At 33.6% G+C, this 125,051-nt stretch overlaps 9 protein-coding genes and 1 long non-coding RNA gene across 29 annotated transcripts; 3 read left to right on the top strand and 7 right to left on the bottom strand.

Moving 5' to 3' along the window:
• Window positions 1-4,576: 4,576 nt before the first annotated feature.
• On the bottom strand, window positions 4,577-7,208 carry LOC144543801 (uncharacterized). Of its 2 annotated transcripts, none has more exons than XR_013508078.1 (3): window positions 6,840-7,208; window positions 6,552-6,630; window positions 4,577-6,146 (listed from the first exon to the last, which is right to left on the bottom strand). It is a non-coding gene; the product is annotated as an uncharacterized LOC144543801 (long non-coding RNA). The 2 variants fall into 2 exon arrangements; XR_013508079.1 differs by having other exon boundaries at window positions 4,577-6,141.
• Window positions 7,209-26,884: 19,676 nt separating this feature from the next.
• On the bottom strand, window positions 26,885-30,042 carry LOC144576193 (Pentatricopeptide repeat (PPR) superfamily protein). Its single transcript, XM_078326482.1, has 2 exons — window positions 27,642-30,042; window positions 26,885-27,137 (listed from the first exon to the last, which is right to left on the bottom strand). The coding sequence occupies exon 1, from the start codon at window positions 29,935-29,937 to the stop codon at window positions 27,742-27,744; it is 2,196 nt and encodes a 731-aa protein (XP_078182608.1). The 5' UTR covers window positions 29,938-30,042; the 3' UTR covers window positions 26,885-27,137; window positions 27,642-27,741.
• A 3,786-nt stretch (window positions 30,043-33,828) lies between these two features.
• Window positions 33,829-50,707, bottom strand: LOC144576194 (beta-amylase 2, chloroplastic-like). 9 transcript variants are annotated; one of them, XM_078326486.1, is made up of 8 exons: window positions 50,171-50,706; window positions 49,104-49,307; window positions 48,580-48,804; window positions 48,140-48,304; window positions 47,102-47,362; window positions 46,417-46,635; window positions 45,563-45,782; window positions 33,829-33,875 (listed from the first exon to the last, which is right to left on the bottom strand). In XM_078326486.1, exons 1-8 carry the CDS (start codon window positions 50,567-50,569, stop codon window positions 33,853-33,855), a joined length of 1,716 nt encoding a protein of 571 aa, XP_078182612.1. In that variant the 5' UTR covers window positions 50,570-50,706; the 3' UTR covers window positions 33,829-33,852. The 9 variants fall into 9 exon arrangements, with proteins under 9 accessions (XP_078182612.1, XP_078182614.1, XP_078182618.1 ...); XM_078326488.1 differs by having other exon boundaries at window positions 48,610-48,804; window positions 50,171-50,704; XM_078326484.1 differs by lacking the exon at window positions 33,829-33,875 and adding an exon at window positions 45,015-45,130.
• On the bottom strand, window positions 38,594-41,726 carry LOC144576196 (F-box protein At4g09920-like). 3 transcript variants are annotated; one of them, XM_078326493.1, is made up of 4 exons: window positions 41,422-41,726; window positions 41,051-41,098; window positions 39,802-40,790; window positions 39,079-39,620 (listed from the first exon to the last, which is right to left on the bottom strand). In XM_078326493.1, the coding sequence occupies exons 3-4, from the start codon at window positions 40,738-40,740 to the stop codon at window positions 39,255-39,257; spliced, it is 1,305 nt and encodes a 434-aa protein (XP_078182619.1). In that variant the 5' UTR covers window positions 40,741-40,790; window positions 41,051-41,098; window positions 41,422-41,726; the 3' UTR covers window positions 39,079-39,254. The 3 variants fall into 3 exon arrangements, with proteins under 3 accessions (XP_078182621.1, XP_078182619.1, XP_078182620.1); XM_078326495.1 differs by lacking the exons at window positions 41,051-41,098; window positions 41,422-41,726 and adding an exon at window positions 38,594-38,990 and having other exon boundaries at window positions 39,438-39,620; window positions 39,802-40,834; XM_078326494.1 differs by lacking the exon at window positions 41,051-41,098.
• Window positions 50,708-56,204: 5,497 nt separating the features above from the next.
• Window positions 56,205-60,990, top strand: LOC144543841 (GMP synthase (glutamine-hydrolyzing), putative / glutamine amidotransferase). Its single transcript, XM_078292273.1, has 7 exons — window positions 56,205-56,521; window positions 56,905-57,217; window positions 57,816-58,066; window positions 58,763-59,138; window positions 59,292-59,423; window positions 60,008-60,183; window positions 60,626-60,990. The coding sequence occupies exons 1-7, from the start codon at window positions 56,268-56,270 to the stop codon at window positions 60,747-60,749; spliced, it is 1,626 nt and encodes a 541-aa protein (XP_078148399.1). The 5' UTR covers window positions 56,205-56,267; the 3' UTR covers window positions 60,750-60,990.
• A 6,765-nt stretch (window positions 60,991-67,755) lies between these two features.
• On the bottom strand, window positions 67,756-69,770 carry LOC144576236 (5-amino-6-(5-phospho-D-ribitylamino)uracil phosphatase, chloroplastic-like). 3 transcript variants are annotated; one of them, XM_078326546.1, is made up of 2 exons: window positions 69,627-69,770; window positions 67,756-69,352 (listed from the first exon to the last, which is right to left on the bottom strand). In XM_078326546.1, the coding sequence occupies exon 2, from the start codon at window positions 69,173-69,175 to the stop codon at window positions 68,054-68,056; it is 1,122 nt and encodes a 373-aa protein (XP_078182672.1). In that variant the 5' UTR covers window positions 69,176-69,352; window positions 69,627-69,770; the 3' UTR covers window positions 67,756-68,053. The 3 variants fall into 3 exon arrangements, with proteins under 3 accessions (XP_078182672.1, XP_078182670.1, XP_078182671.1); XM_078326544.1 differs by having other exon boundaries at window positions 67,756-69,349; window positions 69,627-69,769; XM_078326545.1 differs by lacking the exon at window positions 69,627-69,770 and adding an exon at window positions 69,453-69,591 and having other exon boundaries at window positions 67,756-69,349.
• A 661-nt stretch (window positions 69,771-70,431) lies between these two features.
• On the top strand, window positions 70,432-71,800 carry LOC144576237 (uncharacterized). Its single transcript, XM_078326547.1, has 2 exons — window positions 70,432-70,639; window positions 71,425-71,800. Exons 1-2 carry the CDS (start codon window positions 70,520-70,522, stop codon window positions 71,536-71,538), a joined length of 234 nt encoding a protein of 77 aa, XP_078182673.1. The 5' UTR covers window positions 70,432-70,519; the 3' UTR covers window positions 71,539-71,800.
• Window positions 71,801-77,014: 5,214 nt separating this feature from the next.
• Window positions 77,015-78,388, bottom strand: LOC144543628 (chlorophyllase-1-like). Its single transcript, XM_078291961.1, has 2 exons — window positions 77,982-78,388; window positions 77,015-77,869 (listed from the first exon to the last, which is right to left on the bottom strand). The coding sequence occupies exons 1-2, from the start codon at window positions 78,252-78,254 to the stop codon at window positions 77,204-77,206; spliced, it is 939 nt and encodes a 312-aa protein (XP_078148087.1). The 5' UTR covers window positions 78,255-78,388; the 3' UTR covers window positions 77,015-77,203.
• Window positions 78,389-83,602: 5,214 nt separating this feature from the next.
• Window positions 83,603-87,670, top strand: LOC144543784 (uncharacterized). Of its 7 annotated transcripts, none has more exons than XM_078292179.1 (8): window positions 84,105-84,209; window positions 84,645-84,702; window positions 84,814-84,901; window positions 85,268-85,462; window positions 86,202-86,263; window positions 86,399-86,495; window positions 86,603-86,687; window positions 86,879-87,670. In XM_078292179.1, exons 4-8 carry the CDS (start codon window positions 85,284-85,286, stop codon window positions 87,407-87,409), a joined length of 954 nt encoding a protein of 317 aa, XP_078148305.1. In that variant the 5' UTR covers window positions 84,105-84,209; window positions 84,645-84,702; window positions 84,814-84,901; window positions 85,268-85,283; the 3' UTR covers window positions 87,410-87,670. The 7 variants fall into 7 exon arrangements, with proteins under 7 accessions (XP_078148307.1, XP_078148311.1, XP_078148309.1 ...); XM_078292180.1 differs by having other exon boundaries at window positions 85,265-85,462; XM_078292184.1 differs by lacking the exon at window positions 86,202-86,263 and having other exon boundaries at window positions 84,103-84,209.
• A 3,234-nt stretch (window positions 87,671-90,904) lies between these two features.
• On the bottom strand, window positions 90,905-98,173 carry LOC144576119 (putative serine/threonine-protein kinase BSK3). Its single transcript, XM_078326383.1, has 11 exons — window positions 97,826-98,173; window positions 97,512-97,735; window positions 96,656-96,791; window positions 94,962-95,095; window positions 94,761-94,866; window positions 94,423-94,508; window positions 93,935-94,123; window positions 92,937-93,101; window positions 92,441-92,554; window positions 91,920-92,214; window positions 90,905-91,254 (listed from the first exon to the last, which is right to left on the bottom strand). Exons 1-10 carry the CDS (start codon window positions 97,908-97,910, stop codon window positions 91,969-91,971), a joined length of 1,485 nt encoding a protein of 494 aa, XP_078182509.1. The 5' UTR covers window positions 97,911-98,173; the 3' UTR covers window positions 90,905-91,254; window positions 91,920-91,968.
• Window positions 98,174-125,051: the final 26,878 nt, after the last annotated feature.

The raw sequence follows: 125,051 nt of genomic DNA, 5'->3' as shown, positions 1-125,051 counted from the left end.
CCCGTGTTGTAAAAAAAGGCTTAACGGCTTATTATATGCCTGTTTAATTGTTAATCGCTGTCAAACAGTTATGAATACACTTATCGGAGGTCTATTAGTAAATATTTTTGATTAATTGGCCGATTATTCTCGATTATTCTCAATTATTTCGTTTATTCTCATTTGATCGTCCATTTTTTTTTCCGTTTATTCCCATTTATTTTCGTTTATTTCAGTGATTATTTTTACATTGTTTTTTTTTCTGTAACTGTGTGATAATAAGTTTCATAAACATGTATTGCAATTTTATTTGTGCTTGGCTATACATTCAATTTTTTTATATATGTTTTTTCTTCTTACTTATTTTGAATTAATTGATTAATTCCTCTATTATATATATATACCATATATTTTTCTTACTTACTGATGTAATTTTTTCAATTAGTACATCATGTTCATATATTAAATTAAGTTGTTATTACAAACTAACTTTAGTGATTTTATGTTAGAATGTTTCATGTCTTTCAAATAATATATTGTTAGTGTTTGAAAATGATTAATTCTAGAATTTATTTTTTAATTAAATAAATGTGTTACTTACACATGTAAAGTGTGTGTGTATTGTTAAGCGTAGTTTCATGTTATAATAATAGAACTAAGTTAAATTAAGTTTATTTGATGAGTTTGATGAGTTAAATAAATTATTTTTTTAATAAATTATGAATATATACACATAATTTTAATGAAAATACAAAATTGTCCGCATAATTCTGATTAATCGGCCGTTCTTTACAATACTGATATACACAATTTTTTTTTGATATGTCAATAGATCATACCTATTTATATAAAAGTTTGAACCTTTTGAATATTCAAAGTTTGGGTCCTAATATTTTATTTATTTTTAATATATACAGATTAATTTTTTTAATATATGCAAAATATTTTTATTTCTTTTGGGGCCCCATAAATCTTGGGGCCCGGGGCGGTCGCCCTGGCTGCCCAGCACCAGGGCCGGCCCTGTTCAGAGTAGGACTGCAAGTGCAATTCGATCAACCTGACCAATCTGATCGATATGTTCTAAAAAATTACGATTAAGATTTTATATGATTATTTATGTATTGAACCAAAATAGCATTGCAAATTAATTAAACCTCAGTTACAACAAGTATTGACAAATTTTTTTTATTAAACCAGCTATATTACTTTCTAAAAATATTGATCACTAAATATCATTTAAATTTGAGAATATTGACTAAAATATAAAAAAAATATATTGAATAAATATCTCGAAAGGAAAGCTACACGGGGAGAATTTGTTATTTTTTTAGGCAGTTTTGAAAATAATTTGGAAGAGAGCATGATGTTGATCATGAGTCAAAGTACAAAACACTTATTTCTAATTTTGTTTTGCGTATGGAAATGCAGCTTTTTTGTAGCTACATCAATGTTATTTTCTACAAGTGTAAAGACCAATTTAAAAATTGTGTTAATTTGACATGTAAGTTTATTTTCAAATGGGATTACAAAAATGTTTATGTGGTTATTGATTATATTGGCAAAATTTTTGAGGTATTGCACACTTTTTGAAGTTATTGGAATTGTTTGTGCACACTTTATTAATATTTCAAAGCAAAAAAATTAATTATTCTAGTTGATTTTTTTTATCAAATTTTATATGATTAGATTAGTATAGAAATTTATTAGAAATTATAAAATGATTTTCTCTAATGTCTCAAATGATTGGATTAAATAATGAATGTATGTTTTTATGCATTGCTAAAATAATGGAAAATAAATCATATTCCGTATTAATATGTTTATTTAAAAGAAGGTCAATGAGTTAAAACGTTTTCGAGATCCTAGATATAAGTGTGTAAACTTTTACTATTCAATTGTTGATATTCATGCAAAGATATACAAGATGCAATGCTCTCTATTTATAACCACACCAATGAATATTACTAATGAAAGAATGGGCTTCTTTTCACGCCAATGTTATTTATTCGAAACACTTAATTCGTTTGGATGCCTAATTATCATGCCTTTTGTTGTTGTTTTTTTATGTAAATCCTAGCTAGGTACCATGCCTTTTGGCTTCTATATCCACACATAATAGCAAGTCACACTTTAGATTATCCGACCATAATTCATGAAGCTTAGTACCGAGATGCATGCTTGTATCTTATATATGTTTCATTGTCCTAAACGCTGAGCATTTCTATCTTTCTATTTGCCATTCAAGTTCAAGATAGGGTAAGTAAGATATATTTAATCAAAAAAAAAAAAGAAGAGGAAATGGTCCTATAATATGCGTATGCATGCTTACAGTGTATGTTAATTGGGGTAACAGACTGATCGATTGGTACTCGATTGGTCCCTTATTCCTATAGCTGCCAACTCTCATTACTCGCGAAATTTAATTAATCAAATGAAATTGTGTAGTTATGGTACGTGTGGCGGTATATATATATATATATATATTTAATTAATCAAAGTTGTACGGAAAGTTTATTAATTAACATTTAGTTGGACGGCCAGTTTATTAACAAATGTGGACTCTGGCAGCATCCAGCTTTTAATTAATTAAGCTGTGCCAATTAATGTTTGAGTATATATATATACTTGTATTGCTGTCAGCGTCTATATTAGAATCTGAATGCTGATAATGTCAGCATCCACTAATTAACTCCTGGACAACTTGGATTGTCAGCATTTCTATTCTGTTTATGATATTTAGATTATGCTCTCTCATGCATATGATTAATAGAGATAGGCCAGGTGCTTTGCACTTTCATGATCTTCAAATTTATTTATTATATATGCTGTCTCCACAAAAACTAGTTGGAGACGTTAACGTTGATAGACATCACTTGTGCCTATATATTTTAAGAGTGAGGCTATGGTACTATGCATAGCATGGAGTGGTCCGTACTATGGATCAATATCTCTGTTTTCAAAGTTCAAACAGTCAATCTGAATAGTTCAACGTGATCTTCATACGAAGATGTATTTGTAGATCAAATTTTACATTTCTTATAAACTTTTTTCCTATTTTTTTAGATAGATAGAAAATCAGTTGATCCAAAAATTACATACCATTAAAAAAAAAACTTATTTCTTTTACTATTTTGAAAGTCAATTAATTGGAGGAACAGGCTAGTTTATTTTTTTTTTAATGGCTTTACCTGCAATTAAACATGGATTTCTAATTTGTGTTGCATTCAAAGTCAATAAAATGTTTTTTGGTCTGATTATTTGAAAAAAAAAAGAATGTTTTCTGGAAACAATATAATTAATTGAAACCACGTACATATGCTGAATGGTCATATTAGTTTTCGTGAAGCACACTAAACTTGATTCGAGATTCGTCCAAACGGCGTGCCCTGCTTACCTTTTACTTATGGAAACAGAAACCATCATGCCCAATTTGTAATATCTGCAAATGGCATAAGAATGTATTTTATGATTCTTAATATTAAGAAAGTACCAAAGCTTCCAATGCGCTCCTGTGACTGAGCGAAACATGGGAAGTACTGTTGGTGATAAGGAGATGGCTGGGATGAGTGGTGTTGCTAATTCAAGTACTGTAATTTTAACTGCAAATTTTTCATTTTCCCATTTCTCTGATGCTAATGTGGTTGACACGTTTGAGAAATCTAGTTTTCACGTTAAGGGTACTTGAGAGGGAAAACTTAAGGTTGTTAGGAAAATTAGAGGTTTTTCTAAAGATAATTTTGAAGCAATTCTTACGAATACGGTTCTTGCAGATTCTATTCTTAAAAGTAAAATGGAGTCGCGTGTTTTCAAGAATAATGTATTGAGTTTTGTTCCTAAGGGTGATACAAGTACCATTTAGCACTACTAGAATTCCCAATAATAGCAAGGGTAGGAAGCGTTATTAGCAAGCGTAGAAAGCCCCCTTGCAAAAGAAATAGAGCTTTTGAATTTCACTGATTAAATTAATATTGTTGCAATGGGAGGCGCTTGCAAATAATCACGCTTGCTAATGTCTTCCACTGGCCCTTGCTAATGTCACATATTCCCCCTTGCAAATAATAAGATCCACCCCAAACACGCCAGATATTATTTTTTATTAAACACCCCAAACACGCCACACATTTGTTGCAAGGGCAACCGTTGCAAATAATGTTTAGGATTGTGTTTATATTATTTAATTGTGAATGCCTAAACTATTTGCAAGCGTCGCCGTTGCAAATGTTTTTGGAGTGGGTTTTTATGTTATTATATTCTGAAAGACCTTATTATTTGCAAGGGCCACCGTTGCATAAGTTCTTGGAATGTTGTTTATAATATTTTATTGTGAATGCCATATCTATTTGCAAGCGTCACCGTTGCAAATGTTTAACAGTTTGTTTTAATATTATTCTATTATTAAAGTCAAGAATATTTGCAAGCGACACCGTTGCAATTGAGTTTAGGTTTCAAATTATATTAGTTTATTGTGAAATGCTTAACTATATGCAAGGGGCACCGTTGCTAATGTTTTCTAAATTTTAGTTTATATTATTTTATTGTAAAAGAAAGAAATCATTAGCAAGGGCCACCGTTGCAATTGTTTGTGACACCCTTAGACAGAGAGACACCTAAATTTGATATCTCCCTTTGTGACACAATAAATATTAATACAACCATCACATAAATTTGAAATATTAATACAACCACAACAAAATACAATGTTATATTTCGATTTTACATGGCTCAATGCTGAATTTTGCACATTTTTGCACTTTTTCGGTGGTATGGCTCAGACATGGCACCTCCAATATAGCAATTGGGCTCTCCGGTACGAATGAAACAGACGTACCACTCGTCTTAGTTGCATTGAGACGCATCCGTATTTTATTTTGAATCATCTTGTAACAATCTAAAACTCTCCTGCATTAATTGAAATTTAAGCTGTAACTAGAACTCATAATATTTTCTTCAATTCAAATTGCGTTTTAAAATTATATTGCTAAACTTTTCTTCATTTTGAAACTATTATCTTCATGACATTCCCATTAGAAATGACTTATTCTACAATTGTTTTCATCCTGTCACGAAAAGGTCCTTATCCAGGGACTGTTTTCTAAAACTATTTTATTTTCTGTCACATTTCAGTCCCTGAATACTGTCAGACTTGAAATTTTGCACTACAGACCCTGTTATTTACCAGAATTCACCCAGAGATGTATAGAATACTGGAAATTTACAGAAAAGGCCCTGGAATGTTGCAGAATAATGCAGAATTGTGCAGAATGCTAGAAAATTACAGAAATGACCTTGAAAAAATCAAAACAGCATACCAGAACATAAAAGAGACGGGTAACGGTCTGTACCAGTGCTCAAAATTCATGAACAACACTTAATTTACTAAGCAAAACACTAATACTAACAGAAATTTTTACTATTGCAAATGCTGACGTTCTTACCTCACAATTTAAAGTTATCTAGCCAGTATGTTGTATTATAAATTATTCCAGCGGTTACTGACTAATGCATAACATTAGGGATGTACTTATCATTTTATTTTTATGTGTTCCTTTATTTACTGGTGGGCTTCCAAAATTACCCTGTGTTCGTGAGATTTATTTTTTCAGTTTGCCTAGACAAGTCAGATTTAGGTCAAGGTTATGACTTGTGATGGCATATAAAATGCAAGCAAACGCATGCACTATTTTCAATTTGCCTAGACAAGTCAATAAAGAAAGTATTGTAAATACCTGGGCAAGCCTCTCCTCACGACGGGCAATCTTGCGATTTGAGTTTATAATTTTAATTTTTAAAAGTGGGCGTTGGTGGGGTCGGTGGGGTGCGGGTTACTACGAACCAACCCTATTTACTTGCAAAGATTAAATATCAATTTATTGGTCAATTTAACCAATTGAACCAAACAAGATCAAATTTGATTCTATAATGTTACTATTTAAGTTTCTTTATTGGCCTATTGCTCTAAGTTAAGGATTTAACAAGGCTAATTGGAACTGCTATAGACATGGCAACTACAAATATTGCTAAGCTCTACATAGTTATGCATAAAAAACAAAAAAGAGAGGAGAAACCTGAGTCGAACTTCCAATGGGTCCTGATCTGGGAACAGTTGGGGTATATCGTCATAGACCCGATTTGCACCTCCATCTGCACCAACCCTCAGCTGTGCTGCTCTACTAATAATTTCAACAACATATGCTTTGTTAAAACACTTATAACTCTTTTGCAGATGCATTCACAAATAATCCTCTTTTTTGCTAAAAAATATGTAATTATTCAAATTAAAGCTGTCAACAGAACAACATCCCAAGAAACTGATCTTTTTGCAAATAAAACCCATGAATTATTTCTAATTACATCAACATCATCTATCAATTATCATTTTTTCAATTCATCTTTCCTTGAACAATTCTTCCAAAAAAATTCTTATGCAGAAATACCCTGCTAAATTTGATACTTGTACAAATGCAACTAAAAATGTTCCCCTTGTTTCATATCCAACTTATATATCAGATTCCTCAAATGATATAATCATTGTTTCATATCCAACTTAAAGGAGAGAGAGACACCAGGAAAACCTAGGATGTGTCACGAGAGGTCTGCAAGCGTCGGCAGTGGTCGCGTGGAGGGGAGACACCGGATCTGATTTGGGTTCGGCTAGTGAGAAAGAGAGAGGGAGACAGCACAAGCAAAAATCTGAATTAATAACTTTGCCTAAGTCAGACAATTCATCAAACACCTTTCACGCAAGGTACATGCAGTCAGTTTCTAATCACAATTCATCAAGTACCTTTCACAATTTTGAAGTTATGATCTGAAGTCAGTTCAAATCATAGAAATTAGTTATGATACAAAGTCAGTCTTACAATTTGGAAGTAACATTGAAGAGTTCAAAGACACCCGTCTATATTGATCTGAGATCACTGCGCAATCGTTGGTGTAGAGAGACGCGCCGGCACCGAGTCTTCAGTAGCGACGCACAAGCACCGAGTCTGATTGCCTCTATCCGATGGTCTCTAGACGGAATGACAGTAGAAATAACACTAATCGTCCATTACACCGTAAAAAAATTGTTTGGCGGCAGCCAAAAATTGTGGAGGGAAAATGTAGAGGGAAGTCACTAAAAGTACTGGAGTTTTGGAGTTTTAGAGGGAAATGAAAATTAGAGTTTTGGAGCGAAATGAAAAAAATTGGTTTGGAAATTTTGAAAGTTTTGAGCAAAATTGTAAATGGAGCGCGTTAGTCATCTCCTCCAGGAAGGAAATGAAGGGAGAGAAATGGAATATATTTTATTGGGGTGGGATCCACTTGGAAGAGATAGAGAAATTGAGAGCAAATGAAAGAAAAAAGCGAGGCAAGGCCATACAGCTATTTGTGTGGTTCTGTCTGACAGGCGGGCCGCTTATTTCATAGACTCAATTTGTTGGAGATCTTAAACACTTCTAAATAGTTTCTTAATAGTTTGGCTCAATTATTCTTGTCAGTTTCATTAGAATTTTCAAGCGTTCGAATGAAATTTCGAATATAATGTGTTCATTTTTAATTGTCCGTGATTAATATTTTTAATTGGAGATGACAAAAATTAATAATTTACGTGATTAATGAAATTTATGCGATTAATGAACAAATTTGACATTAATTTAGTAAAATATTTTGTATTAAAAATGTTATTATTGAAATCTACGCAGTAATGAATATTTTGTAAGATATTTAATAATTAAGTTTATTTGTTTAAATTGAATTTGTAGATATAATAAATATTTTATAATGGGATTTTTTGAATTATGCGATAATGAATACATTTTATTTATTATGTATGATTAGTAATTTATGTGATTAATGAAATTTAACCAATTAAGGAACAAATTCGATATTAATTTTATACAATAATACATGATAATTTTATAGTTCATTGAATAATTAAATGAACTTAACACATTAAATTATGTTGTCTTTCATGAATATTGCATGTATGTGTCACATCTTCTATGTTTATCTATGAAACATAAACTCTTGCAACGCGAGGTAATGAAGATGCGGTGAAGTAAAACATGCGGTGGTTGATCAGAACCGTTGAAACCGAAGAACATTACGTATATTGTCATGAAGGAAAGTTTCATCAAGTAAAATTAACGCAAACTCCTCCATCCATTTGACCGAATATTGAAGCATCAAATGGCTACAAACACTTTGTGTTGGATCGAAAGAAAGACATCCCCTTTTTTTACTAAATTTTGTATTGTTTATGTTAATTCTTATGCCTTGATCATTTCATCGAAGATCGACCGTCCAAAATTCATTTCAAAATGAACGGTCGTAAAATAATTTACAATAAACTAGGGGCAAAAAATGATGAAAATTGACAAAATTGGTGTTATTCAGTGTGATTTGGCCATATATTATTTCAAAAATTATTAGAAATTTTTATGACATTTTTTCATACAAGTTTCTGTATAGATCAGTACAAATTATGAACAACAGCAGATCCCATGCCCTCCGATTGGGGATAGATGGTCTTGATCTATTAATTTGGAAATCTGCTGGGTAGAGAGTGGCAATACTCTGAAGTAACGAAATAATTTCATTTCTGATCAGACCCCAGATGCTGCTAAGGATGCTTCAATATTCGTGCATGGATTATATGATGCCGCTCCGATCATTCTAATTAATAATGTGTTACCTTAGGCCTAAAAATATCGGGTGGGTCTGGAAGTAAATAGACGTCTCTCCAATGGAAACAAACAAGGCCATAAAAGAACCCAAAAAAAAAAAAAAAAAAGGCCATGAGAGAGAACGCAGGACTTAGCAAAATTTTTTGAAATCTCTCTCTTCTCTCTACCAAAACGAGCCGACGCTCTCTCTTCTCTCTAGGGTTTCGCTGATGCTCTCTCTTCCTTCCCCACCCCCTTCTCCGATCTGGTCCATCAGAGTCTCTTCCCCACTAGCGCTCCGATCTAAGTCGCCGCCGATCTTCTCTCTACTAGGCTGATTTGAAAAAGTGGTAAGTTCTCTGTTCTCTTCCTTCTCTCTACTAGGGTTTCGTTAATTTGGTGATCACTATTACTAGTAGAACAAAGGGTTTAATTTGAAGGTTCACTGAATTAATTTTTTATCCTGTTAATTTAGGGTTCTGGGTTTACTGACAAAAGTCATGGTGCCTTATTTGAGTTCATTGAATTAACTTAGACTGAATTTGACCAAGTATAATCAGAAGGAAATAAGTCGAAGGAATTATAATCACAAGGAACTAACAAAAGTCATGGTGCCATTTTATTTCCTTATACTGAATTAACCCACCCCCTGACAGTCTGAATAAGAATTAATTTTTTAAGTTTGCTCAATTTAACTAATATTGAGATGTCGTGTTTAGGAACTGGAACTGCTGAAACTGCCAAACACCCAAACCAAGCTGGACCTGCTCAAACACCCAAATTTATAGTACAGGTACATCTGATTGCAAAGAAAAATGTTTATTCCGGATTAACGTATGAATTTCAAACGTAAAGCTAAGTTTTACCCAGTTAAAAGGGGCATTATTTTAACATAAAATTTGTAAAATTGAAAGAGGTACATAGAGAGCTTGTGTACTGTTTTCCATATTCAAACCTAAATCCTTGTTTTTTGCTTTTGTAAATTTCAGGTATGACTATCTATTCGACCCAGATGAAGGTGAAGATTTGAAAGTGCCTTGTTTGTGGGGACCTCCTAATTGCAGAAATTAGGCGAGGTTTTCTTTAACATATATTTTTTGCATAGTTTTATTTCTTCAATAATCTTCTTGTCATAGTCAATCCTTAATTTTTTTTTGCCTTGTGAAGAATAATTCAATTCTAGTAATTCATTTGACTCTGGCTTACTGGAGCTTTATGTGTATTGTAGGCAGCCCTGCCTTCGGTGAAAAACATCCTGGTGCTAGATTCAAAAGGAAAGCATGTGGCAGTAAAGTATTACACTGATGATTGGCCTTTGCTCTCTTCAAAATTAGCTTTTGAGAAATCTGTCTTTACTAAGACCATGAAAATAAATGCTCGAAATGAAGGTAGCACCATCCTCAGGTCTGTTTTCTTTGTCACCGGAGGAGATGATGAAAATGAGCTCATTTTAGCGTCAATTCTTCAAGGTTTCTTTGATGCTGTTGGCACCATCCTCAGGTCTGTTTTCCTCGTAGTAAGTTTTATATCAGACTCCAATAGCCAAGAATATTAGTAACTGGATACATACATTTATAATATCGTAGTGGTATATTTTCAATTCCTTGTACAATGAAGATATTGTTATGTAAATCTTTACTGATATTTGCCACTAGTACGGAAATTGACTAGTAATTTACTTGGAGGCCTTCTAGCTGGTATCTGATATTTGAGGTTCATTGATGCTATGAAAATGAGAAAGTCATGTGGTACCAGGGTAGCGTACCTGAGTGGCATGTTACTATTGGGTCTGTTTATACTGGTTCATTACTTTGATACTTTTTATTCAGGTAATTTACTGATGGATTGATTATTTATTTTGGATCTGGTACAGAAATAATATCGAGAAAAAGGCAGCACTTGAAAACCTTGATCTGATCTACTTATGCCTTGATGAAGTCGTCGATGGAGGGTAACTCTATGATTTCTCTTTTTATATTTGAGAACTATCTCTGTTTTCACTGAAATAATCAGAAATCGTGTATGCACTACCAATGATTTGTGTATATTGCCATTTTTCACTAGTTTTCAAATATCACCATACAAGGAATGTATATATGTGATAAAATATAATAACAGTCCTAATAATACAAAGGATTACCGACTAAAATATGGCGAGTTAGTAGATGAAAAATCTCAAATACTTGAACATTAAATATAAGATAAGATAAGAAAATGCTTTTGCTGGTGCCATGGAATTATTGGATGGTTAACTATATGACTTCTTTTATTTACGTTACACTTACATTCCTCATGCTATTTTTTTTTTTACTTTTGATGGTTTGATGTCTTGCAGTCATTTTGAAACTTATGGAGAGATCATAGATCTTTACATGCCAAAAGTAAGAAGATACCAACTGATTTGTTCTTTTATTAGGTCATATTTCTAATGTCTATCTCACTTCAAAGGATAATTTTTTAATGTACTTTTTTTTCCTTGTGCAAATTAGAGGATCGCTTCAAAGGATCTATTTTTTTACGTCTCGTACTTCTCGGTAATTGTTTATCATTATGCCTACAGAAAACTCATAACAAGACCAAGTCAATGTTGCATATGATGATTAATGCTAATTACAAATTTTAGAATTATGCAACTAATTTGTTGACTGTAAATTATTGTAATTTTTTGTTAATGGGTGGTGGTTATATTTTTTGTACTGTTGTTGTAATGTTTTTTGGTATTTCAGTAAAATGTATGATAATACACTTTGTTGATTAATGCTTATTACATGTTATATCTATATTTCAATTTGTTCATGTAAATCTGGTTCAATGGAAATGTAATAACTTTTGGGTTGGTACTGTGTTGGTATCGGGTTGGTACCAGATTGGTACAACGAGAAAGGATTATAGAATTGGAGCATGCAAAAAGTATCAAAGATATCCTTGCCAATAGTCAGGTGGGACCACATTCATTACCCTTGCAAATAGTTAGGTGGGGTCCACATTTGTTTGTCTTGCAAATAGTCAGGTGGGGCCTACGTTTGTTACCCTTGCAACTAATCAAGTGGGACCCATGCAGGGCATCCTTGCAAATAATATGTGGGACCCACAAATGATATCCTTGCTTATACTCTGTGGGGCCTACGCTACATATCCTTGCTTATACTCAGTGGGACCCACAAAACATAACCTTGCTAATACTCAGTTGGGCTCCAAAAATCAATGTATTAGCAAGCGTAGTATTTGCAAGCGCCCCGCTTGCAGATACCCTGGACAAGAATATTAGCAAGCGTGGCCCTTGCAACAAATCAGAATCCGAGTATTAGCAAGGGGGCTTTAACCAACGGTAGTTATTGCAAACGCCGCGCTTGCTAATGGCCTTTTTCGGGCTTGTAGCAAGGGCACGCCGTTGCTACAATCAAAATCCTACCGTTGCTAATATTGGGGATTCTAGTAGTGTAGTATGTTTAATATAATGTGTTGGAATGCGAAGGGATTAGGTATTCCTGTTAAATGCAGATTTTTACGAGATTTTTTAGTTAATAATGAGATTGATCTTCTTGGGGTTCAGGAAACAAAAAAAATCTGAGTTTAAAGAACGATTAATTAATGCTTTAAGTAGAACTATTACTAAGTAGATTCATCTTCCAGCTTTGGGTACAGCTGGAGGAATTCTAGTAGGAATTAATGAAAGTAAATTTACTGTTTTAAATGAATATTTGGGAGAATTTTCAGTTAGCATTCACTTAAAAAATAAATTAAATGACTTTGAATGATTGTTTGTTAATGTTTATGGGCCTACTGTTGCTAATAAAAGGGAAAAAAATTTAGTTGAGTTAAGAGATTTACAATCTTTAGGTATTAAATCCTTTTTAATTTGTGGAGATTTTAATATGGTCAGGAGGAGGAGTGAGAGGATAGGCAAATCTTATAATCATGTAGTTAGTAATCGTTTTAATAATCTAATTTTTGATTTGCAATTGATGGAAATTTCTTTAATTGATAGACAATTTACGTGGGCTAGATCACATAATTCCAAATCCTTAGCTCTTTTAGATAGATTTTTTTGTACTATAGATTGGGGTACGTAGTTTAATTACACAATTTTGACCTCTTTTCCTCTAATTTACTCATATCACTCCCCTTTACTTTTAAAAGTTGGCTTGGATAGTCCGCGAAAGGAATATATGTTTAGATTTGATAGGAATTGGTTAAAAGAGGAAGGATTTTTAGAACTGTTGGAAAAATGGTGGAACGAACATGTGATATTAAATGATATAGGTAATAATTGGAAAATAAAATTGCAAGAAATGAGGCAGAAAATTAGAGGATGGCATTGTAATTTACTAGGGGAAAAGAAACGGTTAAAAGAAGGATTATTGAATGAAATTGGGATTTTGGAGAAAAAACAAGAGTCATATCACTTAGAGAGGGATGAGTTGGATGGATGGGTTGCTTGTCAGTTGAAGTTTAAAGAAATTATGAGTGAGGAAGAGTCGTATTAGCAAACTAGGGCTAGATTACAGTGGTTTCTAGAAGGTGATTTAAACACAAAAAATTTTCATGTTTGTGCTTCTAATAGGAAAAGGAAAAATATTATTTTATCTTTAGAACATGAAGGAATTCTAATAACAGATCCTATAGCGTGAAAACACGTGACTAGTTTTTATAGAAGGTTATTAGGGTCCACTTGTGAGAGGGATATGATTTTAGTTGAGGGTTTATGGAGTGATACAGAGATGTTAGATGACTGTCAGCGTAAAGACTTAGAAACTTTTTTTACTATAGATGAAATTAAAGCTACTTTATTTAATTGTAATGCTTCTACAGCACCGGGGCCAGATGGCCTTTCTTTTGCGTTTTATCAGGATGGTTGGGATTTTGTCAAATCATATTTGTACAAACTTTTTGCTTCTTTTTATTTTTATGACCTTGATATTTCTAAACTAAATCTAGCTTATGTATGTCTAATCCCTAAGAAAGAAGTAGCACCTTCTATTTCTAATTATAGGCCTATTAGCCTAATTAATTATAGTTTTAAGCTTATTACAAAGTTGTTGGCTGATAGGTTATCTAGGGTTATGGACTTTTTAATTGATGATGCACAAACAGCTTTTATAAAAGGTAGAAACATAATGGATAATGTTGCTGTTACATTAGAGGTTTTACATCAGGTTAAGTTATCAAAATCAAAAGGTCTTCTTTTTAAGTTAGATTTCGAGAAGGCTTATGACCTTATTAATTGGGATTTTTTGTTTGAAGTTTTAAAAGCAAGAGGTTTTGGGAAGACTTTTCAAAGATGGATTAAAGAGATATTGTCTGATAGTCGAACTTGCATTAGTGTCAATGGCTCCTTAGGTGACTATTTTAGTTGTAGAAGAGGACTACGACAAGGGGATCCTTTATCTCCTTTTTTATTTGATATTGTAGCTGACTCTTTAAATAGAATTTTAAGTAATGCTAAACAGGCTGGTTATTTGAAAGGCTTAGGTAATTTTGAAGGGGTTGGGGATATCTTAAATTTGCATTTTGCAGACGATACACTTTTATTTTTAGAGGCCAAAGATAACATGGTAGAAGCTTTAAAATTCCTACTTTCTGGTTTTGAAAACATGACTGGTCTTAAGATTAATTATCATAAAAGTGTGTTGATTCCTCTAAATATTAGTGAAGTTGAAAGTAATAGATTAGCAAACTTTTTTGGATGTACTGTTTCTCAGTTACCAATTATGTATTTGGGAGTTCCTATTCATTGGAAAACTATACTTATTGAGTGTTGGAATGTGTTGATAGACAAAATAGAAAAACATTTGCAAGGATGGAAGAGCAAGTTACTTTTTATAGGGGGTAGAGTTACTTTACTTAATTCTGTCATTTCTGCTATTCCATTATACTTGTTAGCTATTTATAACATGCCTGTCACGATTAGACACATAATTAATCAGTTAAAGAGAAGATTTCTTTGGTATGGGGGGCATTCAGTTAGGAAAAAAAATTCACTAGTATCATGGCAAGAGGTGTGTGTAGGCAAGGATCAAGGGGGGCTAGGATTGATGAATTTAAAGACTATTAATTGTGCTTTGTTGGCTAAGTGGTGGTATAGGTTTAATGATCTTGGGGTAAATGGAAAGTGGAAATGCATTCTAAAACTAAAGTATGGTCTGTTAGGTTGTACTACTACTATATCTGCTTTTTGGTCGGGGGTGTGTAAACGTAAGCATATAGTGGACTTAGGTTTTAGCAAAGAACTTGGTAATGGAGTTGATATAGTGTTTTGGTATGATAGATGGTTAAGTGATTGTGTTTTATGTGATATATATCCAAAACTATTTTCAATAGCTGTAGATATTACCATTTCAGTAGCCGATGCATGTGCTGAGGGTACTGTAAATTTGGTATTTAGAAGACAATTGGTAGGGGATTTTAGGGAAGAATAGATGAAGCTGTGTGATCAGTTAGGTCGCGTATCTTTAGGGATAGAAAGGATAGACTTTTTTGGAGATGGGATGGTCAAGGTAAATTTACGGTTCACTCTTTCTACAAGTGGTTGGAGTTTGGAGGAATTAGGAATAGAGATTACGATACTGTGTGGAGGGTCAATATTTCTTTTAAGATCAAAATTTTTCTATGGTTAGTTAAGAAAAAAAGAAGTGTACTTACTAGGGTGACTTTGAGTACACGAGGATGGCAGGGGAATGTGTCTTGTGTGTTTTGTGGTGCAGCTGAGACTATAGATCATTTGTTTGTGCAGTGTCCTTTTATTCGAAGTATTTGGAATTGGATAGCTGATTTTAACAATTTTTCTTTTGATTATTCAACTATTGATGAATTATGGTTTATTGACAAAAATATTCCCTTGAAGGATAGGTTATTGTTAGAATTACTTAGAGGAGCTGTGTTGTGGTCAGTATAGTTAGTTAGGAATAAGTTATGTTTCCAAGGGGTTACAACAAATTCCAAATTAGTAGGGGCTCAAATTATAACTTTAGCGTATTTTTGGATGAAGAATAAGTATTTTGGTTCATTATTGAAGTTATATTTATTGGTTCCTACTAATATTGATCAAATTGTGGTATATTATGTGAATACATCATTGCAGGTGGGGCAGCATGGGCAGGAAGAGATAATCAGGGGATTGCTGCCTATCGCTTGATCCGACCAAAACATGCATCAAAGTGAAGTAACAGAAGAGTAGCCTCAGTTTGGTTTTGATTTTGGTGATTTCTGCTTATAAAGGGTTGTTTTGCAATATTATAGTTTTGTGTGTTTAGTTGGAGATCTTTGTTTTTCTAGGTTAGATGTTGTATTGCCGTTGGTATTGTTTTAGATTTATGTTTTACATTTGTAGTTTGTTTCTTACAGAATCTAGTACTAGATGTTTGGTGCCGACTCCTATGACATTGTAGGTTTTTTTATATAAAAAATCGGTGGTTTACTTTTTTGAAAAAAGAAAAGAAAAGAAAGGATCAATTATAGTCCGGATTGTTATTGTTGCTCTTGCAATTAGGGATGCAATTGCAAAACATAAAACCCACTATATAATATATATATATATATATATATGAGGAGGGTTCAAATGCCTCCATGTTTTTGTGCCTCCATCATGCCTTCATCTCCCTCCATTATTTTCAAAGTTCAAATAGTTGATCCGAACTGCTCAACCTAACCTTCATACTAAAATATGTTTGGAGACCAAATTTTATATTTTTAGGAATTTTTTAACTATTTTTTTAGATAGGTACAAAATCAGTAAATCTGAACCATCTAAAAACAGTATTTTTCTACCTATCTAAAAAAATAGTAAAAAAATTCCTAAAAATATAAAATTTGGTCTCCAAACATATTTTAGTATGGAGTTTAGGTTGAGCGGTTCGGATCGACTATTTGAACTTTGAAAATGATGGAGAGAGATGGAGGCACAAAAACATGGAGGCATTTGAACCCTCCTCTATATATATATGGTAAGATCCATGATAATGAAACCTTTAAACCAATTCAGTATATTAATTAGTATATATGGTTGTGATTTGGAAGAACTACATCTTTTTTTTTTCTTTTTTTTAAAACTACATCTTTTATATGGTAGAGTCTGCGTCATCAAAATTCAGAGAATACGACAATTTCCTAAAATTTAAAACTAGAGGATGCTATGGTTATCTCGTTGTACTGCGTATTTTGTCTTAATATACTAAAATTGGATGAATTAATTATAATCAAAACCTATGGAAATTAATGTTGCTTTCTATAGAGAAAATCCAGACAAAACTGTGGTCAAAATTGACAGCCACTGTCAAGAGCTTCGGAAAGACTGGTCAGAAATATCTTTCTTATATTTACATGTTTTTTTCTTTCTATAATTTTCCTCACTTAATTAGTGACAGTTGGTGGGTCGGAGCGAGAATTGTTGTTGGAGCTTGAGTAGATACTTCTTCCTCATTAGCAAAATCAATAGCATTTGTTTGTGGTTGATTTTTCTCTATTACAGGAGAAGAAATAAGTGCACAATCTTGACTGGAGATAGTACGTCAAGTTGTGTTCCGACATTTGACAAAGGTCGGATTGAAAGGATGAGACTCCATAGATGAGAGGCTTCTGGTGGTAATAACTTAACAACAGAAGGAAAAAACTTTACAAAAAGATTAAATTGGCAACGAGAAGGGAGAGAAGAATGTTCTTTCATTGGAGCTGTGCTAGAGATTTGATTCCAAATTAGAAGAGAGAGAGAGGGGGGAGGAGTCTTTTCCTTTTTTTTTTTTGGTTTAATGGGGAGAAAAGCTAACGCTGTTAGCATTAATTCAACCAATTTGAATCAGATCTAATCGTGCAGTCTAGGAAGGCTTTGGATACGAATTCTGTCCAAATGACTTCGGACCAAACCTGAACCCTAAGACAATACGTTGTAACTGCCCAATACTTGATTGTGTGGAATAGTGGAATGACAGGTACAAGTCATATGTGCAATTAATAAATTGAGTTTTATGGGGTTAAATATATATTATTATGGGATTGTGACGTTAATTTTATTTAATTTTTAATATTTTATATACGCAAAACAGAAAGATACTTCCAGCCGCCGTTTCGTTTTCTTTGAACGACGTTAATGGGAGGGAAGTCAATATAAACCGCGGCTGTCTTGAGTTGAGCCTCAGGCCTCAGCCTGAGCAACAGGTTTTAAGGCTTACCTCACCTCACCTCACCTCCAGTTTCAACAGACCTTCTACACGTCCATTTTATCACCAACTACCATGTCAGACTCAGCAAAACTTACAAGGGGACAAAAGACCTGGAAATATCCAGTATAAACTAAAGTCAGAGAATACGCTTCAAAAACCAGATAGACAATCATAATCCTCCCAAGTTCACGCTTCACCACGACCCGCAAATAATTGCGTGGACTGCAGTGCGAACCAATTGCCAAAACCTAGTAGAGTAGATTAAATCCAGAGCAATAAAATATTACAATGAATTTACATAAGAAATGAATCGAGATTCGAGAGAGGAGGAGCAATTAATGTCGAATATAATCTAATTATATAATTATAATATGTGCTATTAGGCTATTAGCAAATTGATACAACACATAGGGAGATAGAAAAATGAAAAATCTCGATGACAAAATCTCAAAAAACCACAGAGAGAGAGAGAGGAGGCGAGCGCGCACACACATATATACACATGGTAAACAAAAAACAAACATCTAAGCATCCATCCACCCATCCATGTATTATGATCATGAGATAGCAACCAGTGGCCGAGGCTGAGGCGACGGAGGCAACCTAGCTGAGAAATCCTTAAATCTAAAGCCATCTCCCGGTGGCACGTCATCTCCCTCACTTTCATCCATCCCTCCATCGAAATTTCTCGCATAACTCAACGGATCATAGCTGAATTCGCCCGTGAAGCGACGACGCCACCGGATCCGGTCAACTATGCCACGGCACCGTTCGCCGATCTCAGGTAGCTCCTGGGCCCTGTCTTTCAGCCACGTAGAAGAAGATCTCACTAGAGAAATCGGCCGGTCTTCGAGTTCATCGAACGAGCCCGACGCGCCAAAGCAGCAAGAGAAGCAATTGGAAGTGCGCATCTTTTGTTTAAACTCCATGAGTGTCAGATCAAGAATTGGATTTGTTTTTTCTCTCTGTTTCTTGTTTATTCTTTTCAAGAATTTTCTTCTGATATATTTGGGGTAGGGTCGAGTGGACTGGGAAATATTGGGGGAATTTGGCAATGGGTGTATTTATTTATAAGAAATGTTAAATGACGGATAAGGACTCAAGCGGGGTAAGGGGGTAATATAAGTAACGGAGTAGAACGAGAAGATACGCGCCAGAGACGCGGCTACCTTGCGCACTTATTAGCTGGCGCGACGCGGGGGAACCTGAAACTTGAAAGGGGTAGTTTGGGAATTTCGACGAGCCTGCCCTGTCCGGAATATCTCTGCATTACCTCACTGTTTGGGTTTAAATTCATACCGTTCAATCAGAATCGGGACTCTTTGAAGTTCGTGCTAATATGTAAAAAGTATCAAAATCACAGTTAGAGGTATCTTAGGTGATAAGAATTCGCGCGGTGTCGGGTGTTAGTTTTTGGTGTGGCGTACGTGTCAGAACTCAGAAGTGGATGATTTTACCTGTTGAGTAAAGTTTCGTTCCTACCTTATTAAAAGTTGTAAATATAGGTACAACTGTGTAAAGTTAAAAACACCATCCCTTGAAATATCTTCTTTATTACTTGTTTTATATATGTTACTTCGATGGTAAAATAGTCGAAATTAGGTACGAAATGATATCATCTTCTTCTATGAACTTGAGTAATATTAATTAAAGGCTCGTTTAGGTAAGAAAATGCTATACCAAAATATCTTTTTTTCTTCTCTACTATCATTTGCGCACGACTCAATATGAAAGTGACTTCAGCTTTTGTTAGCTCCATAAATGTTTTTTTTTTTTAATTTATAATTCGAAATTTAGAACTTTTAGATATGATTTATGACGCTATTTTTATGCAAATGTAAAAAATGATAAATTTTAATTTAAATGATGCCCAAAGCTTAACAATATCATCGAAATGGATATATATATATATATATATATAGGGTCCGGCTAATTTGCTGCCGGCAGCATTTTAGCCGGAGGTGCTGCCACTGTTTTTTCTATTTTCTGATGTTCAAATGACAAATCTAAACCGTTAGATGTTTAATCTATATTATAATCTACTTGGAGACCAAATTTTACATTTTTTGGAATTTTTTTACTATTTATTAAGCTAGTTTGAAAACCGCTGATTTCAGTAAATTTCTGCACCGTAAAAAACAGCGACTTTCAAACTATCTTAATAAATAGTAAAAAAATTCCAAAAAATGTAAAATTTGGTCTCCAAGTAGATTTTAATATAGATTAAACATCTAACGGTTTGGATTTGTTGTTTGAACATCACATGTGCTAATATAGCCCCGGAAGCACCTCGGTCGAAGTGCTTCCGGTAGCAAATTAGCCACACTCTATATATATATATATATATATATATATATATGAAGTTCTCAATTTCTTTCGATTTTATGAGGAGGTTTTAGATGACTTCATATTTTATACATTCATCCATCATGCATCTACTTTTTAATTTTCTACTAACAATTTTTTTAAATTCATATATCAAAATAAAATAGTTAGATCTAATTTATATTATTTTCTTCATATTTATATAAAAATTTATCACTTTTTGAATTTTTTTTTATATAAATCAATAACTTCAAAACTCAGCGTTCATAATTTATTTATATCAATGTATTTTTGTAAGCTCTTGATATCAATCAAAACAAGATCGAAATGTCATAATTATTTTATATGTGCATAGAAAAAATAATTTATTTATTTATCTCAATGTATTTTTGTAAGCTCTTAATATCAATCAAAACAAGGTCGAAATGTCATAATTATTTAAATGTGCATAGAAAAAATAATTTATTTATTTATTTATCTCAATGTATTTTTGTAAGGTCTTGATATCAATCAAAACAATGTCGAAATGTCATAATATATGTACATAGAGAAAATAATATATATCAAATTTAGTGGTTTATTTTAATATTTTAATTTTTTATTATTAATATTTAAAAGATAAAAGTATGATGAAAGCACAAGAAATAGAAGCATTTGAACCCTCTTTTAATTTTATTATATATATGCATAGAAAATAACATTCATCACACTTTAATGATTTTATTAAAAAAAAATAATAATCAGCTCGTCAACCTTCTAGGCCGCTTCAAAATTGATGAACAGGATAGATCATCATCAAACAAACTTGGCAACTGCTTCACAATGGTGAATAGAATAGAATAGTGTTAGATATATCTTTTTAGAACTTGTTAAAGGAACACAATTAGACGCGCGCGTACTACCATCAACTAGCCTTTCAACCATGCAGGGAAATTAAATTACTTGTAACTAGGAATCTGAATTTGTGGTCGGCTTGTTAAGTAGAGAGACAATAATTTTATGTACATTATTTTTGTCTTATTGTAAACATTTTTTTATTTTGTAATAAAATTTCCTAAGTATGTGGTCTACTTAAGATAAGATGTTTCATTTTATTTTTTATTTTAGTGAGTCTATGGTAATATGCATAGCAGATTGATCTATATTATGGATTTATATCTTTGTTTTCAAAATTTAAATAGTCAACATGATCCGTTCAACATAATTTTTATAAGAAAATGTACCAATAGATTAGATTTACATTTTTTTTAAGACAAGTACAAATTATCACTTTTTAATGGTTGGGATTTTTAGATATAGTGATTTTCCATCTATCTAAAAAAATGTAAATTTTGAACTACAAGTATATTTTTATATGGTTATCATGTTAAACGGCTTAGATCGATTATTTAAACTTTAAAAATGATGATATTGATCCATAATATAGGTCAATCAACTATGAATAGTGTCATAGTCTCGTTTCATTTTTAATAAAAAATAAAAGTTAAGTCATCAAACTATTTAATATTTAAAAAAAAAATTACTTGTTCAAGTTTTAATCGTACAATTTCTCATACAGAAAACATTGTCGTCACTAGATCAAAGAAACTAGAAGCGAAAACTCGATCTAGACCCACTACTCCATTCCCAAATAGGTCACCATTATTATTAGGAGTTTAAAATGTGAAGACTGGATCCCCATTTCATTGCAACGATTATTATTTATTGTCCTCAAGTAATTATCCTTCTTTCCTTTTTCTCCTTTCTCTTTGTTCCCACATAAATTCCAGAAATTCCAAGCTCCTCCTATGACGATGTAGAAGGCATATAGAAGGTATATAGCCTTTTCAAAGTTCAACAATCTTAAAAGTCTCTGCTGCGTCCTGCTTCCTGATGCAACGAATCACAAGAACACGTGAATTGAACAAAGAAACAAACAATCAAATATAATCTCTAATATACAAAAATGGCGACAAAGCCAAGTTTAGATAAAACAGGAAAATTACACAATATTAGTCTAATCTGATACATATCTATTCCCCTTATATAGATGATCCTATTGGTACAAGACAATTAAGAAATGATGAGCTTGAATGCTTTCTGGGGCGCCATTTGTTTTGCCACGTCAGTGACAGATCAGTCTGGTACCGTAGGGAATAGAATACTCCCAACAGAGCCTAATTTTCTTCCGAACCTATTATAATGTAAGAGGTCCTCCGTTTTACGATTGGTGTCGGATTGAAACAGATGACTGACTCAGATTTCATTCTAGCTACATGATCATGAGAAAATTAGGCGGATCGTGATGTTACAACGTTTGATTTACATCTGAATTTTCTCGGCCTAGGCCTAGGTTGTGTTACTACCTCTCTTTCCTTCACATCAGGAAAAAATGCACGCCACGCCACGCCACGCCACGTTTTTCCTTGAACGTGGCCCATCACTTTTTCAATAATTCAAAGTAAAACTTAAATCTAGTCAAACTAAACAAATTAAGCGTTCGCGACCTAGCTAGTTACTTCTTACAAAGAAAATTTAGCTGGTATGCTTAATTAATGCTTTACCCGGCAACACGAACGGTGAACATTGAAGCAAAAAAAGTTTATTCATAAAGCAAGTAAAAGCAAGTTTGCAAATATATATCACAGCTTGAACCTTGAAGAGATTGAAAACAAAAACAAAATATCTGCAAGGGGATATGCTTAAGCTTAATTAATCTAATTAATTTTTGGGCTGACGGCTGCACTGCACATAGCCTGATGCTGATTAATTGGTAGAAGCTTAATTCTCTGTTTGCTTGCTGTATTCCAGCTGTCAGGAGATGATCTGGAATTTCTTAAACAAATTTGATTATTTCTCCATCAACCATTTCATTTTGCCTTTCCCTAGTTAAGACCGTCTTAGTTGTAATCTGACAATTAAGTCAATCTTCAGGCCAGAGACAGAGACGACAATCTAGTATTCTAACAAAAATATTTGAATGATAAGGAGAAAAAGTTGGGTAAGAAATTTGTATCGTCTAATTATTTTAGGTCTATTATTTTGTGATAAATTGGGTTGAAAAATATTTGGAGATCGTCGTCACACCCGTAAAATGGACAACTAATGAGGAAAGATTTTAATAGAGTAGATTTAGCTTCATGCAGCTATTTTACAATTAATTTAAAATTTTTAACTTTTCACATGTAAACACATCACTCATAAAATGTTTGTTGATGATGACTTGATGTATGACTTTTCATATTTGATTTTGGTACCTATTTTAGGTACCATATCAAGTATGCTTTGATTTCTATGAAATCGGTGGTAATACCACTATTTTTCAAAAAAAAAAAACACATCACTCATAATCTATGTTGCATGGATACGGGTATGGGTATCGTGTCGAACACGACACGGGTACGGCGATACGGCAATTCTCAAAAATTAAGGATACGACACGCCTATTATATTATATTATTAGTTTAATAATACTTGTATTATATAAATTAAATATCAAAAGTTCTTGATATACATTAAATAGAAACGCTACTAGCATATATCACCAAATTTGAAGTAGTCCAGTGGTCAAGTCCTTAGGCGCTGTCAGCTAAAACCCGGGTTCAAATCCTCAGCGATGAAATAAACATTTTGGCGCAGTTCACAACATGATGGGTGCACCGGGAGCGGGCGGTCCACTGCAGGCGCGGTGCACATGGGTAGCCATGGACCATACGACGAACTGTGTAGTATTTATGGCGTATCCAGACGCGTCAGGGCAGTGTCCAGGCCGTATCCAGTCCAGTCAGAGCGTGTCGGAGACCGTATCAAAGGGCTAAGGATACGCCACGTAAGAAACGCGCCAGCTGGCGTGTCTGATACGTATCGTGGCCGTGTCAGAGGTGTGTCGGTGTCGGATATGTGTCGGACACGGGTACGAGGAGTTTCTAGGAGTGTCAGGGTAACATAGCTCATAATAGAGGTTTAATTAAACCCGAATCGGGTAACCCGGTCCATACCCGCCCGTACCCGTTACCCGGGGTACTCGTGCCCGAGCCCAGGTATGGGTCGGGTACGCGGGTACGGACAAAAAACAGACCGGACCGCTATTTTTGGACAAAAACCCGACCTAACCCGTACCCGTTTACCCGTACCCTACCCGACCCGTTTTTTTTCAAAAATTCAAAATTCCCCCCTCCCCCAAAAAAAAACGGAAAAAAAAAAAGCAAAAAAAAAAACCAACAAAAAAACAGAAACAAAAAAACCAGAAAAAAAAAACAGCAAAAAAATACCAACAAAAAAACAGAAACAAAAAAACTAGAAAAAAAAATGCCCGTACTCGCCCTACCTGTCAAGGGTACAACGGGTACGGGTATAGGACGGGTAGGGTATGGTTTTTGAAAAAAATACCCGACATATCCGTACCCGTATACCCTAGTACCCGTCATACCCGTACCCGTACCCGCCCGCCCATTAAACCACTAACTCATAAGGTACATAAATTTCAGCAATTTGAATTCGTCGTTTGAAATTAATCCAATAAATTTTGAAAAAATAAGTTAAGGAACCGAAACTTGATGAACTTAAGAAACACATTAGTTCTGCTCCTAAAAGGTGTTCAGATATGTCTAGAAATAGAATCATCTAGGGCGTGTTCGGCCGACAAATGGGAATGGGCGCGGGCGCGGGATTTGAACTGAAAAACACTGTTCCCGTGGGAAAAAAAAAATTCAGTTGAACTGAATTTTTTTTTTCCCACTTGAATAGTGATCTGGCCGAACACGCCCCTAATGAATTTCATACAGGTTGAAATTTCATACAGGTTAAACTTGATGAACTTAAGAAACACATTAGTTGTGCTTTCATTTATTGACCTACTGTTGTGAATATGAGCCCAATAACACCGACAATCAAAGCCTAAAACGAGAAAAAATGGGCTGGGTCTCAATGGCCCATCTTTGCATCATGTATCCGGTAAATTTTGACAGGCATGTGCCGCATGTCGAAAAATCAATTTTAATCAAATTATCAAAATTGATGTACAGTACTGGACTAGCCACCACCAAGGTTTCAAAAAAAAAAGATGTACAGTACTGGACTGGGTAAAATTAACGTAATTGCAAACAAATTATCAAAATGTAGAAGAGCGTAAATATGTATGAGTAGGGTTAAAATGCCCCATTGTTTTTTGTCCCAACTATGCCCCATCTCTATATCTTCGTTTACAAAGTTCAAATAGTCGATCCGAACTGTTCATCTTGTTCTACATATTAAAATGTGCTTAGAGACCAAATTTTATATTTTTTGAAATTTTTTTACTATTTTTTTAGATAAGTACAAAATCACTACATCTGGACCATCCAAAAACGGTGATTTTGTACCTATTTAAAAAAATAGTAAAAAAATTCCAAAAAATATAAAATTTGGTCTATAAGCACATTTTAATATGTAGAACAAGATGAACGGTTCGGATCGACTATTTGAACTTTGTAAACGAAGATATAGAGATGGGGCATGGTTGGGACAAAAAACAATGGGGCATTTTAACCCTACTCAATATGTATTAAGTGAAAAGGAACACCAGTCAAAAGCTATAAATGAAGGGAAAAGCGGTAAAATTCGTAAAAATAAGGCGTGCTGTAACGGATTCATACTTTTGCAGGGAAAAACATTTCTTCAAAAAAAAAAAAAACAACAAAACAAAAGAAAAAAGTAGATGTATCTGTCTAAATTCATGGTTAAGGCGTTAAAGATGACACGTATGAGGCTATGAACTGACAACCTCTGAGCAGGTAATTTAGTCTTCCGAGATATTCATGTGAAAATTTAAGATATGATAATAGAACCTAAGCCAATCAACGATCTTTTAGTCTTTTAAAAACAAATAAATAAATAAATTTGCCAGGAGATCTGCGCCGTTAGAGCTGCTAAAAATTGGGACTAGATTTCGCATCATCAGAATTTGAATTCACTAGGTATTTATGGAATGACATACAAATTCTTGTCCAATAAAAATTTAAAGCTTCAAAACAAATTGAATTGAAATCATATTTAATGTTTTTCCTAAAAGTTTGTAATAACAATGCATTTGTGATGCAAATTAAGGAACATTTATAATTTTATATTGCAAAGTACATATTAAGAACATTTTTAATTAAACTAATCTGTATTACTGGTTTCGATTAACTTTCTCTGAATATAAAACTTGAGAAACGAGTCAGAGTAATTTAGCATATAATTAATTGTTTTGTAAATTATTTATGGAATTTTAATGGGATTCAAGTCCAAAACAGAAACTGAAAAGGAAAAGATAACGTTATTATATCCTTATCCAATATCACAAGTTCAAAATCTAGATAATTTTTTTTTCTTATGAATATTCAATATAAAGTTCTATTTATTGTTGTTCACTGATTAAGTAATTGAGTGGAGTAGAAGGACCATATTTACGTATGAAGAAGCAAGAATGTGGTAATCTCGGGAGATAGATAACATTTATGTTTTAATATTATTCCCAGAATCGGATCTATGAAACTAATTTAAAAATCAGTGCCGACATCGGGGCTTCAATTTTGTATTAGTAAGGTACTAAATTGAATTTTGGAGATTATTGACAGAGATGCAAACTAAACAAAATAAATAAATAAAAGTTCAAGGGCACTTTGGACATTTTTTTTACATATGCATAGCTGAAGTGTTTCAAGTTTCAACACGACTTGACCTGTAGTTTGAGCTTCAGTTGCCTGATAGTAGAATTTCAGCCAAAATGAATTGAATTTTATTAGAGAGCCTCTTGGGCTTATATAAAGATTACATCTTACAATCTAGTCCTTTGACTTTCTCTATATTCCTATCTCACGAATAGGTCCCTAAACTAGATACAAATACCAACACTGATAATATGAAACAGATGCTTGTAGCCAGACAAGTTGTATTCAAGGGGCTGATTGGCCTCCCCTATTCCCCACCAACAATCAACCATCACTCAATCCACACCAGCTATATTTAGCAACTTAAGGTCATTCATGAGACCGTCTGGATTAGCTACTTCACAGCTCAGGTTAACTACATCAAGCTGGTACAAGTCAGAAAAGGAACCACGTTATTGAATAGAGTAATAAACCTCGTTTAATGAAATGAAAAGAAAAGAAAGGAGACCATATGTTTCCCCGTAGGCTAAATGTAACACTTAGTCAGGCAGCTAAAGAAGAAGACTTGTTATTTACCAAATTTGAGGTAAGCAAATGCTCGAAAAAAGGGGGATCGTATATTTTTTTGGTCAATGTAGCTTTAAAATCATATCTACGATGCTGACATACGGGCCAGAACCTTTGGTGCATAAACTGATAGACATCAATCAATCAGCCCCTTTGAAAAATAGAATTATATTGGATAATGTGGTACCTGGTCATGAAATATTACATCATTAAAGAATAACAAAACAAACAAGGAGAAAGTATGCATAATAAAGGTAAATTCACTTTATCTAATATTTGGTTTGTGTGTGCTATTTTTTAAGAAAAAAGTATACGCAGCCAAAATAGTTCTTATAACCATGCAACTTTAAGATGTAAATTACCGGGAGGGAGCATCACGTAGAGTGGTACATAAGTCAGGCGAACTTCTCATCTCAGACCCCAAACTCTCAGCAATTTCATAAATAAAGAGATTTCCACTATTCAAACAGAAAATGTCTCCATTTCTAAATCCATAATGTCCTCTTGCAAACTTCTCATCTCAGACCCCAAACTCTCAGCAATTTCATAAATATCCTTCGCCATATGATGACCGGTATCTTCTGACGAAAATTTATACATACCCGAAGTACTGGGTTTCTTTCCCACATCAACCCAACTTAAACCTATCTCTTTCTTCACCCCTTTCTCTCTCATCTCCATCCTCACTCTTGCAACATTCTCCCACTCCCCTCGCTCCGCATAAATATTTGAAATTGACACATATGCCCCTGAATCTGATGGCCCAGTCTTCAACATAAAATCCGCAACCCGATCACCCATTTCTACATCACCATGCACCCTACAAGCATTTAACAAGCTTTGTAATGCTGGCATACTGGGCCCACCTGGCATAAGTTTAACCAAATTTTCAGCTTCTTCAAGTCTACCCACCTTGCCTAACATGTCAACCATGCAAGAGTAATGTTCTGGCCATGGCTCAACTTTATACACGCTATAAATCGAGTCAAATATCCTTTTTCCTGTAACAACCTCTCCCTTTGACCCACATGCCATAAGTATCGCAAGAAGAGTAATTCCATCAGGGGGTATTTTGGAATTTACCATATCTTCAAAAAGATCCAAAACTCTGTCATAATTACCATGTTTTGAGTGAGCAGAAATTATAGCAGTCCAACTAATAATGCATCTGTTGATAGTTTCATTAAATACCTTGTCAGAATCTTCTAAACTGCCTTGCTTAGCATACATGTCAATTAGGGCACCTGATACAAACTCATTGGTGTTTAAACCTAGTTTATTTATGTAACAGTGACACACTCTACCAAAAACCAAGGATACCATCTCTCCAGTTGAGATTGAACTAAGGACACTACCAAATGTGTATTGATTCGGTTTCAAGTGTAAAACCAAAGAAGAAAATATTTGAAGGGCCTCTTCACATAAACCATTTTGCTGATAACCTGATATTAATGCATTCCAAGATATTATATTCCTCACAGGCATATCATCAAAAACCTTCTTTGCATGACCCATTGAACCCAATCTTGCATACATTGTTATAAGGCTATTCAATACATTAACTTCAGTTGACAGTCCAAATTTGTAGCACATGGTATGTACCATACTACATTCACGTATTGAATAGTTGTTTGGTATTGCAAATAGTAATGCAACCAAGGTGACATCATTTGGTGTAACCTTATCTAGTCTCATTCCATTAAACCATGAAACTGCATTATTTGGATCGATAGATATCATGCTGGTCCACGAAACAACGTCCCTTAATCTCATGCCACTAAACACATTTTTCCCATAATCAAGTGCACCATTCCTGTAATACATAGATGTCAGGACATTAGATACCAATAGATCCCCGTCGATTCCGATTTTGGAGGATAAGCAATGAAACTGGGTTCCCAGCTTAACAGACCCACAAAAGGGCACGACAGTAGCAACTGTTGTCTTGTTGGGTCGGACCTGATCCTCCTTCAACATCTGTAAGAACAAGGGGATCACCTCTGACCCATTATTGCCTTCTTGGGCTAAACCATATATAAGGGCATTCCAAGAGACAGTGTCTCTTACAAGCATTTCATCAAACATCTGTTGTGCATCTTCTGTAAACCCACTTCTAGAATAAAATGTAATCAGTGCATTCCCCACAACAGTGTCCGAAACATGCCCGGATTTAAAGGAAAGGGAATGGATTTGAAAGCCTGGCAAAAAATCAGAAGAATTGGATGAAAAGGAAAGAATGGTGCTGATAGTAATGGCATCTAAAGAAAAACCAGCACGGAGCATTTGCAAGAGGAACTTCATGCCATGAACTACACAACCGAAGCTGGAGATAATGGTGTTCCACGAAACCGTGTCACGATTGGGGGCGATCTGGAATAACTCTAAGGCAATGGAGGAATAGCCCGATCTGGAATAGGCGTTTATGAGGGAATTGGAGACGGGAATGTGAGAGAATAGACCCGAGGTCACGGATAAGGCGTGGAGTTGTGAAATGGCGGGTTTGGAGGTGAGGTGTAAGGCGATGCATTTGGAGAAGGCGAAGGGGCAGGACAGAATGGAGAGAAGTGTTCTCTGAGGAATTTCCTCGAACAGTTGGCGTGCGGCTTGGGATTGGGATGAATAAGCCAGGCGAGAAACGGTTTGAAGAAATCGGAGCATCCGATAACATCCTAGCGAGAAGGAACAATTTTTTTGTTCTTCATTTTTAAGAACTTACAGGGAGGAGGGTTGCATATTTCCACTCTCTCTGTTTTGAATTTTTGATAGCACTGGACCACTGGTTTTGAAAGCTGAATCTGAAATAAATTGAAAGAGAACACGTCAGGCGGTCGGGGTGACGAGTGCGTGTCCTCTGAGATATCTCATATTTTGCGTGACCGACGTGTCCGGTGCCTATTCGGGGATACCGCAGGGGCCAGTATTATTTGAGCTTTGAGATTCGCGCAAAACGTATTTAACGGTTTGGAATTTCCGGGGTGACGGGTCCAAGTGATGAACTGCATATTTGTTTAAAGAGAAGTCTGTGGGGGCGGGGGGGGTGAGGATTAACAAGAGCAAAGACAAGAACATCTACGTCTCAACAATTCAAATGAATTTTTAACTCTCATATTTTCAAATTAATTTTAAATTTTTTATTAAGCCACGTCAGTAATAAATTAAAAAAAAAAAGAAATTATTTGAGCTAATTATTTGACTAACATAGAATTTATAGACATTTTTTAATAAAAAAAATTCATGCATAGTTTTTAAATAATAAACTCTTCTATATTTTTTAAAATGAAGTAGAAATTGCCACATCAGATTAAAATTATAATAGTTTCAGAGATGTAGATGCTCTAACATTAAAATCTCTTGTAAAATCTAAAAATTAAATTAAAAAAAAGTACAAAAATCTCTACATTTGTACTCAAGTCTCAAACACCTCCCTGCTTTTAAACTAAACAAATATGCTCTTATATTTTGTAAAGAGTTGCAAATACCACATTCCGTTTAATTTTTCATTAAAATGTTAAATGAATTCAAGCATGCGCCTTTTTTATTGAAAAATTGAACATAAATTTTGTTTATTACAAAATTCATACACTCCTGTGTTTTTTTTCAAAACAGCACCGCTATGACTTAGCGTGAAATTGATTTCAGAAAAGTTAAGAGTTACAAACTTTAAGAAATGTTACAACTTATTATAATAAATTCTGGAAATTTTATTAATAGGAATATTTCGTGATCATTAATATTTATATTGTTGATTCTAATGAATTTTCTACATGTTTCTGAAAATTATTATTAAGCGTTCATAATTTGGAAGAACTCCTTAGTCTTATTTTTGTATTGATCAAGTAATTGTTGTATTATCTTAATAATGAAAAACCATATCAAAATAGTAATATTTTTGTAGATTTTAATTTAATTTCAGCAAGCATGTAATATAGATATTCATTTATTTAAACTTAGAAATAAATATTTGATTTTCTATATTTACTCACAATTATTTTTATAGAATTAAGTATAAATTTCAGCAAATATAAAATTTAGATATTTTTCTTAATTATAAATATCAATAGAATAAAAATAACTAAGATATTTTCTCATTAATTTCGTACTAAATTATTTTATGCCAAATCCATGATACACAATATCAAGGGTTGGGTTAGGATTAATAGCATGTGAAATAATAATTACTATTAAGGATTATTATAATATGAGACTGTAGGGATTTCGGGTAGGTTAAAGTGCAACAATTCGATTTAATTCATCAATTTGTTCACTACCCGAAAACCAGAATCCATGTATAAAATTAATTCCAAGGTTAATATAGGGTTTACCACTAGACGCGCAGCGGAAATCCTCGTCTAGTTGCTCCAGCAATTGTCCTCTTCTTCTCCTTTATCGCGTCAAATATATGCACCAGCACAGCAGTTGCGTCTCTATCAGTATCCACACGAACAAGTTGACAAACTACTGTAATTCGGTATGCTAGTACCGAACTGACAGCCCCCTTCTTTCTCTCTATCTCTCTCGTTTTCTGAATAGAAATGAACAGAATGGCTAACCAAAAAATGAACTGATCTCTGCATATTTATAAAACATATGCACCAGTTCAGATGCACCTATTCATTTGCACCACTTCAGAAAACCTTATCTGATCTGATAAGATGAGAATAGAAAATTTGGGCCCAGCCCAATAAGAACTAATTCAATATTGATTATTAATATAGCCCAATATATTATGGCCTTTAGTACATTTCTAACAATGAGAACAAGTAAACATTTATAATCAGAGGTATTTTTATTTAGTAAGTTCAGCTTTTAAAGATTTAAGAGATGTAAGGGATGATCAAGAACTTACTCTGATATCAAGTGTGAGTTTTCAGAACTTTGTAAAATTATTATTTATTGTTTTGTGTGCATTTATTTTCATATAATTAAATTATGCATGTTGAATTTCAACAACCATTTGACTAATTAGAAAATACTAAGATAAGATTATTCATTTGATCAGAGGACTTGTGTGGATTGGGTGTGTTAAGTAAATATATGTGATACAAACCAGTGTTCTAAATAGCGCCGCTCCTATAGCGTTTTTGGATCGGCGCTATAGCATTTTTGGACTCTAAACGCTAAGCTATAGCATTAAAACACGCTATTTGAGCTACGGACGCTATAGCGGTCCGCTATAGTGCAAATAGCGCGCGCTATGCAACATGAGTTTTTTTTTTCAATTTATATGAGCTTTAAAATAAATAGATGATGAAGATATTGTTTAATTTTGATGAATATTACATTATATCAATTCATGTCCACTATAATAAATTTTTCATTTTGCCTTTAGTTTTTTTTTAACTGATGATAAATCAAATAAATAATTGCTAAATTATGAAAATTTTCGGGACTAACAAGAATTTTTTCAATGATCATTTGTTTATTTTACTAGAAGTATGAATTTTTTTTCTTTTCAATTTCTAGGTTATTTTGAAATTTAAATAGAAAAAAGATAAATTATGTTATGATGTTGAAGATATTTTGAATAGAAAAAGATCGATAGTTTATGATATTAGTATTACATTTACTATAGATATTTTGAGTCGTAATTTGGACTTTGTATTGGTTCAATATGAATATTATAATTTTTTAATCAATTTGGTATTATTTATTGTTCTATGAGACTAAATAATGTTCATATTTAGTATAAATATATAATATAATTTTTATAAAAATAAAAAAACGCCACGTGGCATAGTTTTCGCTATAGCGACGCTATTCACTATATCTTTTTTTGGAGGCTTTCCGCTATGACGCGATAAACGCTATTTAGAACCTTGATACAAACGGATAACTGAAGTAAACAAGGGCTAATATGTTCGCATATCGAGATGTTACATTGGGTCCGGTTTTCAGTTAGATATCTCATAAACGTGACTATAGGCGAAAGCAATCTTGTCACGGACTAAGATCTAGAGTAGAGTGAACCCCCCATCTAATGAGATAGTTAAAGATCTAGTATCGGTTGAATTTCCCGTCTAATGAGACACGAGAAATGAATTAACGGAAACTTAGAAGAAAATAAAAGTATTTATGATCATAAATTGTATTGCATTAGAATCACATAAATATTTATGTTTTTGAGAATTAATTAAGTACAAAATTCGAAACTAGAGCTGAATCTTGCACTGACAGATTTTTTATTTTTCTGACAAGACGTCTTCAGATGCAGAACTAATCAGTTCCAGTGCAAGAAGAATTTTTTTTTTAAATGCAACATCGAACGCTGATTTTTTTTTTAAATGCAAACAATTTTAATTATTGTAATAAAATAAGCATCATTATTTTGACTTTTATAAAAAGCAGCTACACTGATCCGGTGCAAGAAGAATTTAATTTTGTTCTAAAAATTCTGTGTTAATCATTTCTACTTATCCCTTTCTCCACCGATTTCTATAGAATTGGTAGAACTATTTTTTTATAAAAATCAACTCAATAATACTTGTTCTATTAAAATAATTAAAATTAATTCTATTTTAAACAAGAAATCTTGATTGCTCATTTCTTTTCTCTAAACAATGTTCCTTTGTAACCCTAGTGATCAATAACTGCTTCACCTGAACAAAAATAGAGGAAAAAAAATATCAAGATTAGTTTGGGAAAACTTCGGAGAAATAAATGAAGGTTGCTGATAACCAAACCAATCAAATTTTACAATCTTAAAAATATTTTGAAATAATCCAAAGTATAACATTTTTTTAGTATTTCACTACTTGATGATAACCAAACCAATCAAATTTAATATATTAATTACTCCAATGAAATATCTCATGATTTGTCCCATTAGCAGTGACAACTGATACTTTGGATATTATGTATGGATTTTGATTATCATTATATAGTACTTAATGATCATTAAATTTTATTCTCTGAAAATTCAAATTGTTTTATTATTTAAATTATTAAGCAAAGTTGATCATTTTCTGGATATAAAATATCATGCTGGTATATCATGTAATGTCAGGGTCAGAGTCACGTAGAGTCGGAGGGGGCACCTGCCCTTTGGCTTCAAAAATATATTTCTATTTTTATATTTTCTTAGAAAAATTATAAAAATATATAAAATTACGTCTCGCTCGTCAAAATGTGCTTCTATTTCTACTTTTTTTTTCTGAAAAATTATAAAAATATACTTAAAATTTTCAAAATAATTATAAAATTGTGCCTCTCTAAATTTTTTTGGCTCATCCCTTAAACGTTAAAATTTGTTAATATTGTCGAAACTTTTCAGGTTAATACTCGCTAGTGGATTCTAACATTAAAAAGAAATTACAAGAGAACACCAACGAAGTAACTTTGGTGTACCACAATTGGGAGCAATAATCATAAAAGTTAAATAAATTAACTAAATATAAGCAAGGGAATGCCATATTCAGTATAGTTTATTTGAAGTCAAAATCATACGATATCCTTATTGGTCGATCTATGTGGTTGCATTCAGTCTCGTAGCCTGGAATTTGAATCAGGGATAGGTAAAAAGTTTCGGGTTACCAAGTTAGCAGGTGAGTGGATAAAATTAATTTATATGCTTAAATCATTTTAATCAATCTTATCAAATTTTAGATCAGATTTAAATATAAATCAAGAAAAACATCAACAGTCAACAATTTTAGTCAATTATCAATTGCAATTTGCAACTTAATTCATTCGATTGGATTGCAGTATTGAATTGTCAAAGAACAGGAATACGCAATCTAATTTTCAGAAGTAAGCAAGCCAACATATTTATACTATTTCATATCTAATTTTAAAATATCAGGAATAGACAAATGCCTACTCCTAATGACTTCGCCACCGATTGCATTATGGATAAGAGATTTATTACTTTCTTTTTCGACTATTTCTTTTTTCCTGAGAACCCTTAGGCCACCTACCATGCCAGTTAACATGACAAATCCAAGCATTTTTTTAAACTTCAATTTTTTCTCTTTTAGTGCTAATTGTAGATCTTTATTGTGGTGTGAATAGAACTGCGCTTTTTATTGAAATTATTATTATTATTATTATTATTATTATTATTATTATTATTATTATTATGGGTCCTGATAATTGTTCTCCTACTCTTATTCTCTCATTATCCTCCTAATTTTATTTATTCAATCTCGTCTACATTTCTCATGATCTACAAGAAATTTTGCGAATCTAAAATCACGAACGTCTTTTACGCAATTTTATCTTTCAAATGAGAATCATGATGACATACTTTCGAGCTCGTCGTTACACAAGTATTTATATCTCGTCATCTAAGTATTTTCCACATATGACACTGCTGACATTTAAAAATAATAATATCAAGTATTACAAGTATTTATACCTATACACTGAAGTATTTATACCTATGTGGTCAACTATTTTTGTTAGAGAAAAGTTGATGTAGAGACGATTGGGGAAGGTTGATCTGAAGATGCGGGGTCCACAATTGGTGATAAATACTTACAAGTATAGGTATAAATACTTATACGATGAGGTATAAATACTTGTGTGACGATGAGCCCGAAAATATGTCATCATGGATCTCATTTGAAAGATAAAATTGCGTAGAATACGTTCGTAGTTTTAGATTTGCAAAATTCCTCATAGATCGTGAAAAATGTGGACGACATTGAAAAAAAAAATCTCACCTCTAAAAACGTATATGATTTTTCTTCCTATGTAGTTTGAGTGGTCCCCCCATATAGTAATATCAAGTTAGACATGCAAGTATTAATATCTTAGTTTGCAAGTATTAATTTATTATCTTCCAAGTATTTATACCTATGAATTTAATTAAACTTGGAAGACCACAGTGTTTTGAATAAATTTAATTAAACTAGTTAATTAAGTTAGTTTATGAAAGTTAAAATTTATTTAAGAGATGGGGGGTGATGGGGAGATGCGGGATCCACGATTGAGGATAAATACTTACAAATATAGGTATAAATACTTGCACGATGAGATATAAATACTTGTGTGACGATGAGCCCGAAAGTATGTCATCATGGATCTCATTTGAAAGATAAAATTGCGTAGAATACGTTCGTGGTTTTATATTCGCAAAATCTCTCAAAGATCGTGAAAAGTGTGGACGACATTGAAAAAAGAAAATAAAAAAACCCCACCTCTAAAATATGTTTAAGAGATGGGGGGATGATGGGAGAATGGGAGTGGGGGGATTCATATAATTATTCTATTATTATTATCATCATCATCAGATTGATGTGTATAGTTTTTAATTAATTAAATCTTCTTTGTGATTTGGTGTCAATTCTATTTTGAATTATGTATTTTTTTTTTAAACTATAGACTGTTGGCCGAATATAGGTGTTACACTTAGTGCACCTCTAATTGCTCAAAAACTAAAATTAAATTGCAATTGAAAGTAAATAGATAAGTTTAGAGAAATTTGACACGTGGGATGTTAACGGAGTTCGGCAAAACAAAGGCCTACGTCTCCAGGGCTTCGCAACCTTAAGTGGTGCGCCTTTCTATTACCCAATACGAAAGGATTACAACTTGTGAACCGTTGAGCCCTTACACACCAAGCGGGAAGTCAAACGGCCAACTCAAAGAGATGAGAACAATGTCTCTTAGTTCAAGCTACTCAAGAGAAACACTCAATAGATCACTCTAATCTAATCTAACTCAAGATTAGTGAAGTGGGTTTGAAGTTGTTTGAGGGATTTTGAAGTTTTAAGCTCTCACAACAATGGAGTAAGCTAAGCTATCAGAAAATCACTTTTTACAAGTTTAGGCTCAGATTATTTGGGAAGAAAGCCCAAAGCCCTTTTTATAGAGTCAGCTCAAAAATGAGCTAAATGAGCTAAAACGTTACCAACGTTTTAGCTCAAAATGCGATTTAGGGTTTCAATTTTCTGACAGCTCAGCTAATCGATCCAAAACGTTATAACGATTGTATAACGTTTTTATAACGTTTTGCACTGTAAAAATCTTGATTAAAAATAGGATTTTTTGAAGCTCAGAATTAATTAAAACGTTACAATGTTTCTATAAACGTTATAACGTTTGTGACTTGATTTTGAATTTGATACAACTGTTCTTAACATTCTGACACACCTAAAAACGTTATAACATTTTCAAGTTGAGTCTGTACAGCTGTACTTCAGCAGTACTGATAGTCTAAAACGTTATAACGTTTTTATAAACGTTGCCAACGTTTTAGATTCCTTTTGCGTTTGATCAAGTTGTGCTGAAAACGTTACGACGTTTTACCAACGTTTTAGTAACGTTTGTCCCTGTTTAAACAGCCTCAAACTTACTTTACCAAGCTTCTGATTTTACAATTGTATTCTTGATAATAGTTTTCATGATTTCTTCAGTCTAAGTATTCCATAATGCAATTCTATTTGACTTGAACCTATATATGTTTCAAAAATAGAAGAAATCGCAAAATTCAATAATTGTATGTTTTTGAAAATTAGTCAAATAGACAAAGAAAATTATTGCACGAACAACAATAAGCTGATAGTTTAATTAAGTTGAACATGCCTTTCTTCTTAACATTTTCACTTTTTTTTTTTAAGAATAGGAGCCTCTTATTTTTATTATTAACTGCAATTGGTTACAGAGTTTGAGCAGGATTCTTAATATTCTCACAACTATTGAGTTTGTACTGAATATGGATGATTTACTAAAATAACTGATTAAGGGCAGACGTACACTAAATTTTTCCAGACTAGAGTAATGCTAACAATTTTTTTAAAGCAAATTTGACCGGAATTGTAACCTTTACATCATATACATTTTTTAACTTCAATTGGAAAGTTAATAAACTCAGTCCCCAGCTTCAAAAAAGAAAAAAAAATCTAACTTTTATTTATGTTAATGCAACATTTCTTTCTCATTTCCGAAGTTTTGGCTGCCCATCGGTCATGAAAGATCAAATTCTGTGTCAGAACTGCATGATAAAATAATATTTTTCAGGAGACCATCATCAATCATGGACACAATCTTGTATATTATAAATCAATTTCTTGATATATAAATGCATCGTAGGCTTTCACTACCTTTTCATTCGACTTAATTTACCAACAAGTAGAAAAAATAAATAAAAAGCATGTAGCAAAAGAGAGAAAAATCAAATAAAACATAAATAGGGGGTGCGGAACCCTGGTAGGCATCCCAAAACAATGTGAGACGAGGAAGGAGCATGAAAAATGCCGGGTTAGAACTGTCTTACGTTGTTGTTAATTCTACAACAAAAATATCACGAAAAATACCGTGTCACTTAGAAAGCATCGTCATTTGTACCAAAATATCTAATCAATGCATACAAATAGAAAGAAAGTAAAGCATATTAATTAGTTCTATACGAGAATTCATCACCAGTAGTTCCAGTACCCAACATAACAACACTACAAATCCATAATAGACAAAATATTAAGCAATTAAAACTAAAATAATTCAGGCAGCAAAAAATGAGAAGAAAATTTTCAATTACACTCTGGTAGCAGAGCCAAAGTAATAATGACCACCGTAACTTATAACGAAAAGTTTAGTCAGTGTAAAGGATATGCACTAGTCGTGATGATATGACAATTGGGTAATTCAATGACAGCCTTTTGCAAGCACTCGACCACCCAATGAAATGTTGTATCCTTCTCATTGAATTTAACCTCAATAGTTTTAAGCTGTTCACACTTGAACCGTGCAACCCTTATTTCTTCACTCCGTAACTATCAAACAAATGATAGAAATTAAATAAAGAAAGAGCAGAACATTTTGTTATTTGCAAATTACAAAACAAAAGCCAGGATTTTATAAAGAATTGCAATCTAGGTTTTTCTTATTAGTTATATTTTTTCACTGAGAAAAATAGCACAATATTACCATTCAATTTAACAGCTGCAATCTACCCATTTCAGTTGTTTCCTGGTCATCACAATTCATTAACCTTCATCTACTGCTTCTTTCAAAATTGAGACTAACCTCCAACTCATTTATTGATTATAGTAACACAGATAATGATCATATAACACCATACAGAAATATAGGCTGCCTTTTTGCCATAAAGGGAGGTATACTAAGAACATACAACCTGAATTTTGGGTTGTAGCCAATTTAAAACTCTTGGTAAAGAGTATCAGTTCAAAAAGTATATAAAAAAGAGAATAATTAAGTACCTCACCGTCACCACAACGGTCACAAAGCTTGAGACCTAAAGAAAGCTTCTTTAAATTAGGACAATGCTCCAACAATGAAGAAAGAAGATCGAAATCACAACAATTAAAACAAAGGTCACTCGCAGAAAGGTAAGTCAATTTTGAAAAGGTTCTGCAATTTGCTATTTCAGCTTCCAGACAGTCCTACAAAAGGTGAAGAGAAAATAAATTTTCATCATAAAAGAAACAATAATTAAACAAAAGAAATACCTCAAATTTGAATAAAAAGGAGCCAGTTGGTTTTATGTGTGCATGCCTTCTTATAGGTGGTGGTGGTTGGGTTGGGTTGGGGGGGTGGGGGGGGAGTACTAAAATCAGTGCTTACCTGTGTCAAATAGCCTTTTAGTTCAAGACGATGAACAGTGATGAGGCCACATAGAATATTGCTCTTGGTCATGTCGAGGTTCTCATCAAGAAAACAACAAAGATCAAATTCAATGCATGCTTCATGTAGAGATGGCATGTTCAACATGAACCCCTTTTCCTGGAAGCAGCTACACATTACAAAGTGAAATGACAGAAGATTGAGAGTATTAATTACTGTTTCACACTTAATCGATCTCCTATGTTCTGACATGATTTTCAAATGTTTCAGACTATGAGAAGTAATTTTAGAAAACTCAACCCAGCCACCTGCCACATGCAAATCTTCAAGCACTGGAGAACCACAGAGAAGCTTACTCATGAAATTCTCATCAAGTTCTGCGTCTTTGAGATGGAGCTGTTTGAGGGAGGGGAGGTTTATAATCTCAGGGGTATTGATACGCCCTGTGGAGGTAAGAGTGACATACTCTAGTGACGGGCAAGTGAAAACTTCTGAAGGCAAAAGGATTACTTTGTAGCTCCGGATATTAATAGTGAGAACTCGAAGATTACACTTGATGGCAAACCAAATCCATCGTTTGATGGAAGTGCGCAACAAGTCCCCCTGTCGAACATACCCAGAACCACAATCAAGCGTGAAAGTGTGTAATTGGGATGTAGTTTCACGGAGAAGTAGGACCATGCTAACAAACTCTGCGAGCTTCTCCACCTTGTTAAGGTCAGAGTGGTTCAGCTGATTGTTCCCGAGTTCACGAAAACCAAAGTTGAGCACGGGCAAAGTGGTCCAGAGAGTCTTCCATCTCTTTGAGACCATGCACAGCTGGACAGCCTGCCAAGCAGGCATGAAGGACATTATGTGATGCAGTATTGGATCAGGTAAGCTGCTCAACATGTCTCTATTATCCTGAGAACTTGAGCTCTCTGACTCGAATCCGGCCATGGTTAAAGATTCTCAAAGGAATTTAGTCGAACATGTGGTGTGCATCAGTCCTGTGCCCAAGAACCAGCAAACTGAGTCGCTCAATAATGTTATATAATAGTGGGATCCTAATTGCAAGTTATAAAGAAAATGTATCATGTTGATTCCAGGTATGAGAGATATGTTAAATACAAATATAGTAAAATATTATGGCTCAATAAGCAGATAACACTGACTTAAAAGTAAAAAAAGAAAGAAAGATAGAAAGTGTTGTAGCTAAGAAATTTTGCTCTTTTGGTGTTTCTGTTTGTTGGTCCAGAAGAGATCCTACCTCTTTCTGATGCTTTGCTATTATGTCTAACAAAGATGCTCTCAATAGCTGCACTTAACAAATATTTAATACCAGTTCTTAGCATTAATGATTGATGTACCGAAAAGTAAAAGTAACACTGTAAAAATCGAAGAAACATATGCCACCCTAATAATTCTTCTTATAAGGTATGGTAATAAGTAATTCATATCATTCTGAGAGCACAGTGCTGCCATTATTGAATCCCTACTGTTGCATCTATGTGCTTTCTTAGTTGTGCTCCTTGTGTTATATTTCATAGTTATGTTTCAGAACAGAGAAGGAATATAGGGGGAACAAATTCTCAGTGGTAGTCTGTATCCCTATGAAGCATTAAAAAGTATCTCGCATACCTATCCTCAATTTCATTCCCAAAATCACATTGCTCCAATCATGCTTCAGTGCTTCTACATAATTTAGAGACGAAAGCTGTCGAGGGCTCTTGCGGGGGGCTTCTGAGATTTTGGAGTAAAGGACGAAGGAGGGGGGCCGGAGGGAAGAGGGAGAACCGATACGTTGCTTGATGTCTCTGAAGTAGTAGTAGGAGACGGAGAATTGGGATAGGGATTCAGTCGGGGATTCGTCGGAGAGGGGCGGAGGGAAAGGGGAGGAGGAGGGGGAGGTGGAGAAGTGAGAAAGGCGGAAAGAAAGAAAAGAAAAAATAAAGAAAGAGCTGAGAAACCGAGTAATGGGGTTTACTGTGATTTTTTTTTTGTTTAAATCTAAACTGTTAAAATTTTACTAAACTGAATTAATGTCGGTTTAATTTGTCTACGCCCCATTTTTTTATTGAAGAAACAAAAAATCATATTTAAATTTTAAAAAAAGTTAGACGAGTTTCAAAATTAAGGAAAAGTGGTTCGAATTTTCAATTATGGCCCACAACGTACCCTTTTGTCATATCGGGATTTTGTTTTGTACTTTTTAGAGCAATTTTACTTGTGCAATTGTAAAAAAAGAAAAAAAATATTACATCAGTAATTTAGAAACTTTTTTAATTCATAATGTTTTCATCTCTACAATTTAAATTTTACATAGGTGACATAAAAATAAGAGAAGGTCATCATAAGCTACTGTGAATACTTTAGTCGTTAGCTTTACGCGATTTATTAACCATCAGTGTGCATGGTCATGAGCTAAGTCTATAATTGTGCAGGTATTTAGACATGTAATAAGTTTCAGTTATTTACAATACTTTCTGTATTAGAGGCCGCACGTTTGAAATTTAAGTGAATTATTTGTGAATATTAAATAATTCTGTAGCTTGATTTTTAACTTTTACTCATAAAAAAAAAATCAGTAATTTTTTTCATCTCTAGATTTCTAGATTTATACTTGTTATCACGATTCGCGACAACATCAAGAACGACCTTCAATGGTCCTTGTGCGTTATTTTATCCGTATCGTATATACTTACGGGTTACATGAAATATTCATTTATTATTATTTTTTTTTTTAAAGGATAGAGGTTAAGCTCTCAAATTTTATTTACGAGGACACAAATAGTGTCTAGGACTCTAGGTTACATAAAGTGAAATTGAAAAATAAAATAAAAATGATGAGGGGCAGAATAAGTGGATAAAACAAACGAGGGATTACATCAAATATGATAAAAATAAATATAGATTTATTTGAGCCTAACTCGCATAATCAGGACTCGGGAGTAAACCAAGACTAAAGATTTTTGTTTTGGATTAATTGGAAATGTTTGGGGTATCAATCATACCATAATTACCATTACAATACCAGAGGCGATTCAAATTTGAAGCAAATGGGTGATCACATAAATGGACAAAATTCATATAAGTTTATTTTGGCATGGTGCAAAATTTGGAGCAAAGAAAAATATTCAAAGAGGAGGGTTCAAATGCACCATTGTTTTGGTGCTCCAATATAATCCACGTTATTTATCTTCATTTTTAAAGTCCGAACAGTTGATCCGAACTACTCAACATGATCTTCGTAATAAAATATGCTTGGAGACCAAATTTTATATTTTTAGAATTTTTTTACTATTTTTTTAGATAGGTACAATATAACTTTATCGGATGGTCTAGAATCTCCTTAAAAAAAGTGATTTTGTATATATCTAAAAAATAGTAAAAAAAAATTCTAAAAAATATAAAATTTGGTCTCCAAGCATATTTTATTATGAAAATCATGTTGAACAGTTCGGATCGACTGTTCAGACTTTAGAAATAGAGATAAAGGATATAGTCTATGTGGAGCACCAAAATGATGGTGCATTTGAACCCTCCTCATATCCAAATTACTTGAATATAAAATAATATGAATTCATTAAAGGAAGCGTCTAATTATCCACAGTCTTTTGTCCACCATTTGTCCACAGCTTTGACTTGCGCGAATACTATAAAATTACTTCTACATGCTGTATAATTATACAATATATCACATAAAACTTATCAGCTAATCACAAAACATACAACAACTATTTGAAGTAGTCCCATTATAGTTAGAAAAACATTACAACTTACACAACATGACAAAAAAATGTACTTTCAAACTGTACTTTCGAAAATTGCAGTTACAGGAAGTTATTGCCAGTTAGAGTTAGTTATTAACGGTTATTAGCGGTTATTGGCAGTTAGAGTTAGTTATTAAATTCCCCACTGGGTTGAATTTTCTATACTGTAAAATTGAATCTTGTATACTATAAAATTGAATCTTGTATACAGTAAAATTTAGAATTTAATATTGTATACTGTAAAATTGAATCTTGTATACAGTAAAATTTAGAATTGAATATTGTATAATGTAAAATTGAATATTGTATATAGTAAAATTTAGAATTGAATCTTGTATACTGTAAAACTGAATCTTGTATACTGTAAAAATGAATCTTGTATACAGTAAAATTTAGAATTGAATATTGTATACTGTAAAATTGAATCTTGTATACTGTAAAATTGAATCTTGTATACTATAAAATTGATTCTTGTATAAAGTAAAGTTTTCAATTGAATCTTGTATACTATAAAATTGAATTTTGTACACAACAAAAATTAGAATTGAATGTTGTATACTGTAAACTGTAAAATTCAGTCTTGTATACAGTAAAATTTTCAATTGAATCTTGTACACTGTAAAATTTTCAAATAATACTGCAGATTTTCAATTGCTGCCGTCGCGGCCGTTGCTGCTGTCGCGGCCGTCGCAGCCGTCGTGGTCGTTGCTGCCGTCGCTGCCGTTGCGACCGTCGCTACCGTCGCTGCCGTTGCGACCGTCGCTACCGTCGTGGCCGTTGCGACCGTCGCTACCGTCGCTGCCGGAGCAGAAGAGAAGAGAGAGAGAGATAGAGAGAGAGCCTCGCCAGGATTTTTAAAAGAGAGAGAGAGAGAAAAGGAAAGACGCAATTACTAGTGTAGTACTAAAGCCCTGACTTACTCTTGTCTGCCTGAAGTGATATACGCAATTACTTGATTTGAAGCAATAACAGCAATTCCGTCTTTAGGTAAGAAAGGAGCGAAGCAGCCTAGAGTAGCGAAAGAAAGGAAAAAAATAGAGAGGCAAAGGATTGAGAGAGAGATCTGATTTATAAAAAGAAAGTAAAGTCGTTAAAATCAATTAGAGTGGATAAGATGGTGGACAATTTGTGGACAAACATCAATGGACAAAGAACATTTCTCTTCATTAAAATGAAGGGGTCAAATTTACAAATAATGAATTAAATTTTTCGGGGTTGGAATCCAATGACATTAACCTGACAATATTGGCAATATTTTCCAATTAAGTCTAAAAATATTTCAAAAATGAAAAATAAAGATATATCTTTGGCCTTGTAGATTAGTTGTATATCAAATTCATGCACTTTGACCCGTCATTGAATGGTAACGTACATAGGGACTTAAATTGCTGATCTAAGCTGTTTCCTGAAAACATACAAATGCATGCAACAGCCAACTATACAAGGCTTTTGTTAACTAATCAGCTCCAGACGACGAGACGTAGAATAAAAGAGGATGCTACATCAAATGCTCACTTTTCTCTAGGAATTTCAAACAATGTTCATTTGCAAGCTTGGTGGATCAATAACTGCTTCACCTGAATAAAAATAGAGAAACAAATTATTGATATTACTTGCAGAATCCACAAGATTAGTTTGTGAAACTTTCAGAGAATAAATGAACAGAGCTTTTCCAGGGGCACATTGATTTATGAGTTTCTGCAGGAATATAGTAGGAAAGTTTCTGAATATTAAACAAAATCAGCTGGATGCTGATAACCTAACAAACAAGGATCTTCAATTTTTCACTGCAAGAATGTTAAACCGCCATAACCCCTCGACTAATGAGTTCACAAAGAGATGAGCATTTTTCAAAATTAGGAGAGAAAATTATCCATGTTCCCCAAACAAGTTCTATGAGATTGGTTTCTTTGGCACAGATCTAGGGTCATAATAGAAGTAAGCTATCAGATTCAAAAATGTTGAAGCAGGAGCACAAATCGAAGACGGAATCAGATAAAGATTCTCACCATGCATTTTCTTGACAAAGCGCTTGAATTCAAAAAAGTTATTTTCCTCAAAGAGTGCAGGGGCAAGCCTGAGGTATGTAAACGATAGTAAATGCCGGCCATCTGGGTCATTCAATGGCTTTGCATTTTCTAATATTTTGTTGAATCCATCTCTATCAAAGCACATCAAAGCATTCTCACTCGCCACCAGTATACCAGCATCCCATGCCACATTTAGCACCTAGGATTTATATTAGTTTTAGTTCATTTCAAAAAATTAATTCATGCCAAGCAAACATACGACAGACAATGGGTTATGGCCAATGCACCTGCAAGCATCAAAAGTAACAGGAACTGTACTGTAACCTGACAAGTTTTTTCTTACATGTGGTTTCTGTTCTATTCTTCACTTTAACTTGTACTTGAGTTTTCCAAAAGATAACTATTTAACATGCACTCCTGATTTCTTTGTATTTGGTACAACAAAAATAAAAATTTCAACATCTTAAATGCCAATCTAAAAGTTCTTGAAACACGATGACTAGGGATTGTGATCTTTGGATACAATTAAGATGGCTATCATTTTTCTTTTTAGATCCTGAACTTCATTCATGATCTTTTTAGTATTGAACTTTTCATATTCTAGTCCTGGAGTCTCACACCCACCCACCCACCCACACCCAAAAAAAAGGCAGTTCTCACTAGTTAGTACTTGCACTGGTATAAAGCATCAGGTATATAATCTAAAAGACAAAAGTATATATTACAGGAAAGGACAAGTACATTGGAGCCAAACTATTTATCTCACTAGTTAGTACTGCACTGGTACAAAGCATCTGGTATATAATTTAAAAGAAAAAAATATATTTTTTTACCTGCCAAACCAAACCTTCAGGATCTGACATTGCCTCAGGGAACTCCTCGTACTGGTTCAAAGTACGCAACTCCACACATGTGAAATTCAAGGCTGTATTATGCTTCTTCAGAATTGCTGCTATAGGGGCATAGCCGTCCCGATTGCAAGAATTGTAAAATCCCGCTGTCAGCTCTGCTGCATGACTAGCTGTCTTGTACCACCAATGCACACCAGACACCTATCTCACGTAGAAGACCATTGAATTAAGATCTGAAGATTGTAACAAAGCAAGCTAAAGTTCCCAAAGATGCATATAGAATATTAGAAGATATCTCGCAACATTCTCATGCTTGCAATTCACACGAGCACCCACAATGTTTTTCTTTTAGCTAGCATCTAACCATGCAATACAATGTAAAACTAGAAAACAATTTGACCTATATAAGCTTCTTATATTAGCTCGGGTTATTTGAAAAGTTCCCTTTGCAAATTGTTAACATAAGCCAACAAACCAACACTTCACCAGCTTGACATAATTTCTATTCAATTTGGATTAGGTGCAAACTATCATATACCTTTCCTATAGCTGAACTCCAAAAGCTGACCCTTAGTTGCAGATACAAGAATGTAGGGCCATACTGTCATAGTAACAAAATATACAGTAAACATCTGGCTAAAAATTCAAAATATCCACAGAGGAGTACCTTCACAGCAATTGAAGATCCTTCAAAAGCCAACTTGGCCAGCATTAGAACATGGTCTGCGTGGTCAATTAGCACCTTGGAGTACCAGCTGAGAAAGAACCTGCCATAGTAACCATCGTAATCTCCCCCATCACAGAAGAAAGCACTATCCTGTGGCCTAGAGTTGTATGTGCCTGCATCATCAGGTCCTTTCCCCCAAAATGAATGGCCCCTTTCCTCAGCTGCATTTCTCAAGCTTTTCATCAAGTACCGATCATAACACTGGAAAAATCAGAAACAGAAAACAAAACATAAGACAATGTTGATCAATTCCTGGTTGCATTTACAAATGGTAGGAATTGCATGGAGTCAGGGTTCAATCAAATAATTAAAATAAAACGAGTGGAGCATACATGTACAACCAGCACATAAATGGTTAGGTGCTGCTAAGTTAACATCTTGGGTCCGGATCAAAATCTTGTTCCACATGGACTGTTCAGGTTTATCTATCAAACTGGATAAAATACCTGAGGAACGGAGTTTTACTTACAGGAGAAGCTACTGTGCAGGTTTAAATGAAAGCAACATTTTAAGGAAATGGAACAGAAGAAGGTACTGTGCCTGATAAGGAAATTAAGTGCGCTGGGACTAGTCGAACCACATATTTGACCAGGAACGGAGTATAAATTATGTGTCAGGCACGTGTGTAATTAGGAACAAAGAAGAGAGAGATTTTTCATTTATGGTAATTTCATATAGCAAAGTGGACTAGGTTCAATTCCAAAACTGGTGGAATATCTAATTCTAATTCCCTACGGCAAACCTAGTTGCAAAATGGGAGTTTGATTGCATAATTTCCACTCTATTCAACCTGCTTACGTTCCGTCATCATTACACTCTCTTCCATCAATTCCAACTGTGTTAAACAACTATTCCACCTTTTTCTACCCAAGTCCATCTATTTCACTTTGCCAAACAGCACTTAAGAAATCAATCCTTAGCATTACTAGATTAAGAACCGCAGATCATAAAGAAATTTTGGTATTAAGGGAATGTTACCTGAAACTCGCCGATGCCAGGGTATCTCCAGCCGTGCTCCATTGGGTAAGATGGATAGCGCAGTTCACCACATGGACCCAATCCAATCTCTATTTCTGAGATTATGCCTTCTTCAAAGAACTCATCCAATTCTACCCTGAAGCTTCTCATGAAGTCAAAATAAACCTAGAAAGGTATGAAAATTGTGTGTGACCATGCAAAGTTGTTTGCTCAAGAAATACGTTAAGATGAATTCTTACTTTAGATATATTTGTTCTAAAGATAATTGATGTATCCTACTAAAGACAGATATCATGAGATAGTTGCTTTCTAGTAAAAAGTTATAACCATTGTAAACTAATTGCGCTATTTTTAAAATTATAATCCAATTAGATAGATTTTACTCTATAATTAAAATAGAGGAATAGAGAAGTGCATGTAGGTTGAGAGAGAAATGTTACTTTCAAAACAAGACAAAGGAGTACCACTACCTCAAGAGCAGTTCGGCCTCGCAAAACACGTTCTTTGTCAATCCCCCAAGTGAGACATTCAGTATTACGCCTACCTTCTCTATCGGTGAAGTAGATGTCAGGACTGGCATTGCCAATCTCTGCAATCCAATTTGGCAAAGGGATTGTCATATCATCCCCTACATTGCCCCCACATTTATGAAAAGACATCACTACCTATTATCCCAAACCAAAATAAAATTATATTGTTAAATCTCCAGAAATCTTCTGATGCTATTGAGTTGATGAATGCATAGCTGGTAACTGGACCCACATCAGAGACTAAGGTATACACATAGATTTTATAGTTAATCCTTTTCGTGTATGCATTGTCTCCAGTAAGCAACAACCCACATCAGCCCTTAGAGATTATTGACAGGGGTGCAAACTAAACAAAATAAATAAATAAAAGTTCAAGGGTACTTTGGACATTTTTTTTACATATACATAGCTGAATTGGTCCAACACGACTTGACCTGTAGTTTGAGCTTCAGTTGCCTGATAATATGAAACAGATGCTTGTAGCCAGACCAGTTGTATTCAAGGGGCTGATTGGCCTCCACTATTCCCCACCAACAATCAACCATCACTCCATCCACACCAGCTATTTTTAGCAACTTAAGGTCATTCATGAGACTGTCTGGATCAGCTACTTCACAGCTCATGTTAACTACATCAAGCTGGTACCAGTCAGAAAAGGAACTGCGTTAATGTACATCCATAGCCTGAGAAGAGTAGAAAAGGTGTGAATAGACAGTGGTAAATATATTTCCATCTTTTTCTTCCCATTCTCCTTTTCACTTTCCCCCTAGGTTACCGCACTTCTATTTTAGACAGTGGTAAATATTATAGAGAAAAAAAAGAAGCTAAATGTAACGCTTAGTCAGGCAGCTAAAGAAGAAGACCTATTATTTACCAAATTTGAGGAAAACAAATGCTGGAAAAAAGTGGATCCTATATTGTTTGGTCAACGTAGCTTTAAAATCATATTTACAATGTTGACATACTGACCAGAACCTTTGATGCATAAACTGATAGACATCCATTAATCAGCCCTTTTGATAAATAGATTTATATTGGATAATGTGGTACTTGGTCATGAAATATTACATCATTGTAGAATAACAAATCAATCAAGGAGAAAGTATGCACAGCCAAAAGGGCTGCTATATGCACAATAAAGGTAAATTCACTTTAATATATGGTTTATGTGCGCTATTCTTGAAGAAAGTATGCATAGCCAAAAAAAATATATATATAATTTTTTTTTTCCAAATTGTATCCAAAGAAGACATGCACAACTGTTCCTTAACCAGAGAAATAATCAGGGTTAGCACTATTCTCAATCACTAACCCAAAAGTTGCTATTTTTGCACTAATCCTTGCACGATCCAAACGTACCATGAAGAAAGTAGGCATAGCCAAAAAAATATATATATATAATTTTTTTTTCCAAATTGTATCCAAAGAAGACATGCACAACTGTGCCTGCTCCTTAACCAGAGAAATAATCAAAGATGTAACCATGCAACATATAATTTACCGGGAGCATCACGTAGACTGGTACATAAGGCGTGCCAGAAAATTCGCGGTCAGGCAAACTTGGTACAGCCTTCTTGACCACCTTTCCATCTTCCCCGGACTCAATGCCACCTTCCAATAACGGCGACTGGTCCCGACTTGTCCCACTAGTACCAGCAGCTGCAAAGCACAAGGGGAAGGTCGATACCGGGCCTGTTCCAGAGGAAAAATCTCCACGTAGCCTACCATCAGCCATCACCCTCCGGTGATTTAGTGGTCGGAAGGACACCACCGGAGATATGCCTGGGACACGTGGCGCAGCCGAGTGAGAGGCCGCCGGAGCGGAGGCTGAGGTGTTGGTAGATCGACCTGCCTGCTCGGATTTGGGGAAAGAGAGAGGAGTGATGATTCTTAATGCCATTACTCCTCGAAAATCGAGAAACGAAGCGTTTCGAAAAGTTGGCTTCTAATGCGAGCGGAAGTAGGGATTACGAAGTGAGTGAGATTTCTTCATCCGTAGATCGTTCTAGAGAAAAGCGTGCAGTGGAACGCCGGGAAAGGGAGTTCGGATCGAGTGAGATACGCTAATAGCCTGACACGCATGGGCAGGAGCAGGAGTAAGATTCAAGTCCTCCCGTTTAAAATTGACACTGCCTCTGTTGCAATTCATATCACCTAAGGTAACAGAATATTTCTGTTTAGATCCTGATCGTCCGATTAGAAATCGCACGATAGTGAAGGACCCAGTGCAATCCACCTCGCTGGGTTGGTAGTCGGAAAAATGACACGGTGGAACCGGCTCTATCACGGAACGGCACGATTACGGTACGCATATCAATTATGTGCCGTAATTATCATTTGAAATTTTGGCACAACACGACATGTGAAAAATCTAATCACAGTATGGTACGGCACGTGGTCACACGAGTCACGTCTAATTAGAATCATTATATATTAATTAAATGATGAATCTTGAATAAACTAACTTAAATTATGATTAAATAGTCACGCGAGATATGTTTGGTCACGGCACGTTTGGACATGACGTGACTATTCGCGTGCCTTAATCACCCCTTGATATTTTAGTCACGGCATGGCACGTGAAAAATTAACTTGATCCCGATACGGCACGAGACCAAAATTACGACGTGTTAATCACACCACGGCATGACACATCACATTTTTTTTCACTCTCCGGATTGGCCCGGTTTCTGATCTAACGGTCTGTATCTAAACAGAAATATTATGTTACCTCGGATGATATGGACTCACCTCCGTTGTTGGCCCTTTTTTTTTAAAGTAGAACTCACTTCTGTTGTAGAGTTCAGATCCAGAGTATGAACAGAAGAAAGTAATCGGAGAAGCTGCATTTTTTTTTTTAAAATCAGCAGTGAGGAGTGTTTTCTTAATTTCATGAAATTCATACTACGTCTGTTCCAGTAATTTTAATTGTATTGCATAATCTGATCATTTCAAATTTTATATTTTTATAATTATCAGTTATAAGCTGACGCGTTATTGTTAAAGATTGTCTATCGTCTTCGTCCTTTACAAAATTACAGATACTAATTTGACATGCAATTTTCTTTTAGAAATTTAAAATTAATTTGACAATTTACTAAATTATAATTTGTCTAAAAATATAACATTTATCTTATAATATTAAAATTTCTTAAATTGAAAATATAACTCGTACATAAATTAGAGTACCTAATAATACGAATCCGTATAACCCCAGTTACCTGAGGTGCAAGCTAAAAATCTGGCCCGTTCATTTCACTTGGCGCGAATCTTAAAGCAGACCTCTACAATCACAGCAGTTATCGAATTAAGTTTGATTTGAATATAATTAATTTGGACATTCGTTCTTTTAAATTGCACCTCAGTAAATGGGCGTAAGCACTCTAATAATACTCCCAACTTTCATCTTCAAATTCATTTTCTAATTGTTTTGTTATTTGTGTCACGGGAGGCCCATGCGCCCGCGTCTTGCACCTGTGATGCCCGTTATAGATATTTAATTTGTATACCTTCATTTGCTACGTGTGACGTGTCTATACTTTTCAAGCTACTGCAAGGAAAACAAACACTTTTTAAGCTACTGCGAAAAACTTTTTATGGTACACAAATGCGTGGTCATGTATTTATATGGGGAGGAGGGTTCAAACTTCAAAAGCATCATAGTTTGTACTCTAATTATACTCTAATTATGCTTCATATTTTTATTTTTATTTTCAAAATTCGAACAATTAATTCGAACCGCTCAATTAATCTTCATAATAAAATAAAACAAGTTTGGAGGCCAAATTTTATATATTTTTTTTAACTTTTTGTTATTTGTTTAGATAGGTACAAAATCACAGTAAATTATGGACCAAGTATGTTTTATGTACAATATCACAGTAAAAAATTTCTAAAAAATATATAATTTGATCTCCAAGTATGTTTTATTACGACAATCATATTAAATAATTCGGATCGACTGTTCAAACTTTAAAAACAAAAAATAAAAATATAGAACATAATTGAAGTACAAAACAATATTGCATTTGAACCCTCATCTATATTTTATATTACTATAATTTATCTTTTTTTCTGCAAAGTAGTAAGTGAAACCATTCAAACAGGAAACCAGTACCAAACCACTGGTACATAGCACCTAACAAATGTACAGATACATAGCTAGAGTTATTAATTACGAAGTTTCATTGCACGCCATCACATATAGAACAAAAAGGCATGCATGAAACAAGCCAAAACATCACGAAATTAACCTAACAAAGTCCAAGCATACTAAACATCACAATATGAACCTAACAATGTCAACCAATCAAAAGCTTGCAACTTGCAAGATGACATCCACTGTAGATTTCCTGCACATCTTTAAATCTACGGACCCGCTATCAGAAGAGAATAGCTGTTGTTCTCGGATCCGAATCTGCTGCTATTCTTATTAGAACAACGGCATCATGCTCTTCACTTTTCTCTCTCTCTCTCTTAAGAGGAGAGCAGGGGATAGCAGAAATTTAGCAAGCAGCGGGTCTTATTCCGTTGTTCTCTCGTCGCTTTCTCCAACTGATATTTACGAACTTCACTTTTTTTAGTTAATTAATAAGTGTGGTGATTAATATCGTTAATCCTGACCGTGATAGTCTACAACGTTCAGAGAACGTTATAAACTATCACATTTTTCCTATATCTCGAAAAACTCATATTCATTCTTCATTATAGATATTTATTTAATTAATTTTCTATTTTTTTTTTGAGAGAAGTGGGTATACCCACCGATTTCCATTACTAAACGAAAACCATAGTACATCGTTTTTGTTACCTGGGCACCATTACATTGGGAGTCTCTACATTAGCTAACAAAACGAAATAAGAAACAAGCATACAAAAGTAAGGCATCAAGATAATACCCACTTGTATAGGCAACAACAAAACAAAGTAAAGAAACTAACAACATCTCCTAGCCAAGTAATCACATAGACCAAAGCAAGTAAAATGACCCTGCAACAAGTAAAAATTACAAAAAGCTGCATCCTTCAAACATCAGACCCCTGCATCTTCAATATCATCATCCTAAAAATGATCGATCCCAAGCATAGGGATTATATCCAGCCCATCCACCATAGGGATAGTAAGCAAATCTCCTGACAGGCCCTTAACATCAGGAGGTAACACATAAATCAGATTGTCAGGCGCATTATATTTATGATTAGAGCACCAAAATTTAGCAATTGCAAGGATTTGTGTTCCTAAAGTACTAGCCTGTTTGACAATCCCCCTCTTGAAAATTACCCTGTTTGTCTCAATCCATATAGACCATAAAACAGCACCTATAACAATCATAATTAAATTGGCATCCTTAAAAGGGATGCATGCATCTATGTCCCACAACTCCTCAAGAGTTGTACAAGTAAAATCAAAATTATTATATTGTGCAATCCAAGCCCATAACTGATTAGCTAGAGGACAAGTTAGAAATAAATGAGAAACAATTTCAGATGAATCACAAAAGACACACCTTGGATCACCCTGCCAGCCCCTTTTTCTCAAGTTATCCCTAGTCAAAATGCGGTTTTGTTTTGCCAACCAAAGAAAAATTCTAATTTTTAAAGGTATATTAGCAGACCATATACTATTAAAAGTAGAAGTAGGTATGCCCCCAAACAGTAACCATGCATATAAAGAATGAACACTAAAGCGACCAGTACTAGTCCATCTCCAAACAATTTGATCATTGGTATGACTCAAGTGAAAATTCTGAAATTGCGATAATAAAGCACACCATTCGGTATGATATATACTCACTAACTGCCTACAAAAAGCAATTTGCAAACCATTGGACGTAAACACCTGTGAAACTAAAATCTCTTTATCATATGCAATATCAAACAAGTTAGGATAAATATTGTGCAAATCACAATTACCTATCCATCTATCAAGCCAAAATCTGATGGAATGTCCATTCCCAACTTGCCAATCAGTACTAACTTCTATAATTCCTTTATTTTTCATGATGTCCTTCCAAAAAGGAGAAAACAAACCAAAGTACCAACTACACTATATTTCTGTTTAAGAATCTGCTTCCAAGTACCTGTAAGTGTATTGTCTAAAAATCTCATTAACCACTTAGCTAGCAAGGCACTATTCATGACTTGTAAATCAAGTACTCCTAAACCACCTAATTTTTTACTCCTACATACTCTACTCCAAATAATTAAGGCATATTTTTTCCTAACTGTGTTACCCCCATACCATAAAAACCGTCTTCTTAACTTATCAATTCTCATTCTAATTGGTGTAGGCATATTATACAAAGATAACCAATACAAAGGTATAGCTGAAATAACGGAGTTTAACAATGTCACCCTCCCCCCTAAAGAAAGCAATCTACTTTTCCAAGACTGTAACCTTTTCTCAATCTTTTCTACTAATTCATTCCAACAATGCATAGGCAGTTTTTTCCAATGTAAAGGAACCCCTAAGTAAGTTATTGGTAAACTAACCAATTTACATCCTAATTGAGTAGCTAACACCTGTCCTTCTTGTTGTGATAAGTTTAAAGCTACCATTTCACTTTTATCAAAATTTATTTTCAAACCTGATAAATTTTCAAAGCACAGCAGAATCCATTTTAAAGAATTGATCATTTTCCTATCTGCCTGCATAATTAATTTTCTATTAATAAAAATTTCGATCCCATTGCCTAGGGAATCTGTATCCTCTCTGGTATTGCAGAGGATCACCCTCACTTTACAGTTTGAGATTAAATCTCAACCGGTTTGGGATTCGGGTTGCAATAGGGGGCAGTATTCTTGTGCTTTGAGATTTGTGCCAAGTTAAAAAGAACGGTTCAGATCTAGTAATTGCAAAAAATTCCCTTATCAGATATTGGAGAAGATGTGAATTCATTGCCTAAATAGTGAGTTGTCTACTTGTCATGATTTTTTATCTCCTGCTTGGTTCGAAGAATATTATTTTTCTGATTTTTCGTGACACTTAATTTAGATGCATACTGCATAATCCACTGAATTTTGAATTTCAGTTGTTGCAATTAGTTAAATTATAATCTAACTTAAATTATTTTTTCGTGTTATATTTAAATGTTGTTAATTAGTATTTATATCTCAAAGTTTATATAACTCAATTATTTATTTTATATCTGTATTTGATATTCGTGAATTATCCACTATGTATTTGTATTTGTATTTGTTTAAAACAAACTTAATTTTGAATTTTAACATTCATTTACTATCCGTATTCATACTCCGTATTCACATTCGCTCATTAAAATTAAAAAATAGATACGGATAATCTGTTTCGAATCTGCTCCGTTTACACGAGGGTTTCGTAAATTCGCTTGTGCGCTTGTATGATTCGGATACCTGACGGCTGACTCAAGCAAATTACAAACAGACGTTCCAGGATCGTTCTTTTAACTTGGCACGAATCTCAAAGCACAACAACCTGCGAGGATTCGGATTCCGCCTATCAGGCTATATATGATTACCCGCCCCTTTCGACCCAAGAGGGCAGACGCAAACAGCGCCGCCCACAAGCCACTTGCTATCTTTTCCAAGACCCTAAACCCCTACGCGCACTCCTCTCCACCCATGGCACTATCGAACGGCGCCGCCACCCCCGCACCCGCCTCCAGCAACCTCGTGCTAATACTGGACTATGGTTCTCAGTACACGCACCTTATTACCCGACGCATCCGTCAGCTGTCCGTACTGTCCCTGTGCATCTCTGGCACATCCCCTCTTTCAGCCATCACAGCACTTTCTCCCAAGGCAATTATACTCTCAGGCGGGCCCCACTCTGTTCACCTCCCGTCCTCTCCTTCCTTCCCCGATGGTTTTCTGAGGTCCATTTTTTTATAGATATTTTTTCAAGTTTAAGTGTACTGCTCCATTAACTTGGTTTTATTCCTTTGCAGTTGTTTATTCAGACGTAAACAATAGCCCCCATTGTTTATTCGAATTCTCCTTTTACACCAGCATTCTTTAATACTTATGCCAGAAATTTGAATTTAGTGAGACTAAATATTATGGATTCTTTGGCACTGTTTCTGTCACAAGCCACTGATAGGTGGGTCTCACCAGCACAAAGGGAATAATAGTCCGTGGGGCCCTGTGATCAGTGGGCATGTAACAGGTCCTCTGCTAGGAAATCTGGAACTGAGAACCTTAATGCAAATTTAGTCTGCTCATTTATGTTTCTGAAACTAAATGAAACCTCCTATCACAGATATGTGCAAGAAAATGGCGTGCATGTTCTGGGCATTTGCTATGGAATGCAGCTTCTTGTACAGAAGCTGGGAGGTGAGGTGACTGAGGGAGAGAAGCAGGAGTACGGAAAGATGGAGATTGAGGTGGCAAAGGAATCAGCATTGTATGATGCAGATGATGTGGGAGGGCATCAGACAGTCTGGATGAGTCATGGAGATGAGGCTGTGAGATTGCCTGATGGTTTTGAGGTGGTGGCGAGGAGCACCCAAGGGGCTCTTGCAGGGATTGAGGATAGAACAAGGCGGTTCTATGGTCTCCAATACCATCCTGAGGTACTCAGCTTTTTCTTGGAGCAATTGCATTTATTTTTCCTTTCAACCTGGACCATGTAATGTATTGTATTTGCAATGCCATGAAGTATTATCACAGTTTAAATAAACCCCTAACATTTGTTTTGGCTATCACCAAATTTAAGCAACACTGAGCATTGGATCTCTTTAATATACATGACTTGATGGTTCATTATGCAGTCTGAGGCAATGGAGCTGGAGGAGTTGGTCAACAAATTTTCAACATCTAATGAACCATACCCTTTTTAATTTAAGTGTCCTACCAATTAAGCAATGCCAATATCTCAAACAACATTAAATGCTAGTTGAAAGTATGAACTGCGTTAACATTATGTTGCAGTACTAGCCTAGTGCCAAATTTTGTAACCGATATTATTTTCTAATGAAACTGGTGGGTTTCCCCCACTTTTATCAAAAAAAAAAGGGGATGAACTATGTTGGTTTTTGTAACAGGTTGCTTTGGAAAACAAAACCTAATCAATTAAAGTGTGTTGGTATTAAAGATGGAATTAGAATTCAATAATTGGTAAATGCCTTTTAATTTTCTCTCTGCATCTTTTCCTCATATAATCTTTGGTAGGTGACACATTCAACAAAAGGGATGGAGACACTGCGTCGATTCCTCTTTGATGTGTGTGGCTTGAGTGCTGACTGGAAGATGCAAGATGTGCTGGAAGAAGAGATCAGAACCATTAATTCCATGGTGGGGCCTAATGACCATGTAATCTGTGCACTTTCTGGAGGTGTTGACTCAACTGTTGCAGCAACCCTTGTTCACAAGGCGATTGGTGACCGGCTTCACTGTGTATTTGTTGACAACGGCTTATTGAGGTGTTTTTCTGTCTTTGATAACTATTAAAACATAGAGTGCCTATGTTGGATTTAAGTTGAATGGCCCCACCCTGCAGTTTCAGAATTGCAAGTTACTTCACTTTAGGCATCTTATAGGCATCCATAGTGTTATGAGTTATGACGGTACTGGACAAGGTCACTGTAATTGGCTTTTGTATTTGTCTACACTTATATACACCTAAAATCTGGTAAAAGTCACCCATGCCTCTTTTTTCCTCTTCAGTTTTTGACAAAATAAAAAAATCTCTGCTCGGTTATTGAAGGAGGGATGCAGCAAGGAAGTTTCCATCCCTTCTTCATTAAATGGAAGGCAATATGTTTAAATATTTTGCATTGCAGGGTTTATTTTGTTGTTTAATAGATATACGGGGTTATGCATGGGTATTTATTTTTGCGACACCATTTCAAGGTAAAGCAAGGTAGCTTTAGTGCACAGATTTGCCATGCCTTGTATAAATTGGTGTATGGATGTTGTACTTACAATTGGTTTTGTTCTTTATTGTCTGTTTGTTATACCCTAATTAGGGATTTGATTTGTTAGTTTTTTTTAATGTCTTTTCTGATTTTCATTTGCTTTTTCAGATACATCTTTTGAGGGAATATGGGTGTCTATTTGTTGCCACTAAATGTTATTATGAAATCTTAAGGTTAAAATGTGTTAATTTTTTTTTTCAGGTACAAGGAGAGAGAACGGGTCATGTCGACATTTGAAAGCGACCTCCATCTCCCTGTCACATGCATCGATGCGTCAGATCAATTTCTTACTAATTTGAAAGGAGTGAAAGACCCTGAAACAAAAAGAAAAATCATAGGCCGAGAATTCATTGCAGTTTTTGATGAGTTTGCACAAGGTTTGGAGAGCAAATTGGGGAAGAGACCAGAATATCTGGTTCAAGGAACCTTGTATCCAGATGTGATAGAGTCATGCCCGCCACCTGGCAGTGGCAGGAGCCACTCTCATACTATAAAAAGTCACCATAATGTAGGTGGCCTTCCCAAGGACATGAAGTTGAAGCTTATTGAGCCACTTAAGCTCCTATTTAAAGATGAGGTGACCTTCTTGTCGGTTGTTTTATTTGTGTTATTAGCTCTTTTGTTTTTGCACTATTATCTTATCTATCTTCACCATAGAACGAAGAGACCAGAGTGCAACAATTCGAATTGCACTAATCTTTCGTGTTTCTCTTTATTGTATTCACCAAAGGTACGTAAACTGGGGAGCATTTTGAATGTACCTGAGTTATTTTTGAAGAGGCATCCATTCCCTGGTCCTGGTCTTGCCGTTCGTGTGTTAGGCGATGTTACAGCAGGCAATGCCTTGGAGACTCTTCGCCAGGTTTTTCCTGTTTCTTTTGCTATATTTATTTGTTTTGCTCTTATTTTTTGCTATTGAGGTTCATTTACTGGCAGGTTCAAAATTGGTCATAAACAAACTTCATGTACCAGATTGGTACAGGTACAACAAGGTTGTACTAGTTTGGGCCACTGTATTGTCTTCTTCCTTTATTATTAGCTAGGCTGAGTTCGATACTAGGGCCATAGTAAATTTATTTAATATAAACTTACGTTAATGGTAAATACCTTTTCAGAAAAATGAGGGGGTTAGTTTGAGTTAGCAGGATTGAAAACCTTGGTCTTTGGCATGGAATACCAGTTTTGTGAACAACTGTATACGGGAACTTAAAGGGACATACTATTGTTAAATATTGTCTATTATTGTATATTATTCCATTCCAGCGAACAATATCGAATGACCACTGGCTTGCTGGTGTGTCATTTGACAGTTTAACATTTAGACCCTTCTGAAATATGACTGGATCGGATACTTTCTTAGGTGATGAAGCATAACTGTTCTAAATTATTACTAGAATTTGCGGAAATTAGTTAATTAACTTTGAAAATCATTGGAATGCTTTTTAGGTGGATGAGATATTTGTTCAGGGTATAAAGGATGCAGGTCTGTATGATAAAATATGGCAAGCCTTTGCTGTGTTTTTGCCAGTGCAGTCAGTGGGGGTACAGGGTGACCAGAGAACCCATTCTCACGTGGTTGCTCTTCGTGCTATTACTAGCGAAGATGGAATGACTGCAGATTGGTTAGTAATTCCCATCGATGAATTGCATATTTGGTTTCTGCATTGCATAGTTCCTAATACCTTTATCAACAACTTCAAGCAAAAATAAAAGAGTCATTTTTTACATAAAATTTGGTAGGACCACGTTTTAGTACATTTTTTGTGTTTCTAGTGATGGCTGATGAGGAGCTAAGTTACCGTAAATGCCCACCTTGGTTTTTCTTTGATCAAACTCCTTTGCAGCACATCCGATGTCAAATGCTGCAAGGGTGATTGACGTAAAAAATAAAAATAAAACATTTTCTTCTGAATATTTTGGGAGATATTTGTTTCAACCAAGGATGATTCTCCAGAATTATATATAATTGTTGGTCTTTAGTTGTTAAGTGACATGTTTCCAATTATATTCCCAAACAATAGTCATTTAATACTCTCTTACCTGCGCATTATTTCCTAAATCCAGGTATTATTTTGAGCATAAGTTCCTAGTAAATGTGGTTAGCAAGATCTGCAACAATGTACGAGGGGTGAATCGTGTTTGTCTGGATATCACCTCAAAACCACCGGCAACAGTGGAATGGGAGTGATTCGAATGAATGTGAGAGCAAGAAATATTTGTTACCTTTTGGAGGTGAGAGCAAGAATTACTCTGCACGTAAGGCATGAAGTAGTTTTTAGAAAAAACGTAGTAATAGTAGTATCTTTTAAGTTTAAATTTTAATGAATGTGCTAGCCTGATTTATGTACCTTTATTGTTGGTCAATGTATCATATGATGGACTGATCCAATTATTTAGTGAAAAAAATTCTGCTTGTTTTACGAGGATAATACTTTATTAGTATAGATAAAAGGTGATGGGTATGTAATTTCTGCTTGTATTGTTGTTTCTACCCTCCAACATGGTATTATCTCAAGTTAGACGAGTGAATGATTAACAGAATATTTTCTGAGAGGTGAAATAATAGGAGTAGAAAGGATCATGTTATCTTGCTGAGGTGAATGGAGAGGCATTGAGAAAAATAAGGCGCAAGGTATTACTTGCCGCATATATTGAGTATGGCTAATATAACATCAGTGTCATTTCAGTCTATATAACACCAACTTCAAAATCTAGCAAATTGAGTTCAAATAGTGAATTCAAAACGTTCAAATCAATTTATTTTATGAGTGATGTGTTTACATGCAAATTTTTTATATTTTCGAGTTATTTTAGTATCAAATCAAGTGGCAAAAAAATAAATAAATAAATGTATTAAAATTAACTTAAAAATTCAAATATTTGACCGCTTGACTTGATACCAACTAAACACAAAAACTTATAAATTTTACATGTAAACACACAACTAATAAAGTAAATTGGTTTGAACGGTTTGGATTCACCATTTGAACTCAATTTGATAGGTTTTAGAGTTGGTGTTATATAGACTAAAATGACACTAATGTTATATTAGCCATTCTGATTTTTCCTTTTTTTTTCTCGTTTCCGTTCGAATTCTGAAGCATACATATATATTCTGGAGTTCTCTAACCGATCTTTTTAAATAATAATAATAATAATTTAATTTCATAATTAAATCTTTAGGAATTAAGTCCAATTTTGACAATTTTGATTTATCAGAATAGTATCCGGATATGGATTCGGTCAGAGTTGTTTAAACGGAGCGGATATCCGTATTATCCGGCAACCGTTTTCTGATATATAAACGGTGCTAGTTTATATTTATATCGGAACAATTATATTCGGATGGCTGGACTATCTGAACACATATTTCTCAGCATCTCTCACTTTTGTCCGCTTTCAGCTAAAAGTACTGACCGACTCTTATATAACCATCTCTAACTTAATTATATTGTTCATGTGGGACAAATAGATTGAGCGCTGAGCTCACAAACCGGAATTCTTTTCAAATTTTAACGCTATGCTCTGGGCCTGGGCTAGATGAAACTTTCCAATTTTTTTTTATTGCGCTGGACGCTGGTGCATTGGACTTTGGACCAATTCATTTCAAACCTATTAAACTTTTATGGCTCTTCTCCATTTTACTTTATATCTCTTCTCCATTTTACTTTTTTTTTTCCTAATTTTTTTTCTTAATTTAGAAATTTTTTAATTAATATTTGTATATTAGAAGTTCATATATCTTAACTATCCGATCATTATTCGTTTTATATCCGTATTCGAATCCGTATCCGTGGACTATCCGTTCCGTATCCGTATCCGTTTAAGGCGGATTTGGTTTTGAATTTTGATATCCGTTTACTATCCGTATCCGTATTCGTATCCGCTCATTATCCGACGAATGCGGATATGGTATCAGCATTATCCGCTCCGTATCCGCTCCGTTTTCACCCCTAACAATATGACATTCAATGATCAAAACTTTTAATTACCATTATACCCATTCACCTCTTCCTCCTTTGTATCTACTCTTTTGCTCTCTCTGATACCTCTTCCCCCCTCGCTCTTTCATAATAGCAAAAGGCCCCAGCAAGATACCTCGGTATACCCTCTAGCACTTTTCTTTTACAAGTAAAAGTAGATCATAATAGACATCCTTCACTAATAAATGGCTTCCTTTTCGAGCAAAGGCATACTGGCATAGTATATATATTGGTCGACTTATACTAGAAGAATATGTTTTATCCGCTAGGGTAAATAATGATTATTGTAGAGGATGGCATAAATTGATATTGTCGATAATATTGTTATTATCGACGAAAATGTTCATGAGGATATGATGCTGTCAATTACTTTTATTCTCGCATATAAAATAGATTCTTACAAATATTAAGCAAATAAGTCAACGGCAACTGAGAATGGTTCCTTTTCAATTTTGAAATTATATTTAAATGTTAATTATATTTAATCAATTTCCGTTTTTATATAATTTTGAAATTTGCGCACGAACCAATTGTTCATCAATAATAATTAATGAATTGTTCTAGAGCTTGCAACTGTGTGTTCCCTTTCAGTGTAAAAGGAAAAGGTATGCACTGCTTCAAGATATCAATTACCACTAGTAGATTGCACAAACGGTGCCAAGACAATAATTGAAGGAATATGTTTTTGGTGTTCTCGTTTATATGCACAGAGAATTTAATTTGCTCAATCTACAATCTGCTCCTCCCAGCTCATAAAATCCACAACCTCTGTCTCTGTGTTGTGTGCTAATTCTTACATGCTGGTTCTTCTAACAGATTTCATTCAATTAGAGACGGTGCTCGCGCCACTATGCTAAGTCTACGGTTCATATATTTTTCGACTTAATAATTGCTATTAAGTATTTCAAAGAGAGATGCATTTGACAACAACTGATAAATTTTCTTAAGAAAAAAAAAAGAGAGACATGCCTGGAAGATGATTGCAAAAGAACAAGAAAACTTGAGAACACAAAATATATATATATATATAGAGGAGGGATCGGATTACACCCCTTTTTTGGTGACATCGGTTACACCCTATGTTTACAAAGTCCAAACAGTCAATCCAAACCGTTCAACTTGTTGGATATGTTAAAATGTGATTGCAGATCAAATTTTACATTTTTCTGAATTTTTTTACTATTTATTAAGATGGGTACAAAAATTCAACGGTCTGAATATAACGATTTTGTTAAATACTTAATAAATAGTAAAAAAATTCCAAAAAATGTAAAATTTGATCTGCAAGCACATTTTAACATATCTAACAAGTTGAATGGTTTGGATCGACTGTTTGGACTTTGAAAATTTTAAAAATGAAGAGTGTAATTCGGTATCACCAAAAAAGGGTGTAATCGGATCCCTCCTCATATATATATATATATATATATATAGAGTTAGGCTGGGGTGCTATGGATAGCATAGTGGCCTCTATGCTACGGCTTAATATTTGAGTTTTCAAAATCCAAACGGTCGATCCGAACCGTTCATCTTATTCTCCATATTAATATCTGCTTGGAGACCAAATTTTATAATTTTCTGAATTTTTTTACTATTTATTAAGCCACTTTGAAAATCGCTAATCCAACGGTTTTACTGTTTTGTGCAGCCACCGTTGGATCAACAATTTTGTAAAATACTTAATAAATAGTAAAAAAATTCAGAAAAATGTAAAATTTGGTCTCCAAGCAGATATTAATATGGAGAATAAGATGAACGGTTCGGATCGACCGTTTGGATTTTGAAAACTCAAATATTGAGCCGTAGCATAGAAGCCTCTATGCTATCCATAGCACCCCAGCCTAACTCTATATATATATATATATATATAGCGGGTGGTAACTGGTAAGAAATACAAAAAGAGATGTAGATTAATCAATTTACAAAAAAATAGACAGTTTATTTGTGCAGTTCAACTAGTGTTAATTTTATTTTGTTGATATATTCCTAGGACAAATATGATAGATAAAAAAAAGTGGAAAGATTACTACAATGTACAAAAAAGTTCGACGATGAATAAAAAAATTAAAGTATTCCTAAAGGACAGAAAGAAAATTATACCAGAAAAAATGAGGGACTTGAAAACCTGATGTGTGCTAAGTCCTATTTGCCAAGTCTCTCTCGTAGAACTTGCTTTGGGTGCTTGCAACGAAAGGATTGCACTAAAAATAAAATAAAAATGGGAACAATTATCATCCATCTCACATTCTCACCTAATTAATAATGACATATTAAAATACTCCGTATTTCTTTCAACGGATTATGTCAGAGAAAAAAAAAATTGGGACGGAGGAAGCTTGGTCGTCATGAAGCTTTTTAATTTCTAAATATATATATTTTTGAATTAATGATTAGGGTATTTCTAGTGCCTAATTTTTAAAAGTTGAGTGCAATTTTGTCCTTTCTTTTAGTTTGGGAGATTTTTTTTTTCCGGGAAGTTACAAGGAAATGAAATGGTCATAATAAAACAAAATAGTTTTCTTTTCCACAAAACGACCCAAAACTTGTCTATTGATAGAAGATTCATAAATGTATTTGACAAATTTATGTTAGTTTAATAGCTTTTTTTTTGACAAATAGTTTAATAGTTCTTAATGAAAAAGAATCTGAAGATAGAATTCAAGTTGTGTTTAATAAAGGAAGATTCGCTTTAATGAGTCTGATTTGATCTGATCCTGTCATGGTGCAGGTTTGATCAGGTTAGGTGCTTCCTGACAAACACTTCATATCCATTACAGAGATCTGACTAATTAATTAATATGCATGAATAATTAATGATCTTAATCTAATTTTCGAAGAATAATGTTTCTATCCCCCAAACTATTATCCCCAACTAGTTCAACTGACTTCTCAATTTTGAATCCGACAACAAATACTTAATCCTCACACATCAAGCCTTTAAACCTCACGTCTCTCTTCTGTCATCTCTTGTTCACCATTGCCTCTTCTTTTCCACAATCATCTTTGCCTCCTCTTTGCTCTCCTCTCCTTTCTATCCTCCTCTCCTTTCTATCCTCCTCTCCATGCAACCTCTTCACCTCCACCCTTTTCTCCTCTCCTCTCTGCCCTCCTCTCTGTTCCTTCTCTGCATCCTCTTTGGTCTCCTCTCCATTAGTCCACTTCCACCTCTGTCGTGGCGGAGTACGATCCAAGATCTGAAGAGAAATGCAACGAGAAAGATCAAAGGAGATAAATCTGGATGGAGATCCAAGTTTGCCTTTTACTATAAGCTTTGCAACACAAGACGCTAGTATTTAAAAGGGTTGTAGACAAATGTTTAAATGATTGACATGAGTACTTTAAAGAGTTGTGAAACAAATGAAAAGGGAGGTAGCACAGTTAGCTACGAAAAAGTTTTACAATTGTTGGTTACTCAAAGGTTGAGAGTTCAATTTCTTCTCACAACTTCACAGCCTCTTTGAAAATTAAAAAAAAAAAAAGGGTTGTGAAACAAAATAAAAATAAAAAAAATGATAAATTAATAGTTGTAGACAGAGGTTTAAAGGTTTGACTGGAGTTTTCTAAAGGGTTGTAAACAGATGTTTAAAGACTTAAGGACATGTTTGGTTGTGGAGTAAGAGGTGGAGTAAACCCCTTACTCCACGCTTAAGGAACCAAACGAGAAGTAACATAGGCAGTTTAAAATGGAGTAAGATTTGAGCTAAACCGGAGTAACTTACACCACCTAGAGATGTGGTTTAGCTTACTCCACCAAACATGATTAACTTATTCCGGTTTAGCTTGAAGTAAGAAATTTAATCCGGTTTAACTTCACTCCACAACCAAACATGACCTAAGAATTTAAAGTGCTCACAGACTTTCACTGTAAAAAAAAAATAATGACACAAAAATAATTCAAAATTATTTCTCCATGGATCTCATTTGAAAGATAAAATAAAAAAGAATATGTTAGTATTTTTTAGATTCAAAAAATTCATCACAGATTATTGAAAGAAGAAAAAAAAAAAGAGTGGGTGAAAGAAATCTTGATGGCAAAAATAGTTAGAAGTTGAATTATCCAGATTTTGAAATTTAAGACTTATAGATAGAGGTTTAAAGAGTTGCGAATAACATTTTAAAGGACCGTAAACAGAGTTTTAAAAGATTTGAATTTATACGGACGCCGACATTCTAAAAGGTTGAAAGACTTGAAGGACGTAAACGGAAATTTGTTTGGAAGGTATTTATCATAAAACAATGAAATTGATTGAGCATATTGTTTTCTTGTTTTTATATTTTGAAAGATCATCTCCGCCTATTGTTATGATGTATTGATGTCGCATTAGTCAAGTCAATGCAAAAAATTAGAATTATTGGATACAAGTAGCGTCAGAAGCGGACATGTTTTCTAGTAGCAAGACAACTTGACAATTGATGAAATCTCTGGTGTCATAGCAATACAACTTGACAATTGATGAAATCTCTAGTGTCAATAAAAAACTCGATGAATTATTTCCATGTGATTTTTTTTTTTTCTGATTGAAATATTAACATCTTCAACTCTAGAAGCATGTTCAAAAACCTCTTTTATTTAATTCTCCAACTACCATTCATTTTATTTTGGTAGTTTAGACCAACACGTCAGAAACCTGATTGCTTAGTAGGAGCAAACTTTATGAAGAACTCTTCATCAAGTGTCCTTCGCTCCTTGCAGAGTATTTAATTTTTTGTTGATATAAAATCTTAGCAAGATTTTTTCAAAGCCGGGTACATTCGATAGTCATCGAATCCAAATCGGTTCGATGCTCGTTTGGAACCATTTGATTCGTTCCATAATTTGTGGCATGGTTTCAATATTCGTGCAGATCAAACGGGCATGAATATGAAACAAATTGAACAGTTCCGAACGGGTATCGAACTGATTTGGGTCCGATGCCCATCAGACTCGGCCCGCCCTGCTTCCGAATTTTTCATCTTCTTCAAACCTTTTAAATTATCATGAAAGTAATGCCTATGATCTTGCAATAGCATTGGAGCTTTTTGTTTCAGATCAAAGCTGTACTAGTATTTGATCTTGACGCTATTGCTCTTGGATTTATTGCGGTTACTACATGCAATTATCTCACTCAAATTTTGTTAAACATAACCTGCGTTTATTATAAGCTTTTAACAATACCTTCAATTATTCTTTCAGGAAAAAAAAAATGATGTTAAACGCAACAAAAACCCATAAAAAGTAAACGAATATTGTTTTTCATATAACGGGAGATAATATTCACCTTTATGGCTTTATCTTTTCTTCAGCGAGAAAGCTAATAAAAGCACACTGGCAAGTCCAATGTCGACCACCCAATACATTGTTTTTCATAATATATACATGTTTACATTCTAGAACGCTAATTAACTCCCCCCAAATCACTGAATGTCTGTTGTTAATACCCTATAATTTAAACCAACAAATTAGGGGGGAGTTCAATGCAACAAACTGTACAATAATTATAAACCTAACACCGGGTTTATATAAAACAAATCATCCAATAACAGCTGTTGGTGGCAATTTCTTTTCTTCCTCCAACTCCATTTCCAATTCTCGGACTGGCTCGTCAACTGCAGTGAGGTTCTTCAAATCAACATATTTCAACTGATCTAGCTGGTTCACCACCACATCGGCAGCACGAAGTTCATATTTTGGTTGTGCAGTTGCCACTGCCACGCACTTCATCAATGCACCATGCGCTGCTTCAACTGACAATTTTGAGTTCCCAAAAACAATACACCTCTGTGGGATGCGTTCCAACAGCTGCGCAGCATAGAGAAACATCTCTGGGTCAGGCTTCCCTCTATGCACATCCTCAGCCGATACGACCACATTTATAGAACTCCCCACACCGGTAGATTTAATAGCTTCTTCTAGAACCTCTCTTGGCCGGGTCGAGGCAACAGCTATTGGGATCTCGTGTTTCACAAGGGTATTCATAAACTCCCTAGACCCGGCACGTACCTTGTAGAATGCACCATTTCGTAGGTTCTTGTGTATCTCTTCCTTTCTTGCAGCCATGCGGCGCAGTTCTGACGGGTTGCGTGACCAGCGAAGGACCTCAGAGATGGCTTGTTCATTTTTCATCCCTTCAGTTTCCCTCAGAACAATGGTAGAAGGAGGCGGTCTACCTTCCTCCTCAGCTAGCGACAACCATGCTTGCTGCTCAAGTTCTGGCTTGTCTTCCACAATGACCCCTTCCCATTCCAAAATTACACCGAACCACCCGCAACCCATGCGCTCCAGGCGCAATAACGGGTTATGGATATTTGGGTCGTCGGCCTGATTTGGAGGTGGCCATTGCTTACTGGGTCTCGTACCTGCATCCAATGTGTATGCATATGGAACGATACGGGATCTCTTTGACATTGGTTTCTCCTTTCGGGCCTCTAGTGCAACAGCTTTTACGGTTAGGTTCATTGGATTCTTGGATTGGTTAATTGGGATAATTTGAGGGGCTGGATGGCAAATTAGCCGTAAGCCCATGAAGCTTGAGCTGGACGGGTGACATGCCATGGATCTTTGCTTGGATGTTAGATCTTTTGACTGGGAAATTCTGACGAACAGGTGGCGGGCTGCTATTGAGGTGCTTGCAGTAATTGAATCCATCCCCATGATCAAATGATTAACCTTTAAAAAAAGAGAAAAGAAAAAGAGGGCAGCTTTTCTCGCTTTTCAAGGAAATTCCAGTCAATCCCCTTTACCAATTGAAGGGATTCAAATTGAAATAGTATTCCCAGTGCACCTCCCAGCCAAATTCTCCCTACTCTTTTATTCTTTTCTCTTCTCCTGCTTGAATCATTGAATAAATACATATCACAAGAAAGAAAGCTAAATCAATTAAATCAAAACAACAAGAAAAACCACAATAAAAAAGTAAATGAAAACCAACCTCGAGAACTGTTTGCAGATCGAATTGTGACAGTATTTATGACACCAAACTAAACAATTTCCCTTCTTTCTTTTAAATAAAAATATCGCTGTTTGCTTCGTTTATAGTATAAAATGGACGAACTTTTGAATGATTATTTATTCATGCTTCTGTGGAAATGGATAAAGGATAAACCTTGAGACGGATCGACCGTTGAAACACGATCAGATGGCCAGCAAAGCAACTATTTCTGCACGAAACTGACTGGAAAATCAGATGCAGAGAAAGCGAGAGAGAAGAAAATCTTTTGTTTCTTCTTGAAGCTACCTTGCTCTCATCTCAATCTACTTCTTTCCCTTTCTTTTATATATTCCGCTCTCGCTAATATTTGAGGAGGGTAAGAATCCCACCGCACGTGCCAGAATAGGGCAGTTGGATGGAGAACACGTGTCGAGATCCAGCGCGACACGATGAGATTCTGGAAACGAGAGGAGGAGAAAGAAGCGTCTGGTTCGGATGGACCGGTGGTTCGTCTTGGCTACCTGATTGTTTGTGGCGTACAGTGTAGTCCCTAGTGTGGTTATATATATATATATGTAGCCGCGTTGGACTTGTACCTGACTACCGATCCCATGGTTTCAATCCCATGAGATAAAAAACGCCACATATTTATATATTCAGATTCAGCCTTCTCTTGCCGCTTGCCAGCGTGAAGTGCCTCCTACCAACTCAAAACCAAGCGTCACTGCTCAACACAGCAAGGGTAGCCGACTAGCCGCTAAGATGCGAATCATACAAGTCTTCATTATCTGCTTGGCCTTGATTCATCGGTTTTTTAAGGAGGCGTGGACCCAGTCCATCCTTTCCATTTTCCGAATTTCTTATCTTTATGTATTTTATAAAATATCCTTCCGAAAGAATTTCTGACCGCGTTGAACGGGCTGCTTTTAAGTTTAGGGATAATGTAATTTGACCTATTGGGCCTAAAAGAAGCCCAATAAGTAAGACCGCTTTATAATTTCTTCTCCCCTCCTCAGGTCTACTGGAAGCACGGAGAGAGTGCGAGAAAGATAGTACAAAGAAGAGAGATGCCAGTGGATGCTCGTACGGACAAGTTGATACGGCGGACCACCATGATCGGCACCGTCACAGCAGCCTACTTCCTCCTCACCTCCGATTTTGGGTCCCACCCCAACGCACTTGACCCTGTGCGTTTCTTGCTCTTTGATATCTCTATTTCTTTTTATTTTATTGTGAATTTGTGACAGTTCTTCTGGTCACTAGTTTAACTCTCTCCACTTTGGTCTTTTGTAAGCTATGCTTTGAGATATTTAAGATATATACATAAGCAAATGGAATGATGAATATTTGCATGGGATAGTTGAGTTCATGATAATCATTCTCGGTCCACTTACCAATTTCCATAGGGATACCCTTCATGGGTTCTCTTTGATTGTAACTATAATGCAATAAATTATGTCCTCTTAGTTCAACCAGCATGCCCACTAAGCAGTGATTAATAGAAGTTATTACTGTATAAGCTGAATATCTAATTGGGATGGTGGCAGCATGTATTGACTGAATTGTCCAGTTTATCACCAAATGAAACCACAAAATCTCGAAGCTTTTTTTAAAACTGTTTCTTTCTTCTATTATGTTGGGTATCAATGAATGAAGTCGCTTAGATTTGACTGTAAGCATTAACTTCAAACAAAAAGGAAAGATCTGAAATCTCACAAATTTGTGCTGTACTGGTTTGGGAGTTGGGACTAAGCCTGGCAGAATTGGTTCAAATTGGTAACCCCTTCTATTACCTTGATAGTAGGCCTAGTTAGAGGTAAATAATTGGTTAGGTTCCTCTTTTGGGAGACATTACTGTGCAATCATACTCATCCTATAAGTAGGAACCATATTTCCTTGATGAATACCTTATGCAATAACAAAAAAAAATCTTTCTCGTTCTAATTATTCTGAGTTTGTTAAACTTTTGCAGCTAAAGAAGGCAATAGAGTCTGCACAGTTCTCCCTGAAAAGCTTTGTGTTTGGTTCTGACCAAAAAACAAATGAAAATGCCAAGGAGGAACCCAAAATTGATCGTGCAAAATAGCGAGAAAATCTTAAATCCACGAACGATAAACTTTTGTAGGTGACACTTAGTTGTAACATCTTAAATCTGTACTTGTAGATGTTAGTTCTATATTATGTACTTAGGTCTGTACTTGAACTTGGGTTCAGTTTGTGCTCAACTATTTTTGGGGCTGGGGAGCAGGAGGCGGTGTACACTTTTCATATATAAGACCTTGTTAAAATGTGAACTTCTTTGTAACTTGTAAGTTCTACTATCTGATGTAGCAAAAATCTTTGGTGAAGCCTTTCTCCTTTGTTGCTGTTCTTTAGACGCTGTGTTGTCAAATAAAATTTTCCTGCTTCAGTAACAGATGCCACTGTGGCAGTGCTGGGAACTACTGTTTCCTCACTAATGCCATCTCTCTCTCTTTGTTTCTTTTCTTATAGAAGTAATACTGTGTACCACCAGTTTCTGGTAAATGAACCCATATAAACAACCTGCATCAAATAATGGAAAAAACCCTATATCCCTGGTTCTAATCAAAGCCTCGAATCACATGTACACTACTAACCTTTTCTAGAATAAATGTAGACTACTAATCCCTGGTTTAGTAATACACTATAAGGCCAACCTTGCTTCGAATAAATGTCCCAAATACATACATCACTATGCAAAATAACATAAATGCCCAGTGCGGCTCCTTTTGCCTTTTTGGCTATATGGAAGTCTTGTGTTTTGAATAGACTAATCGGGTGATGCAGGGTTTGTGAATCTAAAGCATTTAGGCTTATGGGATAAGCAAACTACTGCATTTTCTAATTTGTTATTTAGCTATATCAGCCTATTTTTTTACCTGCCTGATATCTACATGTTTGATACTACTTTTGATTCGGTTTGCTTTGGACCGGCAATTCTGTTACTCCTATTTCTTTATTTAATGTACTCTATTTATTATTTGTAGATGTTTATTTTTCTACCAGCAAAGTATTTAATATTCCGAGCAACAAACAACAATTTCACTGTACGAACAATTGGCTAAGGCATTGTGCTCTTTATCCAAGACATGAAGTTCGAAATTCTGTGTACTAACCTTCAAAAAAAGGAAATTCTCTGTGTGCTGTTGGGATGATTTGATGACTCCCACTCTAATATCATGCTCAAAAGAGAGGCAATATGTTATGAAAGAAAAAAATAATTATACCCTCAACTGTATATGATATCGAATGGTACTTGGTACAAGTCTTTTTTCGTAAGATTGAAATTCTGGAGTGAAATTGCCAAAACTGCAGGAGTTCTGAGGATTTAAATGTACGCTTCCATAAAAGGAATTCACATCCCCTCAAGTTACCTGACTGAGTACAATTGAATCAAACGGTCTGAAATTGGAATTTTTAACTTGGCACGAATCTCAAAGCACAAATAATACTGACCCCTAACGCCATTCCGAGCACCCACCAACTGAAATTAAATCTGGACCGTCCATTTCAATTGTGTTGAGTCAGAAACCTCATACCTGGGAGGATACGGATCCCCATAAAAGGGCTGTCTGATTGAGGAAGTGCTTCTTTTAGAGTTTCGAACGAAGCCCAATTAGAATTTCACTATGGGCGGTATTGGTACAGAAAGTGATAAGGAGGTTAAGAAAAAGGGTAGCCCAAAATAAAGAAAGTCTAGAGTTTTGAGGCATAAATAGAGCATATATGGAGCGAATAATGCTAAAAGTATATTAGTTTCTGAAAAAACGTACCGTGTCGTGTCATGTCTATGATCAAGTTAATTTTTTACACACCGTTAAAATATCAAGGGGTGATTACAGCACACGAATAGGCACGTCAAATCAAATATGCTATGACCAAACGTATCTTGTGTGACTCGCATGACCATTTAATCATAATTTAAGTTAGTTTATTCAAGATTCACCATTTAATCAATATCTAATGGTCCTAATTACACCTGATTACGTGCCGTGCCGTGACTAGATTTTTCACGTGACGTGCCGTATCGTGCCAAAGTTTCAAAAGATAGTCACGGCATGAGACACGCGAGTCATGTCATGTAACTGACACACGTGCCGTATTGTTCTGTGCTGTAACCGTGTCGTTCCATAACGGAACCGGCTCCGCCGTGCCATTTTTCCCACTCTATCTGCATCCCATTGAGCAGATGTACATATGTCATAGATGTTAAACAGATGTCTAATTCAAAAGCATATCCACATTAACGTTGACATAGATGAGAAATAAATAATTAATATATATATATATATATATATATATATACAAATTCGAATATGGATACATAGTTACATGAACGGATCAGTCAAAGGCTGCACCACCTGCAAGTATGACAAATATAAGTGAACAAATAACATGAAACTTAAAATTAGAAAATGGACAAGAAGCTGGAACATACTAATTCGCTATACATAATCTATATGTGAGTGTCTTTCGAAAATCAGGGAAAACCTATTAACTTGAGAATATGCGAATAGAAATTCAAATTATTGACATATCAACATATATTTAAGAATATGAAATATCCATGTATGCTCCTCACTATTTAGATAGACCTTACCAAATAATGGGCTAAGAGTCGCTTAGACAAAGTTTCTCAAATTAATTTAAATAATACTGAAAATAAAAAAAAATTCAAATCTGTGATCAACTTCAAAAAAATGTAAAAGAATGCATCATATAAACCAAGATTATATGTCCAAATGAAGATTATCAAGGTAAATTATTGTCAAATTATCTTTCCCTCGTAAAAATTATTTGTCCATATTTGTGCAATTATACGGATAAACACACAAAACAAAACATAAAGTTCACGGATAATATCATTTTGTTTACATCCTTGCTAGGTTTATTGAAGTAATGATATTGCTCAGGATTTTATTCTCTTTGCTAATTCTACAGCACTTAAATGAACGTTGTGGGTTGCAGCGTTGCCGGGTCTATTGATTATAAATCTCCATTCTTATATTAAGCACGTAGATGTTCTGATCTGCTAACAATTTTGATTAAAAGATGAAAATTTAGATTGAATATTAGTCTTTTGATTAAATATTCTGATTTTATGCATATTTTTATGATTTTTTACGTATAGAAGTCTAAATTTATGTAGACACGTACTCGCCACATGTATTCGCTATATGTAAATTGTATTATCTTTCTTATTAGTTATGATTTTTTTTCATCTTCTAAATGTCATTTAAGATTTTTTTTTTATTTGATTGATGATCGATTGGTTATATCTTCATTTCTTTCTATTTTTCTATTAATTAAATAATATTATTTGTCATTTAACATGTTATTTTGTATGATCTTTTTTATGAAAATATGTCAAAAGATAAAAAAAAAAAAGAGTAAATTTCATTGGAGGTCACTAAACTATGCTCTTTGTCACGAATTGGTCACTCAACTTTGATTTGTCCCTCACTAACCATTAAACTTTGTATTTGTTCCGAATAAGTCACTCCATCACTTTTTTCATCCAAAAAATTAACGGAATCCTACGTGGACTCCAACTCATCTTATATGATAATTTGGGTACATTTTTATTGGAGCATGAAATATTTCTCATCCCAACCCCTCTCTCTTTTGTTTTTTCCTCTCCAAAACGCCATTACAATTTCTTTCTACTTCTCTTCAATTTTCCTTTTCTTCCAACTCCGTTATTTTTAGCTGATACTGTTAAAGGATTACCAGTATCCAAATTTCTAGCTTAAATTGATACAATTTCATAAATAAAGCATGAAAGAAATCACTGCTACTTGTGAATAATTAAATAAAAATCCTAAGTTGGTGCTACTTCTACACAAACAATTCAGTTCCCATATTGCCCTTCTATTCAACCTTGCTTAGAAAATTGATTATGGAGTTGCCTCTAGCTCCATTCTTGGATAGAAGGTTTGGTTGATGCTACTTGGATGTTGTTATTGTTCCACTGCCATTTATTCAATCTGTGAAGCATCTGGTTGCTCTGAGTTGGAAATATTGAAGACACTACCATCCAATCTTTCAAATGTCATATGTCTTTAGCCTTAGTTTTCAAGTAGTCTGTCAAGCATAAATAGCAGATGTAAAATCTAAATCTTTACCTTGTCTTATTTGTTATATTTTTTTTTACTGATAACAAAAAAATTAATTCAAATGTGGATAAAAAAACGTATTCAAAGTTATAACTAGTACATGTTGCTGATTATTTTTGTTATACTTTTTTTTTTTGGCTGATATATCTATTAATTTTTTTGTTGATGACAAAGTGAATAAAAATCAATTGTTGAAGAGAAGTATTAAAATGTGAATAAAAAAAAAAATTACATTTACTGTTACATCTTGGAGTTTGTTTACTAAAAATTTGCAAAAACAAACAAATAGAAGGGAAATAATGAGTGTATAAAGTGACAGTGTATAAAGTGACAGTGTATAAAGAATGAGTGTATAGAACAGAGTCAACTGACAAAAAAAGAAAAATAATGGAGTTGGAAGAAAAGGAAAATTGAAGAGAAGTAGAAAGAAATTGTAATGACGCTGGAGAGGAAAAAAACAAAAGAGAGAGGGGTTGGGATGAGAAATATTTCATGTTTCAATAAAAATGTACCCAAATTATCATATAAGATGAGTTGGAGTCCATGTAGGATTCCGTTAATTTTTTGGATGGAAAAAGTGATGGAGTGACTTATTCGGAACAAATACAAAGTTTAACGGTTAGTGAGGAACAAATCAAAGTTGAGTGACCAATTCGTGACAAGGAGTATAGTTTAGTGAGCTCCGATGAAATTTACCCAAAAAAAAAATATACACGCTTGACACTTTTATTTTACTGTTAGAATATAACGTAATTTCTAATTTAGAAATTTTTACTTTTAAATAAATCACTTATAAATATTTCTATTGACTCTTTTTCTATCTACCATAGTAATAAACTAATAATTGTTGACATAGTCACTGAAAGGAATAAAAAAATAATTGTATGAGTTTAGATTTTTAGGAACTAAAATTAACTTAATTTATATTTAGTGATTAACAGTTAATTTTAATCTCTTCTTATTTTTACTGATATTTTATAGTTTCTACTAATTTTCTTTGCATAATTTCCAGAGACGGCAAATTCTGATCTCACCGAAGAACCCGCTTTCCTCAGTCAATGCGAGTTGAGTGACCAATAATTTTGAAAAGTCAAACAAATTTCAATCCGATTCGAAATAAGAGTCAAAATTTATGCTGACCCAAAATCTGATAATTCAAAACGTGACCCATTGCAATTCAGAGACTCAGTCGTGCACTCGTGCCATTAAAATCCAAACCGTAGACCATTCAGTCAAAATGAACTGCCGCACCCTTCTCTGTTCTCTCTAGCTAGCAAGGAAAAGCAAAAGCAAAACCAAAACCAAAAAGCACCAGTGACTAGTCCCCTAGCGAAACGACAAAGCAAATGTTAAACACCATAATCTTACACAAGATCTCAGTTGTTTACTATATAAATAATTCCACATGGAGGTCCCGTAGCAAGATTATACATATAAATTAAAAAAAAAAAAAATCAACTCTCCTTGTATGACACCAACTTATATCGATAATTTTGAATTTGAAAGCAAACAATGAATCTAAATAATCATTAACCAAGCATTGGCACGCTTGCAGCAAGCAAACACAAAAGCAAAGCTAATACACACGCGCGCGCACAGAGATCGATAAAGATTTCATTTTTGACGAAACTCCACTGGATCGAGCTTGCCGGGCGCAAGTTCTGGTTTTGCCAGAATATCTTTCAGATCTCCTGCCTCTTTTTCTAGGTAAGCCTTCAAGAAAGCAATGGTGATTCCTGCGGTGCAACGCCTCATGATATCTCTACAGTTCCCCTTCTTGCATATACATTTCGTCACCAAGTTTAATGCATGATCATCCAACATATCCAAATGGCCGTACTTTGTCACGACGAAATGGTAACATGGAGGTGGACATTCATAATAGAACTCCGTGTGGTTTACGCCTTCAGGTGCACAAGCGGGCGCAAGGCAATTTTTTTCGTCTCCATACCCGCTACCGATAACCAATGCTGGAATATCTAGGTTGAATGATTCAGGTTTATAAGTGAGGATCTTTGGATCAACTTGGCATGATTTGCTCAGACCGGCTACTGGGTCAATGCCGATCAGAGCAGTGAACTTGAGGTTGATCTTGGCATGGCCTAGAGCTAGAGCGAAGGCCGTCTGGCCACCTCGACTGTGACCGGCCATAGTGAGTTTTTCAAAGTCAGGTTTGACGGCTGAGGGGAGGAGAGATTGTAGACCGATCGGTAACCAGTTTGCCACAGCTGCGGTGGATGTCACGTCTTCAGTTGAACTTTGTGGTAGGAGGCAGAATAGCTAATAATAACAAACAAAGTTTAATGAGAAATAAATAGAGGGTGTTTATACTGTGCATCAACCGCAATGATTGATAGAACTGACCAATAATACACAATGTAATGAAATATACCTGCGGTGCAACGACAATGAAGCCGTGCGAAGAGATGTGCCGGATAAGTTGTGTGTAATAATGGTTCTGGAGAAAGAAACCATGAATGAAGAGTAAAACCGGGTATATACCCGCATCGGTTGGAGATACAATTAGAACTTCTTTGGGTGGCAGTAATGCATCATTTCCGGCCTTCTTCGTTATAAGTGTCACGTTTAGTTTTCCTATTTCGAACAATGACGATGCATCTGTGGTGATTGTGAGCATTGCTTTGTCATTATAAGCTATTGCCATATCTCTCTCTCAATTTTTCTCTTAACTTTTACCTACGTGTTAGTTGATGATGATGAATGCAGGGGAAGTGCAAGATTTATATATAGATAGAGAGAAAAGGATAGGAGAAGTTTCCTCCTAACCTTTTTTGAAAGAAGAACTGTATTTTTCATAAGTTGAGAAAAGAAAGTAGTATTGTTCAATTGCAAGCTCGAAAGAAAATGTGGCTGGTAGTAGCTAGCCTCATTGAAATCGTGACTAATTAATTAATGAGATTAACCAGTGATTATTGTATCAGTGAGATATCATATGATGGGAAAGGCTTGCAGTGTAGAATTCACATCCTCTCAGGTTACTTGACCGAGTACAATTAATTAAATCGGACGGCTCAAGATTGAAATTTTAACTTGGCACGAATCTCAAAGCACAAATAATACTGCCCTTCCATCATCCCGAACAGGCACCAGCTGATATTAAATCTGGACCGTCCATTTCAATTTTGTTGGGTCAGGTACCTGCGAGGATACGGATCCACATGTAGAGACAATATAGCATTCTTAGTTTACCTGGAAACACATTATCGACCAAGTTAATTTGAAATTTGTAAGAATCAGCATTTAGTCTAGTGGCAAATAATAATACATATTTTTCGTGTAGAAGGTTGCAAGTTCAAAATTCAAATGCGTAATAACCTGGGAATATTAAATATTTTTGTGGTTTAACCTCCCATTTTTACTCAAAAAAGAAGAAGTTAATTCGAAACTCTTTTTTTTTCACTTACAAAAATAGTATTTGTAAACAAAATTTTCAGATTTAATTTATTTGTAAAGCGCTCTTTAATTCGGACCTTAATATGATAATTTAATCTGCCATGCACTTTTTGATTTATTTAAAAACTTTAAATATTTCCAACATTATCTTTGGATTAATTCAAGATAGATATATTATTTTAAACGTGGGAATAAAACCTTAGTTTTCTACTCATTTTAATTAATCTCAAATGGATTTTTTGTGGTTCACAGTGTTTTGCTAGTCACAGTTATAATTGTATCAATAATACACAAATATCGACCAAGTTAATTTGAAATTTGTGAGAATCAGCATTTAGTCTAGTGGCAACTAATAATACATATTTTTCATGTAGAAGGTTGCAAGTTCAAAATACAAATGGGAGATAACCTGTGAATATTAAATATTTTTGTGGTTTGACCTCCAATTTTTACTCAAAAAAGAAGAAGTTAATTCAAAACTCTTTTTTTTTCACTTACAAAAATAGTATTTGTAAACAAAATTTCCAGATTTAATTTATTTGTAAAGCGCTCTTTAATTCGGACCTTAATATGATAATTTAATCTGCCATGCACTTTTTGATTTATTTAAAAACTTTAAATATTTCCAACATTATCTTTGGATTAATTCAAGATAGATATATTATTTTAAACGTGGGAATAAAACCTTAGTTTTCTACTCATTTTAATTAATCTCAAATGGATTTTTTGCGGTTCACAGTGTTTTGCTAGCTAGTCACAGTTATAATTGTATCTATGGTACGATGGACAACTGGTGATGTTATTATGTGATATAGACAATTTTTAAGTCAAAGATATGGAAAATTGTTATGTGATATAGACAATTTTTAAGTCAAAGATATGGAAAATTGTTATGTGATATAGACAACTCTGTTTTTATTATGTGCTATAGACAACTCTATTTGATATATATGAACAATTGTTAACATGATAAACGTTCATTGGTCAAGAGAGATGGTGATCATATACAATTTTCAAAAAGGAAGAGATGTCGTTCAGGACATACACTCTGTATCAATCTATTCAAACTTAGTCAACATTTAGATTTGAGTTTTGGCATGATAAACGATAACAATATGTCATGATATATAGCTAAATCTATAATTGCATCTTTAACTTCCAACCCAATAATCCTTTTATGCATGCAAGTTGGAGTGTTATAGATTTTAACAGAGTAGTTTTGGCTTCATGCAGCGCACAAATCATATGTAATTATATAGTTCGTGAGTTGCATGAAGCCAAAGCTAATCTGTTAAAATATGTATCCTGTTGAAGTCTTTAATTGAAACCAGTAACTGTCTCCATCCATACACAATCAATCAAGACAGATAAATTATAGGAGAAATCAATTAATGCTGCTTCAAGTTAGGAATAAGTTTCATTCATGGAGAAGGAATTTTATGATAATGCATGGCAAATGGTCCTCCACTGGACTATTAAACACTCTAGGAATTTGGTTGAGCTAATTTGAATTTTATTGCTATTTTCTCTTGCCATTACAATTGAAGTTTCAAGCTCTATTTATAGGCTTCCAATCTTGTTAGACAGTTATTAATTTGCTTTACTGTAAATTTTCAACCAGTAAAAAGCTTGTAACGGCTAATTTTCTCACTACTTTTTTTTTTTTTTAAAGTTTAAAGGTACAGTGCTACTGTGATCTCACATTGCAATCATTGGTTCATGCCTAACTGGTACCGGACCAGTACCAAACCTCTACCCAACTGGTAAGGTGCCAAAACCGGGTGACAAAGCCCCAAGCATCAGTTTTGTAATTTGGTTCAGAACTGTCAACGCACTAGTTTGATTTCAAGTTTAACAAAATTAAAATTTATCTTGTATGGTATAAAATTATTTATAATTTAAAGTAGAAAAAATTCACATAGAGTTTTCTTAAAAATCGGCCAACAATGCAACGGTAACTATATATAGTTGGTATTTCAGTATTTTTTTTTAAGGTTAGTGGCTAAATGCCAATATTTACATGATAAGAGTTGTCCTAATCCTCATATAGCTCAACTGCCACTAAACATCTAAATAATTAGCTACAACAAGTTACAATCAGTATAAACTCTCACGCAGTTGCGGTTGGGCCCAGATCGATCGTTGAAATTAGCAATTTGGGATCAACCTCTGTATCTCCAAAGCCGTGTCATTAATGAGTACCTGTACCTTATTTATTTTGCTGAATTTGGTAGGTCCCTTTTGCTGAATTCAAACTTATTTTTCAGTTTTACCCCTAGTGCTCTATTTTAATGCCACATTGTCCTTTAGTTATAATGGACACAATCGATGCACATAAAGCTGTCACAGTGAGCTTATATTACAAACAACACAACCTCAATGCAATAACTGAAAGGAAATGGTTTCAATTTCAAAATCTATATTCAATGATCATGCTTACAAAAGATAATTATCTGAATCTCAACATAACTAAAAAAAACAATTTACAATTAAAAAAGAAACACAAATTGTTTGTATAATCTATACTTATCAGTGCTTTGATGCACTCTATTCAACTAAAAAAAAATATACAAACCCTCAGTATACATAAAAAAATTGAAAAACTATTCATCTATCTATCTCTGAGCCTTTTATGTTTTGTTTCTTCATCACCTATGTTTTTCAATATGAGCCTCAGCCTTTGCATCTAATCTAATAGGAGCTTCAGTTCCTCTCTCCTTTGATTGAAACAAATCACAATGTCACCAGCTGTTTCAATTGCTAGTATATTGACAATTGTTTATATCTAGTTGAATTTTGAGAGTATCAGTTCTGAAACTCCTTCCTGCCGGGAGTTCAAAACAAATGTAAATAGTTGTAATGGAAAGTATAATTAATGGTTATGAGAACTATGGTTCAGAGAGAATACTTGAAAGCTGGGTAGATATCTGGTGGACTGTCAGGTGGAGGTTGAATATAAGCTTCTCCATTACTAGCTTCCGGTTTCCCACCTAAAATAATCACATTTAAATTAACAAATTAAAAAATATAATTCTGACAAGAAATAAGTTACAAGAAAGAAAAATCAAACAGCAAATCTCATTTATTTTATGAAGAATAGTTAATTTTCAGTCTTAATAACAAATAAGGAGGCTCCAAAATGAGCAATCATTTTCTGTTTTTTAGATGTCTCAAGAAATTGGACAGAGTGATGGTCCTGAGTCTACAACGAAGCTGGTCCAAAGTCCTAATTAGGTGTTTGATAGTTACATCAATTCTATTAAGAAAAGAAATGCATTCAGAAGATAATGCACAAAATTTGTATATATATATAGTTGATTCGAATGCACCCTCTCTTTTTATATTTTTATTTTTAAAGTTCAAATAGTTGATTCAAACTATATTTTTCATATTAAAATATGCTTGGAGACCAAATTTTACATTTTTTGAAATTTTTTTACTATTTTTTCAGAATTTTTGAAAATCATCACTTTACTGAATTTTTTATTATTGTTTAGTTTAATCAAAAATTCTGAAAAAATAGTAAAAAATGTAAAATTTGGTCTCCAAGCAGATTTTAATATGAAGGACACGTTGGAAGGTTCGAATCAACTATTTGAACTTTGAAAATGAAGATATGAGGGAAGGGTGCACGTTAGGAGTACAAAATGAGGGTGCATTTAAACCCTCTTATATATATATATAGAGAGAGAGAGAGAGATTGACTAATATGTTTTCTGTAGCATATGGGCCGAAGTGCTACCAGTCCAAATTTGAAATTTTATAATTCAAAAAGTCGATCTGAATAGTTCATCTTGTTCTCCATATTAATATGTGCTTGGAGACCAAATTTTACATTTTTCTGAATTTTTTTACTATTTATTAAGCCACTTTGAAAATTGCTGATCCAACGGTAGCACTGTTTTGTTAAGCCACCGTTGGATTAGCGATTTTCAAAGTGACTTAATATATAGTAAAAAAATTCAGAAAAATATAAAATTTGGTCTCCAAGCACATATTAATATGGAGAACAAGATGAACGGTTCAGATCGACTTTTTGAATTTTGAAATTTCAAATTTAGACCGGTAGCACTTCAGCCGAAGTGCTACCGAAAGCATATTAGTCAATCTCTCTCTCTCTCTCTCTCTCTATATATATATATAGATAGATAGAGGTAGGCTAATAAACAATCGATTGTTCCTAGCCTCCCGTGCAACTAAGTCATTTTCCGATTTTTAAAGTCTAAATGATCGATCCAAACCGTTAGATGTGTTCTCCATATTAAAATGTGCTTGGAGACCAAATTTTACATTTTTTGGAATTTTTTTTACTATTTATTAAGCCACTTTGAAAATCGCTGATCCAACGGTGGCTTAACCAAACAGTAAAATCAGAAGCTACCGTTGGATCAGCGATTTTCGAAGTGGCTTAATAAATAGTAAAAAAATTCCAAAAAATGTAAAATTTGATCTCCTAGCACATTTTAATATGGAGATCACATCTAACGGTTTGGATCAATTATTTGGACTTTAAAAATTGAAAAACGACTTGGTTGCACGGAAGACTAGGAACAATCGATTGTTTATTAGCCTACCTCTATATATATAATTTTAGGGTTTAGGGTGAGTCGGCATATCTCGGACATAAGGTGAGTCTCTTCCAATTTGAGAAATCGCCCATTAATAGGTTTTCCAAACCACGGTAGCAACGACGGACTATATATGGTCTATGGCTTGATCTGCCTTGATGTGGTAGAAGGTCCTTGTATTAAGGTACTTAGCAAACAATGGGCTTGTTCGGTTGGGGATGGAAAGGGAAATTGTTTGGAATAGACTATAGAGTTTCTGTTCCAGCTAAACAAGAATGAAATTGAGTTTTTGTTCCTATATTCAATTGTGAGCCAATTCTCTATTCGATGAGGTGATGAAATAGTGAAATTGGCTTTACCTTCAACCAGGGGCGAAGCTGACTCTCTACCCCTAGAATTTTTTGTTTTTGTTTTTTGAACCGGGCTTATTAAATGGGCTTGAGCCCAAAACCCAAATCCAATAACCCAGACTCTCAGAGTTCAGAGAAAAAAAAAACGCTCAAACCTCCGCTCCCGCTGCGCTGCTGAGAGCCCCTGCGCGAAGGAAAAGAAAACACTCAACCCTCCGCGGCTCCGCCTGCGCTTGCACGAAGAGAGAATAGCCTGCCGTGCCGCCGCCTCTAATTCCACCTCTACTGGTATGCTTATTGGAATTGCCCTCTCTTGTTAATGAATCAATCAAGCCCTATTAATGAATCAATCAAGCTCTAATGATGCTGCTTCACACACTGTTTTTAATTTTTTTTGAAAGCATGTACTATTTTGGGAAGTTTTCAGATTTAGTTGATCATGTTTAGTATCTTATCTTTGACATGGTTACAATTATATTTCTGTCATTTGATCATGTTTAGTATCTTTGGTTGATCATGTTTTCAGATTTTGCTGGCACATAGGAATTTTTTGAATATTTGCAAGAGTAGTATTAAATTTTCACATAAATTATAACTATTAGATTTTGATGTACCAGTAACAGACTAATTAAAGGGTTACAATTCTATATATACGTGTGAAAGATTTTCACATGATTTTTTCTCCTTTTGTTTTGATCTCAACTTTGTATTGGGTTATCGCAGGTTAATTTATACAGAACCGACTAATCTAGGTGTGTTGAATTCTTCACCTACTTATCTGGTAAATAAAGATCTAAATTTTACAATGTTATACATCAATGCATTGCTCACAGGGGATATTATGTGTGTGTGTATATAAAAGAACTCTTATAGAACCTTTTGTACATTTCAGGAAATCCTCTCTTCTCTATTGTGTGTGTTGCTATCTCTGGATAATTCCTTTGAAGGCGAGAGTTACCTTGAATCAGCCATTGCGAACAGTACTTCTCCTTCCCTTTTATTTCTTCCCACATTATTTCCTTTAATATTCGTACTTATAGGGTAATTTTGATAAATTTGGTATTTCATTATTGTCAGTACCATATTTTCTTATATTATGTTAATTTTTTTTTTTTTTTGCAACTATTTATGTTATGCTTGCCTACCCTAACAAAATTTCTAGCTTCGCCACTGCTTTCAACCACAACTGGAATAATTATAGCCTATTCCAAATTTCACTTTTCCTCTATTACTCTGCCAAACAGGAACTTTTTTTTTTTTTTTGTGGTGGTGAGGGCTTATGCCATCACTCTGTCTCTATATGTGGCATTATCTAAATTATGTTTATTATTTAAAATTGGGAGAAGGGGAGACATTGTATAGATGGCAACTTCATCTCCTGCCTCTAGCAGTAGAGGTGGCGACGAATCTGGGCTTGCCATTCCATCATTCAATGGAAGTGCAACACCTCAGAGAACTTCAGCTTTTGATATGCCAAAGCCGAGCCTTCGCGGCCTTAACAAGCCCAAGTGCGTTAAATGCGGGAATGTTGCTCGATCTAGGTATACTCTTTCTTCATATGCTTTTTTTTGTCTTTTTCTTTCTTTTCTTTTCTTTCCATTTTTTTTTTTAAGTAGGTTTACCTGGAATTATGTCTAGAGAATTTATCTGGAGAGGATTTCACAATCTATTTGTTGACTTTACATGACCATTGTCTAAGGTTTGGGAAATAGTTAGTCCGAGGCAAACTGTCAGCATTCACTGGGATTTTCTTTCTCATATAAACTAATACCAGGTTTCCTTTAGTTTGCAAAGCTGTTTAATAACTGTTTTAACTATTTTTTCGGATTTTTTTTAAACTGAACCCTATTTGATATGCAAAAATAAAACTGTTTATTTTCTTATTATTTTTGGTCCATCTTTCAAAATTCAAAATAAAATTAGTCAAAGAATCTTATAAATTGTAAATTCTGCTAACTTACAAGATTTTGATATGTAGAACGCATTGAGCATTTTGGATTGACCGCTCGCACACGAGAAGGCATAATTTGAGTTATTTGTATTTCCACCGAAATTCAAATGTTTGTACAATAGCCTAACTCCTAGGCGTTGTGTGCGTACAGTTAAATGTTTTGTATTTTACTGTATTTGCAAGAAACGCCCAAAACTCATAATGATAAATTTATATTCTATTAGAATTGTTTTCATGCTGCAATATTTTGATTGAGGTGGTTTCTTAATAATATCTTCTTTTTCATATCAGTGAATAATACATAATATCTGATGTACAACTGTTTGCAGGTGCCCCTTCCAATGTTGCAAAAATTGTTGCTACACTGCCCAAAATCCTTGCCATATTCATGGTATTAACCATATACAAATTCTGTTTGTAATGAATTATTCCATTTGGTTGGTACTAAACCCAATTCTAACAAATTAATCTGTTTGAACTGTATTCCTTGCCTTAATTTCCTTTCAACTTTTTTCTGATTTACTAGTCTTGGTTGTGAAGCAAAACAGCACCTTACCAGACAAGGCGCCAACTGCTGCTTCTCCTTCACTGGAACAAACACCAAAAGATCCTTCCTCTATTAAGTATTTCTCCTTTCAAAATGATAATTTCTTGCATAAAATCAGTTTCACAGTCCAAATTTAAAAAACAAATCATAGGTGTTCTTAATTTCATTTCGATCCTTTAACAGTACTTCTTGGCGACTGAACTCGCTACGGCAATTATCTAGTAGATATTTGGATTCTCTTCGTGCAAGAAAACATTCTGCCAAAAAGGTTATTTTTATATATTAATTTGCTATAACTATATTATCTTAGCTTATGTTATCGGTCTGTCATTTGTTATCTTTTATACTTGATAGTTTAGGGGTACAATAGTCACATGGAGTCCTGTACTGGTCAGTAATGCTATTTTGCTATTTTTAAACTGCATATGCTAAACTCAGATAGTTAATTGTTTTAAATAGGATACAGGGCTTATAAACAAGTGGAAGATTATGAAATTAAGAGAACACCTGGAAGGAAATGTGGAAGCTGAATCTGAAGCATTTGACCGGTACATGCAAAATGCTTCTCTTCTAGGAGAGGTGTTTTCAGAAAATACCACAGACGTTTCTATTTCCAATGTGAAGTTAGGCTTAAAATCCAACATAGAGAAATCAGCTACCTCCAAGAAAAGACTGAGCAACATAATTGATCAAAAGCTAAAGGAGCTAAGTTGTACAACGTACGAAGGACAGGAATTACAAGAAATGGTAAAACAGAGATCAGACAGAAATTCAACTACCAATGATTTAATAACAAGGTTGAGTAAGGTGAGGGGGGAGGATGATCTGAAGCCATGCATCGAAATTTGTACTCGACTGTTTGGTGACATGTCAGAAGGGCAAAGCTATTGCTTTTCTAATAAGGTGTGTGTAGGCATGCAAGTTGATCAGGAACATATTACTAAGATTGATACTGAGTTCTCTTCACTTGAGCTGGTGGTGCAGCTGTGAGTTGTCCAGATACTATGGATTATTATATTTTTTATTCAACTATCCTGTATGAATTGTAGTAAGCTATTTGAGATACTTTGGCTCTTTAATTCCTATTCTCTCTTGTAAGCAGTACAATATGACAAACTCCAAACTCAGGTCTTTTTATTTACCAGTAAGTATTTGAACTGGGAAGATATTTGTCGTAGATGTAATGGGTTTATTACTTTATCAAGTGAAGGTAGCCGGCCTGTGATTTTGGGCCTTATCTCTTTCTTTAAACACTATTTGGACTTTAAAAACTTCCTTTTACTTTTATAGTCATCAGGGATGTAAATACATGTGACTAGTCACGCTGTGATTTGAGTTATGTGTTGTATTGTGCTATGATCAAGTTAGATTTTTACGTTCTGTGTGGTGACTATATTCGGAGAGATGATCATAGCACGTTAGTCACGTTGTGACCTCATGTGATGTGTCCAAATGTTGTTGGTCACATTTGGTTACATTTAATTATTTTTTTCGTTTATACGATCAAGATCTAATGGTCTTGATCACATGTGACTATGTAACGTGTCGTGACTAAACCAATTCGTGTGCTATGTTGTGTGTGCCAATTTTCCAAAGGATTGTCACATCATGTGGTCATGGCACGGGACATGGGAGTCATTGTACGTGATTGGCACACACTGTGATGGACCTGTGTCGTGCCGTGACATATCCGGTCATGACGTGACTATTTTACATCTCTATTTATAGACTATACAATTTATACTTATCTTTAGGCTCTTTTATCTTTCAGCTTTCAAATTCTACAAATATAGACTAGTTAAAAACAGAGTTTAGTTGAGAATTGAAAACGGGTCATGTCTGAACTAGTGTTTGTAAATTTATTCAAACGCCAGTTTGCTTTCAATACGAATTTGAAATAGAAAGAAATCACATCTAAAACAGTTGTTTTTGCTGCACCACTGGACCAACCCCACTAATAAATAAGAACCTTCAAAGAGACAACCTGCCACCACCCCTCAGAAAAAACACTATGCTTTCAATGTGCAACCTTCCCTGAAAATATACCCACTCAATCAAGTTCCTTCTCTTGACCGTATCTATCCTTCATAGGAAATTATGAAAAGTAGAAAAAAAAAAAAAAAAAAAAAAAAAAAAGGGAGTACAAACAGAGCTAGAAATTAGAAATTACTTTATTATAAACAATATCTGAAAAAAAAAAATTCTAATAGGGTAAGGTACTGAATGTCGTTTTAAAAATAAAAGAAATATACAATATCATTCTTTCACCGAAAGAGTGAGCACATATTTGATGCTCCAACATTTTACCAACGCTAATTTTAGATACATGAAAATATTAACTTGTACAGAATCCTATCGTGGGAAGTTTCCTTGTAAAAGTTGTTGTTTCTTTTCTTTTTACAATATTTCGATTGGTTGGAGAAAAACCTCCTGTTTCGCTCACGCCATAATGCCCATGCTGCTGCCGACCATACCGTGTCCCAATCTGTCCTCATCCGGCCCCCTAAACTAATCCTGTCGTTCCACCACATGCCAAGCTTTGTGTACGGTCGATGGTGGCATTCTAATGTTAAGGTGCGACGATAGACCCCGTTAAAACCGCATGGAGTATGTACATCAGTACATGAACACAGTAAGTGTAATATAACTTTCATTGTGTTTTGGATTTTACACTTTTAATGTATAATATAACTTTCATTGTGAATTTTGGATTGCATTGATTTCATTTTTTTCAAAATACCCGTCTCGTTTTTGCAAGTGTATCAAGCTTAATATTTAATATATTCTAAGGTTTTTAAAATCTTTTTTTCTCATTTCGGATTGAGCCCAGTAATTTTCTTATAAATTTAATTTTACTAACTTTGATCGTACCATTTTTATTGGCTAATATGTTGGTTTTTATTTATTGGTAGATAATTCTTTAGGCTATTTCATGTTCATTTCCTGTATAGAATAATAGTATGTATATAACTGTTATTTATTTTTTTTCTTTTGTTGTTGTTTTAATAATGATATGTTCTTCTTGCAGAGATGTACTCTCCGGTCATTTTCTTATTTTCTTTCCACATTAGACCCTACAATCCTACAAAATTTGTTGACTGTTTTTCCTTCCCTATTTTTGATTCTGCTCTTTATGTTATTGAATTTTGGTGGTTTTAAATATTAAAACTGAAATAATATGTGCTCGTTTAATATTTGATTGTTGGGCGTAGAACGAGTATATTAGTTCGTACTATTTTTTCTATTTTTTGTTTTCGTTTAATATCTCTGTAGTTGTCTATATATGTTGATTGAATGATTCATAAATGTTTATGTTTTGAACTTTTGATACAAATAATAGAAAATTGTTTCGTATTGGATGTTCATATTGACTGAATGACTTAAAAAATTCACCTATAAAGAGCTTTGTGCTTTTTTAAGTTCTTGGATCTTTTTGCATATATTTTTCCAAACAAAAAAAAAAAACTGGTAGCCAGTTCTATTTAAATTATTCTTTGTTCTTTGGTATCTAACTTAGTTATACTACAAACATTAATTTTACAAATTTTCTTTTCTTATATTTGCAAATTCCTAGACAAAATGACAAAATGATAAGCAGAAAAATACTATATATCACCTTTTCAAATCAAGAACTGAAAATTGTTTATTTTGTTTGCATTGAAATATTATCTTTCCATAATTTATATTCATTATGATTTTTTATGATCAACTCACTTTTAATTTATACAAGTTATCATGTCACTTTCTTTAGTGATATTTGCGAAAACAAAAATAAAATATTAACTGCCAAAATATATTCTTTGAAATAGATTTTCATAATATAATAAAGATATTCACTCTTGTATTCTCTTTAAGATGTAACATCTTAAAATGTGATGAAATACAAATAACGAATACCGGATAATATTGATTTATTTTAAAGTCTTAACTTTTAAGTACAAATATTATATTTTTTTTTCTCGGCCACCAACAATGCTCATATATGCAAAAATTACAAAATGCAGAGCTCATTCGGTGCAAGGTTCAAGTTAAAAATCACTGACCCAAAACAAACAGTAAATTTGATGGCATTTGAATTAAATTAGAGTACCAATTGTCCTCTAAAAATAAAAAATATTATTAATGCAAAAAATGGAAAATTGTAATGATAAATGATTACTTAAAAAAAATGAAATTTCAAGATTCACAAATAGAGGGCATAAATGAAATTTCAAGATTCACAAATATTTTTTTTCAACTCAAAAAGCACAAAGCAAAAAAAAAAATAAGGAAATTCGAATCAAATTAGCAGTGCATAAAAGAAATTCGAAGAAATTAGCAGTGCATAACCTCTTACAAAGAACCAATCAGCAAGCCATATCAAAACAAGAAAATTAATAAAAACAATTTCGCATGTATCTGCTCAATAGAGACATTCAAACCAAACCCTACTTTAAAATAACCATGTGATCAACCAATTAATTTAACAAACCAAAAATGAAAAGATTTTGCAAGCCAACTAACAAATCATAGCATTCCATTGCTGTACAATTTGTTTTTACAAGACTAAGGTCTAAGACAGGGACATATACATCAGATTGCCTTTTTAACATCACTAAGGGGTAAAAAAAGAAAAACTTTTTTTCAGACCAAATTTTCTCTCACAATCAAGCAATTCCTTTTGTGTGTCTCCCACATTTGGGGAAGTAATAAACGTTCCTAATTTTGATCCATATATACAAGCAAAATACATATGGAGGGGTCTGACACACAAAAGAGGTTTTGTTAGACCTCACAACCAATTTGCACAAAACCAAACACCTGCGGATGCCTAGAGACTTTTTTCATGTATCCACCTAAAATAGAAACAAAGTAAATAAAAATACGTCATAAAAAAGATTTATACCAGTAAAATAGGTGTACTAAAACTTTATTCTAACAGAAAAGCATCGTGAACCAGACATGCTAAATTCTCATCACTAGTCATGACTGCTACTGGTGTGAACAGTGGAGTGCACCAGTTGATGCAAATATTTTCTTAGATTTTCTCAGCTGTTCTTACTCTGTGCAGTCTTGCATTTGAGGTTCTATACTTTATTTGATCAATTTCTCACCACACACAAACTCGATAAACTATACTGGACTGTACAATCTGCCAGTATGTTAGGTTATATTTTGGTAATATGCAAAATACACCTGACATAATGGACCAAACCAACCATGTGTACCAACTTAAACATAACGGACCAAACCAACCATGTGTACCAACTTAAACATAACGGACCAAACCAACCATGTGTACCAACTTAAATTTCAATTGTTAAACCCATGGTAACGCAACCTGTGAAGGAAACACATTCCATATGTCCTTCAAACATGGCCATATCACCTGTGGGGTTGGGTGTGTGTGAGGGGGGGGGGGTTCAGATTACAGGGTACACATTAAGATGCAATTAAATATGATTCTTACTACTTATCCTATCAATATTAATGCAACACAAATTCATACTTAAGTACTTGCCTGAAAGCCTGACAATAAAAAAAAAGCTCAAAATAATTGCTATATTTTCTCAATGTCCCCCGCCGCGTTTTGCCTCTAATGAAGAACCATCCTTTAGAGCTTCCCGGGCCTCATTCTCCATTCCAAGCTTAAGAAGCGCAGCAGCTTGCAGATAAAATGCAGTCGACCACGTAGGGGATACTACAAGTGCTTGCATGGCATCATTTAGGGCTTGTTGTGGCATGTCATTCATTAAATATGAGAGACACCGCCTTGCATATATGGTAGGAGATACCATGGTACCCACCTCTATGAACTGTAGAAAAGAATGAGATAACAGTACAACTTAGATCATTATTTTAATCGTATATTTCACATTACAAGTTTGAAGTTCCAGACTTCAGTAAATAAAGTATCTCTACATGGAAAATTTATGAGCTTCTTGTATAAGCATGTCATTATTTTCTTTTCTTTTTGTAAATCATATTTACAGCTTTCCAAAAAAATAAAAAAATTATAAATAGATAAAAGTTGTATGTAACCTGGGAATAGCAATCAATGGCAGTAGTAAAATCCTTTTGGCGAAAGGCATGATCTCCCTTCTTTTTTGAGTTGAGGGTTTCTTGCATTTGATTGGTCCACATTTGAAACGACAACTGCATTACACAAGAATGACCATGTCATAATTAAATTGTAATATAGGACAGCATTTTACAACTTAAGGGACCAGACCATACAAATAAAGTAGTATAGCGCCAGTTTCCTAAAATCAAAACTCTGACAAACTTGTCCCAAATAAAACCTTAGCCTTGAAATAATCAACTCCTGGACCAAAATTTGCCTTCAAACCCTAAAATTGGCATTATGCTACAATTCAAACAACTTAGCCTTTATTGGGCCAACTTCACCCTCAATTTAACCAGCAAAATACGACAAAAAAAAGCCACCTCACACAAGCACACCATTCACACAAAATATATCTAAGCACTCTAAATTTCTTAATTGAAGAGGTGAAATTATATAGAATTGAGCACAAACCTCATTCGCAGTTCCTTCATCGTCTCTATATCCAACGTTTTCTAGTATTTCGTGAATTGCTGTCAAATCAAGTCTTGAACAAGCTTCGGCAAGTGGAGAAAGTGTTAGAGTCTCCAACGATGAAGTACCACCACAGGGCATTCCCATCAATTCATATGAAGGAGACTGCATGGAACTTTATGGGTAAATAACTACCAATATATACTGATGTACAGTTAAATTACCTTTGTTTGAGTAGTTGTTGATTTAGTAAGATTGTAAAAGAGAGTAAGAAAGTAGGACAACTCAGAGCTATGGTATATATATTATTAATATTAATAACCAAATCCTCACATTTCATCCGAGATACTTTCCTGTTATTCTTCTATTTGCAGTAGCAGCCTCCTAATAGTCTAGCGATTCTTAATATTAAGTCTTAACCATGGCTTTAAAAATCAGAATCAGAAGCGGAATAGGTAAAATGACTATGCAATCAGAATAGGTGGGAATCAGCCGAATCGGATCGGGAACTGGGATTTTTTTCGAAATTACGTTAAGAATTCAAAAAATTATGTTAAGAACTCGTGTCATTTTTAAGCTAGTCCATCAGGCCCTTCCTTTGGAGTTCGGCCCATTTTTTAATAAGAAAATAATTTAATGCTATACATTAAAGTTCGGCACATTATTTTGAGAAAAAAAAATAACAGGTCCACATTGTGGTCCCACCGTCAGACCCTTCTTTCCCTCCCCCTTTCGTTCTATTTTCGGAACAGATTGATGAAAAACTCAGCCAATTCTACGATATAGAGCCGATTCCTTTTGAGTTTCTGTGCAAAAATTGTCAGCCACGAAAATCGGGTAATAATCAGCTTGCCCTTGGCTGATTCCGCTCCGACTTGGCCAAGTCAACCCGGACTTGGCTGATTACCCAAGCCATGATCTTAACTATGAAAAAAATAATAACAAATGAATATGTTTTTAGCGTGCACCAGTTACAAAATAAAGGAGATTAAATAAACCTTAGTTTCCTTCTGCAAAGAAGCCAAAGCAGTGGCAAGAGATTTAACATTAGGTCGTTCCCTTGGTTCATACTGTAGACATCTAGAAGCCAGACGCACCAATTCTGTTCCGTCTTCATTTGAAAATTGCCCTTCTAAGCAGGAGTCTGTCAGCATGTTGAAATTTCTGTCCCGTATTAAGTCAAGTGCCTGCTCCAAGGGAGAGAGTTGGAAATTAATGAAGATAAACAAAAAAATTGCAGTTTCGATGGGTTTTTATTTGACCGTGTTTGAAAGCATAATCATCAAAACTTTCGGTAAACATCAAACAAACAGGAACTAGCACTCAAACTGCTTAAAATCCGATTGATCAGTGTCAAGTAAATTTGTCTTAGCTGGTTCTGGTACAGTGATACAAAGCTGGAATAAAATAATACCGAAATCTGCAATCAAATTATCTTGCTCTAAAAAAAAGCAACAGGTTAAAAGAAAGAAGATGCAGAACTTACATGACTGGGTGGGATGTGTTTCCCACTTAAAACATCAAGCAACAAAGTGCCAAAACTGTAGGTGACACTTTCTGGAGTAATTCTTCCTGTAGATTTCCAAAAGATATTTGTGAGCTTACAATAATAGTTGACGAAAAAAAAGGCATCACTAGCTAAATTAGACAGTTTTTGTCCGCTAATTCCAAGTTTGCAATCATCATCAAAGCTGCAACTTTACACTTTTTACTGTGTTTCCACTGTCATTGTTTTTCACTTTTCAGTTTTTTGGTGGATTTAACCAAAAGCATATTGTTTTGAAAGAAAATAATTATAAATCTGAAGTCTAAAAAGATACCCACCAGTTCTCATATATTCAGGTGGGGTGAATGCCAAGTTTGTGCTATAACTCTTGCCGTCCCTGCTGTTCTTCATAAGACCAAAGCATGAAAGCCTGGGATTGCAATCCTGAAATAGCAAGAAATCTTAAAATTTAATAAAAATAAATCTAAATATGGATAATTTAATATCATGACATGAGAATCAAGTAGCTAAATACCTACCTCATCAAATAAAACTCTATAAGCATTAAGATCATGATAAAGAGCGCGACCCTTACTAGTGCAATACTCCAAGGCCTCTGCCAGATAAAGTACCACTCTTAATCTCATTGGCCATCTCATTGCTTGTGTATCCCCTAAAATTGACAAAGATAAATACCCTAGAAATCAGTAGGAGAACTCAGACAAAGGTTATGTTCAGTCTAAAAAATAATAATAATACCATCATTATCGTATCAAAGCTCTCAGAGCAACTGGCTTGTTAGCACATTGTTAGAGCCAGGGGCGGAAGGTAAGTATGGCCAGGGGTGGCTAAGCCACCCCCAACATTTTCAAAAAAAATTTACCAGGTACTTGTAACTTTAATTCAAAATTTTATTTTATCGGTGTTAGCCCCCCCATATAGAATAAAAAACAATTAAAGGGGTTGAATCTAAAAATGACATGTCCCTTCAAAAAAAAAATAACGCTTCGGTTTTCCAACCATGTGAAAAAACAGCATCCTTAATTGTGTAAAAAACTATAAATAATTACAAAGTTGTTGAAACATGGAAGGTGAATAGTATAATAGGAAAAAAATAGCGGTGCTAATTTGGGAGACATGGTTATCGAATATACGAAAGAAAAAAAGGAAATTATTGGAAATTTTTTGGAATGCCCGGTTACTCCAAAAAAGGTAAGTTATCAGAAATATAAAGGAATATGATTGAAAAACAAGAAAAACCTTGTCTGAAGAGAGAAAAAATCAAAATAAAAAGCTGAAATTAAAATTGGTGTGAAGCCAACAACGTGATATATTTTATTTCTCAAAATTGAGGTTTGTTTTTTATTCATTGATTATTTACAAATTGCTAAATTGTTATTCATTGTAACTTTTGATAAAGGTTATTTTAGTATTTTTCTTATGATATTTTTCTGTTTGCGATGTCTTTTAGATATTTAATTTTTTGCATAAAAAAATAAATTATGTCAAAAATAATGTGTATGGAATTATAGAAGGGATTATTTAATTTTTGTGTATATGTTGTATACAGGTAATATTATGTCTAAGAGAAAGACCTTAGTATTGTATTTTTATCAAATCAAGTGGCAAAAAAAAATGAAAAATGAATGTATTAAAATTAACTTAAAAACTCAAACATTTGACCGCTTGACTTGATACCAACTAAACTCAAAAACTTATAAATTTTACATGTAAACGCACAACTAATGAAGTAGATTGGTTTGAACGGTTTGGATTCACCATTTGAACTCGATTTGATAGGTTTTGGAGTTGGTGTTATATAGACTAAAATGACACTGACGTTATATTAGCCATACTCATCATATTATCTTGTGTTATATAGATTTTGATTTTTATTAAAATATTTTTTCAATATATGATGTTTAGTCGAGCTCCGTCCCTCATTAGAGCATGATATCCCAAATTTAAACTAACTAAGATCCTTCTATTAGTTAATATAGTAAAACATTTTATTTTCTAATTTAATAACATAACCCCAGAAAATACCGCCAAAGCATGACAAATAAAACTCCTCGTATTTGGCTGGTATACTTTTCGTACAAAATGCACCTTCGTATAGTACCATTCTTGGCAGAGTATAACTTCCAATAGTGTCATGTCATTATACACCTTTTTTATAATAAAGTATATATTTCTTAAGGTTAGCATATTTAGGGAACAAATATAGACTTACAGTGAAAAAGATGCTTTGCAAGAGTATCATTGGGCATATATTCTGCCACAAGAAGCCTTTCCTCCCCTTCGCAACAACAGCCCAGCAAATTTGCAAGTCTCTCACTTCTCAGCTGACCAACTATTCTTGCCTCTTCCTGTTTTAATATAGTTCAGTTAAAACCATGTTTATCAGCAGCAAGCACATCGACATGTCTAATAGTGTTATGAGAATCCGCCCAGTGCCTCGTTAGGGTAGAAAAACATCAGGTACTTTTTGTGGTTTCAAGCAAGAAATTGACGAGTAAGCTTCAATTTTAAGCAGCTAATATTTGATGTTTTGGTCAGAACCCATGGCTAACTCACTACAACAACTAAGAAAATTGATTTACGGTCTAGACTCTAGAGGGATATATTTTAATAATTATGGCAGGGTTCTTCTTCTTCTTTTTTCTGAAAAAATAAGGTTTGGTCATTTCTGTAAGTAGATTTCACAGCATAGCTTCTTTTTTTTCTGAAAAATAGTCGCTGAAGAGTAATGTTAATTAATGTTGACAACAGAACACACCAAAGTATAAAAAATTGTATATGCACATAATAGATTGGCAAATGACCACAAAATTAACGGAAGTAATGAAAAGCATTATTAAACCAGACACACATGGCAATTAAAAAGAGCTTTATCCACCCTCTATGCCGTTACAAAACCAGAAGAGATATTCCTAAAAAAGTCGATAACAATCCCGAACCAAGTCATGTAATATCCGACAATTATGGCAAGCACTTCTTAGCTGGGTTTTCTATCAATCCAAGTCACAATAATCAGGTCCAGCCAACAAAGAAACCCCAAACCAAATGACTCAACTAAATCAACTTACCAGGAACTGTCTTGGATCGGGCCAAGCAGACCGATTAAACCTCTTAACTGCAACCCTTCTCTGTGCATCCAGTTTCCCTTTGTAAACCACATTCGGTGCCTTCTCTCCGTGCTCAGAGACTATGTTCTCAGACGCAAAACCTGATGTTGCTAATCTCAACTGCTCGAAGGTGAACTCTTGGAAAGGCGGGAGGCTATACCTGTCTTCTTTCTCTTCAACCTCCGCTGAAAATACGCTCGAATTTTAACAAAATGTTAAGAGCTTCCAATTTAAGCAATTTACTAAATTAGAAAATGAAAATCGAACCCGCTTACCAAAATCAGGGGTTTCGAGAATTACGTTATTGAAGTGTGACCCCCAGCAGCAATAGGTGGTAGCTCTAGACAGTCGAGCTCCCATTTCAAGCAAATTTGGAGCTCGAATTTAAGAGGAGCACCAAATTACTTTAAATTTAATCTCTTTAACTTCGATCTGAGCCACAAATCAGGCGAGGAAACCTAAAACAGAAATGGATTACCTGCCTGGATTTCTCCTCCAGTACTGGGATCAAAACAAAGAGCTTTAGAGAGAAAAACGGGAGCTAGCGGGAGAAAGAGAGCGAGAAGAGAAAATAGAGAGAGAGGAGATCCGATCTCGTCTCCAACGCGTCCCGTATTTGTTCCGAAAACAAATAATCAAATCAAATAATAAAATAAAAAATATTTGGTAGTAGTGATAACAAGTATTAATTAATTTTTATACCGACATGCTGTCCTTTGAAAACCCTAGATTTATGATTAATTCCACTATTATATTAGCTCTAGTCAATATAATTAGTGACCTTTCGTATTAGCACCGCTGTAGAAGGTACGATAATACTGCAACTCATTGGGCAACCGAAACTACGTACGCAGTCCATCGTATATATATAAATTAGCGGTTTTTCAGTTTGATTAATTTTTTAAATCCCGAAGAACGAAGAAATCTTTTTCTTTCTCTGAAATTTCGAAACGGAATCCGAGACTCGGTCGTCTCGCACGAATTAACAGAATCAAAGATCTTCTGAGGCGGCAACGTCCTGCGCGCCCCTGACGCGATTCTTTATGTATCTTTGACCATAAATAAGTTCAGCGACTAGCAGCACCTATTGCTATTCTTACCGGCCGCAGAAATTCATATTCTATATATTTATTTATTTTCTTCCGAAGCACTGTAGAGTCTAGATTTCAGTAACGTTGTTTTGTTTTCTCTGTTTCTTACTTTCTAGTGAGCGTGCACATCCGCAATTGTGAGAAAGCGCGGTGGCGGGTCGGACTTTTTGGGGATGAAATTGGGGTTGAATCCGCCAAACGCGGTGGTAGGTGAGAAAGTTTTTCATCTTTTTCGCGGATTTTCTTTCTCTATATATGCTTTTACTTTTTGGATGAATTCTGGGGATTTTCGTGTGTATCCCGCAAAATCTCAAATTATCACACTCATCCCTGTAAACATAAAATACGCAACACGAATACTTGTGAAATTTCAGTATTTCACCGTATAATTTCTAGAAATTCTTTTAAATTTTGTTTATCCTCTACCTTTGCACAGTGATGGTGTATCTTAAGATGGCCGTACAATTGATAAAAAAATCTGCAAAATCTATTCATCACAGAGGTGTGTCAGAAACAGTATTAAAAACAATATTTTGTCAGGTGATCTGTATTCTTATGTAACAGACCTGTTAACCTACTTTTTTTTTTCTTTTTGTTAAAGTTCGCACATCTCATATAATTTTATATAATTTTTAAAATAATCATATTATATTATGCGATTCTCCAGAAATTAAGTTTGCAAGGCTAATATAATCAGCGTACTCTCATATCAAATTATTTATAGAAAACAACATTATATGAACTTAAATAAAATGATATCGTGTCATACTGTCATGTGATCTGTATTCTTCTGTAGTAGTTGGCCATCTGGCGTCTGGTGAAGCCAAAAATCTTTGACTAGTAACAGAGTTTTTAAATGATATGCGCAAAATTTGCAGGGAAAAAGTATAGATCATTGTAGCTTTCTTTTTTACAGCGGGTGAAAATTCTATTGTTTTTTATTTATTTGTTTGTTTACTTCTTCAATTAGCGCTCAATAGCGTTTTCTATGATGAGAAACATGCTTTTTGCTGTTTTGCAGTATTCTTGAACAGAGGGACATGTAAATAAGCTATGAACCAGATGGCATGCTTTCTTGTAATGTCAGAGGAAAGTTGATATATATACTAATAATATTTGTTTTATTATTATTATCGCTATCATATTTATTAGGGGGATTTTATGTATACCCCTTGAAAAATTCAAAATTACATTTGTTCTCCTCTAAAATTCATAATATCATATTTATCCTTCTAAACTTTAAAAACTCACAAATTTATCTATTGTAATGTTTTTTTTGTTAAAACTCATTTTAAATTTATGAATTATTGAAAAAAAATATGTAGCTTGTTTTAGAAAAAAAAATATCAGTCTTTTAATTGGACAGTTTTCAAGGAATAATGAGTTATTTTTCTACTTCTTACGCTTACATAGTAACATTTAAGTATATACTTATGTAAAAGTAGGATTAGGTCAACCTAAATATTAGATTAGGTATTATATTTTACTAGTTGAATGGTGGGAACACAATATTGACAAATAATTGACACATTCAAACGAAATTAATTAAAAATAACTTTTTAACCGTCATGTTTTCATAACGTAAAGTTGCAAAAAAGAATATAAATTAACAGACAAAATTAAATATAATGTAAAAAAGACACTTTATCATTTCATTCTATTTATTGAAACCTAGACATCTCATTTAATTATATATGTATGTGTGTATATATATATATATATAGAGAGAGAGAGAGAGGAGGGATTGGATGACACTCTTTTTTGGTGACATCGGATAACATCGTGCATTTTCAAAGTTTTCAAAGTCCAAACAGTCGATCCAAACCGTTCAACGTAATAGATTTGTTAAAATGTGCTTGCAGATCAAATTTCACATTTTTTGGAATTTTTTTACTATTTATTAAGTATTTAACAAAATCGCTATATTCAAACCGTTGAATTTTTGTACCCATCTTAATAAATAGTAAAAAATTCAGAAAAATGTAAAATTTGATCTGCAAGTACATTTTAACATATCCATCAAGTTGAACGGTTTGGATAAACTGTTTGGACTTTGAAAATGAACATTATATATTTTGAAGTAGTCACATTATATATTTATATTATACGATTCTCCAGAAATTTAGCAACAGTTATCTTCTCAAGAGTAATCAGATATCAAATTATTTATAGGAAACAATATTATATTAACTTAAATAAAGCGATATGTGTCATGTGATCTGTATTCTTCTGCAGTAGCTGGCCTGAGTGTGATGTCCATACTCTTTGACTAGTGACAGAGTATTTAAATGACGATGCGCAAAATTTGCAGGGAAAAAATACCAGAATTATTTTTAATATCATAATAAAAAAAAAAAATCAAAACACTCGTGTTTTGAAAGAATTCCATCAATATCTAGGTCTCACATACAATCTGCGGTCTCAGACTGAGTTCTGTAGATTCAATTTGCAGCTCAGTTTTGTAATTTTCTTTTTCTTTTTTACTTGAAAATCGTGTCCAATAATCAAATGTAAGACCAATTTGAGCCATGAAATTCGCGTTGTCAGTGATATCTCAAACTTTGAGCTTTGTTATTAATTAATAATATTTCTGTAAAAAAAAAATATATGTGGAGCCACAAATTAAATCTGCGGACCCTACTCTGAGGTTGCGGATTGGCTGTGTGGCCTTAATAAAAATTGAAATCCCAAAAACATGAGTGTTTTGGTTTATTTTTTTTTTAATTACGGTATTAAAAAAAATTCGGGAAAAAATATACATCAATGTAGCTTTTTCTTTTGCCTTTTTACAGCGGGTGAAATCCTTCTTTCTTTTTCTTTTTTTTACCTTTCTACGATTAGCACTCAATACTTAATAGCCTTTTCTTTGACGAACAAAGTGCTTTTTGCTGCTTTGCTGTATCTGTGAACAGACACCTGTAAGACGTACAGGATGCCTTCTTGTAATAACAGGTGAGAGCTGACATGCTTACGCATTTTTTTATTATCATTATCGTCATCATACTTATTATTTAATTTAATAACGTTATTATTCATTTATTGATTATTTTTTTAATGAAATTTGACCAACTGCTGAATAAATTAAAGAAAAAAATTAAAACAGTAAATTAAAATGCCTTGGATCAAATTTTGACCGGACGAAATAACACGCGTGCTTTATTATTTACTTTAATGGTGTTATAATTCATTTTATAGGCATTATTATTCAGTTTATTTGAATTTATCATGAACCAATTTGATTTAAAATATTATATTACATAAATTAAATTCTACTAGTTAATTAGGTGTCCACGTTATATGGTGCGAAAGCAAAATTGATAAAAAAATTGACATGATTATTTAATTGTTATTCTCTTGTAATGCAAACAAATACTATTTTTTTTTTTTTTGAGCTGTCATTGTTCATAACATCTATCCGAAATTTTTTAGTTACCATTTCAAAATATCATAATTTACACCTCACCACCATCGTTCAGATCAAACTTCAAAAAAAATTTTGACTGAATTGTTAAAGAAAACAAAACAAATAGTGTGCAGATTCAGTCTACGCATGCTCACGTGCTAGTTTCTGAATTTTGTTTCAAACAATAATAAAGTGCGAATTATAAAATTTTAAGGTGGCAACTAAAAAAAATTTGGTAACGACTAGTTGCAAAACAAAAAAAATAACCACAAAAATTTGTATAAATTTCATTGCATCCACAGGTAAGCAAGCTTTTACTACTTATCAATTAATAGTTAGTGATGCATCATAAACGAAACTCTGGCACAAAGAAAATGTACAGATATATGAAATATATGAGAAAAAAAAATATAAGAAATAATGCTTTAACTTGTACAGATATTTGAATAACTAATTGGATTTAAATCCATTAACTAATTAGGTACTCAATAAAAAATAATGTTTTAACTTGTACTTTTCAATACTCTGACTTGTAATTTTTTATTCTCCGACCTATAATTCTAATTACCAATCATAATTCAAAAAAATTATTTTAATTTTAATCATAAATTGAACATGAATTACAAATCAAACATCCAAAGAGATGACAAAGTCAATTGAAACGTCTCGATCTCTACTAAAACTCAAAATCCAGGAGGGATCCACTCGTATCCCCTCAGGTTACCTGACTGATTAAAATTGAATCGGACGGTCCAAAAATGAATTGGCACGTATCTCAAAGCACAAATAATCATGGCCCCTCTGTCATCCCAAATCCCTACCGACTGATAGTAAATACGAGCCGTCCGTTTCAATTGTGTTGAGTCAGGTACTTGGGAGGATACGAATCCCCCCAAGGCCCCAACGGGTGCGTATCCTCTGAGATATCTCAACTTTTGCGTGACCGACGTGTCCGATGTCTATTCGGGAGTGATGTAGGAGGTCAGTATTATGTGTGCTTTGAGATTCATGCATAACGTATTTAAACGGTTGGGATTTTCCATAAAGTCACGCAAAGTTTGAGATATCTCAAAGGATACGAATTCAGGCCCCAACCCCAATCCCTCAAAGAAAAAAAGTAAAAAAAAAAACCTTTTCACCATTTAAAATCATACATAGTTAGTGCCAGAAAAGATCCATATGTGATGCAAGCCAGGGTCCAGGGACAGTGTGCCTAGAAACAGGCTGGAGCGGCCTGATTAAGTCTTGGAATCTGCTTAATATTCGTACCTTTTTTTATCGACGCACGAGTTGAAGCATTTTTTTAATCATCAACTTGTCGATTTGTTCGATATTTTGTCCTTCGCGTTTAATTATTTTTTTTTCTTGTGACAATTTAATAAGGAACCAAAGCAGGGTGATTTGGGTCAATCAAAATTTAGTTCCAGATAATAACCATAATATCATAATTAGGTCTACCTTAACATGTCAAACAGCAAAATTCAAGAGGAGAGCTTCAATTTGCAACCTAAAGTCAAAACAAATATTTAATTGATCTGACCATGAATTTTTTTTTGTATACAACATATAATATATGAGGGATTCAAATGTCTTTATTTTTTGTGCCTCCATCATGTTTCTATTTTTAAAATTTTAATAATTCAAAATTTAAAATTTAAAAGTCAAAATAAAACCGTTGGATATGATTTGCATTATTTTATCTATGCACATGTAAATAATTATGACATTTCAATTTTATTTTGATTGTAATCAAGAGCTTGTAAAAAACGCACTAATGTGGATAATTTTTAAACGTTGATTTTTGAACTTATTAATTCACATAAAAAAATTTTGAAATGTGATAATTTTTTATGATCACATAGAGAAAATAACATATATCACATCTAACGATTTTATTCTGACTTTTAAGTCTAAGTTTTGAGTTATTAAAGTTTTAAAAAATGATGGCATTTGAACCCTCCTCATAATATATATACACAGTGGCAGACCTAAGTGAAAGAAATGGATCAACTGATCTCTATTTTTTTTTTGTATTTATGTATAATTTTATATATAATTTAAAGTAAATTGTCATGGTATTATAAAATTGATCTTAATTTTAATATAAATTTATATATGATCATTTCTCATTGTGTATTTGATTTTCATAATTCAAAAGTCTAGATCGCCTATGCATAGATACCATACAGATTAAGCATTTATTATGAGATCTTTATTGAAAGTTATAGATGGTCATTATGACTTTTTAATTTATTTATTGTTAAATGTTGATTTCAACTATCTTTGCTCTTTATACAGAACAACTTCTGTAAATCAAAAGAACATTTATAATACAAAAGTACATCTCTAAGCCATATATTATAGACTATATACATAACCCCATAACCCACATAGTAATAATTTTATGAAAACAAATTTCTAAATTTTCTGTAAAACCGTTCTAATAATCAAAACAAATCAGAGGACGTACACACTATTTCTTCTTCTTTTCTTTTGATTTTTTTTTATTAGTTATGACATGCTTACAACCAAAAAACATATTCTCTGAATAAAATATTGCTTTAATTTTGAGAAAAGCAATATTAAAAAATAAAATTGTATGAGAGAATATCAAATATAACACGAATTATTCTCCCGAGCGAATCCAATTACAGTTTAATACCCTAAATCCTTCGATTTTTTTTTCCTCTAGCATAGGCTTTTAATTGTTTGGTGGAGATATTAGATAAACTACGAATTTAATCAAGCCTAACTATATGTTCCACAATCTAAATACCACAATAAAGCAAGTCAAATAGTGCATTAAATAGTGGGTGATGATACTAACACAATTAATATTTTTATTTTTATTTTTATTGATAATAGTGGCATTTATACCACCTGTTTCATTAGAAATAAATATTCATACAAAATAGAGTTCCATATGCATCTACAAAATATGATAGCTAAAAGTAAAACCAAATCTTAGTCTAAAAATCAATCCAATCGTTACGCAGTCAGAGGATATCTAAAGCACAACTAGTCATGACGGAGAAATTATAACAAAATAATGCTACAGCATAGTAAGAAGCAAACATTTAGAAGTTCAGTTTTGGGGTTATGCAAGGACTAAAGCAATTAGGATGCAACAGGAGAACTTGAAAGGGAAGAACAAGCATGAGTATTAGGAACAAGGGTGCTAGTAGAGAAGAAAGTGGCATCAATGGCATCCATGTCAACACAGTCTCTGAGATACTCAGAGAGGTCTAACCCCTCTAAACCATGACATGGTTCTTCCTCTGAATTCCAACTGTTGTTGATTTCCTAAGATGTATCGGTCTCCGAGAGGGTTATAGCCGTACCTGCCTGGGACAAATTAGAGACATCCATGGGTAAAATTAAACTAAGCTTAAAAAAAGATTCATCTAAATTTGATTTGCACCAGTATGTTGTTAAAGCTATAATTTTCAAACCAATGGACGATACAGATGGAATTGTGGCATTATTAAAACATACATTATTTATAGTTAGCTAAATAACCCAAATCGTGGCTGCCCTAATTAATTCAAGTAAAAAACTATCCTTTAATGGGATCCAAGCATCTAATAACTACAGATCATCTAATTGGTCACAATTGAAAGAAAAATTGTTATGGTTTGCTATCCATTGCCATATGCTAGATATCATAGGGCATTTTACAAAAAGATGATCGATTGATTATGATTCACTGCAAAAATAGCAAGTTTGGTCACCTATTCATCCTTTCTTAGTCAAGTTGTTTTACCCTCTCTTACTAACCACAATCAATGTTTATGTTAACACAACAAATTCAAATATTTTAATTGGATGGACAAATTTGTCCTTAATTACTCTTTAAATGCCATATCTTTTTAAAATGCACTTTCTATATATTGATGATCATTGCTTATTTATCTTATTTCCATAATTAATACCACCTAATAAAAATTTTCAAGGACCTGCAGAGAATGTTTGATTTTTTTTTTAACTGAAAAGTATAGCTACAATAATTTACTAAGCAACCATTTATTGAGGAAAGAATATTAATTTTTTAGTAAATTTTAGTCAACTTAGTTGGATTTGCATCATATGTCACTTTATTTATTTGTTTACTGTTATTTATATGCATTACATGGTTTATGTCAATTTTATATTGTTGAGTTTTAGAAGAAAAGTACAGATTACATTCAAAATAAATTACTGTATTTCAATAAAAAGACACTGAAAACTCTATTAATTGAAAAGGAACTCGTATTGAAACAAAATATTATAAGCTAAAAAAGTTGGTTGAAATAATAATTTTTACTCATGTAAAGAATGAGTTTTTAGTTTTATTATTTGTATTCTTTAAAAAGAAAATGTATTAGGTGAAAAGTCCAGTTATGAAAATAATATAAATAACAAATAAATCATTATCATGAAGAAATAAACATGTACCTTATTGGTTGATGATATGTATACAATTTGGCCAGTCTTTAATTTTTTTTTTCAGCAGCTTTATTCTTTCACTGATTTAGGTCATTAAAATTAACATGTTTATGTGATTTCTTATTTGGACTAAAAGTAATCTTAACCATTTGTATATGATAGTAATTAATAATTTTTCTTTATTTTTAAAATAAGATTAAAATCTATTATTAAATTACATAATAATAGAATATGACCATATTAAAAAAAAACAATAGAGAGCTTTCAAAAATTAATCAAAACATAAATGAGTAATATAAAAATTACTTCAAAAATAAATTAATCATGTTACATTTGCTAAACAAAATGATAATATAGTAAAATTAACTTTTATACTTCTTATAATACACTAGATATATTAAAACAAAAGAGAACCAAAATACATATTTAGCTAAAAACAAAATCATTGATGTACATCCAAAGATATACGGGTTACCTTTTCTTTTGTTGTTATTCTTTCAAATTAGATAAACATTTCATAATGTAGAATATATAGTAATTAATAAATAATCTTTGTGCTAGAAGATTTCATAATATCCGGAGAACTAAAATGGCAGTTGGAAGATATATGTATGGAGGGATAAAAATGTCTATAAAATTAGAAAACTTGAAATTGTTGTGTTCAAATAAAAAAGTAGTGTGTTAGTATCATCACACTTAAATAGTGTTTTCTCCCAGTCTCTTTCTAGTACTCTTTTTAGAGGACTATAGTCGCCTAGGTGTGATAATGACAAAAAGTAAACAGAAATAGAGATCTAGATAGGATCAGATATATATACCGGACCAAATATATAAAAAGTTGCCTAAATAGTTGTAATGGTCTCCCCAACCATTACACGGTTTATTTCAATTATTATTGAGGTGAGGTAGAGGCGTACAGGTAGGGACAGATCTTAGTGTATTTTTTAGGACATGTTCTTCGTCAAGAGATTACACAGAAAGTAATTTTACGGAAATGAGAATTTTTTTTTCGAAAAAGTGAGAATCCATGAATATGGATAAGTACGCGATTGATTATGAAAATGTGATACATGAGTGTTTAGTTGTACCGTGGGATTAGTTATGAGAAATCTTAATTTATTTAAAAAAATATGTTCTCATCTATTTAAAATAATAAAAAAAATAATTAGACCAATAATAAATTGTCTCATCTATTTAAATAAATTATCTCATTTACTTAAAATTTAATAATTTCTCATGTAATTTGAAAAAATAAAAATTCATGTCCGAATTCATGAGTCTAGTTAGTTCCATAATGCTCAATGAAGTATTGTTGATGTGCATGTATATAACCTCTTCGGCAGCACACGGTGGATTAAATATTAATCCGCGCTAAGGAGGGGTTGTTTGGTAAGCTAAAGGAAGGGACAAATGATTAAGATAGCTAAATGAAGGAACAAAAGATTAAAATAATTAAAGGAAGCTAAAGGAAGAGGGCAGGTGATTAAGATCCGGGTAAAAGGAGGCTAAATGATGTTGTCTTAATCCGCGCTAAGGAAGCTAAAGGAGGTTATTTTAACCTTAAAGAGGCTTAAGGAGACCCTTGCCAAACGACACCTATTAGAGTTGGAGATATAATGGATGAGAGAGAAGAGATAACGGTTTCCAAGAGAGAAAAGAAAACAATTCAGAAAAAAAACAAAATTAGTCTGAGTTTATATTTTTTTTTCCCATTAAAATACAACATTTTTGTTTGTCATGGGATTGTGTAGGATGGAATTAGGTGATTTTGGGAACTCATTTTTTTATTTGCGGGAACCCATACTCATAGACACGCATAGGAATGATTATGGAAATTTATTGAATGAGTGTTCAGTTGTATCGTGGGAATAATTATAAGAAATCTGGATTTATTTAAATTTCTCAATCAAATAACTTTTTATTAGTGACAAATAATTAAATAATAATTTATGTAATAATAATATTTATAAATTCTAAATCAAATCATTTAGTTAAAGCAAGTGACAAAGATTTGTTACAATAATATTTTTGTAAAGTTTCTCAATCAAATATATTTTTTTTTATCAGTTTCTATTTTAAGGTGTTGTTCACGTGGCTTTTAAGTCTATTTGATGAAGAAGAACTTCCGGATGTAACAAATAATATTTGTTAATTACAACAATTATAGAAGTTGAGTACTACCTAGATAGTTCCGGAAAAATTTAAGATTAATCCCGCAGAGAAAAAAGCAAAAAAAAATCCAGGTATATTTATGTACAAGTTTGAGAGTGAGCTGTTCTTACTTGTGTTGTACTGTTTCAAAAGAGAATAATAGGTCCAGTCTATTTGATGACTAATAGATAGGGGAGAGAGAGAGAGAGTATTCCATGATAAGTAAGGCTTGGGTGCTATGGATAGCATAGAGGCCTACGGTTCTACGGCTCAATATTCGAGTTTTCAAAATCTTAACTGTCGATCGGAACTGTTCATTTTGTTCTCCATATTAATAAGTGTTTGGAGACCAAATTTTACATTTTTTGGAAATTTTTTTACTATTTTTTTAGATAGGTAGAAAATCAAATATCTTAATGGTGCAGAATTTTTTAGATCAAGTGATTTTCTACCTAGCTAAAAAAATAGTAAAAAATTTTCAAAAAATGTAAAATTTGGTCTCCAAACACTTATTAATATGGAGAACAAGATGAACAGTTCCGATCGACCGTTAGAATTTTGAAAACTCGAATATTGAGCCGTAGCACCGTAGGCCTCTATGCTATCCATAGCACCCAAGCCTTACTCTTCCATGATAGTAGGAACAAATTAATTCAGTCTCACTTGATAAATTTTTTCCTATCAAAGTAAATTGATCTAGGTACTATTTGAGAAAATAAATGGAAAACTATTGGGGAAAATAATGACAACCGAACGGGTATTAGAAATTGTTTGAGAAATCTCATCAATTCCCACTTAATTCTTGACATTCGAACACAGCCTGAAATGTGAATCGGGATGGAACAAACATGAGAACGAAATGAGAAAAAATAGTTATCCAAACACCAAAGAGATTACAATTCCAGTGAGTTAAAATTCCCTCAATCCCATTGAAAAATGGGTGGCCTAACATGTCCTAATAGTTTATCCTGCTTTATAAAATATTAAATGTCTATTTGTAATCTAGTGCTTAGAGTTTTTATGTGATAAACTCTTAGTGTCTATTTAATTTAATCATCTTTAATATTATTATTTTTTGAGATAGAAAGTTGAAGTCTAGTCTTTGAAATTTTATTTATCATTCATAAAAGATCTATATAGACACTACTAGAATTCCCAGTAATGGCAACGGTACTAAGGGGTTTTAGCAAGCGTAATAAGAGCCCTTGCAATAAAAATTGAGATTCTGATTTTTTTCCAAATAAATTAATATAGTTGCAACGGCAGCCCTTGCTAATAAACACGCTTGCTAATGTCTTATACTTACCCTTGCTAATGTCTCCTATTACGCTTGCTAATGAGTACCAGACGGTCAGCACACACTAGTTGCAAGGGGCACCGTTGCAAATAAAATGAAGGGTTATTTTTGCATTATTTTATTGTGCAGGTCTTTATTATTTGCAAGCGGCACCGTTGCTATTGTTTTTAGTGTAGAATTTTATATTATTTTATTCGAGTCCAACTTATCATTTGCAAGAGCCACCGTTGCAAATGCTGTCTATAATATTTTAGTGCCAAGGACCTATCTATTTGCAAGTGCCACCGTTGCAAATGCTTTTATGATTTGTATTTATATTATTCAATTATTAAAGTCTAAACTATTTGCAAGGGACACCGTTGCAAATGCCATACGGGTTCCGTTCATATTATTTTATTTCGAATGTTGTAGCTATTTGCAAGGGCGGCCGTTGCAATTGTTTTGGAGTATCCATTTATATTTTTTAATTGTGAAGGTCCTAACTTTTTGCAAGAGGCACCCTTGCTAATGTTTTCTAAGTTGCGTTTCATATTACTTTATTGTAAAAGACGTTAATTATTATTATCCAGAGATACATCCTTGTAGAGACATCCCAAAAATTAGTATTATCCTATAACTCATGAGACAATTTGATTAAAATTGCACAAGGGTATATAACAAAATAATGTTCCTTCATTGCTCAATTTGGCGACTTGTGCCTTGTCAATAACTCCATGTAACTTTCAATTTGTACCAGTAATAACTCATATCAGTCTAGTATAGTTATTTCTCCACCTTTGTAAAAATTTTTTTTACCAATGATACAAACGCAACAGATTTCCCTTTAGTTTTGCACAAAAACTGACAGGAGGAATGTGCAAATTACAAACAGACCCTGATAAATTTGTTTATTCATTAAATTAGCCATTTTATATCTTTGCACCTGTAAATTAAAGAACAGAGAAATTATGATTAGTTTCAAAGAATTAAGTTTTGTGAAAAACAAAAATATCTTATGTATCATATATACCAGCCAAACTCATGAATTTGTCATGATTCATGACCAATTAAATTAATGATTTCCCCTCTAGATGGATTTATCTTGAACTTATAATAGAAGAAAAAAGAAAGTATAGATGGATTTATCTTGAACTCTACATAATCAAAATATATTCAATTATAAAAAATGTGACTACTTACCAATTAAAAATCATCTTCCTCAGATTCATAAAATTGCCCCCAAAAAGCTTCTTGCTGAGCCTGATCCATTTGATCCATGTCATTCTCTTCCTCACCTTCCTCTACCGGATTGCTGTCATTCGTCTCGCGTGGTTGTGTGACCTCCATGATGTCGTCCACTAGGTCGAACTCATCTTTTTGTATGACAGTATTAGCCCAATCAAAACTTGGTTCGTCAGGAACCTCGATGTGATTTTCTGGCATTTCCTCTTGATAAAATTCAAGGTTTGCATCATCTTCCTCATCACGAAATTGTCCTCTCGGCGTTGTTTTGAATACAACCCACCATTTTTGTCTTTCTTTGCCCAGAGAAGCGTAAGGAAGGTAGCTCGCTTGGACTGCTTGACATGCCAATACAAATGGCTCATAAGTTTTTAGCCGAGATTCATGTTTAACCTCGACAATCCCATGTTGGCGGTCGACCCTTACGCCCTTTGTTATGTCAAACCAATAACACCTAAAGAGAACCACCTTGTTGCCTCCTTCATATGATAGCTCAATGACATCTTCGAGGACTCCATAGTAGTCGTGTTGGGTGCCACCTGATTCCGACTCTCCTTTGATGCAAACACCGCTATTTCTTGATGATTTATTTTGCCCATGTGTTTCAGTGTGAAAACGATATCCATTGATTTCATACCCATCGTACCAACTTGCCCGTTTGAGTGGTTTGATTGCTGCCTTTCGAACGTATGGGTCGCAGTCACGGTCGATTATTAGCCTTTGTCGTAACCAATCTGCGAAAAGATCTTGACGTGCTTTTGCAAGTCGATGTGGGGCTGTACCACTGTTGAGCATGTTTGAATCAAACTCCCTACAATTTGTAAGACAGTCGTCAAATTATATTTTGGTAGGTTTTAGATTTGGTAACTTATGAAATCAAAATCAGTGATAAATAATAATATTGTACCCCAAGTATTTGTCACGTATCTCTGGGCAGTTGAGAACGACATAAGTGTGAGCTGCTTTATATTCATCGTCAGTGAGTGTCCTTCGATGCTCCCTACCAATGGGACGGCCAGTTCTGTCAAAAATCGAAAGGTTTCCCCTTGAAGTTTTACCTGTTTCAGCTCCTTTTGGGTCATTTAGTGATAAATCTTCAAAATAGAATCTGGAAGTGGTGGAAATCTCTTTGACTATCGTAGCCTCGACGATTGAACCCTCCACACGTGCTTTGTTGGTAACTCGCAACCGTTGTTCTTTGTTACGCCTTTAATAGAAACAATTAATTGAGTTATGTAATATACTACTATTTAATTTTGGTAATTTAATTAAAAAGACAATTGAGAAAACAACGCACCTTTCACATGGAAACATCCATCGGGACCCTACTGGCCCACCCAGTCTAGCCTCATGTGCCAAATGAACCACAAGATGCTGCATAGAATTGAAGAAACCAGGGGGGAAGATTTTCTCCATTTTGCAAATTGTGACGATAATATCCCTTTCTAATTGGTCGATACGGGATGGATCAAGTTCCTTGGCACAAATCTCTCTAAAGAAGCTTGAAACCTCACACAGCACATCCCATACGGGTTCAGGGACAAAATCTCGAAATGCAACGGGTAATAGGCGCTCCATGAACACATGCCAATCATGACTCTTCATCCCCGTTAGGGTGTTAGTTGTTAGGTTAACACACCTTGACCAATTTGATCCGTGGCCATCAGGGAACTTTACTTTATCTTTTAACCAAGTTAGAACTAGCTTCTTGTCACCTTGTGAAAGTGCGAATGGTGCCTTTGGTTTTTTCATCTTTCCCGGGTTTATTGTACATGGGGTTAGGTGTTGTTTGGGTCGATTGCAAAGGAGAGCCAAATCTTTCCGAGCTTTTTCGTTATCCTTGGTTTTAATTCCCATGCTTAAAAGTGTATTAACCAAAGATTCCGTGAAATTCTTCTCCGTATGCATCAAATCAATGTTGTGTGGCAAGAGATTGTCTTTCCAATATGGCAAACTCCAAAAGATACTCTTCTTTTGCCAATGGTGAGTCACACCATAACCACCAAACTGTGGTAAACCAACATTTTTACCCCATTTCGTATCACCTAATTTGTTCACTACCTCGAGTATTTGTTCTCCCGTCAATCTTGGTGGTGGCCCATCCCACTCTTCTCTTCCTTTAATGAAATTTGTTTTATCTCGACGAAATGGATGATCCATAGGCAACATGCACCTATGACAATCGAACCAGCATGCTTTACCACCATATTCCAGTTGGAAAGCCTTTGTTGCACCTTGGCAATAATAACAGCATATTCCAGTTGGAAAGCCTTTGGGACCCATGAGGGACATCCTTGCAAATACTAAGTGGGGCCTACGATACATATGCTTGCTAATACTCAATTGCCCACACGGGATAGTTTTTGCAAGCGTCCATTTTTGCAACGGTTACCCTTGCGGAAAGTCTGGGGAATTGTTTTAGCAAGCGTAGGCGCTTGCAAAAAGTCAGAAATTGAGCATTTGCATGGAGGTTTAAAGCAACGGTAGTTATTGCAAGCGTAACTCTTGCAAATGGCGTTTTTGGGGCCTATAGCAAGGGTAAGCCGTTGCAACAAGCCCAATCCCACCGTTGCCATTACTGGGAATTCTAGTAGTGAGAGTTTCGAATTCACGATTATTCATATGATTTTTTTTTTACTACTAAATAAAATATTTATTTTTAATTATATTTGATGTTGATCTCACCTCTCTCTAAATAATTTATATATTTGATTATATTATAAAAGAATAGAGAGTATAACGGAGAACAGAGAGAAGTAGAAATGAAATGCTAACACCTTGTTTGGATGGAGAATAGAGGAAGGGAGGAGACTTTAATAATAGAAGGGAATGCAATGGAATAGATAGGAAGATTAACATAATTTTCTTCGTCTTTTAATAATTAAAGAGAAAAAAATAAATTTAACTTTATTTTATGTCTTATTTCTTGTTTGGTTAATTAAAATTTAGAAGATTGAGAAATTCAGTTGTTGCTATAGATTTATGACAAAGAAACTTGAATAGGAATTATATAAATAAGATATAGAGTTGAGCATTTGTGTCATTTTCTTTGAAATATTTGTAACAATTTTTTCCTTCTGTCACGCTCCAAATCGTTAAGAAAATCGATTCCATTAATTGTAATAATACAAAGTTAAACATTTTCCCTCCTATATCATTCACATCCGATATAATTTTATCAATCAAACACAAACCTAGAAAAAAAATATTTTCTTTCCATTCTCTCCCTTCTCTACCCTCCATCCAAACAAGGAGTAAATCTTGTATTGATTGAATTGTATATTCATTATATGTCTTATCTATTTATAGAAATACAACTTTACAATTATCAGGAATTGAATACAATGAATCTGTCTTGTAACCAAAGACACTAAAACAAAAAAAAGGCTGGGTAGGTAACCAACAATGCCAATTTTTCTCTGACCATGAAACGAGATATCATCTCTTTCTTAATTGCTTCCTAGCACAACAAGTTTGATTTTGGCAAGGAAAAAGTCAAATCTTATTGACATAGTGGCATACTTGGGAAGACATTTTTCAATATGCAATCTCATTACCCAAATATGATAGCATATGATTGTTAGTTGTTCTTAGTGTTGTTTGTTGGATGTTATGGAAACACATAAATGGTATGTGTTTCAATGACTGTGCACCTAAAATTGCTAGAATTCTCATTTTTCTAATAAAATATTTGATTGAATATTGGTCAGGCAAGATGAAAAAGAAAGCAAAGGAAACTGTCATTTACAGATGCCAGTGATATTGAGGATGCCATTCCCCTGAATATCATCCATCTAACATGGAGATAGTGTCATATGTGGCCCCTGAAGAAATTGGCACTTCTGGATGAAGTCTTTCCAAGAACATTTTGTAGTTAACATAGTCCTCAACCCTCTCTTAAGTGGTTTAAATTTAACTTCTTTATTATATACTTTTGGTTCCTTGCTATGACTAGATGTTGGCTTATTTGTAGCTTAATGGTTTGTTTTACTTTTGTGATACTGATGCCTTCAAACATTCATCAACTGTCTGGCTGATTGTGGTGATGTAATTAACTATTTCAGCAATAAAAAAAAAAAAATCTGTCTTGTAACAGAAATCTATTTCCTAACTAACTATTTTTAACAAACTTGTAAGCTAACTACTAATCACATAACTGGACGTATCCAGTGTATCTAGTATATGTTAATCCTCTTAACTAATTGATTCTCTATTATATTATCTTCATACTCAAATCCAAGAAGTGACTCAATTCATACTTTACTCTCACAATATTAATTGAATAAAATGCATTAAAAGCCCAAAATAGCGGTACAGCCTGAGCCAGGTGAGCATGTCAATATTTTATTGGAACCATAAGTCTAGTGTAGCTCATGCAATTATTTCTTCAAAGAGAAGGTCCAACGAACGAAGATATAAAAAGAAACTTTGCACTATTTGGTGGTCCTACATGCGATATAATGAGTTATGATATATTATGATCCGTACTACGCATGTTGCACGACCTCATATTTTTAAAAGGGGAAAATAAATATAGTTGATTGGCTTAGGTTGTGAATGTAATAACGCATATCAAGTAAAGAAGCGTGCTCTAAACATTCTAAACATTGTTATTAGAATCGGATTTGACATCGATTCGGCAAAATTTTGAGTCAGCAATTTACTAATAAAGTAAGGAGTCAGACTTTCAGATTATAGGAATTAAATACATATGGAGGTCAATATATAAATTTTTTTGCTGAAAATAAAGATCAATTTTGCAATATCATGTCATTTTACTCTAAATTATATAAAAACTCATACATAAATATTAAAATTTTGAAACAAAACAATATAGGTCAATTGACCCCATTCTTCCTTCCTTCGCCTCGGAATAAGACTGATGGGTTAACCGGTTCAACCAACCGCTTAGTTTTTAAAAACTTGCATATTTAATAAATATCAAGATTATATACATATTTTTTTAATTAAAATTTACACACATATGTATTGATTAATATAGTATATAACTGAACTAATATATAATAGAAAACAAAAGAAAAAGAGAAAAATATGAACACCTAGAAGTTTTTGAGTGAATTCATGTCCGATTCCTTCACTGATATTACCTAATTAAAAAGTCACTAATTTCGGATGGTTTGAGAAATTTTATGCATATATAAAAAAATAATAAAAATAAATATAAAAGAATATAAAATTTGATCTTCCATTACATGTTGTTCCATAAATATGGAAATATATTTACCGATTCAGATTAATTGTTTGAACTTTTAAAGTTGAAATTGATTGAATTTTGACATATGAAAATTATATTTAACGATTCAGATTAGTTGTTTGAATTTTAAAAGCTAAAATTGTTTGAACATTGACATGTAGAAATTATATTAATAATTCAAATTAATCGTTTGAAATTTGAAAATAAAAATAAAAATTTATAGCACATATCGATCCGTAATATGTATATTACCATAGCCTCACTATTTTTCTATTGTGAATTATGTAATCTGAAAAACGTAATATATATGTACAAAAATGTCACAGTTTAGAATTAGTATTTATGTGGTATGCTCTATTAATAGCGAGGAAACTGAAGCACAATTAATTGTAAAGTCATAAAATATTTTGCCTTTATTAAAATTAATTAGCCGTACTATACAGCTTGCACGAACTCATAATGTTATTAGAGTGGGGACAGAGACAGCGTACATTGAAAATTGTCGCCAAAAATTTAGTTACATCAAGTTGCGGAGATAGGAGTAGGTTCAATTAGCTATAACACCGTAGGATTAGCATTAAGATATGTGCGCACGGAAATTAATACAGACATGGATGGATTTTAATGTGGAGAGCACGAATCTTGATGTAATCGGATGGTCATTACACCCATCGAACAAAAGGAGGTCGGATGGACATTGGACCTACTCTGAATTCCAAGTTGCGTGTTAAGGATGTAATAAGAAGTTAAGAGCTTGAGCTGGTTCAATCAATACTCAGTTTTAAAAAAAATGGTGGATAAATATCTCCAAAGGTCAAATATATGACATATAAAATTACTGAGTAAAATTGCATTTGGCTTTTGCTTCATAATTTAATCAAGAACTTTAATTGCAGCTACTCCCGCATTTAACATAAAAAAAATGACAACAAGTCTTTTTGGGGTCAAAAAATATTAATTGAAATTGTGATGATATATTTGATATGCTGTTGATATTTATGAATTTATTGGAACTGGAGATAGTCACCTGGAATTTACCCATCGCAAAATTGGTTTTTGAATTCTTATATGTATTGAATTTATTGACTTTTGGATTTATTTCAATTAGAATAATGAAAAGTTAAAAACTAATTGAGTATCAATATCATGCTCAAATTAGCAAAAACATAAAACAAAAAATAGGCTACATTTATAAAAAAGATGTTTGTCTTAGTTAAACAAGTTAATGTAAAAAAAAAAAGTCTTTTTTTATATTTTATTCAATTTTATAATATGTTTCCGCTGCAACGCACGAGCACGATACTAGTATAAAATTAAGTACTCAAATTTGACTTGTCTATATTAAGTGGTTTCTTTTACGAGATGAAGTAATTTTGACACCTATAATAATGTCAAAAATACAATTTAAATTTTAAATCCAACACAATAGGTATTATCAATATTATTTGATGAGATTTGACGTACTTTCACCGGACATCAATTGACCTAAAATTTTAACAGTATTAAATTAATAGTCATTGATACATCATCGAACAATTACATGAAATTTGATTATTAAACTATTTATATTTTTTAAACTACCAGTTTATTTTTTAAATTACTATCAAGTGATATCTCCTCTTATGTTTAATAGTTTTCGTTTTATTTAGTAAAACAATAAATAGATAAAGGAAGCATATCCTCACTTATTCTCCATCTTCTTATTTGTTCTCAATCTCTCTTCTCTTTTTGGCACTTCTCCAATAAACCACATACGGACATACCTCTTTATTTTTTTTCCCACTTTCTATCTATCGACTAAGGTTCGGAGAACTAGATAATGAAAGAAAAATAACAAGATATAATCAGAGTAAAATGTTTACTAAATTTTATCAACTAATCAACTAAAAAGCATAAATATACAAACAAAATAAAGGTCAGTGATATTAGTGAGATACAATAATTTGAGAATCAGTTTGTAATTTAGTGATAAAGGACGACATTCGTCATGTGAAAGGTAGCAGATATGATATTTGAATGAACCGTTGGTCTTTCTCAAAATGCTTGTATGAAAATTTACTTTTCCGAGAATGTTTTTAAGATTCTCGCACAGAAAAGTTTGAACAGTTGATATTAGAATTTTAGGATTCTATATTTCCTCTCAGAATTACAGCAGATTCGGACTCCAATTGATGATATTGGATATAGGATATATATATAGATAAGTAGCTTACCAATCACTTCAGGAATTTAAATAGAAACAAATAGAATTTTGCTACAATAATCTTTAGCACGTTCTGCCCGAACTTGCTGGATCCAACTAATAACTATACATATAGAACAAATTTGACCCAATATAAGTCTATTCGAGGCCCATTTTGTAAAATCTAATTCCGGGTCTCAAGTCTCAACAGGCCCATCAAATTCTGGCCTTAAAATAAAGGCAAGACATATACTCACTTGAGTTTATAAAATTTCGATTAAACAACTATTAAACCGATTAAAAGTTGTTGGATATTATGACGTTAAATTTTTCAAAAGATATTTGATCATTATATTGAAAATAAATCACAATAGAACAGATTAAATTGTTAACTAACACATTGTCACTAAATGTTGCTAAACGTTTTTGTTTGTTTTGTATAAACTTGCATGCTAGAAAAATGTAATAAAAACAATGTTCATAAAGATATACTAGTATCGTACCCGTGTGTTGCAACGGGAATATATTATATAATTGAATAAAATATGAAGAGACATTTTTATTTGACATTCACATAAAATTAAGAAAAAAATATATTTAAATGAAAATAAAAGACACAAATGATAAAAAACAGAAATCCAAATAATAAATAACAATAAAAGAAACAACAATAAATGAAAAAAAAACATATCAAATATAACATAATTTTTTTTTCTTGAAGTATTGTTGTGATTTAATATTTAATTTTCTCCACAAACAAGACATGTCATTAAACAATTTAGAGAAGAAATGATATGTAAAGAAACAAAATTAAGAAAGATATGATTAAATAATTCAAATAAGGATTTTCTCACTTGTATATTATGGAAATTATTTTAACAATGAAAATTTCTCTACATTTCATTTCTCTACACAAAAGTTTAAGATATTCTTCATTTCCTCTCCAGATCGGAAAGATATGATTGTTTCCATCAGCACAAGATCTTTTTTTGTTTTTATGTAAATATTAGCACAAGATCTGCTATTCATATATTCACAAAGATACAGTAACTCTAAACAAAATTCAGAAATACATGATTGTTTTCATTTTAATTGTCGAAAATATAGAGGAAAATGAGAAATGAAACGAAAAAAATGGAAAAACAAGGAAATAATTTAACTGCAGGAATCCTAGATAATTGTAAGAAAAATAAGGAAACTGAGGATTCAGTCAATTTTAATTATGACAAATCATGTAACTGTTTGTGTGGCGAGTGTGTTTTTAACTAAATTTAGACTTCTACACATAAAATAGATATATTTAATTAAAAGACGACATATTATGTGATTGGAGAGCTAATATTCAATTCAAAAATTCATCTTTCAATTTCAACCGTTAGCGGATCAGAACAACTACATGCATAATATAAGAATGAAGAAATGAAGATATACAACCTAAGATTTCAAACTGGGCAGTATATACAGAAACAATCAAAACACGAGCAACAAATGTAGAGGAAAAGTTAAATTCTCTAGGTCGGCACATTTTACTCGCCTAAAGAGCGTTTTCTTTTTCTCCGTCTATTGTGATTCCTGATATTTCGTACAGGGAAACGATTGTTTTCTTATGAGAAAATTGTGGTGCATCTAAGGATCTGCATTTCCTGTTCAAGTGGGAATCATAATTAAATATCCTGTCCCCCTTTGAAAACTGAAAGACAACGATTCTTCTTCTTTTTTTCTGACAAGAAAAGCTTTCTAGATAAATTTGTGGATCTTCCTCTTAACCGAAATTTTTTTAGTTAGCACCTCAAAAATTTGAAATTAAACAATCACCATCCAAAACCTCAAATTTGAATTTTTACCATCCACGCATACTTAGTCGGTGTACCAAATTTTTTGGTGCACGGACTGGGTATGCGTACCAAATTATTATTTTTTTCATTTTTTATTGTTTGGTGCGCATACTCAGTATGTGCACCAAATATATATATTTTTTATAAGTTTTTTCTAAATTATTTGAAAATTTTGGTCTAAACTTTCTTCTGTTCTATTCTATTTCGTTATGTGGTATTTAGAATTATATGTACAAATAAAATTTGATGGTGAAATTGTAAAAAATAAAACACACTTATTTAACAAATAAAATTTTGGACTAAATTTGAACTAAAAATTACTACAACAAATTATACGCACAATCTGAGCAGCGTTTTGTACTAAGTTGGTGCGCAAATTGCTACAAATTATACGCATAACAGAAAAAAAAATTTAGTCCAAATATTTCAAACAATTTAGAACAGAAGTAAAGAAAAAATTATTTGGTGCGCATACTAAGGGTGCTTACCAAATAATAAAAAATGAAAAAAAAAATAATTTAGTGTGCGAATTGGATATGCGTGGGTGGTAAAAACTCAAATTTTTTAGAGGTTAGATGGTGTTTGTTTAATTCTAATTTATTAGGGTGATAACCAAAATAAATTCAGTCCTTTTAAAGGTGAACCTAACAAGCTTGTTGCCTTTGCTTCATTGTTTTTTTTAAGCGAACATAGATTACAAGAACAATATGACATTATTATTATTAGTTTAAAAATATTACAATGAACTGCGAATTTAACTTCGATTCACTTTAAATATATCTAAAAAGTAAAATGAATGTCGGAATTCACCTCAGACTCCGTTGGTTCGATCGATCAGAATTGAGTCCTTTTTCAAATACTACAGTTGGTATTGTTCCCAATAAATTATTTTTTCAAAGATAGAATAAGCTAGGATGAGAGGCGTCATGTATCTATCTATATTATACATGAGGAGGGATCAAATTACAACAAGTTACCACAACCATTTACTACATTTTCAAAGTCCAAATCGTTGATCCAAACCGTTAGATGTGATCTCTACAATAAAATGTGCTTGGAGACCAAATTTTATATTTTTTGGAATTTTTTACTATTTATTTGGGTACGTTTGGATGACACAGGAATAACGCTAACCCAGGAATAGCTACTATTCCTGACGAGCTATTCTTAACACAACACGTTTGGATGAAAAAAAAATGCTATTCTCAACAAAGGAATAGCTCGGGTTAGCTGCTATTCTGCTATTCCTATGAAATGTTGGGTTAGCGGCTATTTTGAACCCAGGAATAGCTGTTATTCCGAGTTATTCCTTGATTCATCCAAACGCACCAGATGGGTACAAAATTCAATGGTCTGAATTTGACTAATTTTTGTACCCATCTTAATAAATAGTAAAAAAATTCTAAAAAAATATAAAATTTGGTCTCCAAGCACATTTTATTGTAGAGATCACATCTAACAGTTTGGATCGACGATTTGGACTTTGAAAATGTAAAAAATAGTTGTGGTAATTTGTTGTAACTTGATCCCTCCTCATTTACATTTTGTATTTGTGTTTTCTTTGTTTCATAGAAACTTTCATGTATAAAAATCTTGTTTATTTATTTATATATTCATTAACTGTGATTTCTTCGTGCTCTAATTAGAGGTACGCGGAGGGAGAGGAAGGAAAAAACACTGTGCGCGGAGGAGAGTGCAATTTGCCTGATAATTTCTTTTACTCCAGAAGAGGTGAATGGAAGAGGAAGTGGAGGTGAAAGCCCACTGTTTGGAGGAAAGAGGAAAACACGAAATGTTGATTTTTGAGATTTTTTTGTCACTCCCAAATCAGAGTGTAAAAATATTGTTCAGAGGTGGTCTCACTTCCAATCTATCCTCATTCTTTTATTTAATGAGAATTTTTTTCTCGCTTCTGAAGCACAGCTTCGTTGTCGACTATGAAAAGATCCCAATATTGAGCATGATCTCCAATGGCCTATTGGTCTTTGACTTCCACCAAGTAGGTCGAAGACTCTTTGGTGTTCAAAGCTACCTTTTTAAAAAACTACTAGCTAAAAATCAAGATGTTGAAATAGTCCTTAATTTTCCTTGTCTTGTACTAATTCAGTATATTTTTCTTTACAGCATATTTTCTTGACAAACTTTCTTTTCCAACTTTCTGATGTTCTAGAAAGGAAAAAAAAAAACAGTAATTAAGAAAAGATAGTAAATTCGATTTCTTTTCCAACCTTCTGATGTTCTTTTCACCATCTTTTTCTTATTTTTTTTTTTTTTTTTTTTTTTTTAATTTTTTTAATTTTTAGATATTTTACAGAAATTAAGACAAAAAGAGAGAGTAAATTCAATTTCATTGATTTATTAATTCTTTGATTGTTCTACAAACAGTAGACTGTATATAAGCTTTGACACGAGTTCATCTCCGTTTGAAACAATTTCCTTACCGCTCCAACAATAGAAAAGCAAAGAGAAGAGAAAACAAAAAAAAAAAAAACCAGATGGTTTTTCATGAACATCCTTATGCTATTTGTTTTGTTACACTAGCAATTTTAGAAATTATTCCACAATCACTTTCAAAGTATCTTCCTTTCTAGAATTACATTTTTATTTATGAGATGCATTAAATAATTTGAGGGTGTTCTTAGGTTCACCAAGTTTCTCAATGAACTTAAGTCTAAAACTCGTCAAATTGGCTTCAAATGACGAATCCGAACTGTTGAAACCCATCTATCTTACAAGTGGTGCATCTACATGTAAATTTTTTTTTTTTTTTTTTTTGCATAGAGTCAAGTGGTAAAAAAAAGTTCAAAAAATGAATGCATTAAAATGAATGTATTAAACTTCTAATTTTGACCACTTGACTTTACACTAAATTAATTCAAATGTTTAAAATTTTCATATGTATACGCATCACTCGTAAAGTAGGCAGATTTCAACGGTTCGGATTCGTCGTTTCAAACTAATTTGACGGATTTTAGACTTGAGTTCATCAAAAAAATTGATGAACTTAAAGAACACCCTAGTTCTATATTAAATAATTTAATATACTTTTTCTTCTTTGTAATTTATTCTTTTATATGTTTGAAATTGACACTTGCAAGAATGATGTAATTAATACTTCCATAATAAAGTTAATTAAATTAACAATTGTTCCATATTTCTATTTGAATTTCCAATTGTCAGCAATTCATTGGTAAAGTGGGATTAGGGGGATAAAATTGAATTGCCATCCCTATCAAAATTTTCTAATTCCGCCACTGAGTTGGAAAAAGTTGTAATCAAACCAAAACAAAACACAAAACACCCAAAAAAAAAAAAAAAAAGGGAAGAAAGCTGCACTGATGGCTGCATCGGTTTAGGCCACAAGGAATCGAGTGCATATCCTCTGAGATCTCTCTCTCTCTCTCTTGTTTCATAGGAACTTTCATGTCTAAAACACTTGTTTGTTTATTTATATATTTATTAACTGTGATTTCTTTATTGTCAATTATGAAAAGATCCCGACACTAGGTAAGATCTTCAATGGCCTAGAATTCACATCCTCTCCATTAGCTGATAAGGGAATCTTTTACAATTAGTAGATCTGAATCTTCTTGGTACGAATTTCAAAATCCAATAATGCTGCCCCTGCGCTAGCCTGAAGCCCTGAATCTCAAACCGTAAAGTGAGAATAATCCTTTACAATATCTGAGAGGATACGAATCCCAATGGCCTATTGGTCTCGAGTCTCGACTTCCAAGTTCCAACAAGCTTTGGTGTTCAAAGCTACCTTTTTTTTAAAAAACTACTAGCTAAAATTCAAGATGTTGAACGAGTCATTATTTTTCCTTGTACTAATTCAGTATACTTTTATTTATGACATATTTTCTTGACAAACTTTCTTTTCCATCCTTCTGATGTTCTAGAAAGAACAATCACCATCTTTTTTCTTATTTTTTAATTTTTAGATATTTTACAGAAATTAAGAAAAAAAAAGGAGTAAATTCAATTTCATTGATTTATTAATTCTTTGATTGTTCTAACAAAGAGAAAAAAATAGATACTTTTTCATGAACATCCTTATGTTATTTGTTTTGTTACACTAGCAATTTTAGAAATTATTCCACAATCACTTTCAAAGTATCTTCCTTTCTAGAATTACATTTTAATTTAGGAGATACATTAAATAATTTAATATACTTTTTTTTTTCTTCTTTGTAATTTATTATTTTATATGTTCTTAGGTTCACCCAGTTCCTCGGTGAACTCAAGTCTAAAACCCGTCAAATTGGCTTCAAATGATGAATCTGAACTGTTGAAACCCGTCTATCTTACGAGTGATGCGTCTACATGTAAAAAAAAAAAAAAATTTCAAATTAATTTTGCATAGAGTCAAGTGGTCAAAAAAAGTTCAAAAAATGAATGTATTAAACTTCTAATTTTGACCACTTGACTTTACACTAAATTAATTCAAATGTTTAAAATTTTCATATGCATACACATCACTCGTAAAGTAGGCGAATTTCAACTGTTCGGATTCGTCGTTTCAAGCTAATTTGACGGATTTTAGACTTGAGTTCATCGAAGAACTTGATGAACTTAAAGAACACCCTAGTTCTACATTAAATAATTTAATATACTTTTTCTTCTTTGTAATTTATTCTTTTATATGTTTGAAATTGACACTTGCAAGCACGATGTAATT

The sequence above is a fragment of the Carex rostrata genome, chromosome 25 (genome assembly GCF_964058835.1).
Source record: "Carex rostrata chromosome 25, lpCarRost1.2, whole genome shotgun sequence".
Lineage (NCBI taxonomy): Eukaryota > Viridiplantae > Streptophyta > Magnoliopsida > Poales > Cyperaceae > Carex > Carex rostrata.
The sequence above is the reverse complement of the archived record's forward strand: the minus strand, read 5'-3'. Positions and strand labels throughout refer to the sequence as shown.

Coding starts and splice junctions, on each gene's coding strand:
- LOC144576193 (XM_078326482.1), bottom strand. CDS start 29,937: ATGCTCCGATTTCTTCAAACCGTTTCTCGCCTGGCTTATTCATCCCAA.
- LOC144576196 (XM_078326493.1), bottom strand. CDS start 40,740: ATGGCCGGATTCGAGTCAGAGAGCTCAAGTTCTCAGGATAATAGAGAC. Junction 39,621..39,801: donor TAAAAGGCTATTTGACACAG/GTAAGCACTGAT, acceptor CACCTTTTGTAG/GACTGTCTGGAAGCTGAAAT.
- LOC144576194 (XM_078326483.1), bottom strand. CDS start 50,569: ATGGCATTAAGAATCATCACTCCTCTCTCTTTCCCCAAATCCGAGCAG. Junction 48,805..49,103: donor AACTGAAGCTCAAACTACAG/GTCAAGTCGTGT, acceptor TTGGGATAATAG/GTAGTGATGTCTTTTCATAA. Junction 45,783..46,416: donor CTGAAGGTTTGGTTTGGCAG/GTAAAAAAATAT, acceptor TATAAATCCTAG/GTGCTAAATGTGGCATGGGA.
- LOC144543841 (XM_078292273.1), top strand. CDS start 56,268: ATGGCACTATCGAACGGCGCCGCCACCCCCGCACCCGCCTCCAGCAAC. Junction 59,424..60,007: donor CCTTGGAGACTCTTCGCCAG/GTTTTTCCTGTT, acceptor AATGCTTTTTAG/GTGGATGAGATATTTGTTCA. Junction 60,184..60,625: donor GATGGAATGACTGCAGATTG/GTTAGTAATTCC, acceptor TCCTAAATCCAG/GTATTATTTTGAGCATAAGT.
- LOC144576236 (XM_078326546.1), bottom strand. CDS start 69,175: ATGGGGATGGATTCAATTACTGCAAGCACCTCAATAGCAGCCCGCCAC.
- LOC144576237 (XM_078326547.1), top strand. CDS start 70,520: ATGCCAGTGGATGCTCGTACGGACAAGTTGATACGGCGGACCACCATG. Junction 70,640..71,424: donor ACCCCAACGCACTTGACCCT/GTGCGTTTCTTG, acceptor AAACTTTTGCAG/CTAAAGAAGGCAATAGAGTC.
- LOC144543628 (XM_078291961.1), bottom strand. CDS start 78,254: ATGGCAATAGCTTATAATGACAAAGCAATGCTCACAATCACCACAGAT. Junction 77,870..77,981: donor TCATTGTCGTTGCACCGCAG/GTATATTTCATT, acceptor TGTTATTATTAG/CTATTCTGCCTCCTACCACA.
- LOC144543784 (XM_078292181.1), top strand. CDS start 85,284: ATGGCAACTTCATCTCCTGCCTCTAGCAGTAGAGGTGGCGACGAATCT. Junction 86,496..86,602: donor AAAGATCCTTCCTCTATTAA/GTATTTCTCCTT, acceptor ATCCTTTAACAG/TACTTCTTGGCGACTGAACT. Junction 86,688..86,878: donor GAAAACATTCTGCCAAAAAG/GTTATTTTTATA, acceptor TGTTTTAAATAG/GATACAGGGCTTATAAACAA.
- LOC144576119 (XM_078326383.1), bottom strand. CDS start 97,910: ATGGGAGCTCGACTGTCTAGAGCTACCACCTATTGCTGCTGGGGGTCA. Junction 96,792..97,511: donor CCGATCCAAGACAGTTCCTG/GTAAGTTGATTT, acceptor ATATTAAAACAG/GAAGAGGCAAGAATAGTTGG. Junction 92,215..92,440: donor CCATTGATTGCTATTCCCAG/GTTACATACAAC, acceptor TCTTTTCTACAG/TTCATAGAGGTGGGTACCAT.